Raw genomic sequence first — 144,179 nt, 5'->3', positions numbered from 1 at the left:
GTAGAATTGTGGTCTACCGGGCGAATTGGCCGCGCGGTTAGGGGCGCACAGCTGTGAGTTCGCATCCGGGAGATAGTGGGTTCGAATCCCTTAATTATGGTCACGGCCGCTTCCTTCCTATTCCTAGGCCTTTCCTCTCCAATCGTCGCCATAAGACCTATCTGTGTCGGTGCGACGTAAAGCAAAATAGCAAAAAACGAACTGTGGTCTTCTGAGCCCAACTAGGCGGAATTGATCCTGACTCAGTCCGATGGTATTTGAAGGTGCTCAAATACGTCAGCTTCGTGTCGGTAGATTTACGGACACATTAATCAACTCTTGCGGGACAACATTCTGGCACCTAAGTATCTCTGAAACTGTAAAAGTAGTTACTGGGACGTAAAATAAATAACATTATTATTACTACCAAGAATGAAACCGCGATCTTCTGAACTTAAAAGCTATCGCATCACTGTTATAAACTTCCTTTTCTTCTGAATTTGTTCTACTGGTCCTTTGACGTGAATGAAGCATGATAATTCTACCAGGCAGTTAGTAAGCATGTAGTCTAGGTTTGCGTATATGCTGCAATTAAGTTGAAAGCCTCTTACTATTGAATCTGGCTTTACTACTACTCGCATGTGTCAGGTTTCTCATTTTCACCTTTTTAATTCTACCTTTTTTTGCAAGTTGCTTTATGTCACATCGACACAGATAGGTCTTATGGCGACGATGGGATAGGAAAGACCTGGGAGTAGGAATGGAGCGCCCTTGGCCTTAATTGAGTTACAGTCCCAGCATTTGCCTGACGTGAACATGGGAAACCACGGAAAATCATCTTCAGGGCTGCCGACAGTGGGATTCGAACCCACTTTCTCCGTAATGCAAGCTCACAGCTGCGCGCCCTCAACCGCACGGCCAACACACTCGGTTTGATCCGAATCCTAACAGCCTTAGATTTTTTGATATGTTATGCCTTTTATGGTCCTTTAGTTTCCTTTGCGATATCGTTATTCGCAGGGTCACACCTCTTTCTTGAATGATTACAATTAAAATGAGTGTGTTATCACACTTCAGTGTGACAGCGGGTAACACCATGACTCAATGCAAATCAAGGCAGCTGCAGTTTGAAACTCGGTTATTGGGCGTGGGATTTTTGAAATGAAAATACAAATTCTAGCGGTTCGGATTGCACGCCAAACTGTATGCCCGTGGCTGCGATCACGATTTCATCTTTATGAAACACTGTCCACAAACGAGAGTATGTGCCTTATACGAATTATAATAATCATCATAATTATCATCATCATTTTTTGTTTCTGGATCCTATCATATTTCTGGCTTGTATACCACGAGTGGTATCACACTGTACTTCAAGCCTATCAGAGATGCAGGGAAGGGAGCGTGTGCGGGTGTGGGTGAAGATACGTAAGTGGGCCGCTACAGTGGATTGCCCCTGCACATACTGTAGTAGAGAGTTTTCTTTCACGACGCGTGCGTTCGGTTGCGTAATAATAACTCTCCATTATTCGCCTTACGTGAGCTTCGACACCTGCCTCTGTCGTACTCATCTCTACATGACATTTAGGAAGGAAGTTACGAAAGACCTCGAAAGCTAGGCGTAGGTAGAATAGATTTTCAGATTTAGTAATTCGGTAGAGTAAGGCATTAGTGAAGGGATAGATCTGGAATCCTTTTAAGCAAAATCGGTTCAAATGGCCTAACTAACTTTTCATCTGAAATTGATGTCATTTCAAGTTGTTTGACTGCGATGGTTGTAATTGCTAATACGTTTTAGGATCTAGGAACGGTAATAATAAACTGAGCAATGTTATCACCATTCCAGTAGTGATTGCATTTAATTGTATTATACCAAAGACCCAAGAGCACTACACAGGAGTACTGAAGCACTTAATCTCCACCCTTTCACTTACAGAGAATTTCGAAAAGAGCAATCCTGGCCACTTGCCATATAGTAAGGAAGTTTATTGGCATGAACCATCCATCATATACAGAGGACTAATGAAAATCGTCTACTCATAAAGTTGACTATTTATCTATAGTAAATATCTTATAAATATCGATTAAATTTAGTATGCAGAGTTATTAATAATAAAGTAATGACAAAGGTTTTTATAGAAGTATAAAATAGTTCATTAGAGGCTAAACTAGTGATGTAGATAAAGAGAACTAATATACCCCCTAGGAAGATTAAGAATAGGATGTAGGAAAATCAAAAGGAGGAGGATATTAATCCGACAGTTATGGAGATAACACATGTTTGTACAATAATAATAATAATAAGGGTTATAGCAAGAGGATGATTAGCTTGTATAAAGATTATACTATTAAGAAGATTGAAGACAAGAATTCTTAAATTTAAAATTCAGAGGGTAGTTTAAGTATAAAATATTAATTTTGGGGATTAGTGAAAAGAATTTTTCTTTCCTCTGAGTTTTAGAAGAAAATCTTAATATTGGTTTACAAGACCAGTGTTTTTACTAAACTACTAAAACAATGGTAATAAATATAAGTTGAGTTGTATGTAAGGAGCATGTGTGCGTATGTACTAAACAGTACGTCTTCCATGTGCATTGTACGGAAGAAGCACATAAACCCAATTGCAAAATTGTGAATTATATAATAATAATAATAATAATAATAATAATAATAATAATAATAATAATAACGACGACGTGTGGCCCCCGGAGATGCCTGGTGCGGGTCTTCCGAGTTGACACCCTATAGCCGACTTGCGTGTCTGTGCGGAAAGGGAATTACCTATGATGAAGTCTAGTGATGAAGACAGCACACACACTCAGACCTAAAGCCAGATGAATTAACCTATTCAAGTTAAAGGCCTCGTCCCGACCGGGAATCGAATCCGAGACACTTTGGACGAAAGACCGGCATAATAACCATTTAGTCATGGAACCGGAAATAATAATAATGATATGGTGAAGGCGGAGGGTATTTCATGAAGGCCCTTGGAGGAGTGGAAGTTAAAGGCTTTTACAACTCTTAAACTCGGCTCGATGTGGGATAGAGTGGTTTGCCTCTGTACCCGGCTACCTTTACACCAGGAATCAACCTGATACTCTTTTATGGAGTAGACTAAGTGAACCTCAGGACCATTCACCTCTCCACAAGTGAAATTCTCGTTTTCAAATATTTGAACGCCCTCACCCAGAATAGAATCCACGTCACTGTGAGTGAACTACCCGGTCACACCTTTACCACTTTGGCTATGTAGCCCTGGATAATAATGTTTCTTTGCTATGAAACGCCATAAAGGTGGATTTTTCTTTTAAGAAATTATTCAGCATTCTAGAAAAATCTGTAGACACTAATCTACCTCATTTAAACTCTGTAAAGGAGCGCAACCCTCTGCATCGGGATTCAGTCTTATATCGTTGAGCAAATTTACTGCTCAACGGGAGGAAAGCCGTAAATCCTGGTTTTTTTGTTTTTGTTTTTTTGTTTTTTGCAATTCGTTTTACGTCGCACCGACACGGGTAGGTCTTATGGCGACGATGGGAAAGGAAAGGGCTAGGGATGGGAAGGAAGCGGCTGTGGCCTTAATTAATATACAGCCCCGGCATTTGCCTGGTGTGGAAATGGGAAACCAGTGAAAACGATATTCAGGGCTGCCGCCAGTGGGGTTCGAACCTACGATCTCCCGAATGCAAGCTCACAGCTGTGCGCCCCTAACCGCGCATCCAACTCGCTCGGTCCCCTTGATCCTAACGGTTCCTCATTCGTACGAATAATTAATAATGTTATTGGCTTTACGTCCCACTAACTGATTTTACGGTTTTCGGCCGAGGCCGAGGTTCCGGAATTTAGTCCCACAGGAGATCTTTAACGTGCCAGTAAATCTACCGACACGAGGGTGACGTATTTGAGCGCCTTCAAATACCACCGGACTGAGCAAGGATCCAACCTGTCAAGTTGGAGTCAGAAGGCCAGCATCTCAACCGTCTGAGCCTGTTACTATAAGAGCACTGTTGTTAAAGTGAATGCGGGAGAAAATTCAAGGCTGGGGACCTGGAATCCGTAATTTGTAGATTTGCATCACTCATGGCTTTGCTTTCATGTTTTCCCAAAACGTGCCTTAGAACGCGGTTACAAACTCAATTACTTTTGAAACCCGCTAGATTTTTTTGAGTCGACTGATTCCTACCTTCAGGTTTACAAATACGATTCAAGTGGCCTGATACGGTGTGAATAAGGTTCGTTGATAAATGGAGTTGTCCTATTTGCTGTTGAGGTCAAGCTGCTAGACTAAGATCGATTCTAGGAGTACCGTACCGTGCGAGTAATATCGTTATTATATCCGTGTTTCGCGCATGCCCATACTAACCCGCGTTAATCCAATGTACTCTGTTTGAGATTACATGCCAGATAGACACATTCGAACATGTTGGGGTCAGTGTTACCAACACAAGCTACCGCGCAGAACTGTGTGATCACAGGTCGTGAAATGCAGTGTAAATACGTACGTGTGCTTGTGTGGAGTGAGTATTCGCAAAACCTAGTGAAGTTTTTAAGGCACTACATCAGATAGGATAGTTCAAATTATTCCAACCATTGTAGTTTGTTTCATAGTTATCGGTGAATGATATGTGATAAAATATCGCGGAATTGTGATTGCCTTGTTTTTAAAAATACTCCGAAAGATCACTTACACATGGAAACCATTTTCTAATATAGGCATACGGCTTTATTATCACTGTCTTCAAGAAAGTAGGAGTTCGTTATATCTAACAGTAATTTTGTGATGCGCAAGTATTCAAGACTTATGTGTTGCTTCATTGCCTTTGGTGCAAAATTTATGATTATTATTATTATTATTATTATTATTATTATTATTATTATTATTATTATTATGCTTTGTGTAGCGGCCTTTGGTTTGACGTTTTTGGGATCGGTTGAGATGTATTTCTCTATTTTTAACACCCCACACTACCAATAACCACAATAATAATAATAATAATAATAATAATAATAATAATAATAATAATAATAATAATAATAATAATAATAATAATACGTTCTTCCAAATACGATTGCTATCTGGAAGGGTGTCTGATCGTAAAACAGGGCCATGGTCACATCTACGATCCTACTAAGGGTATTGGAAGTCCGGCCCCGCGATGTAGGGGGCAACGCGTCCGCCTGTCACCCGGCGGCCCCGGGTTCGATTCCAGGCCGAGTCAGGGGTTTTTAATTGTAATGATATCCATGGCCTGGGGACTGGGTGTTTGTGACGTCCTTAATCTTCCTTTCCTCACACACAACATTCCACACTACCGCCATTCCAATTATACGCAAGTTCATACAGTATGGTGCCAGTAGGGGCAAAAGATCCACATGGGTCCACGCCCCGAACAAATAGCATTAAAAAGGGGTATTGGAAGGGTGGGGAAGGAAATAATAATAATAATAATAATAATAATAATAATAATAATAATAATAATAATAATAATAATAATAGGCTTTACGTCGAACCGACACAGATAGGTCATATGGCGGTGATGGGATAGGAAAGGGCTTGGAGTGGGAAGGAATCGTCCGTGCCCTTAATATTAAGGTACATCCCCAGTATTTGTCTAATATGAATGGGTACCACGGAAAATCAACTTCTGGGCTACCGACAGTGGAGTTCGAACCCACTATCTCCCGAATGCCAGCTGACAACTGCGCGCCCGTAACTGCACGGCCAAATTTATTATTACTATTATTATTATTATTATTATTATTATTTCCCACGTTCTCTTAATAGTATTCATTTAATATTAGGGAGAGGATTACATAGTATATTGTAAGAGCCCTAGGAGTTCAACACATAGTGGTTTATTCGATACTATCCTTCCTTACTCCAGATATTGAATACTCAGTACACTACCCTCAAGTATAACCCTTACCGGTACTAACACCACACGAAAATAATACGCTATTTACAATAAATCAGGAGGTAATAACTTCGATTTCCCTCGGGAATGAAAGCTTCGGCAGATTAAATATTAGTAGTAGTACTACTACTAAGTATAATACTTAGTTTGGCACTTACTTGACTTCGAGGTTAAAGATTATAGAAACTAGTTTTGTTCTATATTCGGAACCTCTAAACCAAACCAAACCCCATGGCACAAGAGCCCCGAAGGGCCATGGCCTACCAAGAGACCGCTGCGCACCCCGAAGCCTTGCAGATTACAAGGTGCCGTGTGGTCAGCACGACGAATCCTTCTGGCCTTTATTCTTGGCTTTCTAGAAAGGGGCCGCCATCTCACCGTCAGAAAGCTCCTCAGTTGCAATCACACAGGCCGAATGGACATTGGATCAGCACTCAGATCCAGATAAAATTCCCTGAGCTGGTCCTTATATTCTAGTTAATTCACCGTCTCTGGCAGTATGATGGTGTAACAAATCTACTCGTACATGAAATTCATTCCCGTCAAATTTCTAATTATTAGGTAGGCTATATAGTGGCAATGGAAAATGTTTCTCGTCATGCCGTGATATATTGGGAGCTACCATAGCTCTCTGAAAGTTATTGCGTGATGTTCATGGCATGAACTCTGACTTTTGGCGCTTTCGTGTTGTTGATATGAAAGTGTTGTTATCCCAGTTCCATGTCATAGTGCTGTCAGTGCATAGTAATCCTTTCACGCGATGCTTCATACAGAGCATTAGTCATAATTATGATATTAAGCAACGGTATTCTTCAGTTTTATGCAGAACTGACTTTAGAAAGTGTTAGTATTCACTTCCTTCCTTGAAACTGAAGTTCCTATGGCTATGTTCAGGATATCAAGAGTCACGTCAAGTTGTAGGATTGCTTTACTGCATTGCCTTCATTATCTTCTAGATACAGTGGGTGATAAAGCTACTGATTTTCTCGTTGTTTAATTTTATTCTTCTTCTTCTTCTACTACTACTACTTCCGAGCTCGATAGCTGCAGTCGCTTAAGTGCGGCCAGTATCCAATGTTCGGGAGATTGTAGGTTCGAACCCCACTATCGGCAGCCCTGAAGATGGTTTTCCGTGGTTTCCCATTTTCACACCAGGCAAATGCTGGGGCTGTACCTTAATTAAGGCCACGGTCGCTTCCTTCTCACTTCTAGCCCCTTCCTGTCCCATCGACCTATCTGTGTCGGTGTGACGTAAAGCCAATAGCAAAAACTACTACTACTACTACTACTACTACTACTACTACTACTACTACTACTACTACGCATATGCGAGTGACTCAGACGGTAGAGGGTCATTTTTCTGAACGCAAGTCAGAGGGTTCAATCTCGGCTCAGTCCGGTAGTTTTTGAAGGTGCTCAAATACCCCTGCCCCTTGCCGGTAGATTTACGAAATTTTAGCATCTCAACGTCTGCGAAAATCGTGTAAGAATTTTGGTGGAAATTAAAACCAATAAAAAAATTAATAATAATAATAATAATAATAATAATAATAATAATAATAATAATAATAATAATAATAACCAGCCTCTATCGGGTATTCAGTCCGAAGGCTGGTTTAATCCTCAGCAACGCTGCCATCAGTTATCATACATGACCTAGATGTCACTTATATTATAAGGTATTCTAGAGAAATGAGGAGTGATATAGTTTACCGTTGCTTTCCTCATTGTACCAGATGTTGCTTTTACATACAGTTTCATGCTGCCAATCCCTCGGAAATGTGCGCAGCAACCGACTCTTTGAGCGACATTTTCACACCATTCACAGTAGGGACCGGCCGGTTAAGTAATGCCATTACTAGCATTGCTCATAGCCTACCTCAGTCACTTTAATATCCACAGAGCCAAGGATGGGACTGAGACAGATAAGTGAAAGTAATATGTTTTATCTAGCTTATAGCAGAAGAGGTCGGCCCCGCGGTGTAGGGGTAGTGTGCCTACCTGTTACCCGGAGGCCGCGGGTTTGATTCCCGGCCAGGTCAGGGATTTTACCTGCATCTGAGGGCTGGTTCGAGGTCACTCTGCCTATGTGATTACAATTGAGAAGCTGTCTGACGGTGAGATGGCGGCCCCGGTCTAGAAAACCAAGAATAACGGCCGCGTGGATCCGTCGTGGTGACCACACGACACCTCGCAATCTGCAGGCCTTCGGACTGAGCAGCGGTCGCTTGGTAGGCCATGGCCCTACGGGGCTGTTGCGCCATGGGCTTTGGTTTGGTATGGCAGAAGACATATTGTACTTGTAAGCCAGTAGTCATTAAAAATAATAATGTGAATTTTATTTTTATATTTTTGCTGATTTCCACGTATATGACCCACCGGTAATACCTCCTGTTCGATAGAAAATATATCTGTTGCTCTAGTTTGACGTTAGTGTTCGTTGTGTGCAAATGTAGCTGCCAGTCATAATCATGTTATAACAAGCTTAAGTTGGTGACAGTGTGAAATACTGTCTATGGTAGAGCTATGGTAGCTCCCAATATATCACGGCATGACGAGAAACTTCTGCTTCTGTTGGCGTATTCCTTTCCTGAATGTGTTTTGAATGGAAGTTCTATGGCTCTGTTGGCCTGCCAGTCAATAGTGAAACCCACCAGTGATTTGGAGGCTTGATCATTAACTCAGAGGTTAGAGACCGATGTGCATTTCTAGTGACCATTATGTCTGCGAGCTGTACATTCTTGCAAGGAGTATGTAGTGAATGGGCCGTTGTTTTTGAAGCACGAGGAAGTGCAAGAGGATGCGGAATTGACATATTAATATTCATACGCAAGAAAAGGAAAGGCGTCTTCGTGTAGGACAGGGATGGCGAACCTATGCCACGCGTGTCACTAGGTGACACGCGGACACGATTTCGGTGGCACGCCACATGAACATAATATTTTATATATACGTCTCGTACTACAGACAGTGCATATCTTACAGTGTTTCACGTGTAAGAAATAAGTATCGAAAATCTAAATACAAGTTCCATTCGGACGTGCAATATGGCAACACGGCTACGCTGATAGGTCCGAAAGTCAAGTAAGATAGTGTCGTTTTCTGGTGGTTTTGTATACGGACATCGGAAATATATTTTCGGTGCCGAAAAAAACAGAAACTTAACAAAGGTGGTGACCGTATTTTTCAAGAACTCTGGCCAAGGGAATTCGGACTGTTAAAAAGATGTGTTGGCTGTGTTCGAAAACAGTTGTATCCCCCACATTTAATGTAAAGCGCAATTTCCAGACTGGTCATTCAAATGTTTGTTCCATTTCAAATGAAGAAAGAAGGGAGTTCGTTTCACAGAATATCCAACATTACACAAACAAACTAGTTCTTTAGTGTTATCTTTCCGGCCCAGGAAGAATATCAGTGCGGCTTTTTCTATCTGTCTCACTGCATAGTACAGCATGCATGGGAAACAGATTTCTGACGGTGAGTTGTTGAAAGAAATTTCTTATTGACGTCCGACACATCATTTGAAAACTTCCCTAACAAACAACTAATAATTAACAAGATTAAAGGAATCCCAGCCAGCTGAACTGCTGTCAAGGATAGAATAAGAAAAATGAGTGAGGAAGTTTCGGAGCAGTTGAAAGCTAATTTGGATAACTCCCACATATATGCAGTATGTTTTGATGAAACATGAATGTGACCTTACAAACAAGGATAGCTGTTTTTTTTAGATTTCGTTATGGAAATGTGATGAGGGCGAAATTAGTTTAATTGTTGAGCGTACAAACTACAACATTGGAAGATAATAAAGCTAATGGAGGAAGTATTTACAAGATATATTGCACCCGTTGTGCAAATATTTATAATAAATAAATAAATGACTCAATAAATGAATTAATAACGTATTATGAAACATAATCAGGAAATTGAAAGGAAGTTGCGATTGGGGGGGGGGTGTAGGTTGTAGACATCCCGTAATGGAAATGGAAAACAACAAGTGGTACAGTCAACAGATGAGAATAATAAACCAGAGTTAAAATGGCACACTAGTTGGAAAAGGTTCGCCATCCCTGGTGTAGGATATGAAGGTAAAACGTGGTTAGTTCTATGGCCTACTGCCTTTATTCCCAGGAATTAATCTGATATTCACGTGTGTTGTACGTATACTGAGTAAACCCTGGAGTTTTGTGTCTTGTTTCTAAATGGTTTTTATTTCATCCAGACTCTCAAGAATGCATAATAATTAAGAAATAATGAATTTAAAAATAGGTTGGGCATTGTTTATTGACTTCACGTCTTTCATTATCTGATGGAAATATGCATACAAGGTGAGTAGGTACAAACGCCCACAAATGTCCAGATTCGTTTCGGGAATCGGTGTTGTGAATTTGTATTCTTAAGTAGTTCTTAGGAGCTCGTAAAACAGTATCCTCCCATTTTCTTGGGATTTTAATGTCCGAAATGCGGATACCATTTTCGGTTTTTAAAGTCGAACTATACAGGTTTCACGTAAGACTCCAGCAGTGTATTTTAGTTGTCTTTAATGTTTGATCATTTCTTTGGGAGAAAATCTGGTAATTCAAACTATACTCTTTCAAGTGTGTCGCTCATATTGGATGCTACTACTACTACTACTACTACTACTACCACCAATTGTTTTTATTCCTCCCCTGTAAGGGGAGGCGGGCCTCGTAGACGGTGACGCCGACTCTTAGGCTAGGAGATTTGTATCGGAGAAGAAGATGTGTGGTGAAGATTAGAGGGTTGGCGTACGTGGAATATAATAGAAACTGTCACTGCATTCGCCTTAGTGCAGGAGAACGGAAAACCATTCTTAGAACAGCAGACAGTGGGGACCATTACCTCTCCGTCTCCCGAATACAGAGGCGTAGAGCCACAGTAGAGCTGCAGCCACCCCTCCTCTGCTCGGGTGGCCGGTCGGAGTGAAGAACTGTTGGACTTAGGACCAGCCGAGTTCCACTCAGTATCCGCCGACCCGGGATGCTACTCAGCAGCCGGCGGTTGTGGCGGGTATCTATGACTTTTTGATAAGCATGTGCTAAGTTTCCACCCGGTTGAGGACGGCCGTGGTTAGATGGGTCGCCACCTTGGACGTAAATACAGTTCGATACATTCGACGATTAGGACACTTTCATTGAAACGGCGAATGACTGGAAACAGAACAGGGAAACATTTGAAGCATTCGCTAACTCCTCTTAGAGAAACACAGTAGGTGCATAGTGGAACAGTAATATTGAAGGGGGCATCGCGTTTGAGAAACAGCCAACATACACGGTACATTTGAAAGACTGTAACTGGAATACTGGTTTGTTCACCAAATAATAATTGTATGAAAGCATATTGTTTTATAAACCTCTTAATACTATTACTATACTTAATACTATTTGGCCGTGCGGTTAAGGGCGCGCAGCAGTGAGCTTGTATTCGGGAGCCAGTTGCATGAAAAAACCTATTTAAGAATATGAAAATAGAATATACCGTGCTGAGTGGTTCAGTTGGTAGAAATAATGCCTATCTGAGCCCAATTTGAATGGTTCGATCCCAACTCAGTCTGAAGGTATTCAAACACGTCAGCCTCGTGTCGTTAGACCTAACGGCATGTAAATGAACTCAGGGTGGGCCCAAAATGCTTCCCCTTCGGCGTCTCCGAAAATCTTGAGAGGTACGGTATTTGGTGGGACATAAAACTATTATTATTATTATTATTATTATTATTATTATTATTATTATTATTATTATTTTACTATTTGCTTTACGTCGCACCGACACAGACAGCCCTTATGGCGCCGGCAGGATAGGAAAGAGCAAGGAGTGGAAAGGAAGCGGCCGTAGCCTTCATTAAGTTACAGCCCAAGCATTTACCTGGTGTGAACATGGGAAACCACGGAAAACCATCTTCAGGGCTGATGATAGTGGGGCTCGAACCCAGTATCTCACGAATGAAAGCTCACAGCTGTGCGACCCTAACCGCAGGTCAACTCTCTGTATTCTTCTTCTTCTTATTATTATTATTATTATTTTTATTGAAAACAGAATGTTGATATCTCTAACATATTTGTAGATATATTATGTGAATTGTTGACTGACGTTTTATATCCTCTCGAGAAAATTCCCAAAATCTTCGTAACTGAATTAAAAGACTAAAGAACTGTAACGTGTTAAACAATCTTTATATTCACTGCTCATTTTGCCAAATGTACGCGTGTAAGCAGTTAATTTTGGTTATAACAAGCTTAAGTTGGTGACAGTGTGAAATACGCCGGGAACGTGCGTCATGTGGTTGAAGAGACGAGGGCGCGTCATGTTCACAGTATGTTGCGCACATTATCAGCACAATTAATTGTTACATCGTGTGCGTGCGTCGTATTTTATAGCTGCAGCAGAAACACCAGCAATGTTGAAAGCTTTAAGACTGCTTCACGCAGCATGTCGGGCTGCAGTGAGATCGTTTGGAGTTACGCTACCAGCTGTACTAGGCAAGGTGGGTAAATCATGATCGCTCCGCAGTTGGTCTCGCTATGGTGCCCGATCCTTTGATCCCTGCCTGTAAAAACATGCTCTGGCGTTTATTTATTTCTTCGATTATATTCACTAGCGTATATAGCCAAGTGCGTTTTCTTCAACTTTACTACTGCACAGGAAAATGATATCGTTTGGAGTTTCAACGGCAAAGACAGATCGTAATTTTTACGGCGAAGTTGTGTTAAGTTTATGAATGAAGTGGTGGTTGTGATTTTTGTTTTGACAGGAAGTGCAAGTACACAGGCATCCTTTATATAACACTATTCAGAGAATAATAATAAATAATAATAACGTTATTTGTTTTACGTTCTACTAACTACTTTTACGATTTTTGGAGACGCTGAGGTGTCACAATTTTGTCCCGCAGGAGTTCTTTTACGTGGCAGTAAATCTACCGACACGAGGCTGGCGTATTTGAACACCTTCAAATACCACCGGACTGATCCAGAATCGAACCTGCCAAGTTGGGGTCAGAAGGCCAGCGCCTCAACCGTCTGAGCCACTCAGCCCGGCACTAATCAGAGAGAAAGAGTGGAAGGGATCCGACACTTCGAAAAATGAAGGCATCGGCCGAAGAAAGACAAGTTCTCGTGATCAAATACCGTCGGGGTCGGAAAAGAACAAAAGTTGAACAAGGGAGGTCGGATAGGATAGATAAAAGTGAGGAGCCTGGCAAAAGTAAGTGGAAATAATAATAATAATAATAATAATAATAATAATAATAATAATAATAATAATAATAATAATAATAATGTGATTTAATTTTACGTCCCACTAACTACTTTTACGGTTTGCGGAGACGCTGAGGTGCCGGAATTTAGCCCCGCTGGAGTTATTTTACGTACCAGTAAATCTACCGACACCAGGCTGACGTACTTGAACAGCTGCAAATATCACCGGACTGAGTTAGTACTGAACCTACCAATTTGGGATCAGAAGACCAGCGCCTCAACTGTCTGAGCCACTCAGCCCGGCGTAAGTAGAAGCAATGCCAGTACTCAGCTAAGGGCCCCGTGTTCGCCAGCGTAGCTCTCCAGTTAGGAGACCCTGCGGCTCCTTTTATTTGCCTCTTACGACAGGCAGCTTTTACCCTGGACGTTATTCTGTTATTCTACGTCCCCTACCCACAGGGGATTAAATTAAGTGTTGGAGAACTTAAGTCAGTGAGGTATGTCGGACAAACTCGCGAGTTGTAACTGCTGTTTAACATTTTTAAAAGAAAAAAATGTTTTGAATTCTTGTTCAGAGAACAACGGTTTGGAATGTGAAATTTTTATCTGCGCCTGCCTCTGCCTCTCTCTCTCTCTCTCTCTCTCTCTCTCTCTCTCTCTCTCTCTCTCTCTCTCTCTCTCCCTCTCTCTCTCTCTCGTTGAATATCGGCCTCCGTATTAGTCGTATTTTTGGAGGCCGGAAGGGAAGTCCATTCGGCCCTCCGTGTCGTAGATGCCGGCTTGTAAAATATCTCTGGTGACACATTCGGTATTTACTCGACAAAATTAAATTAAATTTTAACAGTGAAGTTCCAGTTTCTCTGCCGTATTGTGGAGTTTAATGGAACGTCGATATTATGGGACAGGAAGCCCAAATGGTGTCAGGTCATAATACCTACACGTGGTAGTTGAGGTCATGAAAATCTTCTCCTTTTTCTTCTTGCTATTGTCAATCACATACATTGACAAATGTGTGCTATGTTTAAAGCAAGTTGAGGATGCTTGCGATTAGATGCGCAGAGGTGCCAATTATTACGGAAAAGCGACATTATCACGAAAGTCATTTTGTACGGGAAAAAAAAGAAATAAAGAAGTAAATATGTTCAATCCATTCCAGCTTGTCTGATAAATCCTCCTAGTTTCATTGCTTGTGAGTTGGCAACGGTACTTATTCGTTCATAAGCGTTGAGAAATTCATTGTGCGAATGAAGGAGTTTCTCTGCTCTTTTCCAGAACAAATCCTTAAGGAATGTATTTACAGAATTGAAGGCCACATTAAGCACATGTGCACTGGAATCGTTTATGGTTCAGAAGACGAAAATGTCATCACAGGGGGAAGGGTGTTTCAAGAATAACTACACTGCAAAGCATCTGCTGGATGCGAAACAAGTTACAAAGAATATTTTATCATTGAATTAAAAGGTACTGTGCAAATGTTATTTCGTAATATGATACACTTAAGAATAGATTGTGTCGGAAAGGAAAAAGGGGGTATCATAATCGAAAATGGAGGACATGCTCTGGACTTAAACTCGAAAATTTTCTGAGGGGCGGAAGGTGATTACTGATAACCCACTTCAAAAGTTGGTACCTCTGGATGCGTCACATCACTGGACATACATACAGCTCCATACATTCCATAGTTAGGACACTTTCATTGAAGCGGTGAATAACTGAAAACAGAAGAGGGAGTTGTAAAACTAAGCAGTGTTAGTTTATGCAGAAATATTTGAAGCATTTAACAAGTTAAGAAACAGAGTATTCACACTGTAAGATTGAAGGAGGCTACGCGTTTGAGAAACATCCGACATACACGTTACATTTCAAAAGAGTAGCTCTTTCACACATCTCATATTTAAACATTCAGTGGGTAGTGCAATACATCAACCCCTGGAGAAGGGTCAGGGGCTACTGCATTTCTGGGTTTCAGCCTTGAAGATGGCTTTCCGCGGTTTCCCATTTTCACACCAGGCAAATACTAGGGCTGTACCTTAATTAAGATCATGGCCGCTTCCTTCCCACTCCTAGTCCTTTCCTATTCCAACGTCGTCGTAAGACCTGTCTCTCTCGGTATAACGTAAAACAAATTGTAAAAAAGAAGAAGAAGAAAAGTAAACACTGCCAGAAATTCTGACATAGAACAGGTTATCAGTCAGTTTTTAGGCACCTAAGTACATGAAACAACTAACAACTAAATATTCATTACAAGTGAGTTGGCTGCACGGTATGTGCCTAGTTGCTGCAATCTTCCGCTTGAGCGGTGGTGAGTTCGAATCATTTTCGCAGATTTCCACTTTCATATCAGGCAAATGCTGGGGCTGTACGTCATTTGAGGTCATGGCCATTTCCTTTATAGTACAATATTGTGCCCAACCTTACCGAAAACCAACATGAGTTCCTTCAATATATAACTATTAAAGGAATATCCAATAGTTTAATTATTATACTTTGTTTTTAATGGTTGAAAATTGGTAGTCCTAATCAGACCTTTGGAAGCTAAATCGAGAGCACATTAATTTCATCTTCAACCATATAGAGTAGGCAAGGTTGTAAGAACTGAGGTAATCGAATGTCTATTTGCAGTGCTAAATACATTTAAAACCTAGGTTATGAATTATTCAGGTTACCAAACCAAACCCCACGGCATATAACGCCGCTGCTCAGCCCGAAGGCCTGCAGATCACGAGGGGTCGTGTGGTCAGCACGACGCATCCTCTCGGCCGTTATTCTGGGTTTTCGAGACCGGGGACGCCATCTCACCGTCAGATAGCTCCTGAATTCTAATCACGTAGGCTCAGTGGACCTCGAACCAGCCTTCAGGTCGAGAGAAAAATCCCTTATCTGGCCGGTAATCGAAACTGGGGCCTTCGGGCGAGAGGCAGGCATGCTACCCCTACACCACGGGGCCGGCTATTATTTAGGATAGAAATTAACATTCTGGGTACAGCCATTACTGAAATGCGACGACGTTGGAAAATAATCCATTAGTCAATTTTCTGTTATACAATTTTTGATAGTTTTGAATGTTTCTATTGATTATTTTCAAGTTTCAATAGGTATTTTAAATAGAAAATGTTATTGGTTTTAATGACTTTACATGTTTTTCGGAGATGCCGGGGTGCCGTAAGTTTGCCCCATAAGAATTCATTTACATGCCAGTAAACCTACTGACTCGAGGATGACGAATTTAAGCACCTTCAAATATCACCGGACTGAACAAGAATCGAACCCACCAGGTTGGACTCCGAAAATCAGCACTGTACTGTTTGAGCTACTCAGCCCGGCGAGTTTTATTTACGATAGCAACTCTGTCATTACCGAAATATGCAAAATTTGTGTCTGAAAACAGTTATTCAACACTCAAGGGTTTATTGAAATTCAGTCCTCCTTCGGCAGTTACTGGAGGAAGAGTTGTGGTTGCTGAACCGGTAAGACGTTAATTTCGCTGTTTGAAAGATCAGTTCCCTGTTGTGAGAGGAACTCTAGTGGTCTCATAGTTGATTCATTGAACTGTTTCTTTCTTTCTTAATCTGTTTACCCTCCAGGGTTGGCTTTTCCCTCGGACCCAGAGAGGGATCCCACCTCTACCGCCTCAAGGGCAGTGTCGTGGAGCTTCAGACTCTGGGTCGTGGGATACAACTGGGGATGTTGACCAGGCGGCCTCACCTGCTATGCTGAACAGGGGCCTTGCGGGGGGATGGGAAGACTGGAAGGGATAGACAAGGAAGAGGGAAGGAAGCGGCCGTGGCCTTAAGTTAGGTACCATCCCGGCATTTGCATGGAGGAGAAGTGGGAAACCACGGAAAACCACTTCCAGAATGGCTGAGGTTGGAATTGAACCCACCTCTACTCAGTTGACCTCCCGAGGCTGAATGGACCCCGTTCCAGCCCTCGTACCACTTTTCAAATTTCGTGGCAGAGACGGGAATCGAACCCGGGCCTCCGGGGGTGGCAGCTAATCACACTAACCACTACACCACAGAGACGGATTCAGTGAACTGTCACAAATGATTACCGGAGGGAGTATTTTATTTTCTGGATTTCCTGCACGAGCAGATAGCTATTAAAACACAGTACTTAGGCATTCTTCCCACGTTTGTTAATTGATGAAGTGAATAACAGTACCCATTACAACCCTATTTAGCAAAACCCAGACGGGTTACTTATAATGTATTATAATGTCCTGAATGCAGAAATAAATCAAAAAATTGATGAACGTAGGTTTTCGTTTATCATGATATTAAAATAAAGAAATAAATATGCTAACTGGATTAAAGCCACTTATATAAATTTAACAAAGCGGAGTTTTCCGCCAAAATGCATTTGCCTTCTTCAGGGCATGTGAAGGTCTGCCTCCGACGGTGAGCAGAGAAATCGCTCGGCTTTGTTAAATATGTATAGCAAAGCAAGCAAAGTCACCTCCGTACAGGCCATGGAGGCCCTTGGAGGAGTGGAAAGTAAAGGCTTCCACCATTGTTAACCTCGGCACGTGATGGGGTAGAATGGTTAGCTCTACGCCCGGCTGCCTTTGCCCCCTGGAATTAACTTGGTACTCATTTTTGGAGAAGGCTGATTTAACCTCAGGGCCATATGCACATCCGGAAATGCAAATCTCACTTCTTAAATTTTACGACTTCCTGACGGGGATTCGGACCCACGTTCTTCCGGGCGAACCGAGCACACCACTACTGCCTCGGCCAGGCAGCCCCCTGTTAAATATACATAAGTGGCTTTAATCCAGTTAGCACAATTATTTCTTTATTTTAAATCGTAAAATTTGTACTCATACTTAATGTTCGCAGTCTTGATAGAAATATCGATTTAGAATCCGGTTCAAGAGTTGTTACCTCAGACGAAGTAAATTTATCGGGAATTTTAACCATCATTGGTTAATTTCCCTGGAATGGGGGCTGGGTGTATGTGTTGTCTTAATAATCATTTCATCCTCATCACGACGCGTAGGTCGCCTATGGACGTAAAATCAAAAGACCTGCACCTGGGAGCCGAACACGTCTTCGAACACTCCCGACACTAAAAGTGATACGTCATTTCATTTCAGCTGGAGGAAAGATGGCCTTCAGTAGTTAAAGGGATTTGGAATTACGTGTTTGTTGAAAGCAAGTCCTTAATCTACTAATGTCCAACTGCGTTGTGGAAGAGACACGGCTGTGTTGGACTGACCCAACTGATGTTAATCGAATGCGATTTGTAAAGTTTTCTCTCTGAGCTGTTGGAAACAAGAGCTTTGTTTCCCCTTGTGTAGTAAATGGCTAGAATTTCTTGTTACATTACGCGCTTGAAAGCAAAGTTTAGTTTGAAATTAATTTCATCTTGCTTGTCTTTCGCTCCTGCAATATCTGCTTTCATCTTCCTTGTTTGTTTAAGCAGCCTACAGATGCAACACTTTAGAAGAAGTCTGCAAGATACAAATCGATGGCAGATATAGTGTAGCACTTAGCAATTTAACATTTCAAAACATAACTCAAGTTTTTCTTTTCATATCATGCATTTTTTTCTGCCCTGTGTAAACCCAAACTTACAGTCACTATAAGGACAGAGTCTATGGGTTATACTGTGTTTTCTAGCTGAAAAGTATTACACAGTAGAGATCAACATACCTTACTTACGCACGTTATACCCGAGTGTTATAATAACTGGCTTCTCACCACCGTTCGATTGCCGGCCGATGCATGTCGGATTTCTGAAATGAAAAATCACGTTTCCGTGGTTCGGATTCTATGTAAAATAGGAAGTCCCGTGGCTATGATCACGATATCGACAGTCACGTAAAGTTACATGTCGTAAATGTGAGCTAAGTCCACATGCCTGTAACAGATCTTACGCAAGCCCCACGAACGTGTAGAAGAAGCGTCGGAAAAGGAAAGATAAACGTAACGAATACAAATGTTTTATTTCCATGTCTCTTACGACTACTTTCACGACTTTCGGAGATATTGAGTACCCGGACTTCAGTCTCGCAGGAGGCGTTTTACGTACTTTCCAGTATCACCTCACTGAGCCGGTATCGAAGCCGGCACCGTGAGCTAAGAAAGCCAACACTTCTATTCTCGGAGCCACTCATGCCCGCTAGAAATAAAGAAAGATTATCATCATCAACTGAAGAATGTCCGACTCGTTGGCTGAACGGTCAGCGTACTGGCCTTCGGTTCACAGAGTCCCGGGTTCGATTCCCGGGTGGATCGGGGATTTTAACCTTAATTGGTTAATTCCATTGGCAAGGGGGCTGGGTGTATGTGTTGTCTTCATTATCATTTCATCTTCATCACGACGCGCAGGTCGCCTAAAGGAGTCAGTTAGAAAGACTTGCACCTGGCGACCCAAACCCGTCCTGGGATATCCCGGCACTAAAAGCCATACGCCATTTAATTTTCATCTGAAGAATCTTGAATTTCACTTGTGAGGGCTGCTGGGCCACAGCCCACTGAATCTTCTTCTTCTTCTTCTTCTTAATATGATGTTACAATCTGCTTTGCGTCGCGCCGACACAAATATATCTAATGGCGACGATGGCATAGAAAAGGGCTAGATTAGGAAGGAAGCGACTTTGGCCTTAATTAAGGTGCAGTCTCAGCATTTGCCTGGTATGAAAATGGGAAACCACGGAAAACCATCTTCAGAGCTGCCGACAGCGGGATTCGAACCCACAATCTCCAGAATGCAAGCGGATAGTTATTATTATTATTATTATTATTATTATTATTATTATTATTATTATTATTATTATTATTATTATTATTATTATTATTATTATTATTATTATTATTATTATACATCATCCTTATACTCTGAAATACCTAAGTCGGAAGATGTAGCCTACCAAACCGAACCCCCATGACGCAACAGCCCCGGAATTTCCATCGCCTAGCAAGTGACCGCTGCTCAGCACGAAGACCTGCAGATTACGAGGTGTCGTGTGGTCAGCTCAAAAAATCCTCTCGGTCGTTATTCTTGGCCTTCTAGACTGGGCGTCAGGAGAATAACATTAAAATCGAATTCCGCTAAAAATACATGCATAATTGACACTGTAGTCGTAACTTTGAGAGTAGTAATTATCGTAGTTACTTTTTGTAACTGGCGTACCGGGGAGTCTACACTCTGTATATTAACATATCCATTTGCGTGTCGTTTGTCAGATACTTTGTGATACAGTCGTGTCTTTATGAGCTATATGCTATAGGACACACACATCACGGTTTCATGAGGGCAGCCCGTTGGCGAAGCGACTGTATAGGAAGAAATTATGCTCAGTTTTGGGATCAACAGCCATGTAGGGCAGTGATTGACGCTCATTCTATATTCAGAGGCTCACATCACGGAAGTTTTTTTCTACTAATGCGTTCAGTAATTGCCATTTGTTTGCTGATCGAACTGGCGTATGAATGGCGCCCGTAATCGATTGTTTCATTCTGACAGCGGAAATGCAATTAGATATTCAAGGTTGCTCCCAATAGGCTCAGCCATGCACGCCGGACCCCTGTCTTCTTTCGTTCAGTTGAATTCAGTGGAACACGTTCAGCTGTTGTTAGCTGTTAGGATTCTAGATCGATTGATAAGTGATTTATTTAGGGGAGTTGTATGATCAGGATATTTGACGGAGGTAGGTATACTATCGGTCCCAGCTGTATTCTAGTGAAAGTGACTTATAGAAACTTCGGCGTTCATGAGTGAAATTTTAATTCTTATTTTGAAGCTTTCTGAGTTGCAGCTTACAGTACCATGTTCCTTGCACGATTTTTATGGTTAATATTTTCAAAATATCCCTTTTTGTGACAGTAAAAATTGATTTTAAGGGCATCGAATGAGTGGCTAGAGAAATTACTTGTACTAACAATTTCCTAGTGCCGGGCTAAGTGGTTCAGACGGTTGAGGCGCTGGCGTTCTGACCACAGCTTGGCAGGTTCGATCCTGACTCAGTCCGGTGGTATTTGAAGGTGCTCAGATACGTCAGCCTCGTGTCTGTAGATTCACTGGCACGTACGAGAATTCATACGGGACTAAATTCCGGCACTTCGGCGTCTACGAAAAAGTAGTTAGTGGGACGTGAAGCCAATAACATTACTTATTATTAATTTCCTAGTCTCGTATGCCAGATTTCAAATGATAGTGTTCTCTATATCTGAAATTTAAAATATCGTTTTGATTTAGTTGTAAATAGATACTGTATGTTGTTTCATATGTACCCACGAGAAGCAGTCTTTCGCTGCTTAATGTGGTATGTGTAATCAAATGACTACACGTAGTGAGACAAAAGTCTCTTCTTCGCAAAGGAGCTGGCCCAGTGACGATCAAATGGAATTTTTAATAATAATAATAATAATAATAATAATAATAATAATAATAATAATAATAATAATAATAATAATTGGTCTTAATGGCAGACTGTGCCGAAAGCCTGCAGTCTAATGTCTTGGAACTTGAAAATAGGTGCAATGAGTATGGTATGAAAATTAGTCTCTCGAAGACTAAATTGATGTCAGTAGGTAAGACAGTCAACAGAATTGAATATCAGATTGGTGATACAAAGATAGAACAGGTCGATAATTTCAAGTATTTAGGTTCTGTGTTCTCCCAGGATGGTAATATAGTAAGTGAGATTGAATCAAGGTGTAGTAAAGCTAATGCAGTGAGCTCGCAGTTGCGATCAGCAGTATTCTGTAAGAAGGAAGTCAGCTCCCAGACGAAACTATCTTTACATCGGTCTGTTTTCAGACCAACTTTGCTTTACGGGAGCGAAAGCTGGGTGGACTCAGGATATATTATTCATAAGTTAAAAGTAACAGACATGAAAGTAGCAAGAATGATTGTTGGTACAAACAGGTGGGAACAATGGCAGGAAGGTAGTCGGAATGAGGAGTTAAAGGCTAATTTAGGAATGAACTCGATGGATGAAGCTGTACGCATAAACCGACTTCGGTGGTGGGGCCATGTGAGGCGAATGGAGGAGGATAGGTTACCTAGGATAATAATGGACTCTGTTATAGAGGGTAAGAGAAGTAGAGGGAGACCAAGACGACGATGGCTAGACTCGGTTTCTAACGATTTAAAGATAAGAGGTATAGAACTAAATGAGGCCACAACACTAGTTGCAAATCGAGGATTGTGGCGACGTTTAGTAAATTCTCAGAGGCTTGCAGACTGAACGCTGAAAGGCATAACAGTCTATAATGATAATGTATGTGTGTATGTATGTATATATGTATGTATGCATGTATAATAATAATAATAATAATAATAATAATAATAATAATAATAATAATAATAATAATGCATTAGACTAGCCCGTGATTTGATCAGAATTCTTCGGTGACCTAATTTACTTCAGAGAACCAGTAGCGGAAATATTGTTTCATATAATCTCTCCCTAGGATTAAACATTGCTACAAGAGTTTTCATTGTGTGGTAACATTGTGTTTTAAAATGATTTCTGTACTTTTGTAGATCTCTTTGTCTGTTTTAACCATATTAACGCAGTTAAAATAGACAAACGGTTTTACACCGATGAATCATTACATTTTAACCACCTATCTAATATAGTGTAGGACTACCTTCATACCGCAGAACAACCGCGGCGGTATCATAGGAGGTGTGCTGGGGCATCTCACACCACAAGTAAAATAGTATATCTTCCAATTGGTGTAAACAGTGGGGTTACTTAGCACGAACATGCTTTTCGAGATCGGACGATAAGTGTTTAGTTGGGTTCATATCCGGGCTATTTGAGAGCCACGGCATTAAACCAAATTCACTCTTATATTCATCACACCAGTCATTCACAATCCTGGCTGTGTGGCATAGTGCATTTCCCTGTTCGAAGTGGCCGTCATCAACTGCGAACACTGTTGGCTTGAACGGATGAACTTGGTTCCCTATTATGTCCAGATATCGTATGGCTATTAATTGTTGGTGTATAGGAATAATGGCCCCCTCCCAGTGCGTCCATGAAAACATCGTCCAGACCATCACATCTTCACCTGGTTGCCGAGTTGTACTTCCTCTAAGGCCACCACCATCACCACCACCTCACCTGCCTGTCCCCGCCCAACAATACAACCAGTTGCTATAGTCTCCGACGGTAATTGGCGTATACGCGCTCAGCCGTCGATCGGTGCAGTGGTGTCGTCGTTGATTGGTTGAATCTTCGACTCCGCGGTTCCATGCACAGCCGACCGCGTGCTCTGAAATATTGCCCTGGTCACCACTCTTATACTTCTGCGGAATTTCTCGAACTTTTGTCCTAGGGTCGCTCCGAAAACTGCGCGACAGCCTCCGCTGGCCAATGGCATCAATGAGCCGTTGTCGGAATACAACTGGACGACTTATTGTTTCCTATCATTGCACCTCTTTCGATACGTGCTCACAACAGTGGTACAAGAGCAATAAACCAAGAGTGATGGTACCAAGGTGCTGTACGCTCACTATTTGACCTCTGAAAAATTCCCTTTCTAACGCCGGAGACACAATTATGAACGAGCTTGTAGACTTGTTCTATGTATACCATGCTACCAACGTGTCATGTGCGATTCTCCGCGCTCCAGGTGCGATACATTTTCCTGGATTGTGGTAGCCATAATGCAGTGGTTCATTTGTGTGTATGTGAGTATCCTATTTCGCTTAAAGTTTTTCGTTTTAAAATATCAAAGCGTATTATTTTAGTTTTTTTAAGAAACATCAGTTAAAATGTTTGTGTGAAATGGATGGTTAGACACGGTATTCAATTGTTTTGGTCGGGAGGCATTGAAGAAGTGTATTGAAGATTATGGATGCGCTTAGAGTGTAAACAGATACTTACAGACTGAATACTGAAATTATATTATTTATTTAACGTTCTTCCTAACTGCTAGTGGCCCTAACAGACGCCGCGATGTTGTAAATTTCTTTCACAAGATTTCTCTAATGTAGAGGAAGATCACACAGAATTATCTCATATAAAACATTTTTAATGGCCACCGACAACGGCTAGGATCAAACTCGTATCGTAGGAGCAGGAGGTCCAACGCTAACTGACTGCCCCACTGACATGGATGAAATATATTGCAGTGAATGTATGTACAATCTTCGCTTGATCGAAATCCGTATATCACGGTGAAGTTTGTATTGCGTTATCCTTTTATTTATTTATTTATTTATTTATGTATTTATTTATTTATTTATGTATGTATTTATTTATTTATTTATTGATTTATTTATTTATTTATTTAAAATGAACAACCAGGTACCATTTGCCGATTGACCGAAATGAGTTTATTCGAATCGCAAGTGTATGTGAGTTTTTGTCTATGAGCATGATATCAACAAACAGGTAAAACCACTAGCTTATTTTTGTTTTTTCTCGGCCACTTTCTACCGCCTCTTCCTCTACTTTCCATATTTATTTCGGTGAATATTTATGGAATTATGCATTATTATGTCAATTTCACAATGTTTTCTTCGCTTCGTTCCTGGATGTCACGCAATACAGGGCTGCCAGTTGCGGATTAGTGAAAGAACAGGGTACTGTGGTGCTGTTTAGTGATTAAAACAATCGATAGTGAGCGTAGATAGTTTATATCGGGATATCAAAGTATTCTTTCGATATCCCGATATATCTTGCGGGGGTGTGAACCATGGTATTGTGTACGCTGTAGGTCGCTGACGTGATGCTTATCCGGTGGAAGAAGGACAAGAGTGCCTCATCAGCGGGTGGCAGCAGCAGTAGCAGTTCCAAGTCGTCCACTAAGAAGAAGAGGAAATTTGGCAGGGAAGGTAAACAAAACCTCATTATTTTGTATTTTCTTGTCGTAAGTGTTACTTATTAGTAGAGTCCGGATTATTAGGTACTGATAGGTTAGAATGCAAACTTACTTAAGCCAGTAACAAGTATACCCTACACTGTATCACGGTTATGCTATGAGATTTGCATAGATATTAGGGGTACAGCCTATAGAACTCCTTGAATTTATGCTACTCTTCAAACATTATGGTACAACGGGATGCTTGATACTTACTACAAACCATATTACTTCGCATTCTAACCAATTACCACCTACAAATCCGAGGTATACTTATCAGTCTTTTGATAAATAGGTGCAGCATATCTGAAAGAGTATCCTTTTTTTGTTGGTGTTGCTGCGTTCTTGTTTCGTTTAGTGTCTTAGGGATATTGTGGTCAACAAAACTACGTGCTTAACTTTTATGAAAACTGTACGTATATAAACAGTTTGTCTATGCAGATGTATATACTTCTGAGTAAATTTGCCATTAATTGGAAGTAACACTGCGGATTGGCTGCATGGTACGAGTATTCTGAGTTAGTATGACGCTAAACCATTTTAGAAAGCAAATGTGACTAGCTCTGGGAAAAAAGTATCCAAGGTCTATGTTGTAACTACTGTATATTTTCGTGATCCATTTAGAGGTTTCGTGTAGAGACCGATCTAGTTCGCAACACGGTTGTGTCAACTTGAATTCGGTGGATAGTGGGTTCAAACTCCACTGTCGGCAACCTTACGTATGGTTTTCCATAGTTTCCCATTTTCAAACCAGATAAATTCTGGAGCTGTACCTTAATTAAGGCCACGTCCGCTTCCTTCCCAGTCCTAGGCTTGTTTTATCCAATCGTCGCCAGATGACCTTTGTGTGTGGATGGAATGTCAAACAAGGAACAAAAATACTGGCGAGATTATGTAAAACCGATTTTAGGATGACTGAGAGGAAGATTCGAACCCACTTCTCTGCGTATTTTTTTTTCATGAGACTAAATGCAATATAGCAATAATTTTATTCTGCAGTTCATCGTTTTAATTTCCTGCTACATTTACATTATTCTATTTATGGGATCGGTGCAGCCATGGTGTTTTATTTTGGATTTGATCTGGAAAATTGGGAGTTTATATCCTTTTTGACGTAATGCGATTTCTTCACACGAAAATTCCAACCCGCGATCCACCGGAAGTAGAACGTCGTCAACCAGTTTAAAAGCTAGGAGCTAAGTCACCAAGATAACACACTCTTTTTATTTAAAACGAAAATAAAGAATTCATTTCGGTGGTTTTAAAGTATACTTTGTGTGTAGATGCATGTATTCTAAGTGGATTGAGGTTTTAAGTGTCATAACTGTTAAGTTACTACCCACACAGAATAGGCATCTGTTTCAATGTATCACTGTATTTTGGTGGAGTTGTCAGTGTTGCGTGAATGGTAGCTTTTCCCGGAGATATGGATGCCGTAGCTCTTACCAGCGCCTGTTTGGTTGGTGTCTCTAACAGAACTGACTACTGTTTAAGGAATAAACATCAAAGTGATTGATAACGGTGATCTTATTGCTTCATAAGTAAATATTTGGAATAGTTCTGTATCAAATACCGCTAAGTGGTTTCTCCATCTTAAGGATAACGTCGGACTCTCAACAGCTTAAGTCAGGAGTGAGAGATGAATTGTAAAACATTTCCCAGCTCCATGAGCTGGAAAATCTAACCACAGCTTACACAAAATGTGCTCAAGTACTGCCATGCAAATTGATTGGTCAGTTTGTGCGGGAAGTGTGTCCAGTACATTTTCTCTCAAGGTCGGTCACAGTTTGTCTTCCAGGAATTTAGTATAGGCTACTGTTAGATCCTTCTGTGGATCAGTAGTACATTGTCGGCTCCCGGATCAGCAGGTGCTGGGTTCAAACCCGCCAGGTTTAGGGGAATTTTTGAAAGGCAGAATAAAGTCCATTCGGCATTCCATCTTTTACGACGCCGACATGAAAAAGATCACTGGTGGTACATTTATGGTCTGCCCGGCAGAATTAATTAAAGCTTATCCATACGTCGCCCAGCATAGATACGGTTTTCTGTGCCATCTGGTAGAATACAACGGAACGTTAAAATTGACGCGGGGGCAGCCTAAATAGCTTCAAATTAAATTACTTGCACATAGTACCTGAGACCATACATTAATATCGTTATTATTATTATTATTATTATTAGTATTATTATTTATGTTTATGTAGTACTGATCCATTATTATTCATAACAACGCTCGAGTGCATTATAGCCAAAGCGGTGATTCAGTTACGCAATCGATGAAGCTTAAAATTGCTCTGTCGGCACTATCCTTAACCTTGGCACAGAGGGATATACTGCTGTCGCTAGGAAGTTCAGGAGTTAAATTGGTACTTATTTCTGAAATAGGATGGGTGGACACTTTAATCCATTTGTTGCTCCAGATGAGGAAGTCTCTTTCCTAAATTTTTCGACTTTGCGATGGGGAATCGAACCTACGTCCTTCTGGTGAACCGAACACCTCTTTGACCCCTAGGCTAACCTCTCAGACATTTAAAACTGTAAAATCGCTAGTCTTGTATTGTAATCCTGGTTTCTAAACTAGTGTCCGTTTCAAATTTATTATTAACATTTTAAGTCATGAACGGCAGAGAAAAGAAATACCAAAAGAATTTCTCTTATGGACTATGAAGGCTTCTGGAGAATTGGTAGGTAAAGGCTTCCAGTATCTATGACTTCGGCGCTGCGTGGAGTGGTTAGCTGTATGCTTGTCTGAGTTTTATGAGTTAACCTGGCAGTCATTCGGGTTGAAAACTGAAGGAACCATAGAGCCATGCAACTCTCCAGTAGGGATCGTTTCGGTTTTCCTAATGGGAACTCGAACTTATATCCATCTCCTGAATGAACCACGCCTTTTCCGTCTCGGCTAGGTGGACGCCCAAGAGCATACAGTAGAGGTGATATGGCTGTGTAGAGCAGCAATAAATGTTAGGTGGCAGACAGACCAAACAACGAGATACTAACTCGTGGGGGAGTGGGGATTGATGATAGTGGTGAGATCCAATGAGGTTAGGGAGCGCCACAATTTGGAGTCTGTACATTCACATCCTTTCTCTGAAAATGTTCATTCAGAGTGGGGATTTTACTCGATACCTTACACACTTATTCGAGAAACACTGGTATGGTTCTCCAATTCAAGTCCCTATATCCGTAACTGAAACACTGTCCGGCTCCATGGCTAAATGGTTAGCGTGCTGGCGTTTGGTCACAAGGGTCCCGGCAGGGTCGGGAATTTTTACCTTAATTGGTTAATTTCTCTTGCACGGGGGCTGGGTGTGCGTGTTGTCTTCATCATCATTTCATCCTCATCGCGACGCACAGGTCGCCTACGGGCGTCAAATCAAAAGACCTGCACTTGGCGAGCCGAACATTTCCTCGGACACTCCCGGCACTAAAAGCCACACGCCATTTCATTTCAGTGAAACACTTGCTGATAGAGGTCTCGTTTACTGGCCAATTGCTGGTCTGTTTTACCATATGCTCAGAAGGATAATCTTATCAATTTAAGTTTACTAAAGTAGTATCGGTAACGTCTTTTTTCTTAGGGCGCCTCCTCCCTACGAAGGTTGGCAATCCAGTTGATTATGATAACTCGGAAAACAGCTTCTCGAAAGATTTCAATGGAAATTCGTCCATACCAGTGGCGCAGGTCTTTACTATAAGCCAGGGATTTCTCCGTCTCCCCACAGATCGTTTACCTTCAATTTCCCCTCAATGATGAGTTGGAGAAGTTCATATCGTTCACCTCTCATGATGTGCCCAAAGTACCTAACTTCAGACCAAATAAATCCTCATAGGGAACACTACCCGAAGTGTACATCGGCGTCACTGAAAATAGTTTCAAAGTGATGAACAACTATACACATTTCTTCGGTAATAATCAGTGCTCATTGGAGAAAATGTAAAACTTTTGCTGTAAAAGTAATAAATACAAGGTAGATTAACAAGAGTTCGTATGGAGAAACATTATTTAGAATTTAGAAGTAACGTCTAAAGTTAGGATTCCACGTGAAGCTACTAACTTCCTCCCTTCCTTTTTACTTTATCTGGAGTATGTTCCCTAAATTTACGCACTAAAGCAGCATTTAAACCTTTACAGAAATCATACAAAGGAAGTACGTGTTTATCGAAGATATTTCACTCCCCTCCTTATCTGTATTGAATTGTAATGTACAGTATCGTATGTTCAGATATGTCATTTTAGTATTGTTTATTGAATATCGGATATGTTAACGTACTGGGAAAAAAGTTTTATCCTACGTATCCTAGTTGAGAACAAAATAACTAAGGGTGGCGTGCACCAACCAAGAGTAAGTTCTACTTCCGTAGTAAAGTACTCTTGAAGTCAGCATTCGGCGACTTCCATACGAGAGTAAATTACTTCCGAAGTATTTTAGTCCTCTCAGATACTCCTGGACTAAATTACTACAAGAGTAAAATGTTGAAGAGCACCATCTTGTAGTATATTACTAAAGAAGTAAATAACGTACGAATATAGGTTAGAATTTACTCTCACGTCGTGCATGGAGTAAGCTAAGTTTAGACTTGTTGACTAATGATAATATCGTGCCGTATATGAGAGGAAAGACGTTTCAAACGTGTTTATAGATTACTTAGATTATATTGACGATATCGACGCAGTAAACGATGGGAAATGTAATAGTGTGTAGGCCTACAGTGCGTGAAAGGCGATAGCCGTGTAATGTGAACACGGCGAGTTTCAGGAACGTTTTTGGTCTTAGGAAGGAATCCTTTACTTTCCTTCTAAATCTACTTGCTTGGAGATCACTTAGAGCTGAATTCTTGTCTTAATTTTGTTGTATCTCTAAAATTACAGTTACTGTGTGCCCTACGAGTGTTTCGTACCGGAACATTTCAGTACGGTACAGTTGCCGGTGATCTAATTAACGTTTACCGCTCAAGTGCTAGCCGTATCTTTCATCGCGTAGTTAAAGCAGTAGTTGAGGCTAAGAGGGAGGTACGCTAGCAAATGATGATGATCGTTCGGAAAATAAAAGGATATTGTTCACGTTGGCAGGTTTCCACACGTCGTGGGTGCAATTGACTGTGACTGCGCGCATATTCCCATTTATTGCCCTCTCGGTGACAACGGTGAACTTTTCAGAAATCGGAAGAGGTTTTTTTTTTAAATTTGTTTAATTTCGCACCGGCACAGATAGGTCTTATGGCAACGATAGGGCAGGAAAGGCCTAGGGATTGGGAAGCGACCGTGGCCTTAAGGTAGGGCCTACAGACCCAGCATTTGCCTGGTGTGAAAATGGGAAAATTTCGCTGTGGATGTAGGCCATCTGTATGAAGAAACCGCCATCAGTTTTAATTTTTCCCGCGTGTCCATGACTTTCTGCTTTGCTTTTAAGTCCTTCTACAGAATCTTAACTTTCTTTTCACTGCGTTTTCCGTCACTCGAAGCATTGAATTCTTTCGTCACGACTTTCCATGAATTTCCTTTCTTATCCAGCATCTTTATGTTGTGTTTCTTACACCTTATATCCTTTGCATAGATCGTCATTATCTCTATTAACAAGCATTTATCTTTTTCGCTTACGTTTTTCCCCCGTTTCCTAACGCACATAACCTTATCTATTTGGATTTCTTTAAAGAAGATACATGAACACAGCACTACTCCGCGAGTAACGAACGCTACTTCTGTAGTAGTAACTAAAAGAGTAAATTGTACTTCAACTCTCCGACGTTACTTCCGGAGTAAATAACTCCCGTAGTAATTTACTTCTGTAGTATGGGCTTCTTTAGTAAACGCTACTTCCGTAGTAATTTACTCCAAGATGGTGCACGCCACCCTAAATGTAGCATTTCCCTGGAATAATTTAAGGAAAGTTTGAATGAGGTCTTTTGTCCAAGATCTTTAAGCAGTGGCTCAGACTAACTGTAATGAGATGTGCCTCATTTATGTAGAATTGATTACGTCATCAACTGCATACAGTGTACATAAGGATATTGTTTGTCAGGACATAGAAAATTTGGATCATATTTTATTTGACTGTACCATTTTTGACAGAATTAGATGCGAATTAAGTAGTAATTCAGTGAGTGTGATATAGACCTTCACTATCACGCACTTTTAATACTTTATTTCAGAGAAGTTGCTGTTATAATTTCCTCGTCAAATTTCTCCATTTTATTTATAAGTCTTCCCAGTTTTAAATTTTAATTGTAATTTTGATGTATTAAGTTAGTTGTATAACCTATAGCCCTAACATATCATGTGTAAAATATGGCTTGTAATTGAATAATAATAATAATAATAATAATAATAATAATAATAATAATAATAATAATAATAATAATAATAATGTGTTAGTTTTCAGTATTTGCAGGCGATGCTAAATGCTTTAACGAGTTTTGTAGAGTAGCGCATGGTATCGTATAAGTTCCTTGCACATACACTTTTTTCGGAATCAATTGAACTTATATATAAGTTATATATATAATGTTTGTCATAGACATTCACAGGATTTGTATCTACATTTATGGTACATAATATTTCGATAATACTTAAAATCACTTGTGTGAAAATATTACATTCATAAGACATACAGCCATTATTATCAGGAGAGAGCACTTTATCGATATATTGAAGACATACATGACAATTAGTATCTCTGTTCTTCTGCCCACCGCTTTCCTATCACATTTTTCGATTAAGGGAAATCATCTATATATATATAAAAGCAAGTCGGGCTAAGCGATGTAGCCTATATATAAATATTTAAAAATGAAAAAAGACGTGAATTAATGAGGCACTTCCAGAAATCTCAGAAATTTGAAACTTGGTACGGGAGAAACTGATGACCCCAGGATCCCTAGAAAAATCGGAAATTCTCAAAATTCCCTGAAGGGGGCACGCCAGGGGGGGGGGCTCAAATTTTGGGCTCAGCATAAGAACACAGTCGTATAGTATATCCAAAACGATAACCTATAGGTTTCGTGGGCTTAAAAATTTTCGGGAATTTCCTCATTTTTATCCCCCATCCCCCCAAATCAAGATGGCGGCACAACCTGCCAGACGAGGTAGACAATTGAAATTTGGTGAAATTATAGCTTTTGGTCCCTAACCGACGGGAAAATTCCAAGATGTTCAAATTTTTCACTTTTTACCCCCAAAGATATCGAAATATGGAGGCAATTTTAATGACTGTGCAGACATTCCTTTTGAGCTATTTTGTGGCTAAACGGTAAGTCGTATCACAAAACGGATGGCACAACGTCTCTTCAATTCGGAGTGATCTACAACTTTGGTCCTGTGTCATTTTGTCGTATCTCTCTCCCTTATACGTTAAATTTGGCCGTATATCTGGATTGTTCGTAAATTTGGTGTTTTTTACACGTATATTTCATTGTTTGACACACTTATAAGAATGATAGGATCATCACGTTGGGTGCGCACATTAGCACGATTAAGAGACATATGTGGACCAAATGTCATGATTCTAGCTTATACATAAGTAGGCAAAAAGTAATGTAAAATGTTAAAAATGCACCCAAATTTCACCCTATTCAAAATTTGAACTCAATTTACCCCCTTAATATGGGAGATACGAGGATATGGTTTAGAAACAAACATGTAGAGCGATAAATGAGGCGTCTGATGGCGCAAACCGTTTCTTAATATCATAAACCGTTTAGGAGATATGAATCTCGAAGTGGAAGCCTGCACTTTTCAACGTGCTCATGCTTATCCGTCATCTATATATATAAAAGCAAGTCGGGCTGGAGCGATGTATATATAAATATTTAAAAATGAAAAAAGACGTGAATTAATGAGGCACTTCCAGAAATCTCGGAAATGAGAAACTTGGTACGGGTAAGCTGATGACCCCAAGATATGGCCAGAAAGTTCGTCTTATCGTACAATCTGTTTTTCGATTTGATGTACCGTTTAGCAGCAGTTATTCTGTAAATGATGGTTAACATCCTTATACTTCCGTATGACGACTATATTCTTTCATTGACGTCGATTTGTAGCAATCGAGAAAGGGTTTGTCTGCCATTGGTATTAAATACATTGCAAATCGATAGTGACTGTCAGAATGAGGACTTCTGCTATTGTTTTCAGTCCTCCCCACATCGACTTTGACAGGCAATAAGAATGGGGTCTTCCTCCATCTCTTGTGCACTATTTTAATGCATAATTCCCTTCTCGATTCGACTAGCAGAACTCTAGGGAGCGTGTCTTCCATTTTAAATAAATTGACCCGTCTAAAATGTGACTGACGATAGGCATAGTGGCCTGCTAATTATAATGGAATCTCACCCACTCGGTGTGACTGGCAGGAAGCTGACTGGCATTAGAAAATGCGTCTGGCCTTATAAAGATAAGGACGCAACTCACTTTTGACTGGCAGTAAGGAAGGTCCTTGCAAATAAAATAAAAGTTCCTCAACTGTAATCTATCTGAAAGTAGGAATTGGAGTCTGCCATTGTAATGAAACCTCCCCAAATCGATTTTGGCCGCGCACTAGGCAATGGGGTCTGCCGTTAAATGAAAATTACTTTCTTCGTTGTGAATTGCAGTAAACAAGTGGACTTGCCGTTATCATCGCAATTCCGCAAATCACACTTTCATTGGAAACAACGTCTGTGGTTTTCACAATACTGATTCTCGGATAAAGCCAAGACAAACCCAATTTAAAAATCTTATTCACTTAATGTGCACTAATTTACTTCGTTATCCGTATACAATGTAGAGTACCGTAGCGAAGCACGGGTACATTTGCTAGTGATTGATATTTGGAACTTTTACAATGTATCAAAACCAAATTTAAAACACAAGCATGCATTAATAAGATATATCAGCACACACAATTTGGAGTTAATTAGTTAATTTGTCGCGAAATTATTAACAAATAATATTTAATTGTTTATATGTTGCATGGAAAATGTTCCTTGCGGCACAGGTTTAATTATTTTTGGGCTCTAATTTGACACACTTGTCAAAATACTCATATACTAAATAATAATATTTGGTTTTGCAGTCAGATGTAAACTATTGGTGAAAAAGTTTTTCATTATTTCATTATTCATACAACAGGCAAATATCTAGTTTGGTGCTATTTTAGGAGCAAAGCTATGAAGGCAATATTCATCTGGTAATAAAATGCAGAACTACTTTTAAATGCTCTGCATATTGAAACATTATCTGAACATTTCAGGTGAATCTGATAAGAACTTTATCACCAGGAGCATTTTGTGTAGGCTACATGGCAAAGAGCTGAAAATATTTTAAGCTAGAAAAGTGAAATTGAAATTTCTAAGAAACATACTTGCTTTATAAATGCTCCGAACTGTGAGTTATTCCCTCAGACTTCTTTCTCCTCTTATGCTCAGTTTAGGTCTACTATACCTCTAATATCTAAAGTTGGATTCTGACAGTTCTTAGAGGGGAGTCCGTTTACTGCCTACCGGGGCGGAATAAAGGGAGTGGGGGTATGGTTGCCATGAAAACGAGGGTGGGGCGACTGCGGTTGCCATGGAGATAAATCTTCTGGCCAGCTCGTCTTGCTTGGAATTGCCAAAAGCGGAAGATTCGGGGCATTTGTTTACAATTCGCTTTACGTCGCATCAAAGCGGGTAGGTCTTATGGTGACGATGGGATAGGAAAGGGCTAGGTGTGGGAAGGAAGTGGCCGTGGCCTTAATCCAGCATTTGCCTGGTGTGAAAATGGGAAACCACGGAAAACCATCTTAAGGGCTGTCTTCGAACCCAATATCTCCCGAATGCAAGATCACAGCTGCGCGACCCTAACCGCACGGCCATTTGCTCGGTTAAAGTTAAAATTGAAAATTATAATTTTTTTTTTTTTTGGTCAAACATCTCAAAACTTCAGCCCTTAATCTGTCCTTCCCGCTTGTTGTATTTGTTAATATATTGTGCACTTGATATGGTCTGGTTCCATGGCTAAATGGTTAGTGTGCTGGTCCAGAGGGTACCTGGTTCGATTCCCGGCCGGGTCGGGAATTTTTATCGCCTATGATTAATTCTTCTGGCGTGGGGACTGTGTGTTTGTGTTTGTCCCAACACTTTCCTCTTCATATTCACGCAACACACTACACTACCAACCACCACAGAAACACGCAATAGAGATTACATCCCTCCATATAGGATTGGCATCAGGAAGAGCATCCGGCCGTAAAACAAGGCCAAATCCACATGTGTAGATGTGAGAAAAGGTGTAGAAAATGAAGACGATTGTGTGCTTGATATGCTGTATTTGAGATTGACGCCAAATAGAGTTTGTTCGTTATTCACATTCCGATGTGAATCGAGTTTATGGTTAGGTACGGACTATAAATCTGTTACTTTTGCTATCAGATACAGCAGAGAAAATAATACCTTGACCCAGATTACCTGACACAACTTTATTGCTAGATGTAGCGCTCTCCGTGTTTACTACCACATTCCTGCTCAGTATTTGCATAGCACGCACGAACAAAACTCGAAGGTAACGGAAGAAAATAGCACGGAGGCGTATAGAATGGTTGATTATTTTATGGTGCTTACTCGGTAAGCTGAAGGCGAGTTTTCAAGTACATGGAGTGAATGATTTGATTTAGCCTCCATCTTATCTGAGCATCCAAGACATTTGACAGGGTAGATTATGGGAGGCGACTGGCAAAAATGAGTGCAATTGGACTAGACAAAAGAGTGACTGACTTGGTGGCTATATTTCTAGATAAATAGAACCCAGAGAATTAAAGTAGTTGAAGCATTATCTGATCATGTAATCATTAAGAGGGGAAATCCTCAAGGCAGTATTATTAGACTTTTATTTTTCCTTATATGTATAAATCAATGATGAGTATTTCGACTCGTTGGCTGAATGGTCAGTGCACTGGCCTTCGGTTTAGAAGGTCCCACATTCGATTCCCGGCCAGTTCGGGAAATTTAAACTTCATTGGCTGGGTGTTTGTGCTGTCCTCAACATCCTTGCAACTCACACACCATACATAACACTATCCACCACCACAATAACACGCAGTTATCTACACATGGCAGATGCCGCCCACCCTCATCGGAGGATCTGCCTTGCAAGGAATGCCCTCAGCTAGAAATAGCCACACGAAATTAGAAAAGAAAGATGATGAGTAATGAACTGTAATCAGAGATAAGGCTATTTTGCGGATTATGCTATACTATATAGAGTAATAAATAAGTTACAAGATTGTGAGCAACTGCAAAAAGACCTCGACAGTGTTGTGAGATGGACATCAGGCAACGGTATGGTGATAAACGGGATTAAAAGTGCTCTCAGGTTTTATCACTGTGTTGATGGGGTGAAATATCCTTATGGGGAACACTGTAAGTACCTAGGTGTTGATGTAAGGACAGATCTTCATTGGGGCGATCACTTAAATGGTATTGCAAATAAAGGATGTATATCTCTGCATGTTTATGAGGGTGTTTAGGGGTTGCGGTAAGGATGTAAAGAAGAGGACATTTCAGTCTCTGGTCAGACCCCCACTAGAGTATGGTTCCGATGTATGGGACCCTCACCAGGATTACTTGATTAGAGAACTGAAAGAAAATTCAAAGAAAAGCATCTCGATTTGTTCTGGGTGATTTCCGACAAAAGAGTAGCCTTACGAAAATGTTGCAAAGTTTGAAATGGAAAGACTTGGGAGAAAGGAGACGAGCTGCTTGACTAAGTGGTATGTTCCGAGCTTTCGGTGGAGAGATTGCATGGAATGACATTAGTAGATGAATAAGTTTGATTGGTGTTTTTTAAAATAGGAAGTATCACAGTATGAAGATAGAGTTGGAATTAAAGAGGACAACCTGGGGCAAATATTCGTTTATAGGAAGAGGAGTTAAGGATTGGAATAATTTACCAAGGGAAATGTTCAATAAATTTCCAAATTCTTTGCAATTGTTTAAGAAAAGATTGGGTAAAAATGAGATAGGGAATCTGCCATCTGTGCGACTGCTTTAAATGCAGATAAGTGGTGATTGATGATGATGATGATGATGATGATGATGATGAGTATCTACACTACAGTGCTATTAAAACTCTCAAGTGGCCTATGACCTTAAATGTTAGGCCCCTTTAAACAACAAGCATCATTATCATCATCATCATCATCATCATCATCATCATCATCATCATCATCATCATCATCAAAACTCTCAAGGAAACGTTTCCAGTCGACCTCCTTGCAACCCCGCGATTCATCGACAACTCTTCTGACATATTCACGGTGCAGATACTTACCAATGAGGGGCTTGGCTAGCTTCTTGTTGGCTGTAACATTTATAAATTTTGTTAAAACGAAGAGTTCCCGAGGGTTGCACGACAGCTACTGAAATCATAACACGGAGAATTTAACTGCTGGATGTATTTTTCTTCCGCCCATACAGTAATTATTTCAGAATACTATCAGATTTTGCTGTGTGTGACGAAAGTTTTTAAATGTAGTTTACGTAACGAAATGAAATAGATTACACAGTTAATTTACCATTAGTTAAAGTCTTCACGGTATGAAAATCTGTTTAAATAACTTATGCAGTTAGTAAGTCAGGCTACTCCATTAACCAGCTTGACTGGTTCGATAATCCTGTTTCTTTTGCTAGCACTGTGGAAGGAATTCGTTGCTGTATGACGACTTTACTTGTATTTTTCATTCGCTGTTTATGATACAAACAAAGGTTTTGTTATAATCTTTTCCTCAATTCACCATTCTCTCATTTTGCTAAATACAATGTCTATGTTTGAATTTTATGTTACCTGGCAAGGAACCTTGTTCATCAGTGTCTTTGTAATCATTTAAATCGTATTTCTGATGCTAGAAAATAGAAATCTGGAGAATTAAGTTGTAATATAATCTAAAATCATATAGTGTTAATATAAAAAAATACGTTTTGTTATTCCACACACACTGAGTACGAAAAAAGTCACAAAACCATGAATTTATTATACTTTTACGTATTTAACTTATTGAGGTCAAGTTTTCTCTCCACCTGTTTTTACGAACCCGTCCATTATACGAAGCTGGAACTTTGCGAGGAGCATATGAATAAATTATATTTCTTGCTCACCGAGGCTCATCTCGATATCTAGGGTAAGTTTCATTAACTTACATATAATTTCCCATCTCAGTTTCAGAGCAAGAATAGCATTTAACCACTTATGAGATTACCAGGGGATAGACGGTATGAAGGTCGTTAGGGAATAGTTAATTACTCATTGTTAATTCATCCTAACGTTTGAAAGTTTACACTGAGTGGTGATGTTGGTTGTCGTGATTATTGTTCTAAGAATAAGTATAACTAGACAACCATCCTCTGTATAACACTAATCACAGAGAGAAAAAGGAAGAGGTCCCACACTTCGAAAATTGAAGGTGTCGGCCAAAAGAAGACAAGGGCCATTAAGGGCGTGAAAACGACTCCCTAGGCCTTGAATGTGGGATGCCGTCGGGGTCGGAAAAGAACAAGAGTTGGCCAAGGGAGGTCGGATAGGATAGATGAAGGTGAGGAGCCTGGCACAAGTAAATGGAAGCAATGACAAGACTCAGCTGAGGGTCCCGTTGTCTCCAACCCACGGTCCCAAGTGAAGAGCTCTTGGAGCCCTTCTTACCATAGTCAGGGGATCCCGTGTGCGTTATTTTACCGCCCCCACCCACAGGGGGAGTTTACACTGAGTAATACGTGCAGTATATGGCAGTAGTGTACAATAGCACTGTCTAGCCCAGTGAGGAAAGCAATGGCAAACTACCTCACTCCTCGTCTTGCCTAGTACGCCTCATTTAGGTACTACCATTGGTTTTTGTGGTTTTCCTATAACTGCATAGCCTTTGGTGGTGCTATTTGAGGATCCAACCAGCCTCTGGGCTGATGACTTGACACACACATGGCAGTAGTGTACACACATATATTTCTACCTGGCAGTACAAACAAATGTATTAGTAAAGTTCAAAACGTGTACATTGACTGTTTTCTAAATTAATCGTCAGAATATTTAAATCCCTTCAGACCAGGCAGTTTCACCTTTCTTCGAGATTCACTTACAAGATGGATCTGACACGTTCGGTGAATGATACCATAACACAAATAAAACAGTAGTGACAAACAAAATATCTTTAGTCAACTCAAAGTACTTTCCATCGGCCACTATACAATTTAGGCAACGTGTGCTGGAAACTGGCAGCGGAGGTGTGCATTGATGCCGCACATCTCTGGATGTCCAGTATGTTAATACAGTTGGTATCATTCAGGATTCCCTTGAGGTGGGAAAACAAAGTGAAGTCTGCAGGTGCCATGTCAGGAAAGTACGGTGGATGTTCAACACGTGACGCATCATACAGAGTTTCCTGTACATCCCGAAAGTGTTTGAGCCAGTCGTTGACACATTTTATGCTTTTAGTTTCTATCCAGTAAACTTACACCAACGTCGGATGCGTCTCCGTCGCCGTTTTACCAATTTGTAAGAGAAAAAATGAAATTATGCCATGTATTTTTGAAAACATCCGGTATTTCTTCAATACATGCATTACTTATGAACGTGTATAGTTCGATTGTGTCAGGAAAGTGGCAAGAATAAATTAGGAATGAATGGTATATTTTAAACAGTTTAAGCAGTTGGCAAGTTTCCTGATACGGGGACGGAGATGAGGTGACATGGAATGATGTGGCATATTTTTACGGCCGGATGGCCTTCCTTACGCCAACCTCAGTTGAGGAGCTAATGGAGATGAAATGAAAGAATGGTGAATGAAATTGGGTAAGGGGGCGGAAGGAACCAGCTGTGGCTTATACATAGAAACTACCCCGGCTTTTGCTTGGAAGTGAAAATGGGAAACCACAGAAAACAATTCTCAAGCCAGCCGATGGTGGGGTTCAAACCCATTCGTCTGCCGAATGCAGAGCTTGGCTCCAAAGCCATTATCACAGTATAACCACCGTATTCATTCATAATCGATTTTGGTCAACTATGGACCCCGTAAATAACTCTTCATGATTTCGCTTTTCTTGGGCCGATGACCTTCGATGTTAGGCCCCTTTAAACAAGAAGCAAGCATCTTTTTTCTTTGGTGCCAATATTCCTTCATTCTCTTGGTTACAGCTTCTTTCTTTTCTGCCGTCCAATGTTGTTTCTTCTTGTTCGCTGTTTCTGGCCCCTCATATGTGTGTGTCTTGTTTCTGAAAGTGGTTCTGTTGTGGATGTCTTGATCCATGATGTTCATTTCTCGCAGATCCCTCTTGGTGTTAACAAACCATTTGTTATAAGTGTTGCCTTTCCTATTGGGTTTGTGGAAGTGGTTAAACATTTTCTTAGTGAGTCCGTTGCCGGACATTCTTGAAATGTGTCCAAAGCATTTAACCCTTCGTATGTTTAACCACCGTATATTAACTGACCAAAAAGCAATTCTGATCAAGTTGCCTTCGGTCGCTTTTATACTCCTTAGTGTACATCAAAGTGACGTTCGTTTATTATGAACAGTACGATATCTGGAACATTACATGCCACGTAAGAGAGCATTCCTCGTTTGAATTAGGCTAACCGTTTTGAGTTACAGTAGAGTCTCGATTATCCGACCTAAATGGGACCTGGAGTACGTCGGATCACCGAAAATGTCGGATAATACAGAATAACTTTGAAAATGAACTGAAACAAACAGGAAGGCTATACTCCAGTACTAAAACAATGACATGTTTTCCGGTACTGTATTTATTGAATTATCATTGTACTGTACATGCTGTATTGAACGAAAACATTCCAGATGTCTTACGAAAAGAAACTTTTCTCCACAGATATTAAACTGCCTAATGTCGTACCGTTTCTTCCACCGATCAAGCCACCCAACACTGGCAGGAAAATTAGGGTCCCCTTCATTAAACTCCTTCTGGAAATACACAGCCTTTTCCTGCAGAATGGGGCCAGATATTGGCAGGTCCTTCTCCCGGTGTTGAAATAACCAAAGAAACAGTGCTTCACTTACTTTTTCGTACTCACATTTTTAATTTCTTCTCTGCTCTGGTAGAGCACCCCTTTTAAATTTCTTCCCTCTTTTTTGTTTCCAGTCTCCCACTGTAACACATCGAACATCCATAATCTGAAGGCACATTTCCCCTTTGTCCAGTCTCTTTAATGCACTCAACTTGTCTTCCATAGAAACAATCACTTTCTTCTATTTACTCGCTATACTCACAGAGGAGATGAAAACTAGAACATCCGCACCCAACCAATACTACAATGAACAATGACTGAAGACTCACTGCACCTGTCCTTGAGAAAAAAACTGTCCTACCGCCAGCGGTCAGGCCAGTGCTTGACCCATGGTCGCACCCTCCACAGCGGGTGTGCCTGAATTTAGTCTCCACCAAAAGTTCAAATTAAGTCTACCAGTGTCGGATAACACGGAATGTCGGATAAGCGAAGGTCGGATGAGCGAGACTCTACTGTATTTGGATGTTCGTGATACATTTCCTCGTTACTGACTGTGGTGTATTCCAATGAGTTGGTGGACAATACGTATGCATGAAGACTAAGTGCCAGGTTATTAACTTGCCTGAATGAGGCACTGCATGCGCTACTGTGCCTTGTTATGTACCGACTGTCGTTACCATAATGTTGGTCCTGAGATGCAATTCAAAAGAGGATCGTATTGAAGAGATTGCTTCATATTTACATTTCATTTTCGCGTCCCCTTTCAGCGAGAGCTTGTTATGCGGACTCGAGTGCTCGGTGAGGAAAAGAACCAGAGAAGAGAATCTCAGCCAGAACGTAAACATTTTATCTGGAGACGAGATATAATATGCGATCCAAGGAGGAAACGGTGGCAAGAAATTGACATTCCTTGTATTGATGGTGGTTCAGATTGTTGTGTACTGGGGAAAGATAAGAATTTTATTAGGCTCTTGAACGACTTACTGTACTGAGAAGTTCCAATAATAATAATAATAATAATAATAATAATAATAATAATAATAATAATAATAATAATAATAATCCAAGCGAGTGGCAACGCGGTTTGGTCACGTACCTGTAAGCTTGCACTCGGAATATAGTGGGTTCGAACCCCACCGTCGGCAGCCCTGAAAATGGCTTTCCATGGTTAATTTCACAACAAGCTGTATCTCAATTAATGCCACTGTCACTTCCTTCCCAATCCTGGCCTCGTCCTATCCCATCGTTGCCATAAGACCTGTCTCTGTCGGTGCGACATATAATAAATAGAAAGAACAGCCTTGTGGTGTGGGATTCATTCCATCTTACAAGTGGGGTTAGATTTCCGACCAGACGTAGGGTTTTAATTCCGGACTGAGGTCTTGAATGGCGTTCACGTAGCCTATCTGATTGCTCTGAAATGCAGCGAATCTGGCCACGAAGCCCAATTAATACAGCTGGCGATGTCGTGGTGTTGACCACGCGGCACTCGGTATCTGCAGGCAATCTGACTGAGCAGCGGTCATCGTCTTGATAGGTCATTTTTTTGTTTTTTGTTGTTGCTAGTGGTTTAACGTTGCACCAACGTATTCGGTGACGGGAGGAGGGGAAAGGGCTAGAGAAGGTACGGGCCTTAATTAATTTACAGCCCCTGCATTTGAATGGTGTGAAAATGGGAAGCCACGGAAAACCATTTTCTGGGCTGCCGACAGTGAGGTTTGAACCCACTATTTCCTGAATACTGGATACAGGCCGTACTTAAGGGACTGCAACTATCGAGTTCGGTAAGAAAAATCATCTTCAGGGCTGCCGAGTGGGGTTCGAACCCACTATCTCCCGAATACTGGATACTGGCCGCACTTAAGGGACCACGGCTATCGAACTCGGTAAAAAAGTAATTTTCAGGGATGCCGACGGTGGGATTCGAACCCACCATCTCCCGAATGTAAACTCACAGCTACGCGACTCTAACCGCATGGCCAGCTCTCTGGGTCCAAATTTGTTAATGGGCAATAATGCACTCACCTGCTTACTTTCGCTTTTTGTAGCCACTCTCTTTGCTTGAATACGAAATAGAAAAGTCAGGACACTATCCTTATCTTACCACTAAAGAGACTGTGCTTTCTATCCCAGCCATTGCCTACCTGGCTGCCTGGTCATAAGCCCAGAGGGTTTTTGGATCCTCAAATAGCGCCACCAAAGGTTATACGGTTACGGGAAACCTCCAAAACCAATGTTGGTGTCAAAATGAGGCGTACTGGATAAGATGAAGATTGAGGTAATTTACAGTTGCTTTCCTCACTGGGACAGTAACAGAGTAACATCTTTCATAACACCCTAGACGTACAAGTCGTGCTCCGAAAGTCATATTAATACTCAGCACCTGCTATACCTCAGCAGCCTCTATACTGACGCAGCCATGGATAAGACTGGGACTTTGTTTAGAGATAGATGCAAAAATACTGCATACATTGCATGTAGCATTTTGAAATGAAAACTCATGTCCTCGCCGTTTGAATTCCATATAAGACTGAAGACATCAACCGTCACGAAAATTTACAACTTCCTTTATAAAACTCGCATACACTCTTGAAGTTATGTGTAGAAATAATACCAATATCGTTAACTGTGCTCTAAATTGTTTGCAGATTTATTTTTTCCTTCAGAAATGTTTTAAATTCTAATGGTAATGCATAATAATCAGAAATATATCTTCAAAAATATTTTGAGTTGAAAGTCAAACTATAATGATATTTAACATGTAAACAAGAACAACAGGGCAGAGTAACTTGATTTCGTACTTAGTCTGTAGTCCACCTCGTGGTTAGCATGATTAGCTGCCATCCCCGGAGGCCCGGGTTCGATTCCCGACTCTGCCTTGAAATTTGAAAAGTGGTACGAGGGCTGGAACGGGGTGCACTCAGCCTCGGGAGGTCAGCTGAGTAGAGGTGGGTTCGATTCCCACCTCAGCCATCCTCGAAGTGGTTTTCCGTGGTTTCCCACTTCTCATCCAGGCAAATGCCGGGATGGCACCTAACTTAGGCCACGGCCGCTTCCTTCCCTCTTCCTTGCCTGTCCCTTCCAATCTTCCCATCCCTCCACAAGGCCCCTGTTCAGCATAGCAGGTGAGGCCGTCTGGGTGAGGTACTGGTCATTCATCCCAGTTGTATCCCCCGACCCAGAATCTGAAGCTCGATGACACTGCCCTTGAGACGGTAGAGGTGGGATCCCTCGCTGAGTCCGAGGTAAAAACCTACCCTAGAGGGTAAACGGATGATGAAGAAGACTTAGTTTGTAGCCACAGTGAAATGTGAAGAATCCCCGAGGTAGAAACTACCTATATGCAAAGCTGTGCAATTAGCCGCAGAGACTATTACCACAGCTGTCGTTTGGATGAATGATCTGAGATAAACTAAGTTTTAGTGCTGATTTTGCCTTCACTGTTTAAAATTCACATTTAAATCCAACTAATTAGCATAACATATCTTGAGACAGAAGCTTGTTCCTTACTGATATAACACTAGCAGCCCCCAGTGAGTTCAACTACAAGGTAGAAGTAAACAACTTTACAAACTTGTAAAGCAGGAAGTCTGTGAGGACGTATGGTAAGAGGGTCAATTTTCCTTGGTACGTATGCAAATCTGCGCATATAAGAGTTAATTTTGATGTGATATTGGACTTTTTTACAAAACCGTAGAATACGCAGCTTCGTAAGATGGAATGTACATTATTTAATCAGACTTGGTCAGGATGAGAATGGGTATATAATTATTACGATGATAAGCAAAGAATGGTATAAGCGTACTAATCTCAGTAATTTATTAATTGTAGTTAGAAATGTATACAGAAAAAAGTTGCAAGATCTTGTAATGCATATGGAGCAGACTGCGGCTAGGTATATACAGTACGTTTGAGGCACTATCAGTACAAGAGTCTGTCAGTAGTGGTAATCAGTATAGAGAGCATTAGTATTATTATCGCTGTATTGTCGTCGTTGTTATTACTCCTTAATGTAATTAATTGTTAAATTCCAATGGATGTAATGTTTCTTCCTCAGCTGCTGATGTTCCGTAGTTGTAGGATGAGAACTTTCATTCATTCAATAATGAGGGATCTCTCCGCAGTTAATGGTTGTCCGTGACTGGAAGTGAAGAATTCCTTTTTTTTATGCATGCGTGAATTATGTTCATTCATTCATTTATTCATTCATTCAGAATGGAATATTCTCTCCGTAGCTGCTGGGGTTCACTAGCTATAGGCCGAGAGCATTCGGTTCAATTCATTCATTCATTAATTCATTCATCTACTTATTCAGTTATGAATGCTCTCTCCTCAGTTGGTGGTTATCCCTGACTGGAAGAGAAATGTTTTATTCATTCATGCATGAATACAATTCATTCATTCATTCATTCATTTATGCAGCCATTCATTCTTCAGTTGCCGGCACCGTGGTGTAGGAGCAGCGTGCCTGCCTCTTACCCGGAGCCCTCGGGTTCAATTCCCGACTAGGTCAGGGATTTTTACCTGCATCTGAGGGCTTGTTTGAGGACCGCTCAGCCTGCATGATTATAATTGAGGAACTATCTGACGGTGAGATAGCGGCCCCGGTCTAGAAAGCCAAGAATAACGGCCGAGGGGACTCGTGCTGACCACACGACACCTCATAATCTGCAGGCCTTAGGGCTGAGCAACGGTAACTTTGTAGGCCAAGGCCCTTCAGGACTGTAGTGCCATGGCGTTAGTTAGTTTATACATTGTTCAATCCATGCATAAAGTCTATTGAATATGGAGGAGAACTCTGAACAGACTACTGAAACAAATAATCAGACGTGACTGTACTACGGTGCATTGATACATTGGAATGGGGAATTATAGAGAGGGAAGAAACTGATTTAATGTGTGAACAAGAAGACCAAGGCAGAGTAATTTTGTTTCGTACTTAGTTTGTAGCCACAGGGAAATGTGGAGAATCCCTGGGGGTAGAAACTGGGAGTTAGCGCGAGTCTAACTTCTCGGAAAGTTTAGTGACAAACCAAATGAATAGGGCGAGTTAGGAACAGTACGCGCACAAGTGTTCCCAAGACTGTGAGACCTTCGGGACTCCGATCATTGGCAGGTATTCATTTGTAAGGGGATATGTGGACGTGACACTGTTCACGGTCTAGTTGGCCACCAGCAAGTGCGGTAAAACTTTCTTTCATCAAAGTTACTATTGTTGAATGTTTGGCGATTATTGGTTACACATTTTGAGAAATCTTTGTGACTTTGAAATAATTGACGTGTTTTATAGGGGAATTTAATGAAATGTGTTGTATTTTTTTCTGTAAAATGATTATATATATAATAATTTCGTATGGCTATTTCTAGCAGACCTTCCGATGAGGGTGGGCGGCATCTGCCATGTGTAGGTAACTGCATGTTATTATGGTGAAGGATAGTGTTATGTGTGGTGTGTGAGTTGCAGGGATGTTGGGGACAGCACAAACACCCAGCCCCCGGGCCATTGGAATTAACCAATGAAGGTGTTAATGTCCCGGTCGGGAATCGAACCGGGAACCCTCTGATCCTAAGACCAGTACGCTGGGCATTCAACCACCGAGTTGGACATGATTACATATAAAAATAGATTTAGGACATAAAAGGAAACTAAACATATGGGCCAACTATTTCCTTGTAAAACAATAACTTACAAAGATATTCGTCCAGTCACAAGGAGAATGAATATTCTTAACCGTAGATAAGATAGAAACTGGATGTATAAAAAAAAGCAACTCAATGTTGAAAACATCCTGGGGATATGAGCTCCGAATTTTAGGTAAATAAAATATAATAAGGTATGAGGATATACTTATTGCTAAAAATTACAATCCTCTTCTTAACCATCGTCATCCGGTCGATTAGATTAGAAGTTTGCCATTTTCTACCACTACGAGCGCTTATCTAAGTCAGTGCATTGTTTCAATTAAGCACCACTACGAGCGCTGATGTGAGTCAATGCACAGTTTCACTTAAGCACCACTACGAGCGCTGATGTGAGTCAATGCAGAGTTTCACCTAAGCACCACTACGAGCGCTGATGTGAGTCAATGCAGAGTTTCACTTAATCCCTTATAACTACATTTGGTGTGGACATTTTTCAAAAAAAATGAAAAGCGTCTGAACGTATTGAACCAAGGAACATATTACAGAAAAAATTACGTAAATAAATTAATTTACCTAGGGTTTAAATCAAAAAGAAAACGAGTAAAGAAACAAGCAATTTTAGGTGGTTTTTCCGGAACTGCATTTAGGCCGGGAGTGATTTTCGAAATTTGCTTCTTTCATTTTGATAGAGCTAGGGTTTAAATCAAAAAGAAAATGAGTAAAGAAACAAGCAATTTTAGGTGGTTTTTCCGGAACTGCATTTAGGCCGGGAGTGATTTTCGAAATTTGCTTCTTTCATTTTGATAGAGCTATTTAAGAATTTAGCCCTTCAGCGTTTGGCACAGTTGAGGAAATTGCTTAATTCTGCTAAGAAATGCTTTCAACATTAAAACGCGAGTGGCTTGAATATTTACGGATACGAATATGTGAAAACAATGACAAGAGGATGTCGGTAAAGAGATAAACTTTGAGAACATTGTGCGAAGCTGTCTTTTATGAACTAGTTTAGATGATGGAGTCTTGTTGGATGGAGAAATGTAGGTTAACTTGGCGAATAAGCTTGTAGTTTTACTTGTCTTCTGATATCGTGATTGTATTATGTGGAATATGAACCACAGGCACATGTCGCTTCATTTCAAACATGCCTCGTGAATTGGTCGGGATTCGACTATAGCCTTCTCAGTAAAAATTCAGTGATAATGTCATTCGGCTTTCATGTTTCCTAGGGTAAAAGAAGTAGAAGATATATGGAACAATTCTTGGTTTTGATTCCTGAATTCAAGTACATTGAATTTGAGCAAGGAAGGAATAAATCCCACGCCAACCGAGTAGTACACTCCTACAGTTATATACCGCATAGACTTCTGTGTCCGCCCTTTGTAATAATGTTACGTATTTATTTTAGGTCCCACTGGCTCCTCTTTACGGAACTGACGAAGTGCCGGAATTTCGTCCTGTTGGTAAAACCTGTCGACAGAAGGCTGACGTATTTGAGCTCCTTAAAATACTACCGAACTGAGCCATGGTCGAAACCGCCAACTTGGGGTCAGAGAGAACTCATTCTTCCGTATGAGCTATTCAATCCGCCGCGGCAACCCCTCTCCTACTCCTGAAAATGCTGTGACAGTGCCATTATTCAAGTTTTGTGACTCCTGAAAGGATGGAAGCTTTTCGTCAATAGCGTACACCCATTTGGGACGTGACGTCAGCAGCTTGATGTGAATACATAGAAAACGGAGCAAGTGGCTGCATGGTTTGGGTCCCGTAACTATCAGTTTGGATTCGAACCTCATTGTCGGCAGTCCTGAAGATGACTTTCCCCGGTTTCCCATTTTCATACCGGGAAAATTATAGTCCTGTATCTTAATTAAGGCCACGGTCGCTTCCTTACCATTCCTAGTCCTTTCCTATCCCTTCGTCATCATAAGACCTCTCTGTGTCGGCGCGACGTAAAGCGCATTGTAATATAAATACTGTAATATGCATACAAATCAAACCAAATGCCATGATGCTGCAGCCCTGATAGTCCTTGGGCTATCAAGCGACCACTGCAGATTACGAGGAGGTGCGTGGTCATCACGAAGAATCCTCTCGTCCGGTATTTTTGGCTTCCTTGACCGGGGCCGCTAACTCTCCATCCGATAGAGCCTGAGTTGTTCTCATCCAGGCTGACTGAACCTCAAACTTACCCCAGATCCAGGTAAAACTCCATGACCTGCCTGGGAATCGAACCCTGGGCCTACAGGTGAGAGGTTGTCTGGATGACTACCTGTAGAGCGTGGCGTCAGTTTGTTCGGGTAGGTGTAGAGGCTTCCTAAATGCTGACTTTTTGATGTAAGATTTGTTTAAAAATACGTGTATTCATAAATATTGAGCTCTGAATGAGAAAGTTTACCAAAAAATTGTTGTGGTGCAACAGCCCATTATGTCCTTGGCTGCCAAGTCGACTGGTGCCCAACCAGATAGTTTGTGGATACTGGAATGCCACGTGGTGAGCGTAACAACATCCTGAGCTGCCTTGACCGGGTCCGCTGTCTCTCGTATGTGACAGTTTCTCAATTACTATTCTCACGTAAGCTGTCCGGCTAAATGGTTAGGCTTTGACCCATGGTGTCCGGGTCCAATTGCTGGCCGGGTCGGGGATTTTAACCTGTATTGGTTAATTCCGATGGCTCGGGGACTGGGTGTGTGTGCCGTCTTCAGCGTTAGAATTAATCGTGGGAAGGGCCCAATCCCTCACAGATGCACAGGTCTCCTGCAAGTCCGTCAGTTCGAAAGACCTGCACCAGGCCACTACGGAAGCCACACGTCATTATTATCGTAAGCTGAATGAACCCAGTTCCAGCTCTCAGTACAGACGTAAAATCCTTAGACTGGTCGGGAATAGAACCTCGGCTCCTAACGGGTTAGAGGCAGGTACATTACCCCTACTCCACTGGACTGGCTGAAGGTCTACGAAACAAAGGCAGTATTGCGTAGAATACACTATATGTCGCAGGATAATTTTAACTTCAGCCCTTTTTACAATCAGCCACCTTTCTGTACAAAATATGCCGATTACTTTTTATAACAAGCCTGATGCATTGCAGCTTAATTGTAGAACGTACACAAATTTGAACACAATCTCCTGACATTTTATAATCGTCCTGGTACGCCTAGCTAAATTGTAAAACATTTTTTCTCTTCTTGTCCGCACTTGGGGCTAGAATGTGTTTCAAAATGTAATCTAGGCATGTGATGATTGTTCTATGATTGAAGTGACCTTTAATTAATAATAATCATGTAAGTTATATTCTGGATTGGTTTCTATAGAAACCTGTCATTTGCTACTCATTTTGTTGTTTTGATTTTCATTACCCTTTACTGAATAATTTACCTTTTTATTCTTCAGAATCCGTAAGGGGGATTCAAGAAGTAAAAGAAATGAATGATGTTACAATCATCCTGCGACATATATAATTATAGTATAGTAATGGCAGATGTAATGTCTGGTACGGATGTAATGTACAATAGCAATTATACTTCGCAGCAAGAGATGGAAGTTTACCAAGAAAAATGTGCTGAATTACTACGAGAGCAATAGCTATCTTCCTCGGAAGTCCGTCCTTCTATGAAGTCTTAAGAATGTAAGCTATATGGGTTTAATATCGTCAGAATGCCGCTGCTTCTCTTCCTAGTAAAGAATACCTGAGATTACTTCGTCATATGAAAACTACATTTATGTCCCTTATTTTCTTATTGTGCGTTCTTTGCAGAGGGCTGCATTTTTCATCCGCCCAGTGACACTGAATAGTTCGAGTAATAATAATAATAATAATAATAATAATAATAATAATAATAATAATAATAATAATTGGGGACAAAACATGACGAACTGGCCTCACTCTACTACTTTCTAGCGGCATCTCGGTCTCTATTAGCGGCTTATAGGATTTACTACGTCTACTGTATAGTCGGAGTTGCCAAATCATCTACTGTACTCGATGAGAAGAAAGGATAAGGACAGAACAGAGTTTCCAAAAGAGTGGTCTGGCAACCTCTCCACACCAAACAAGGATCACTTATAACTCGTTAACTCAGCAGGGTGCAGGGTATGATTGACTGCTGGCTTCCAGCTCGCTTCCAGTAACTGAGGCCGTCATCTTTTGTCCCCAAGTATATTATTATTATTATTATTATTATTATTATTATTATTATTATTATTATTATTATTATTATTATTATTATTATTATTTTATTATATGGAAATAGCTCCAACGCCGGTGACACAACCTGCTTATTGCGCTCATAACTCGACATAACAATACCATTAACACTAAGGAGGATTGCAGGTAAGCCGGTGCTATTCGTGGAATACATGGACAGGTGACCAAATTACTTGCAAATAAGTCAGAATCTGTGCTAGCAGTCTAATTAAAGAGTAATACAGACAGCGCACACTCTAATCATGGCTAATTTCTTCTTATACACGAGAATGTCACGTAAAACTATAATTTCGTTCTTATTCCGTGGAAACACACGTATTTTGCTTTTTTACTCAACTTCCCATTTTATCGCAGATTTTAAAAGAACTCGATGACAGTTGTCTCTTAAAACTAAAATCGCATTTATCACGATTGTGAAAATCTCCTCTCTCTTCTTCTTCTACTTCTGCTTCTGCTTCTCAATTGTCACACGAAGTTCGTGCGCAGCGTGGTGGTGATGAACAGAAATGATCTGAATGGTAGTGGATTCACTTAGTTTCTTGCTTGTCCCAGAGATGTCGTGCGCGGTGCTGTTCCGTGACGCTGAAATGGGATCGTTTTAGAACATGCCGGGGAGAGAGACAGAGCTGAGCGAGCTGTCGTTACATGAACCAGCTCTTTATTTAATTTGTTTATAAACACACTCCAGATGTTATACTATTAAATAATACATTATGATTGATTACGTCCTATCAGTGGCTATTAGAGGAGGTAGGAATTGGAAAGCAGATTTTTATCGTTCATGTGCTGGTGTGAAAAGTATGCCTTAATAGTCTACTACTTACTGATATATACAAGTTGGTAAATGTAATGGCTTATGGCTTTTAGTGCTGGGAGTGTCCGAGGACAAGTTCGGCTCGCCAGGTGCAGGTCTTTTGATTTGGCTCCCGTAGGCGACCTGCGCGACGTGATGAGAATGAAATGGTGACGAAGACGACACATACATCCAGTCCCCGTGCCAGCGAAATTAACCAATGATGGTTAAAATATCCGACCCTGCTGGGAATAGAACCCGCGATCCCTGTGACCAAAGGTCAACACGCCAACCATTTAGCCATGGAGCCGGACACACACGTTGGTAAATATTGTTTTATTTATTTCCTGAGCCATCCTGTGAAATTTTGTTCTGTTGATTACTGTGGAATCTCACAATGTTTGCTTCTCTGTTTCCTTACTTTCTTTTTCTCTCTCATTGCTCCCCTCTCCAAGAGCTTGGATAATAATAATTTACTATACAATTCAAGGCAGTTGTGGAATAGCAAACTGTATACAGGTCAGCATAAAGTCAAGTAGGACTACGTATTTTAGTCCTTACGTGAGCTATGCAAAGCAAAGCCACCTACGTACAGTCCATGAAGGCCCTTGGAGGAGTGGAAGGTAAAGGCTTCCACCATTGTTAACCTCGGCACGTGATGGGGTAGTGTGGTTAGCTCTGCGCCCGGCCGCCTTTGCCCCCTGGTACTCATTTTTGGTGAAGGCTGAGTGAACCTCATGGCCATATGCACCTCCGGAAGTGGAAATCCCGTTTCTTAAATTTTACGACTTCCTGACGGGGATTCGAACCCACGTCCTTCCGGGCGAACCGAGCACGCCTTTACCGCCTCGCCCAGGCAGGGAGAACGGTATTATCAGGTACTTGTGCTTATCGTATGCGAATAATTTTTGTTGTGTGGTTGTGGGATGTTTAAGAAAATAGTAATATCTTCGTGATATATTGTTTTGTAAATTTATATTTGAACACGATGCCATTTTCTAATGAAAGGATGAACTCTATATGATCTTTCAAATGTTGCGTGCTTGCGTCTAAAAATTGTACTACTCGTTACGCGTGATAACCGAGTACAAAGGTTCTCCCATCTCACCAAAGCAGCCGTGATTCTAATCCCAGCCGATGTGCGTGGGATTTTTGAAATGAAAAGTGACGGTCTGTACTGAGGATTTTACGTAAAACTGGAGGTCATGCAACTGTGATCTCAATATCAACTGTTAAGCAAGATTGCTTTCTTGCTTGCTTGCTTGCTCCCTTTGTACTGGTAGTTTTAACTACTACTGCTACTACTACTACTACTGCACCACTTAACTGCATACTACTAAAAGAACTTACGCTTGTTTTATGTCTAATATTTATGTCCTGTTTTTGTTGTGGGGATTTTAAGGAAAACTTACTTTTAAGAATCCCTATACGTAATATTACTTTGGGTTCCAAATTCGGCTCAAACCAGCATCGCAATGCCCTGCGTATCCAAGAAAAAAAGGAACTCTCTCATAAACCTCTTATTGTACCTTTCTACCTTTCTTGTTTGATGCATTCTGTAATAACACCTGTTGACGAGATGTTTAGCACCCGAAGGTTCATGCGTGTAGATTCTACGGCCTTACGTTTTATAGAAAATATCCAAGCCCGCACGGTGTCCGTTTTATCGAAATTATCCAAACCCGTAATCTCTGTGGGCTCGAGAATAATATTCGCTTTAAAATTCCCGCCCGCAATTTTGACGTACTTGGTTACACGTACGAGTTCGCGGGAGCATGGAGTAAGAAGTTCTGCCGCTAGAAGGCACTTAATACCAGTTTTCGTTATAATATACACTGAGTCGGTAGAAAGTAGCATTTTTTGGAACATCACCAAAGTCGCTAGGATTATAGGGCAAATACAAACTACCTGTATGAGCTTGGAGTGAGAATATTTGATAATTGACTGCGAAGGAGTTAGACGGGTTGCCGTCCTCTCAAGCGGACGGTTTCGCTCCGATCCGCAATGATTATTCAGTTTCCATTTCCGTGGTATTTGTTTGGGTTCATTGTGGAGGGACTGCTTATACATGATTATTGGGGTTGCTCACTGAAAATTACTGGGGTTCGAGATCGGTCCTTTCCAATTTGAGTTCCCAAATCAGAATGTTCAAAGAAATTGAGTTCCTCCTTATGGTGCCGTCTCCTCACTGAAGGTTGACGACCATCACGGAGTAATTTTTCCTATTTTGTGTTTTCTGTAGGGAGCCTCCGTGGCTCAGGCGGCAGCGCACCAGCCTCTTACCGCTGGGTTCCGTGGTCCAAATTCCGGTCACTCTATGTGAAATTTGTGCTGGACATAGCGGAGGCGGGACAGATTTTTCTCCTTGTACTCCGATTTTTCCTGTCATCTTTCCAGCAACACACTCCAATATCATTTCATTTCGTCTGTCAGTCATTAGTCATTGCCCCCAGAGGTGTGCGACAGCCGGCACAATTCCTATCCTCGCCGCTAGATGGAAGGCTTCATTCATTCATTCATTCATTCATTCATTCATTCATTCATTCATTCATTCATTCATTCATTCATTCATTCATTCATTCATTCATTCCATTCCTGACCCGACCGAATGACTGAAAACAGGCTGAAGATTTTCATTTTCATTGAGTTTCCTATGCTATGGCTACCGTATCATGGATATTGAACCACTGGCGGAGGTTTCGCACCCTGGGTAAGGGTAATAGTAATAATAATATTTGTTTTACGTCCCACTAACTACTTTTACGGTCTTCGGAGACGTCGAGGTGCCAGAATTTAGTCCCGCAGGAGTTCTTTTACGTGCCAGTAAATCTACCGACACGAGGCTGTCGTATTTGAGCACCTTCAAATACGACCGGACTGAGCCAGGATCGAACCTGCCAAGTTGGGGTTAGAAGGCCAGCGCTTTAACCGTCTGAGCCACTCAGCCCAGCTCTGAGTAAGGGACAATCCTCTCTGTTCACGGCAAATCGACAGAGGAAAATTTTACACCGATCTCATAAATTGAACATAAGACACCAAATTGTTGGTGTTCAAAACCCTGTTATAGATTAATCGTTCTATTCGCAGATTAACTGGTTCCGTAAAGGTTGAGGTCGGTGGCATCTGAGGGTGTTTAAATGTGACAAACTTTGAGTATTGGGTTCGAACAAATTAAGGAAATGTAGAGTAACAAAGTTTCCACAAAGGACATGATAGCCAGTTATCCGTTGTCACTGGCTTTTCACCAAGGCGGTCATGGTTCGAATCCTGGTCAGTGCATGTGAGAGTTTTGAAATGAAAAGTCACCCCCCTGAGTTTCAGATATCGTGTAAAATTGAAAATCTCCTCGCTATAATCATGGTGTTGGCTGTCACGTAAAACGTTAAGCTCGCTATAAGTTCCGGCACAGCGGCTTCTCTTAAAAATGTATTGCAAGTTAAGAGAAGTCGAACAAAAAGTGGGATACGTCGCGCATTCCTATCTACGAAATGTCACTGTAAAATTTGTCTCAGTTGGAACATAATAATTGCTCTCACACAGATGAAGTCTAAAATCTGCGGTAAATTAAGAAATATTTTATTTTTGGTGAATATTATGTATACCTACTTTACTACTTCACAAGTACTTTTGGTGCTACGCTCACAGTAACACACGTATGTCTTTTGTTTGTCTTACACTTTCAACAATTTCGTGTGTGATGTCTGTGTTCACTGAAGTTCTTTGCTTTCGTTTTATTGCTTCAGGTGTCAATGACATCATTTCCTGAATTGTATCGCGATATGCAAGATTTAATAGGCGACAAATGCTATGGCATGTGGGCTAGTGATTTATTGGTCCATGGATCATGCTATTTTCGTTCGAACAAAAAAAATATATATTGGTCCAGGATTCATGCTATTTTTCTCGTCGTGAATGCTTTTGACCTCCATTTTGCTGTTATGACTGGCCGCTCTAGTCATATGGACAAAGATAATGAGAGTCCACAGACATAGCACTCCCATTTCTCGGTGCTAGCCCTGGACCTCAAGAAATTAACAAAACACGGCACCAGCAGCGAAATACGACATAAAGGAGTCCTGTATACAGGCCTTAAGTATGTATTCATATTTCTCTAATAACGACGGTATTTCTTAATTTACCGCAGATTTTTCACTTCATTTAAGTAAAAGCAATTATTATCTTCCATTTGCGACAGATTTTACGGGGGCATTTCGTAGATAGGAATGCGCGATGTAACCAAAAAGTGTTATTTATTACATTTGAAATTTGTTTATACGTAACCTAGTTAAGCGTAGGTTTTTACAAGACCCAGCGTTACAGCATTGTGTTGTCATCTTTTTTAAATACGAGATCTGGAAAGAAAATAGTGGCAACAGTATGCAGTGTGCCCCATGGGGTATGGTTAATATTCAGGGATATGACAGGAATGATAATTTGAAGCAAATGCTTACCAGAGTTTTCAGCACATTGCGTGAAACAGGTATTGTTCCAAGTTCTCTTTTTTCTTTCTTTTCTGAACGTGTTCTGAACGTGTAGTTCCACAACCTGCGCAGGAACAGCAACACATTGTTGAAATGGTGCTGCGTCTTCCTACTACCAGCACTTTCTGCATGTATCATTGTTCTACGAATACATGTATGTCGAACATTACATGCGGAAAACTTGTTTACATGTCAAAACGTCAAAGGGACATGGGTAAGTCGCATACATACGCGCCACTGTCCCAAAAATGAATGTACATTAAATGGGTTCTATTTTGGAAACCATTCGGAATAGGGAATTATGTCCACATGAAGTTTTTGTTTCAACAGATCGTTCCTGTCATATCCCTGAAATATTTACCATCCATCGTGGGACACCCTGTATACTAAGCCATTTGTTGTAGAACCACCGTACCTCTTCGGGCCTGCAATGTAATCCCCCTGCAACATGTTGAACCGGCTGCCAGATGTGTGGAAGGCGGAGGATACCACTAGCAGTGCTGCCTTTGTTTATGTCTGCGACGGTGCACCCTACTGTATCGCGTCTCGTGTATGAAATCTCTTCCCTTAGTTTCGGGAACAGATTGAGATCATATGAACTCATTTCCGGTCAAAGGGTGGGTGATCTAAGACCTCCCACTTCCAGCGTGCCAACAATTCCCACCCAGAAGCGTCACTGTGACAGCGGGCATTGTCGTGCACGACAATGGGGGGGATGCGTTTGTAAATGACCAGGGTTGGGATCACCAGGTAGGTACGTGTTTGTTTCCTCAGTAGCTGCAATCAAAATTTTGTTATGTTTACGATTAGGACATTTTGAGTAATTAAACACAATTACATATGTGTCTATATTTGCGGGTAAAGTACATATTTTCACATGTTTGCACATATTCGCATATATTTAAATAGTATAATATTTTATTTTATAGTTTTGAAGTTATTCTTGTCGGAAAATCATTTTAAATTTATTTCATAAGTGTCAATAGTTCAAAGGTAGATTCTGATAACCCGCTGTGGGTTGGGGATACACGTGAAGAATACGCCCACGGTATCCCCTGCCTGGCGTACGAGGCGACTAAAAAGGGTAATCAAGGGATGTTGGACCATGAGACTTCTTGTGATTGGTACCATTACGTGAAGAATACCATTGGTTGACCTTATTTGCGATTAGTATCGTCATGTGAGGTTCTGGGCGTTACCAGTGATTAGTACAATCGTGTACATCCCACCGCGGCGCACAGCCTAGTGTCTATAGTGGGAGTAGGTGCCGAGCGCTGCGCTCGAATGTTTTGGTTCCGTGTTCAGAATGGGTCTGCGTTACCAATGAGTAGTACCATTATGTGAGGGAACACCACGGGTCTGTGTTACCTGTGAGTGGTGCCATTTTGTGTGACATACCATGTATCTACGTCACCTGTGATTAGTACCAGTATAAGAGGAACACCATGGTTCTACTTTACCAGTGATTAGTACCATTATGAGGTGCCGGTAATCTGGATTTTGGACCCCTCTGGACAACACGCATTTCTCAGAAATCAAGGCATTGTGAATTCGAACCACTATTCGAATCATCACTGGTCATCAGTATCATTTGTTTTACATTCTAGTCAGTGGATACCTTTTGAAGTTTTAATTATAATTTCATTTCGTTACATTTCGGACCATTAGGAGTCGATGACCTAGCTGTTAAGGCCCTATAAACAACAATCATCATCATCATCATCATCATAATCATTAGATTCTGGAATATCCATGAAATACGCAAATTGTGCTCTATGCACAGTCATTTCTTGCTGAGTCCAGTATTCAGTAATCGGGTGATAGTGGGTTCGAGCCCCACTGTCGGCGGCCCTAAAGATGGTTTTACGTGGTTTCCCATTTTCACACCAGACAAATGCCGGGGCTGTACCTTAATTAAGGCCACGGCCGCTTCCTTCCAATTCCTAGGCCTTTCCTCTCCCATCGTCGCCGTAAGACATATCTGTGTCGGTGCTACGTAAAGCAAAATAGCAACAAAACAAAAACAAAAACTCTTGCTGACTTTGGCCTTGCCACTCAACCCGTCGTGAATATAGGGTGGATCAAGTTGTAGTAACAGTGTAAAAACAGTCCTCATTATCTTAGTGCCCGTATAAAAAACGTTAAACTCTTGTTCTGTTCCTTTTATGTTTCATGGGGCGAGAGTCGCGTAGCTATGAGTTTACATTCGGGAGATGGTGGGTTCGAATCAGACCGCCGGCAGCCCTGAAGAGGGTTTTCCGTGGTTTCCAATTTTCACACCAGGCAAATACTGGGACTGTACCTTAAGTAAGGCTATGGACGCTTTCGTCCCACTCTTAACCCTTTTCTGTCCCAGCGCCGCCATGAGACCTGTCTGCGTCGGTGCGACGTAATACAAAATAATAGAAAAGACTTGTTATTCCATTCTTGCTCCAAGAATGCAGTACGAGTGTTATCGAGCAGCGAAACGGAACGAGCTCGGAGAGAAGACATCAGTCTGACTACTGGAGACCTACAGTAAGTACTGTACGCGCACTTTTTAGTGATAGATTTTTGTACTCGCTGAGGAGTAAGAAGGGAGAACTGCCGGTTCCGGTAAATACTGCCAACTGAATGGAAATGAAATCTGAATTGAATCGATAATATGATCGATCGATATGAATTTTCTAAACCTTTATTATCTTAACGCCAACAACTGTGTCACACACACAATATTTAATACAATATAATATTTCCCGATGTGAAACGTGTTCCTAGCATGAATTTTATAGTTTGGCTTTGCTGTGTAAACAACAACAGTACTAGTACTTAAAGTGTACGCCAGATGTCGCACAGCGATGATAAGCGATTCTTAGTTTGTGTTTCATAGGTTACCAAACCAAAGTCGACCGATTCAGCACTAGGGTGTAAATCTATCACTAAAAAGTGCGCAGATAGTATATGGTACTTGGACAGAACCCATCAGTTTTTTTCCGGAGTAACGAGAAGTCGCATTTGGTGTACGGTTAAACGATACTGGTTTAAAACAAACAGCTGAAATGATCTTACGTCATACATAGATTGAAGCATGAATATTGACTCTCTTTGCAAACATATTCAGAAATATCAAAATATGCAAGACGGAATCTCGAGTTCTGTTGAGCAAATAAACTTATCGCTCTCCGTCACTTCGCGTACAGAGAAAGTTCTGTGATTGCTGAACAAGATGGTATGTAACTTCCACTTCCAATTCTTCTTATGCACCTGTATCCCACAAATCAAGTAAGAAGCAGCTCTAACCTAAGATTAACTTCTGAGCCGAGTCTTTTGGTTATACTTTTTAACATGCATATTTTTTGAGCTGAGCTCTATTTAGAATTAGCGTGGACAGTTTTCCTACAACATGGTAAAGATGGCAACAATTGTACGTCATCTAAGTATTCTAAGACAGGAAAAAAAAGCATATTCCTGCTTCTGTGCTTCTCCGTGTTGCGGAGGAACTTAGTTAATTGTATTCCTGTCTTTGTTAGCTGTTCAGTTCACATGTTCGTGTCCTATGTACTCAGAGTACGCTTGATTTAAGAACATTTACATAAATATATTATATAAGTTATATGTGTTATTGAAAACCAAAAATCAAACCCCACGGCACTTAACGCCCTTGAAAGCGCTTTGGCCTGCCCAGCGACCACTGCACAGCCCGAAGGGCTGCAGATTACGAGGGGCCGTGTGGTCAAGCCGACGCACCTTCTCGGCCGTTATTCTGGGCTTTCGAGACAGGGGCCGCCATCTCACCGCCAGATAGCCCCTCAATTCTAATCGTGTAGGCTGAGTGGACCTCGAACCAGGCCTCGGATCGAGAGAAAAATCCCTGACCTGGCCGGAAATCGAACCCGGGGCCTCCGGGCTAGAGGCAGGAATGCTACCCCTACACCATGGGGCGGCTGTACATGTTATTACTCCACAGGATATCTTTTAAAACCTAGTGAGTTGGTCGTGTGGTTAGGAGCGCGCATATATGAGCTTGCATTCGGGAGATAGTGGGTTCGAGCCCTTCTGTCGGCAGCCCTAAAGATGGTTTTCAGTGTTTTCCCATTTTTACACCAGACAAATGCTGGAGCTGCACCTTAATTAAAGCCATGGCCACTTCTTTCCCACTCCTAGCTCATTCATTTCCCTTCGGTGTGACGTAAAGCAAATTGTTAATATATATATGTGTGTGTGAGAGAGAGAGAGAGAGAGAGAGAGAGAGAGAGGTGTAACTCACTTCTAGAACTTGTAATTGCAATTATTTGAAAATAAATTCAACGAATGCTCTGCCTGCTATTAAAACCCGTTGGTGAAATTATTGTACACGGGAACAACTTCATTTTGTAATAATAATAATAATAATAATAATAATAATAATAATAATAATAATAATAATAATAATAATAATAATAATAATAATAATAATAATACACTGGTCCGCCTCTGTGGTGTAGTGGTTAGCGTGATTAGCTGCCACCCCCGGAGGCCCGGGTTCGATTCCCGGCTCTGCCACGAAATTTGAAAAGTGGTATGAGGGCTGGAACGGGGTCCACTCAGCCTCGGGAGGTCAACTGAGTAGAGGTGGGTTCGATTCCCACCTCAGCCATCCTGGAAGTGGTTTTCCGTGGTTTCCCACTTCTCCTCTAGGAGAATGCCGGGATGGTACCTAACATAAGGCCACGGCCGCTTCCTTCCCTCTTCCTTGCCTATCCCTTCCAATCTTCCCATCCCTCCACAAGGCCCCTGTTCAGCATAACAGGTGAGGCCGCCTGGGCGAGGTACTGGTCATTCTCCCCAGTTGTATCCTCGGCCAAGAGTCTGAAGCTCCGGGACACTGCCCTTGAGGCGGTAGAGGTGGGATCCCTCGCTGTGTCCGAGGGAAAAGCCGACCCTGGAGGGTAAACAGATGATGATGATGATGATGATGATGATGATGATGATGATGATGATGATGATGATGATGATGATGATGATGATGATACACTGGCGGGAAGAAATATCCAGACACCAAGAAGGGGTTGTGCTAGGTTAACGAACGTTGGAAGGCATGTTTATACATTTGAAAGATGACGTTGATTCAAGTATCCCGCAAATCGCATTAGCGTGGCGCTAGTAGCGGCGCCATGACGTTTCACATCAGGTTTGCTTTAAATACGGGATGTACTGTGCGAGAGCGTTTTACCTGTGAGATTGTACGGAGTGACTGTGAGAGGGTCAAGAATGCCTTTACGACGACCAAGAGGCCAGTATCAACAGCTCACTGCGGTTGAACGAGGCCGTATAATACGGCTACGTGAATGTGGATTTTCTTCCGCGCTATCGCAGAACGACTTGACAGGAATGTCTCCACTGTGCATGCGTGCTGGCAGCAGTGGTCACGCGAAGGTACGCTCGCAAGAAGACCGGTCGCCGGACTTCCCCGTTGCATCACCGAGAAAGAAGACCGCCGTATTCGGCGTATGGCTGTGGCGCAGTAGACTGCGTCTGCGGCATCAATTCGAGCGGCAGTTGGCACAACAGTGACGCAACGAGCTGTTCGAAATCGTTCTCTTGAAGGACAGCTCCGAGCCAGACGCCCTGCGGCGTGCATTCCACTTACCCCAAACCACCACCGCCTGCGACTTGAGTGGTGTGAAGCGAGAGCTCACTGGAGGATGGAGTGGAGGTCCGTTGTGTTTTCCGATGAAAGCCGGTTCTGCCTTGGTGCCAGCGATGGCCATGTGTTGGTTAGGAGGAGGACAGGCGAGCGATTGCATTCCACCTGTCTGCGGCGTCGACACACTGGACCTACACCGGGTGTTTTTGTCTGGGAGCAATTTCCTATGACAGCAAGAGCACTCTCGTGGTTATCCCACGCACCCTGACTGCAGATGTGTACGTCCGTCTGGTGGTTCGACCTGTTTTGCTGCTAGTCATAAGCAGCGTTCCCGGGAGTGTTTTCCAACGGGATAATTCACGCCTCTATGACGCTCTTGTAACCCAACGTGCTCTACAGAGTGTCGACATGTTGTCTTGGCCTGCTCGATTCCCCGATGTGTCCCCAATCGAGTACGTGTGGGAAAACTCCAGCGTCATCCACAACCAGCATTAACCGTCCTGTACTGACCGACCAAGTGCAACAGGCTGGAACCCCATCCCGCAAGCTGACATCCGGCACCTGTACGACTCAATGCCTGCATTTAACAGCCATGCTATTGCACCGGTTATTAATGGACCAGCATGACACATTTGCGATGACTTTTCTCGTTTGGATATTAACCTATAGTCTTGTATCTTTATTCAGTTAATCAATTAAACGTAATCTCGATAAATATATTGCCAAAATGCCCATATTCTACACTCCTTGTTTCATGGAGTTTGAATCTTTTTTCCGTCAGTGTAATAATCATCATCATCATCATCATCTGTTTACCCTCCAGGTTCGGTTTTTCCCTCGGACTTAGCGAGGGATCCCACCTCTACCGCCTCAAGGGCAGTGTCCTGGAGCTTCAGACTCTTGGTTGGGGGATACAACTGGGGAGTATGACCAGTACCTCGCCCAGGCGGCCTCACCTGCTATGCTGAACAGGGGCCTTGTGGAGGGATGGGAAGATTGGAAGGGATAGACAAGGAAGAGGGAAGGAAGCGGCCGTGGCCTTAAGTTAGGTACCATCCCGGCATTTGCCTGGAGGAGAAGTGGGAAACCACGGAAAACCACTTCCAGGATGGCTGAGGTGGGAATCGAACCCACCTCTACTCAGTTGACCTCCCGAGGCTGAGTGGACCCCGTTCCAGCCCTCGTACCACTTTTCAAATTTTCGTGGCAGAGCCGGGAATCAAACCCGGGCCTCCGGGGGTGGCAGCTAATCACGCTAACCACTACACCACAGAGGCGGAGCAGTGTAATAATAATAATAATAATAAATAATAATAATAATAATAATAATAATAATAATAATAATAATAATAAATCATAATATATTATTATTATTTTGACCATCCGTTTTACTGTACCTCATGGCTGAGAGACTGGAACTTTGCGTAATGCATGACAAGTTATTAGCACCCTCTGTGCTGCCTCTGTGGGTCCGTGGTAGAGTGTCGGCCTCCGGATCCCAAGATAGCGGGTTCAAACCCGGCAGAGGTAGTCGGATTTTTGAAGGGCGGAAAAGAGTCCATTCGACACTCCATGTCGTACGATGTCGGCATGTAAAAGATCTCTGGTGATACATTTGGTATTTACCCGACAAAATTAATTAAATCTCAGCCATAGACGCCCAAGAGAGATCCGGTTTACTCTAGGTCCGCTAGATGGCAGACAGAGTAAACCGGAACGTCGAAATTGACGGGCAGACAGCCAGATGGCGTCAAATCGAAATGTCTGCAAACGGTAGCTGAGGCCATACGATTATTATTATTATTATTATTATTATTAGCACCCTCTGTCATTATTCTTTGCTTCACGAAATGAGGCGCTACGTCTTTCCAACCAACGTTACAATTTATATCCAGTGATGTGATCTAACCCATTCCAGCACCAGTAACAAGAACCATCGTAATATCAGTCGAGAGTTTCAACTAACCGACAAGCTCATAATTCCGCTTCATTAAAATAATTTGAGATATTTCTTATGCCTAGATTTTAAGCACAGTAATAGCCCCTAACCCACTCTCCTTTCACTCAGATATATGGGCATGTGATGCTTCTGGCGTTTCGGTTTATATTTATTTTTTCCCCGTCTATTATGACTGCTGAAATTAGTTTGAAGCTCTTTATTTTACATTGTTTAAACATTCATGTATTCATATAAATACTGCACTGCAGAGTCATAAAATATTCATCAATAAACAAAGCGACCACACAATTTTATCACGGTGAAGCGACATAATAGAGTAGATAGTAGACTCTTAAAACCACGCATAGTTTCCATTATTTTAATGGCCCAATGACTAACAATCTGACTTTGTTCCCTGATCTCACAATGATGTTTTATTACAAGTTCTGTGGTCGATCCCCAGCCGAATCTTGAGATTTTTAGTACATCTTGTTCATTCTTGTGGCCTGAGAGATGGTATTTTTCGCCTCTAATATTCCTGTAACACACACTGCACTGTTTCTTTCCTTCAGTCTGGGACTGGTGACTTCGACGGTAGAGGCTAAGTAGTTAAAACGGAGAGTTTACATAGCTGTCTCTCGAGTTGGGGGAATGTTGGCACCTTACGGACAAGGAATGTGAACACAGCCGGCCAGCTAGGCTTCAAAAGCGTGGGAATTACAACAACTGAGACAAGACTGGTGGATTCGGTCTCAGCTCAGTCCGGAGGTTTTGAATGTGTCCAATACAGCAGCACGTAACATAAATCCTGTAAGCCGAAATATAGTTCTCTCAATTTCCCTGCGACTCAAACATTAAGCAGTACCACCCTCCGACAGTAACCAGATTTATGACTGTCTGCAATTACCTCTGTTGTGACCAATAGCAGATGGGTCTTGACCCAGTAGCATGCTTGCTTTGTCTGTGACAGTCCACGTGGACTACTTCAAAAGCGTGCCGGTCCTGAAGCCGGCTCGCTTGTCAGGTCTCCAGTGTTACACAGGCGCACGCAATTCTGTCCAGCCTCGGTGCTCGCTCTCAGAGGCTATTGAGTTAAAATGGAGAGTTTACATAGCTGTGTCTCGAGGTGGGGAAATCCTGGCACTCCGCGGACAAGTAATGTAAACACAGCTGGCAAGTTAGGCTTCAAAAGCATGCCGGTTGTTAACGAGGAAATTTGAAGAATTATACCAATACCTCGGCGTCCCCGAAAGCCGTAAAGGTAGTTCGTGTGATGTAAGACCAATAATACTAAGATCACTGAACAAAAAATTAGTCACCCCTAGAGAAATCATTACAAGCGTAATTTAATACCGTGTAACTGCGTCTCTGCACTTGATAACCGCCTGGATTCGCTTAGGAAGCGAGTCCACAAGTTTGTGCTGGTACGTCGTATCCCGGTTAAGTCATTCACTCAGGATTTGATGGCGCAATTCCACCGAATTGTGGAGATGCTGATGTTCACGTTTTACCCGCTGTTCCAACATATCCCACCGATTTTCAATGGGGTTCAAGTCAGATGATTTTGCAGGCCAATCGAGATGTAATAGAGTGCGTGATTGTTCGTAAACCGAGTCACATATGCCTCTAGCCCGGTGAACTTCGCTGCTGTCATCTTGAAAAATCGGGGTGTCAATAGCATGCTCGTCATTCATATGTTGACTGTAGGGCAACACCTGATCATCCAGAATGTTTAAATAACTATGCTGGTTCATGTTAGTGGTCACCTCATTAAGCGGGACCAATCCATGATACGAAAAGCACCCCCAAAACATCACAGACCCACATCCAGCATGAAATGCTTCACTTGGCCTTCGGTGCACTCGATGATGTGCGCCATTGGAATACAGGAAAAATCATGATTCGTCAGACCACTTTACGTTCGCCACTCAGCTACTGTCCACGTTCTATGATTTCTAGCCCATTGAAGACACTCAGCTTTATGTGCCTGTGTGAGCAATGGCCTCTTGACAGGTGATCGGCTCCAAATGTTCATTGTATGCAGTTCCAGTCGCAATGTTCTCTCGCTGACAGGTTGGGATGGACCTTCATTCACTGACTTCAGTAATTCCTGTTGGATATGGAAGCGACTTTTATTCTCAAAGCGTGAAATGCGACTCCGGTCCCTCTCAGTCAGGATCTCTTTCCGATCACAATTCGGACGTCGTATTTCGTGGCCACATGTAGTACACCACTGCTTGTAGACACGTTGGAGTGTCCGCTACGAAACACCAACAAATCCAGCAACTTCACGCACCGTATGACCATGGACACGGCCAAGTACGATTGCCCCTTTTTTCCACACTGTCACATCTTATATCCACCCATGTCGGCGTACAGACGTACACATTAATGGTGTCCCGACATAAACAATCAACACTGTCCCACTCCAGTACTGAAAAGAAGAGGAGAGAGTGAAGGGGTAGTGTCGAAGGCACAATGACTCACCTTCTCGCTTAACGCATTGCTGCATGGACTGCATGCAGACAGCCCGCTACAAGACTTCGTTGTGATCGAAATGGGCACAGTGGCGGATGTATTGAAGTACAGCATTAGGTTACCTACTCGTCCGGCCCCGCGGTGTACGGGGCAACGCGTCCGGCCGCCCCGGGTTCGATTCCCGGCCGGGTCAGTGGGGTTTTAATTGTAAATGATTATATCCCTGGCCTGGGGACTGCGTGTTTGTGTTGTCCTTAACGTTTCTCATATTCAACACTTCCGCAATTCCACTTACATGCAGGTTCATATATTGTGCAGGCAGTAACCTACTCTGTTAATTGCAGTATTAAGAAGTAAAGGAGGTTTTTAACCGAAAAGTATTTTATATTAGTTAGGAATATTTTGTAGCTGCGTTATATCGGGTCTACCAATCCTTCTTCACCTCGTTCTTGCCATATTTCTATCCATCTCCAAACTGTCTTAAGACTGCATGGTATCGCTTGTGCTATTGCTTGGGACCATGTGAGCCTCCCAGATGCCAATAATACGGCCTCGATTCACCTGTGATAGGATAGGAGCCATCTTATTACAATGTTACAGTATAACGCCGGAATACACACACCGTGTATTCAGCACTACTTGTTCACTCCCTTCCCCTCCTTTTCAGTACTGGAGTGGCCTTCAACACTATCCATTTACTCTCTCCCCTCCTTTTCAGTACTGGAGTGGCCTTCAACACTATCCCTTTACTCTCCCCCCTCCTTTTCAGTACTGAAGTGGCCTTCAACACTATCCCTTTACTCTCTCCCCTCCTTTTCAGTACTGGAGTGGCCTTCAACACTATCCCTTTACTCTCTCCCCTCCTTTTCAGTACTGGAGTGGCCTTCAACACTATCCCTTTACTCTCTCCCCTCCTTTTCAGTACTGGAGTGGCCTTCAACACTATCCCTTTACTCTCTCCCCTCCTTTTCAGTACTGAAGTGGCCTTCAACACTATCCCCTTACTCTCTCCCCTCCTTTTCAGTACTGGAGTGGGGCAGTGTTGATTGTTTATGTCGGGACACCATTAATGTGCGTGCGTGTACACTGTCCGCTTGAGACATCAATGTCTCACTGATCGCTTGTGATCACGTAGACATAGTGCACGTATATGGGACTCGTTCGCTGCGCCCTCTGCACAGGCTTAACGATGCATCTGTGCGTGCGCAATAAGGTGACTACTTTTATGTCCGGTGATCTTATATTACCTTCCTAGAGCAGACGCCACCATCCTCAGAATGTCGGCCTTACAAGGCTGTCAAAGTGACGCGAAATAGCAGTTATTGTCCAAATGTACATGTACGGATGTATGTATTTATCTCCCTGAATGTGATGCATAGAGTCAGATGCTTATGAAAAGTCATATTTTGTTCCTTGCCTTTATTTGCATTCCTGTCTGGTTTGCAATACAAATCCGATGGTTCTCAATACGAATGAGAGGTTTCAATTTGTCATGTAAATGCATATTTCGTTCTTATCTTGAGCATTTTTGATAAAAGCGCCGTATTCTAGACATATGTGGGTGGTTTGACAACAGTTCTAACTGTACATTTGCAGTAGTAAGTAGGGGAATAGAGGAAACGCCTCTCCTGAGTCGTTTGTTTTTACATAAACATGTGTCATTTAAAATTATCTTATTTGTCCGACCCGAAAAAGTATTTCCTTCATTCACGACACGATGATGAACGTGTCCAAGTTCTTGTCCAATGCCACCGCTCTGAAAGGCTTTTCATTCCTTTAGAAATGTAGTGTTCTTGTTCAATTTAAAATTAAAAACTACTATGAAAGAAAGCATCTAATTTCATTGACTTTCGTTTCAGTTCCGTTTCACTGAGGTATTTAAAATGTGAGGCTCGTTTGATTTTACCGATTTTTGTTTTCATGTATTCTGCTGCTAGTTTATTGCAGATTATGTCCGGCTTCATGGCTAAATGGTTAGCGTGCTGGCCTTAAATCACAGGGGTCCCGAGTTCGATTCCCGGCAGGGTCGGGAACTTTAACCATCATTGGTTAATTCCGCTGGCATGGGGGCTGGGTGTATGCGTCGTCTTCTCATCATGACGCGTAGGTCGCTTACGGTGTCAAATCAAGAAACCTGCACCTACCGAGCCGAAGTCCTCGAACATATCCCGGCATTAAAAGCCATACGCCGTTTCATTTCTTTGCAGATTATTATTATTATTATTATTATTATTATTATTATTATTATTATTATTATTATTATTATTATTATTATTATTATTCATTCATTCAACTTCGCTAATCGGCCAACTAGGGACCACGATAAGCCTCACTTTACATTCTGGCATTTGTTCATTTTTCGCTTGATCCACATCGTCTTTATTATTATTATTATTATTATTATTATTATTATTATTATTATTATTATTAAATAAACCATTTGTTATATACGTTCATTTATTTATCCACGTATTTATTTATTTATTTATTTATTTATTTATTTATTTATTTATTTATTTATTTATTTATCGGTTTCTAAAGCGTTCTGAAGTCCAGAATTTGTGGCTAACTTCATAACATGGTTAGAACTACGTCTCTACATGTAGTATATTCTGTCACGAAGAGCAGCGCATCAAGTTAGGTATGGGTGCATACGGAAACAATAAATGTAGCTCTGAAGATATGATTCGTCCATGCGGAAAACATTAAGTCTGCACAACGTTTGCGGTGGCGTGTTCTGTTTCAACGAATGTGAATACCGGGATCAAAAGATAGAGTGCACAGCCATTGTATCTAAGAGAATTTTCTGGAAAATTAGCTTCGTGTGAATGTACTGTGCTGCATGACTTAACATTTTGTGTGTTTATAGAACACTCATGCATGCACACATTCAGTATGAAATGCCATGTTAACGGTTCTGCATTCCCTAGTTTCTTGAATCTTTACCTGCTGTAATCGCATTTATGCCTTGGACGCCACGTACCTTGCTATGTGGAAGTCGCATTATTGCGAGTCCATATTCCACTTGCTACGGACGTCGTATTTCCGTAGTACTTAGCTTCTAGCAGCCTTCTGACATCTCTTGATAGTATTGGGAACTAACTGAACTTGAAATGTTGGAACATTATTGTGTCTAAGGAAAGTGTTTTCAAAATATCATACGAGTATCGTATGCGTCTGTGGCTCAAGCGGAAATGTGCTGGCCTCTCACCACTGGGTTCTGTGGTTCAGATCCCGGTCACTCCATGTGAGATTTGTGCTGGACAAAGCGGAGATAGGACAGATTTTTCTCCTGATACTCCGGTTTTCCCTGTCATCTTTCATTCCAGCAACACCCTTCAATATCATTTCATTTCATCTGTCAGTCATTAATCATTGATCCAGGCTTCGGCAGCCGGCACAATTCTACCATGCCGCTAGATGGAGGCTTCATTCATTCCATTCCTGACCCGGTCTAATGACTGGAAACAGGCTGCGGATTTTATTTTTTCATAGTAGAAGTATCATATCACCTAGGAATACAGAACTGTTTGCCAGTGCAAGGAATGACTTATATAAGTTCTTTAGAATGTATTTTGCAATGTAACTTTGTAAAATTGTTTCCAAAAATGTTTTCTTCAAAATGTCTATTTTTTTAAAGAATATTATACCACGAGATCAACAGAATGATTTTCCAGTACAAGAAATTACTTGAGTAAGTTCTCTCTCCCGGGTGAGTTGGGCGTGTGGTTAGGGGCGCACAGCTGTGACCTTGCATCCGGCAGATATTGGGTTCGAGCCCTACTGTCAGGAGCCCTGAAGGTGGTTTTTCGTGGTTTCCCATTTTCACACCGGGCAAATACTGGGGATGTACCTTAATTAAGGCCACGGCCGATTCCTTCCCTTTCCTAGCTTTTTCCTATCCCCTCGTCGCCATAAAACCTAGGCTATCTGTATCGGTGCGACGTAGAGCAAGTTGTGAAAACAAAGAGTTCTCTGTAATGTATTATGCAATGTAGTATTGTAAAATTACTGTTTCCATAAACTTTTTTTCAACTTTTTCAAAATAGCATACCAGGAATTACTTTTTAAAGTTCTCTCTCACATATACAGTGTGAAGAATAATTGTTTATCAATTCTTTATCAAATTTAATTACGCAGCCAAGGGACACTGTGTACCGGAGAATTCCTCAGCGAAAGAGTTTAGGTTTGTTGAACTTATCTTCTGAGGTTGGTCTAAACTTCCTGATCGGAATAAATCAGGTGAAAATTTCTACGAGCGAGACAGAACGGAGGTAACGAAAAGTATAAGGAGAATTACAGAATTTATTTCGAGAGAATCTGGAGCTCAAGTCGATTTTAATTGGACTATTTATCGTATAATTATGTTGAATAAATAATGTTAATAAAAGTTTACGAATGTAAAGCAAATCCATATACTTCAGTATTCATAAGCCATAATGAGAGCAATACTTTCAACTAGGAAATATACTGTTTTATTTTTGCATTTTTACTCTTTGGGAAGCATTTTTCCAGTTTGTCGTCAGTCGGTTTCGTCAGCTGCATATTACCTTTAAATACATTTTGGAGCTCTCTTTATATTTCTATAGATAATATTAGCCACAAATTACCCTAAGCGTTGCTTGGCACCTTCCTAACGTAACAAAAATATAAGGGACAGTCAAAAAAAAACTGAACGCCCGCCACAATGTGACAGTGGAATGATTTTACTCAAAAGTAATTACCAAAAGCGTTAATACATTTATCGCACTGGGAGACAAGACGATCAATTCCAGTTTTGTCGCTGACGGATCCACAACCGCATCCACTCTTTCACTTCCTCGACCGAATGAAACTGACGTCCACGAATGTTTTTCTACAGGTCACCAAAAATGTGAAAATTGCAAGGTGAATGATCCGGGATGTACGGAGGATGTTGAAGTGTTTCCCAACCAAATCTCTGATCCGTAGCCTTTGCCAGTTTGGAAGTATGGGGGCGAGCATTATCATACAACAGGATCATTCCGTCCGACAGCATTCCAGGGTGTTTTGACTTAATGGCGCGTGGCAGTTTCTGCAAAGCGTTTTCATAGTTCTGCGCTACCAGAAAACAAACCATACTTCTCTGTGTTCTTTGCTTCCTTCGATTTCTACAGCTAGACTAATACACTAGACCAGTCCGCTCACCAATAAAGACATAACCCAAAACTGCGTGCAACTGTTGAGTTGTCATTATGCAGTTCTCCTACCACAACGATGGCAGTATCGATACGAAACAACAGTGTTGCTACCTTTCGCGTAGAATGTGTGTTATGGCGAGTGTTCAGTTTTCATTTGACTGCCACTTTATATACATGTTGGTGCCGCGTAGCTTGAACTTACAGTTGGGCTATTGCAGGTTCGAATTCCACTATCAGCAGTCCCTGAGGATGAGATTATGTGGTTTCCAATTTTTAGATATTAATTAATTACGGCCATGGGTGCTACCTTCACTTTTCCTTGCTGCGCGGCCAAAAACCTTCGAGTTGTTAGTGGGACGGTAAACCACTACCAGAACAACATGTGTGTATCGGACAAATGTAAAGGAGTAATTCTGCAAAGATTTATTACTAAAGACCATAGCGTAGGTATTAGGCCTATACGAAGTGTGACTTTTTTCTTTTGTTCAAACCTCCACTATTTTTTTTTACATACTTCCTAACCACCTTATTTTTAGTAACTGTTGCGTAATAGTAGTAGTAGTATTATTTAATACCTCCTATAGATGTTCAGTGACAATGAGGTAGAAAGGGGCTAGGACTTGTAGGGAAGCGGTCGTGGCATTTACCTGGTGTGAAAATAGGAAACAAACAGAAAACCATTTTTCAGAGTTGCCGACGGTGGGACGCAAACCCACCGCCTCCTGAATTCAAATATATATCTACATGACCTTTAACACATAGTTTACTCAGTCGGTATTATTATTACTATTATTATTATTATTATTATTATTATTATTATTATTATTATTATTATTATTATTATTATTATTATTATTATTATTATTATTATTATTATTATTGTATAAAGTAGCACTCTTGTACGTCCGTCTCAAATTTATTTCATACAGTAAGATCAATTTTAGAGAGGAAAAGACTTAATCCATATCCCATTACGCAGTTAATTAGAATTTAAAATTAGCTTTCAAATAGTCCTCTCTTTTTCAGCATATGTAAAAATATTGTTCACCGCGATTCATGGCTGCGCTTTTCATTCAGTCTTCATTATAAGCAACGCCAGATTTTGATGGACTCTAGCACAAGCTAGTAAGACCACGCCCCATATAAAGTACCATAATACAATCAGTAGTTAATGTCTGAATCTGACGAGTTTCAAACTTAACCGACTAGCTCTCTCCCGGGTCACATTAAATTGACGCGGAGAATACACTACACGACAGGTTAGTGGGTCACCATTCCGGCTTTTCGCAGACACGTAATCTATAACCAGGTTGTAAAAACATTTCCGTCAAAGGAGGTGTTTGGTGGTAGGTTTTCATAACACGCAATTACTGTAGGTAATATCCTGAGCTGGTAAGGCTAGCTAATCGAACGTTCATTCATTCAACTACAATATGCGTTTGGCACCCTTCACTAGCATTAGATTTTAAGAAAATGGGAGCTTGAATTTGGCCATGAAAAGGTGTTCATTGTCATGCCAATAAATCTGACACAACTTCTTACATTTCAGTAAACTCTAAATCTAAGTCAACGACATTGGCATTCGATCTGTCACGACGTAGATAGACTACTGGCTCATCCGTACTCTTTATAATTTATTTAAATTAAGTTAAGTTAAGTTTAGTTGACATTGATCGCCGACACTTGCGGTGAAATTAAGACTAGTCTAAAAGTCTGGATTGGGCTTCACTCAACCTCGAGGCTTAAAAATCCCACCGTTGGTCATCCTATTGTTAATTTATTTAAATTAAGTTAAGTTAAGTTTAGTTGACATTGATCGCCGACACTTGCGGTGAAATTAAGACTAGTCTAAAAGTCTGGATTGGGCTTCACTCAACCTCGAGGCTTAAAAATCCCACCGTTGGTCATCCTATTGTTAAACGTAGTTGTTAAACTGGCTGGCCGCATATACTCGATCTTACGTTAGCTCCAATTACTTACAAATACACACAGTAGTTCAGGGAGGAGAGTGGTGGTGGTGATTATTGTTTTAAGAGGAAGTACAACTAGGCAACCATCCTCTATATAACACTAATCAGAGGGAAAAAGAGAAGGGATCTGACACTTCGAAAAATGAAGATATCGGTCAAAGAAAGACAAGGGCCACGAAGGGCGTGAAAATGAAAGACCCCCTAGCCCTCGCAAACCTAATAGCGTCGGGGTCGGAAAGGAACAAGAGTTGACCAAGGGAGGTCGGATAGGATAGATGAAAGTGAGGAGCCTGGCACAAGTAAGTGGAAGCAATGCCAGGACTCAGCTAGGGGCACCGTGGTCGCCAACCCACGCTCCAAAGTTCAGAGACCCTGGGGCCCCTTTTAGTCGCCTCTTACGACAGGCAGGGAATACCGTGGGTGTTATTCTACCGCCCCCACCCACAGGGGGATTCAGGGAGGAGAGGGGGATGATAACCTCAGTGGCGTAGATGCTGGCTTTCCACCCAGGAGGCTGAATAAGTCATGGACAGAGGAAAGAAGAAAGACTGCCAGAGAAAGAACGCAAAGATTTTTGGGCTGCAAAAATGGCTTCTGGTCATGTTTGATAGTTGCTTAACGTGATCTCAAATGGTCGTTAACGAATATAATTTATTATTATTAATATTATTTATCGGAGCGTAATTAGCGTAGTTGCTTAGCTAGTAGCTATTTAAACAGACGAATAACGTTCGAATTGCGGTGGATTCAGGAGTGGAAGCTTTTGCCTAAAAAAAATCACATGGCATCCGGAATGGCACCCGACCTGAAAATCATATTGAAGCAAGTGCGATAACAGAAGTGCGATAACAAGTATAAATTGAAAATATTCTCTCATCCATGGGTAACTAATGCTGATATCGAGCTCGAATTATTATTATTATTATTATTATTATTATTATTATTATTATTATTATTATTATTACGTCATGCGATATCATCGCTTTGTTTTTGAGGGTATGTCATGAAACGGGCACTGTATAATTATAACATTTATATCAGTTCAAGTTAATGTAAATTAATATTATAATTTATTCATACCTGTATATATAAATTGTAATCCATAATTGTGAAACACACTGCAACTTCCAGAATAGTAATAGGTGAAGAAAACTATTGAGAATATTCCATCCATTGTAAACTGTGTATTACGCACTCTAGAATTTTCATGAAGATATATTGTGTAATGTAACTTTCTAGAAGCCTGGCCAAGCACATATATAAGGGGACGATTTTGACGGTAAAAGTTAGTTGTTGTTTCGTAGAGTTATGGTGTAGCAAGTATATATCCCACCGGACAAGTTGGCCGTGCGGTTAGGAGCGCATAGCTGTGAGCTTGCATACGGGAGACAGTAGGTTCGAATCCCACTGTCGGCACCCCTGAAGATGGTTTTCCGTGGTTTCCCATTTTCACACCAGGAAAATGCTGGGGCTGTACCTTAATTAAGGCCACGGGCGTTCCTTCCCATTCCTAGGCCTTTCCTATCCCATCGTCGCCATAAGACCTATCTGTGTCGGTGCGACGTAAAGCAAATAGCAGTCTCCATATTGAAATACGCAGTCAACTGTTTTCAGCTGTGTTTTAAAGTTGCAACCTCCATATTGAAGTGTTGTCAGTTGTTTTTAATAATGGTGGCTTTGTTGATATTCTCGAAGTGAAGTGTTTTGATACTGTGATTAAGGTTATATGTGTGTTAATTTGTGAATATATGTGAATAAAATTAATTGCACCAACTGACAGCATCTCGTGTGCGTCTGTGCTAGTTACTTTACGTCGCACCGACACAGATATGTCTTATGGCGACGATGGGAGAGGAAAGGTCTAGGAATGGGAAAGAAGCGGCCGTGGCCTTAATTAAGGTACAGCTCCAGGATTTTCCTGGTGTGAAAATAGGAAACCACGGAAAACCATTTTCAGGGCTGCCGACGGTGGGGTTCGAACCCACTATCTCCCGATTACTGGACACTGGCCGCACTTAAGCGACTGCAGCTATCGAGCTCGGTGTGCGTCTGTGTGGATACATTAATATGAGCTAAAGTGGCTCCAGAATTATTATGATAAACTCTAATTTTATTTGTCTCTTATATGTATAGATTGTATCTGTACACTTCACCACGTATGGTTCAGTTGGACCTGCGACATTGGCAATCAATAGAAATGAAATTCTGTAATTGCATTTTATGCTCATATGATCGTAAAGTCCTGGTAGAATACACTGAGAGCTTTTTACATCAAACATATAAAATCAACATACTCATATGCTATATGTGGAGCTTTTTTTTAAAATCTAAGTCATCCAGCTACAACGGTACATAACGTTGATTTGCATGCTTTAATTTTTCATTTCAGTCTTCGCCACCGCGATGATATTGAACTGCACCAAAACAAAATTTCGTTGACAATGACGTAAATTTCTGATTTAGTTTATAGTGAACGGAAAAACTGAACACGTAAAATTCAGATTAGGAAAATCACCGTTGGTGGTTCAAAAAAAAAATATGTAGAGTACATTCTATAGTTTTCGAGCTATACTTCGGCCGGTGGCCGTTACAAAACCTGATATTTTAAAAATCAAAATCATTTCTAGACAAAACATGCGATGGCAATGTTCGATATGTCATTCTGAATAGGAAGGAGCGCCACGTTATCTATCAGCAAGAATCTGATGTCGGTGAGACGTCATCGGGTGATGCGATGGTGCTGCCATCTTGAGGTACTAAAATCACTGCACGGCACGATTGACGATTAGTTTAGTTCTGGATTCTGGCCTGGTAGTACGTCGTGTGATGTGATGTTTAGTTCGTCTCAGAAAGTTTTACACATATACGGCAGTAATATGATCAAATGGTGAACATTTATGAAAATTATGGTGGGAAGAAGTGAGAACAAAAATTCTTCCGTCATTAAATGTTCTGACAAATGGACAATAAATGGTTGCAAAATTATCGGAAGCTCAGTTTAAGTGATCGAGTGAACATCTACTGATCAATTTGGGAAAGATGATTCGGCCTTGAATTTGTTTAGAAGTGAGAAAAAAAGAAAGAAATTAAACCCATACTTACTGTACTGTATTTCGCCAATGCCTATAACACGGTACGTATTTTATGTCAAAACATGTGGCCGTAACATTGTCACAGCCATGATCGATTTTTTGTTATGTTTTTGAATGAGGAGGCAGTAAACCTAGAAAAGTTGAAAATAAGGTGACGATATAAGGATATTTATGGAGAAGATAATGATAATTTCGTAACGTCGATCTGACATTTGACAGATAATAATAATAATAATAATAATAATAATAATAAATAAAAGACGAATTAAATTCTTCGGTCATCTCACTAGATTACCAGAAAGTCGGTTGACAAAAAGGATAATAGATTATGTAACATTATTTACGAAATCAAAGCCTGGTTTAACGAATTTCACAAGGACCTCAAAAATGCAAGCGTAAGTTCAACAGACATTCTAGCAAGATACATCTTTAGACACAAGGTAAACGATTGCGAAGCAACATCAGAGCACCCAGAACAAAACCAGTACAGACCAAAGTGGTCGGATGAACGTAAACAAGTCTTCTCGGAAAGAATGAAAGACTATTGGAGCAACAAGAAGAATCCTCAGAAGAATTGACTGAGTTATTTACTTAACGTCTTCCAATATTGGGTGAATTCATTACTACTGCTACTACTACTACTACTACTACTAACTTTTTGATTGGGTGTTATTATTATTATTATTATTATTATTATTATTATTATTATTATTATTATTATTATTATTATTATTATTCTAAACATCGGCGGAGTGACACTGCCGTTAACTTTGAAGACGTGAAAAACGTCTAAAATAATATATTATATTTTCTCCATCTCTTTATTTATTTATTTGTTTATTTTTATTTAGTTTTACTTACGTTATTTTAACGAATATTTACTAAATACAGAGTAAAGGTATGAGACGTATGAGATAAGGCTTAACGATTACATGAATCATTCTAGCCAATGATAAATCTATACTATGACTGGATGCCCTTCGTGATGCCAACCTTTTGTGGTGGGGTGTACTCAGCATTGCATGTTGTAGTTGAGTGTTGAATAAATACTAAGAGTAAGTAACATGTCGGGGCGAACACAGACACCTGGTCCCGAGTCTCAGGAATTAACCAGACGCGATTAGAATCCCCGTCCCGGCTGGGAATCGAACCCGAAACCAAATCTCAACTCTAACCATTCAGTCAGAGAGCTAGTCCATTATGCTCACTATGCGTGACCTCAAAATCTGCAGGCCATTCTATCGGGCAATAGTCATCTTGGCAAGCCTAATTATATGAATAATTTTTACAAGCACGATTCCATCTAGGCTTATCTTCAGTATCGATGCGGATAGAATAGTGAATGTATCCTTGACGTGGGATGGAGGTTGTGTTTACATTAGCGGTTATTTCAGTCTCCGCTGGGAGATTAATCTCAGTATTAATTTGATAACTTGGATTGGTGCCTGGCCGATATCACGTGTGGTGTATTGCCTGTTAATCGGTGGAATTGGATAGCTACAGAATAAATGGGGTCAAATGAGGCGCCAGCATATCAATTGGCGATCAACTGTGAAAATAAGTCCCATCGACCTTGCGGCTAAACTACTATAACTGGCATTGTAGTAAAGTCGGATTATCTTTGTTCTGCAGTAACTTGCAAAGCGAATCAAGAACTATCGTCATACGTATTTCGGATCACATTCTCGTAATTCTTATTATTTTTTTTTTTTGCTAGTGGTTTTATGTCGCACCGACACAGATAGGTCTTAGGGCGACTATGGGATAGGAAAGGCCTAGTAGTTGGAAGGAAGCGGCCGTGTCCTCAATTAAGGCACAGCCCCAGCATTTTCCTGGTGTGAAAATGGGAAACAACGGAAAACCATCTTCAGGGCTGCCAACAGTGGTATTCGAACTCACTATTTCCCGGATGCAAGCTCACAGCCGCGCGCCTCTAACCGCACGGCCAACTGGCCTGGTTCGTAATTCTTGTTCCTCTTAATAATGTTATTGGTTTTACATCCAACTGATTACTTTACGGTTTTCGGAGACGCCGAGATGCTTGTATTTTGTCCCTCAGGAGTTCTTTTACGTGTCGGTAAATCTACCGACATGAGGTTGACGCATTTGAGCACCTTCAAATACCACCTGACTGAATCGGGATCGATCCTGCCAAATTGGGGTCAGAAGGCCAGCGCCTGAACCGTCTGAGGCACTCAGGCCGGCTTGGAGTTCGATATATCAACGTAAATATACGAAACTTCCGTCGTCTCTCGGGTTTCAGCCAGGAATGAACTGTGCAGCTACGGATTATGTGAGCGTCATAACTCAAGTTAAAAGCAAGTCCAAGACCAGTGCTCGTTGAAGTTTTGTAGTTCGTTCGTGGGTCACATCAACGAGGACAATGCCACAATAGTCAGGTATTGCATGAATTCTGTCATTTTCAGTTAACATCAGGAAATGGATTTCTATGTAAAGATATATCAGTTTAGAAAAACTAAAATTAATAATTATCCTGTAATTTTTATTTCACTTTCAGGACACCCTAAAGCTGATTCACGGACCGAGGTTAAAATCTCTGCCTTAAATTAAACCATTTTATTTGTTACGGCACTCTGTGCAAAAAGTAGTTTGAATTAATTCCAAGTGCTAGGAGCATATATCTGAGTATCGCCTTAAGTGGTATCCCGCCAAGGCGGGGGCCAATCGAATTCCAGCCAGTATGTGAGCGATTCTTTGAACCGAAACGTCATATCCCTGCGGTTCGCCTGAAACCTGCATACACATATGAGTACAAGCTAGCTTGCAGAATCACAAATATTGGAAAGGAAATATTTTAGCCTAGTTACGTTTCCATGGAAACTGTTGTTATTATCTGAATTATTATTAATAACGTGTTTATTGTTCTACAGTGGAAATTCTGAACTAATTTTAGTTGCATAGTGGTGGTGGTGATTATTGTTTTAAGAGGAAGTACAACTAGCAACCATCCTCTATATAACACTAATCAGAGGGAAAATATGGAAGGGGTCCGACACTTCGAAAAATGAAGATATCGGCCAAAGAAAGATAAGGGCCACGAAGGGCGTGAAAATGAAAGACTCCCTAGCGCTCGCAAACCTAATAGCATCGGGGTCGGAAAAGAACAAGAGTTGACCAAGAGAGGTCGGATAGGATATATGAAAGTGAGGAGCCTGACACAAGTAAGTGGAAGCAATGCCAGACTCAGCTGAGGGCCCCGTGGTCGCCAACCCACGCTCCAAAGTTCAGAGCCCCTGGGGCCCCTTTTAGTCGCCTCTTACGACAGGCAGGGGATACCGTGGGTGTTATTCTACCGCCCCCACCCACAGGGGGATTTTAGTTGCATATCCTTGCGTCAAGCCAAATAAAAGGCAACAGCTTGATACAGCGCGTATGGGAAATATATTGTGGGAATTATTCTTAAGGAGGAGGATACTTCACAGAGAAAGACGAAAATATGCTGAATAGATTTACACTCAGTTTGAATGAAATTCCGTCATATTCTGTAGTATACATATATAGTATTTATAGCGACATTGATTTGACTAGAAGTAAAACGGGAGGTTTCATCTGTAAAATGAAATTACTCCTAAAATAAATTTCTGGGTACACTCAACATCCGAAGTAAATAGTAGACTTGCTATTGTCGTGTGGTGTTGTTCTCTGTACGGTCCGCACAATGGCTACATAACGAGGGCGATCCCCAACAAGAGCATGCCTTTAATGTCGTGCGAACTACCATACCAACAATGAGTGCCGTGGGTCGTGTGTTAACGCTTTTTCCACTCGTCGTGTCGGACGTTAGTATTCTAAGAAGAAAAGTCATCCCAGCGTGTGGTTACCTTCCTATTATCCACCTCCTTTGGTAGCAGGATTGCTGTATCCCCCGAATATTATGTTACCAAGATGGACAACAAGATGACTGAGGTTGGTCATCATCAGAAGATTTTGGAGTCGGCAGATGATCACCATAAGATTTTGGAGCCACTAGCTCATTGTCAGACGATTTTGTAGTCACCGGCTGATCAAATGAAGATTGTGAAGTCATCAGCTTATCGGAGGGTTTGTAGTCCCGTATATTCGATTTTCATGCTTGTCGTAAATGGAATTGTAGAACTCTTTGCTCTTGGAGGCTTTTCCGTATACCGTTCCATCCAAACTCTGCTGCCTTTCAAGTTCCTCGCACTATTCAGAATTCGGCTTGCCATTAATAAGGAAACGAACTTAATTCTGACAGGTCTTCTTCCCATATTCTTTCCCATCCTATACAAATCATCTATCTCCCTTTCAGTACAATCAATGCCTAATTTCTCTCTCGTTAGCTTAAAGATTGAGTTCATCAATCCATCGTAGATTCCCCTTCCGTTTCCTCCAGTCCGTTGTTCTTCTCCTCCGTTCTTCTGCTATCTCGCCGTTGAAGTACCTGAACTTATTCTTCTTGCGCCTTTATCCTCTGATTTAGTATAGCTCTTTCTTCCTTGTCTCCTCTTATCTTTGCCTTTATTTCTGTTAGATCTTTGGTTATACTGTCCTTCATACCGTTGATTTGTTTATACTGGGCCTCGAACATTTCTTTGGTCTGGTCAGCCTGATAAGCATCGCGGACAACTTCCTTGATTTTCTCCATGTCCTCCCATGTCAATGGGCCTGGGTTGATCTCGACGCCTCCGATGACTAATAGAGTAGCCACTATAGCTGCCGCCATCCACTGCTTTCCCTACACTTCGGGACCGTTACCACGCACGTCTGCTCACTAGCTCAGCTCACCAAAGACTGATTTGTAGTCACCAGCTCATCATAAGTGGATTTTGGAATCACCACCTGATCACTGGAAGGGAGTCGCCAGGTGCTGCTTCAGAGAGAAGAATACACCTGGAAGAGCACACTTCTTTCTGCTTTAGTTAGGTTAAGTGTTGAATTCTCTTGTACGGTAAAATATATAGGATATCTCAGATGGCAGGGTTAAAAAAGAAACGTACAGGTGGATAGTAGTAATAATCACAATAATTTCGCAGTGAAAACGAGTGGGTAACGAACGGTGGGGAATAAGTTCAAGATCAGTGTAGTAACATTAAATGGCAATAGGGCTGTCGAAACTAAAATATATTTGTCAAAACCCATTCATGCACATTTATCGCGAAAACAGGAAGGGAAATATTGTGTTTGTTTCTACTGCGTTTAAAGAAGTTATACAGATAGCCTCTCTGCACAGTAATAAATAATCTTAGGAAGAGTCTCCGAAAACAAGGCATTGTAAATTGGATCCACTGATTGTGTTGCACTCATGGTCATTTTTTCATCATCATTCCTTTTAAATATTTGTCAGTGGATACATTTTGAAGTTTTGATAATCGTTTCATTTCATTGCACCTCGTACCACTAGGGGCCGATGACCTTGCTGTTAGGCCACTTTAAACAACAAACATCCTCATCCTCTTAGGAAGGGAGAGAAAAAAGTACTGAATAGTGTTTTGGTTAAATCAGGTGAACCCAAAATAGATCTCATGCAATCACTGGACAGGTGGAAGGAATATTTTTAAAACCTTCTCAACATAAAAGGACATCTTTTTGGTGACGTCGCGAACAAGCGAGCTCGTGGGGAGGAGGGCAAAGACATCGGTGAAGTTACGCTTGGCGAAGTGAAAAGGATGATAAACTCCATTGTCATAAAGCATCAGAAATACTGTTGATGAAATTAGACTTGAAATGGTGAAATATTGTGGGAAGGCAGGAATGAAATAGCTTCATAGAGTAATAAAATTAGCATGGAATGTTAGGTATCTTCTGATTGGACGAAAGCAGTAATTGCATCTATCTATGAGAAAAGTAACAGGAAGGATTGCAACAACTGAAATGAAATGGCGTGTGGCTGCTTTTAGTGCTGGAGTGCCCAAGTACAAGTTCGGCTGGCCAGATGCAGGTCTTTTGATTTGACGCCCGTAGGTGACCCGCGCATCGTGATGAGGATGAAATGGTGATGACGACACATACACCCCTCCCCAGTACCAGCAGCGGAATTAACCAATTATGGTTTAAATTCCCGACCATGCCGGGAATCGAACCCGAGACCCCTGTGGCCGAAGGCCAGCACGCTAACCATTTATCCATGGAGCCGGACATTGCAACAACTGTCGAGGTATCTCACTGATCAGTATATCGTGCAAGGTGTTCACTGGGATTTTGGAAGGGAGGGTGCGATTATTTGTTGAGACTAAGTGTTGTTCGACATTTTTCTATTTGCTTGACGTCGCACCGACACAGATAGGTCTTATGGCGACGATGGGATAGGAAAGGCCTAGGAGAGGGAAGGAAGCAGCCGTGGTCTTAATTAGGGAACATCCCCAGCATTTGCCTTGTGTGAAAATGGGAAACCATGGAAAACCATCTTCAGGGCTGCCGACATTGGGGTTCGAACCCACTATCTCCCGGATGCAAGCTCACAGCTGCGTGCCCCTAACTGCATGGCTAACTCGCCCGGTATGTACGAAAACCAGCGTGGTTTCAGACCACACAGGGGCTGTAAGGATCAGAGTTTCAGTATGCGCCAGGTAATTGTAAAATGCTACAAGAAGAATAGGCAGTTATGTTTATGTTTCGTAGATCTAGAGAAAGCACATGACAGAATACCGAGGGAAAAAATGTTCACCATACTAGGGGACTATGGGCAGCACTCCGAGGTTCTACCCGATACAAACAGTGCAAAGGGCGAATGGAGTAGAATGATTTAGCAGTGATGGGAGCCATTAGACCGAGTTTTAATTGTGAGTTATTTCCAGTTTCATATTATCTTTTAATTTTGTGCACCGGGCGAGTTGGCCGTGCGGTTAGGAGCGCGCGGCTGTGAGCTCGCATCCGGGAGATAGTGGGTTCGAACCCCAATGTCGGCAGCCCTGAAGATGGTTTTCCATAGTTTCCCATTTTCACACAAGGCAACTGCTGGGGATGTTCCCTAATTAAGACCACGGCTGCAAAAAAAAAAAAAAAAGAAATTAAAGCAAACAACTTGAAAATCCGCCAAGTAGAAATCGTTGACGGATTGTAGACAGTAAGCATACTTGTCGTATAAGGGCGAATAGTATTATGCGCATGTTAATTTCGTAAAGTAAAATACTAATAATAGTTGAAATAACGAAACAAAAAAGGAGAGATAGATTGGCCCTTCCACGTTAAAATGAGATATTTATCACAGTCCTCGTTCTTGCTATCTAGAAATAGTTTCAGTTTTTACAATTATGTTTTTGAGACATTCACAAGCCCAAGTTCGCTTCCGAAATTATAGATATGTTCTACGTCAGGAATACGATCAACGAAATATGGCTGTAAATATACGCGTTCGAGTTTTCAGAATGGGTTGTGAACGAAGAATTATAACATTCTTCAAAACCACCATGATATACGATGTGCTCTGACGCCGGAATCCAGAGCTATAGTAACTGTTAGCCACGTGGCACATGAAGCTTGAAATATAGCATACTCCAGGAGTATGTAAATATGTCATGAGTAAATATGTCATGCAAACATATATTCCTGCAGTACGGTACAGTAAGGTTCATTTTCCTTTACACATGCGCGTAGATAAACGAATTCAACGAAACTTGTTCTGATGGTCTACGTATCAATATGTGGCTGGAAGGCGTGACCAATCTTGAGTGGAATAATGGATGGAAAGAGCATTGTCACTTTCGCGGTTTCAGCACTGCAGCGATATGTTGAATTTACAGTAGTATATTTTTCCAACATTCAAATTTTTACTAAATATTACGAACAAGCTGTTAAAGACAGGACCTTCATTTCTTTACCATTATGAAAGTAATTTTGTATAGAATACAATAATAACTGTCTTACCAATTTATGTATTTATTTATTAACTTGTTCTCAAAAATATTTATTAAATTTGAACGACTTTCCTGCACAAAATAAGTATTTTGAACGACATTACGGTTTCCACTTCAAAGCATGAGATGCGTTGATAAACGTTTTGGCGATTTTTCTATAATTGTATCAAAGTGAATTTATTTGCAACCCTACACTAATACTAATCTCTGCGCACTTCTTGTGCTTCTTGTGCGAGTTCAACCTCACCTTTGTAATTCTTTATTAAGGTTTTATTCGTATGGCATTCACGACCACATAAACTTCACAGTGCAGATTTATTCAAGTGCTGCAACTAAAAGCATTGATGTTTTCAGATATTTTTCCGTTGTGGAATAAAGTATAACATAATCGTGAACAACACGTATTATTTACATCTCTCAAAATCCTATATCATATGTATGAAAACAAAATGGCATTCGATTTGCTATCCGTTACGATAACCGAAATATGGGTCTCGGAAATCAGAACAAATAATATTATATGATGAATTTATCAACTATTTATGTGAATGCTACTAAAATCAAAATTATTTACGCTTTATATTGAAATGTTTCCTAGTCTTTTGTTAAATATTTGAACATTTAATAAACGAATTCTCGTTTACTAATTTCATTGATACAGTAAATTTCATTATGATTTGTGGAAAGAAACACTATCCCATATATATATATATATATATAAGGAATTAATTGGGTAGAACTAACTGTTTGCTTCGTTAATCCTTACCTGGTGCGGGTTCACTTTTGTATCATAAATGGTACGACAGGGTCCCAGGTTATAATGTTGAATTTAAATACAAAAAACTTACATTTTATTAACATACAACTTATTTAGCTCAACACACTGTTTACACCAGAAATAAACAACTTTCAAGTATTCTTAAACTTATTAAACCAATTAATGACTGCCTTTTTTATTTGCATACATTTTCAAAGGACTAATGTCGCCTTGCCAATGTTGATCAATAATCCAGTATTATGATTCAATATTTTTCAATACAATGACACAAAATGACAAAACCTTTTTTTTTGCTAGGTGTTTTACGTCGCACCGATGCAGATAGGTCTTATGGCGACGATGGGATAGGAAAGGCCTAGGAGTTGGAAGGAAGCGGCCGTGGCCTTAATTAAGGTACAGCCCCAGCATTTGCCTGGTGTGAAAATGGGAAACCACGGAAACCCATTTTCAGGGCTGCCGATAGTGGGATTCGAACCTATTATCTCCCGGATGCAAGCTCCCAGCCGCGCGCCTCTACGCGCACGGCCAACTCGCCCGGTCAAAAATGACAAAAACAATGTCTACATTGATTCATAATAATGTCTTATGGTATAAAACACATAAAAAGGAAAATTCTGACAAACCACCAACTTGTAGTTATAGTTGTCTCTTGATTTCTTACGTCACTCACCACTTGCACATACTTTACACACCTTTTGTGCACATTCATTTCATATTGGTTTGCTGCGCATCCTGCAAACAATAGCCGTTTTTCTGTCCTTGCTGTATGGGCAGATGGAACACCTTTTTCGTTTGGATTTAGGTGTTTCGGGTGCTTGAGCATAGCGTTCCTCTGGCACCTCCACTTGCAGAACTCTTCTAAGTCCTATCTTAATTTCCCTTGAAAAATTTCTGGTGTAGAAACGTTTCTTCATCTGAAGAACAGTCAGTTCACTAGAAAGACCCTTCAAGAAATCATTCTATAAGCGAAAATGTGCTAAGAAAGGAAGAAAAATGTCTAACGTGAACTTGAAAATACCTGAAAAATATTGCATTAATGGTACCCCAGGGTCCAGAGGACCCTGTGTTACTAACTTACCTGGGTGTGCAGAAGAAATTGACCACGTCCACATTTCACAGCTGCTTCTCATCAACTAAAATGAATGTACATTGAACAACAATGAACTACCGTTACGGACGGAAGAGTAACGTAAATTCAAAATTTGCCCGGGGTCCTCAGGACCCAGCCGTACCAGTTAAGGGTTAATAATATGCAGGTTTTCTGTAGACACTGAAAGCAAAATATAAGTTGACAAGTTTGAATACCAAAATCTGCACGCACAAAAATCAGCTTCAAATTTTAGGTAATGTTTCGTGGCAGGCTTCTGATTTCTTCTTCTGCAGCTTTTACCACACTGTGGGGTTGCGAGTGCGAGCTGTGTCGCACATATGAATTTGGGCCTGTTTAACGGCCGGATGCCCTTCCTAACGCCAAACCTGCGTGGAGGAATGTAATCACTATTGCGTGTTTCTCTGGTGGTTGGTAGTGTGGTGTGTTGTCTAAATATGAAGAGGGGAGTGTCGGGACAAACACACACACATAAGCAGTCCCCGGGACAGAAGAATTAATCACACGCTATTAAAACTCCCGACCTGTCCTGGAATCGAAGCCGGGACGCTTTGAATCAAAAGCCTCAACGGTGATCATTCAGCCAAGGCGTCGGACCGTGGCAGGCTGGTGTATTGACTGTAAGTTATATTAAAGAGTAAGATACATATTGCATTACGAATATCACTGGACGGGAAATAATATCGGTAATAATGTTTTAACGTCCCTGTAACTACATTTGACGGTTTTCAGAGACTCCACAGCGCAGGATATTTGTCCCGCAGGAGTTCTTTTACGTGCCAGTAAATCTGCCGACACGAACCTGCCGAGTTGTGTCAGAAGGCCAGCGTCTGGGCCACCCAGCCCAGCTGCACCGGAAGAGCTATTCCAACGTTGAGGATGATTCTTCAGTACAAAAGTAGACGCTGTTTTTGTGTGTCAGGAAGTGTACATTCTCTAAGTGCTCTTGAGAGTTAGAATATGGTGGGGCCACGTAAATTATTAGGCCCCGAGTGCTGATTTACAATGTAATTGATTCACTCTTGATGGACCGCGACACGAGACTCTCCGTTGCTGTTGGAGGCGTGCCGTCTTCGTCTTTCTCATTTAATCTACCTCCAGCCTCATTCCCCAGGGCGCCTGACAGTGTAAATATTGAATACAGGAAGCGGCACCATGATATGCTTCCATTGCTGTGATCAGATTTTAAAGTATGAACATCTCCATGTAGACTTTAAAAGTTTCTTACGCTCCCAGAGCTCTGCAAGTATAGTTTAAAAACTGAGCTGTTTAAGTTCATATTAAACTCCATCCCAGAATTGTGGTGTAAAAGAGGAAGAGAGAGAGAGAGAGAGAGAGAGAGAGAGAGAGAGAGAAAGAGAGAAAGAAGAGGTTTCAGTGGCTAATTAAAGTTTGATCTCAGAGGATTTTCTTGTGAAATGTAGGTTTCATCACCATTTCTAGTCTATGTAGGTGTGTGTGGATGGCGCCGAGGCAACTTATATAATAGACTTAATGTTTCAACTTGGAAAAAATTATTCGTATGTACAAATAAAAAAAATCTGCTTGGACTCATACTTTGAAAATTCCTCAGCCTGTTTCCAGACATTCTACTGGGTCAGGAATGGAATGAATGAAGCCCCCGTCTAACGGCACCTGTCGCACTCCTCTGGGGCAATGATTAATGACTGACGGATGATATGAAATGATATTGGAGAGTGTTGCTGGAATGAAATATGGCAGAGAAAACTGGAGAAATACCTGTCCCACCTCCGCTTTGTCAGGCACAAATCTCACACGGAGTGATCGGGATTTGAACCACGGAACCCTGCGATGAGAGGCCAGCGCGCTGCCACCTGAGCCACGGAGGCTCTTGGACTCTTACTTTACAGAAATAAAATGCAACACATTCATAGGGGAATTATCGCACAAAGTTGGCTAGTTTGACAATTGTTATGAAATATAAAGGTGCTGGTGCAGAATGCTTAACGAGTCTTAAATAATGCCTGTTATAATGCTGTTCAGTGTATTTCTGGGAATACCTAATCCTTTAAAAATATTCCAGGTGTATTTTCTAGTACGTCCCCTGCTACTGTATAACAATCATTTAACAGTTCAATGTTCAAATCCAGTGTTGTAATATTCGCTTAAGTATGAGAGGCATGATTCATAAATCTCTCTTTTTTTTTATTTTTTATTTTTTTTATTTTTGGTGTGTCAATCTCAATCTTCTTCTTCTTCTTCTTTATCTATTTACCCTCCAGAGTCGGTTTATAGCCTCGGACTCAGCGAGGGATCCCACCTTTACCGCCTCAAGGTCATTGTCCTGGAGCTTCAGGCTCTGGGTCGGGGATACAACTGGGGAGGATGCCCAGTACCTCGCCCAGGCGGTCTCAGCTGCTATGCTGAACAGGGCCTTGCGGGTAGAATGTAAATATTGGAAGGGATAGATAAAGAAGAGGGAAGGAAACGGCCGTGGCCTTAAGTTAAGTACCATCCCGACATTTGCCTGGAAGAGAAGTAGGAAACCACGGAAAACCACTTCCAGGATGGCTGAGGTGGGAATCGAACCCACCTCTACTCAGTTGACCTCCCGAGGCTGAGTGGACCCCGTTCCAGCCCTCGTACCACTTTTAAAATTTCGTGGCAGAGCCGGGAATCGAAACCGGGCCTCCGGAGATGGCAGCTAATCACACTAACCACTACACCACAGAGGCGGACCAACCTTAATTGCCTGTTCAATATCTCTTTCAATACCTCTCTGTTCAAAGGCCAGATTAATTGCTGATATTATTGAAAGTACGAATAACTTATGGCGAAACGAATATCAAGTGTGGTTCATATAGTGCTGTAAGATACGTACCGGGCTGGATGGCTCAGACGCGAGAGCACTGGCTTTTTGAGAGTTTTTTTTTCCAGAAGAACACGAAATGCACGTGGAACCTGAGCGATGGGAAGCAGTGGTCACTGATGTCAGTTATGGTGTGTATTTATCTGTTGATACTGGAGTTGCAATATGTGGAGATCTGACAGCAGACGCGATTCTGCAAAATGCAACAAAATTCCAATTCATTCAATGATTAAGAGGGGAGCGATAGTGACGTCATAGAAGAGCCTGTACCGACCATGTCTGAAGCTTTCAAAATAGTAACAAATTTAAAATGATTTGTTGAGGCATCGTCAAATATTTATGAATTTATGATGAAACGTTTCAAGCTTTCATTGACATTGAAGATTTTGTATATCATGTAAAAGTAAGCAAATCACTTACTTCTTGAAGTGAGCAATGGAATTCGCGCATTGTTACATATGCTCAATTGTTGCAAATGCTGCTGTTTTACTAGCCTTTATACTGTATATTTTCGTGTGAAAACTTTCACCTACAGTACAGGACAACATGGCAGCTGTTAAGGTACCGTAGATTGGACAATACTGTAATAATTATTCATTACAATTAATTTATTCAATTTTATGTATTTATACAGTACTGTCATACTTGGTTGATTCGAATTTTGGATCATTCGTTTTTTTCTGATTCCCCTTGGAGTTCAAATTGAAAAGAGTCCACTGTATTACTTCTTTTACAAAACTGGAAGGACACAATCACTTGGATTCACAAAATCTGGTCGCCGCGCCTTGGTCAGAGCCACGGGCAAATGCTAGTTATCAGATAAATAGCAATTTAAGTAAAGGAATCGTTGGTATGTTCTCGTTGTCTGGAAGTCCGGGTCCGTGGCTAAATGGTTACCGTGCTGGCCTATGGTCCCGAGGGTGCAGGGTTCGATTCCCGGCCAGGTCGGAGATTTTAACCTTAAATGGTTAATTCCCTTGGCTTGGGGACTGGGTATATTCGTGCTGTCCCCAACATCCCTGAAACACACACACCACACATACCACTATCTTCCACCACAATAACACGCAGTTACCTACACATGGTAGATGCGAAATTTAAAAAAATGCCTGGAAATTATTACTCTAAAATTTCACTAATTACTCTAATTGCTCTAATTACATCCTTGTTAAATCCTTATTGAAGACCATTACGACTTCTTATTATATTGATGATGGAACTCAAGTGATCGATTAATCGATATTGTTTTCCCGGTGTAGACGTTTCGTTAGGAGTTGCAGGCTACTAGATATTGTAATTACTATGCAGTGCAGATGTTGAACGCGAACTTAATGAATTCCAGTAGTAAAAGCGTGTTCCCTTAGAATATTGGATGCAAGAGATTAACTTCTTGTGAAACCTTGTTGGAAAGCAGTAAACATCAAATACATTTAATATTGTTTTGTTGAGTTGCAGTCAACCGCAACGGAATTAATTATCGGAACTGAGTTTTGATGTGAAAAAAACATAATGCATGGCATGACGTAGTGGAGGAAGAGTAATCTCTGATTCATTTACTCCCAGAGACATTGAGACTAACATAACCATATACTTGTTATTTACGCGACGTGTAGTTCAGAACCTGAGTTAAGAGTTAACATCTGCTCAGAGGGCAGTCGCCGAGCTGAGTGGCTGGTGACATTTGTTTCCCCATTTTCTAATCGCCATAAATGTGTGACTTTAAATAAAATATTAAACACTTTATTTTCTTCTATAACATCTTCACAGCGATGCTTACCTTGACCCTTTAACAGATGGACTGATTTGAAATCTACAACAAGTAAAAGTAGTTAGTGGGACGTAAAGAAAATAACATTACGGTATTATTAGAATATCCAGTGTTACGATATGAGGTAAAGGAGTTCAGACAAGTAGCAGCAGGTGTCATGATTAGCTTAGATATTTATCAGAGGCCGGGGCATCGATGACATACCGTAGATGAAAATTTTAGGGGTAGTCCTCATTAACATGTCGAGAATAGGGTAGAATATAGAATAGAATAAAATAGGATAGAATAATCTCATCCCCTAGTTTCGGATCGCAAGGAAGAATTGGGAGACAGTAATCATTTATTGCAATCCAAATTATCTGAAATAAATGCATGATTTTCATGTTAAAAGTTAAGTTATCTATTACTGCCTTAAATATTACAGTATAATTACCTACGCCTAATCACTATTTACACCCATTCTCTAAATTGTAGTTTCTAATATTAAAAAAAAATGTTTGTCGTAGACGTAAACATTGTATGTAGTGCAGAACAACATGTATTTTACCCCTATCAGTTTGTATAAGTGCAAGTATTTTTTTGTATCACAAGTCTGAACAGTGTTATCGTTAGCTTACAATTGATATTATGATTTAACTGTATGACTGTATGAATGAAATGCCTGATTGAATTGTATTCATGTATGCATGAGTGGACGAACACTCCTTACTGAATGAGTGATTGAATGATTGAATGGATTGAATGCTCTGAACCTACATCTACGGAACTCCAGCACAGACGTGGGAACATTCCATGTGGGTGTATACATGACTGACTGACCGACCGACCGACCGACCGACCGACCGACTGACTGACTGACTGACTAGATCTCTCTTCCAGTCACGGATAAACAGCAACTGGGGAGAGATGAACACGAAGTGAACAAGTACAAATATGAAGGCTTTAAAAAAACAAGTTGCACCATCTCGTTATTACAGACCAGTAACCCTACTACAAGATAAATGGGTATGGCAAGTAATACCCATTTGAAACTTTCCACTAAAAAAGAAGGATTTCAAAATGAGACCTCTAGAAAACTACAAGTTCCGTAGGTCGTGAAGTCATCAGCGTCCAAGTTAATTCTAACGAATTGAGGAATATATTATTGTTCTAATACATAATCCTGCTAAGAATGAGCTGATACTGGAGATTACAAAGCAGCGCGTCAGATGGCTCACATTCGATGATTATGAAACGCAGTAAGAGCATAGTTCATACTCAACGATTGTGCGACAACAGCATAATGCTCCCCTAAAGATTACGAAACATAATAGCAAGTTATTCGCGCTCAATTATTCTGGCATAGTCAGAAAGACTGGATACATATCACGAAGAATTCTAGGAATCCAGAAAATTCAAGAGAGAGAACTTTGAGAACAGTCCGACAAGGGTAGTAATCAAACATTAAGCACATTGATGTACGCATCAAAGGCTCAGAGTTCATGTCTTAGTTTTGTTCAGTTCAGTAAGTTGCGAGCAGATTCGCCATGTGCGGGGACCGAACGAAGCAACATAGCTACTGTAGCACTGAACCTGGCTGAGCCCATCAACACGAAAACAATCATACGTACCCTGCATTAGCAAACAGCACGCTGTAATTCAGCACTGTTCATGAATAATATAGTTTATAGAGTTCACCGATTACACACAGATAGAATACGCACACGTTCAATAAACGGAAACAACGAAAGAGTCTCAGTATGCCTTCTCTTATTCACCAGCTTTCAGAGCGGATTCTCCTTCTTCTTTGACCTCACCTCACCTCACCTCACCTCACCTCACCTCACCTCACCTCAAATCACCACTTACCGGGCGAGTTGGCTGTGCGGTTAGGGGCGCGCAGCTGTGAGCTTGCATTCGGGAGATAGTGGGTTGGAACCCCACTGTCGGCAGCCCTGAAGATGGTTTTCGTGGTTTCCATTTTCACACCAGGCAAATGCTGGGGCTGTACCTTAATTAAGACCACGGCCGCTTCCTTCCCACTCCTAGCACTTTCCTATCCCATCGTTGCCATAAGATCTGTCTGTGTCGGCGCGACGTAAAGCAACTAGCAAAAATTATCACCACATATCTTCGCGCCAGAGAGAAGGCGTAACTCTCTAAATGACCCACCTTACCCCCTTCAGGTTAAGGAATAAACATCTAAAAAATTAAATATTACTCATAACCAAAGCTTTCAGCGAATAAACGGGACACCAAGTCTAGTACAGGGTGACCCAAAAAACCGTTAACATTTGACGAGGCAAGACTTCACGGAATATTGGAGGTGGGGAGGTAATAATTGACACACATGATTGGCTTGACATGGGGTTTTATTGACACCAAAATAAAGTATAGTACACAAAATGACCAACAGATGGCGCTGGACAGCAACCCGTCAGGTACAAGTGACCACACATTCTTAACATAACATGGTGTTTCATTGACACCAGCAACGAGTGCAAAAACAGGCCAACGGATGACGCTGGACAGTAACACTGCATGATGCCGCATGAGACCCATGTACGGTATAACAGGAGCTGTCGTGAAAGAGTGCGTCAGATGCGCCTGCAATCGCGGCATGTTGACGGTAACCAGAAAAGGCACTGTTAGTGATTCTTTATTTACTTCATTTTGGTGTCAATAAAACCCCATGTCATGCCAATCATGTGTGTCGATTATTACGTCTCTACCTCCAGTATTCCGTGAAGTATTGTCTTAACAAATGTAAACGGACTTTTGGGTCACTCTGTATTTGGCAACTTCAAAATGATTCACTTTTCGGAGGGAGATATGGTCACGGTCTCACCAAGAGCTGTTAGACAAGCGCTAGGGTTTATATTTTCAATTAAATTTTCAACTCATATCTCCCCTATTATAAAATTCTCTCCTGGTTAAAAATCGATAATCTACATCTTCACATTGCAACTCTCGTTTTTCGTCTGTTGAATGAATTTAAATCCCAGTATTTATCCTCAAAGTTTAATTTACTCTCCTCCTCTCATGAACACAACACACGATCGACTACTACACTCTCAATTCCTGTGCATCGCTCATCTTCATTTAACCGCTCCTTTCAAGTGTCTGGTGCAAGGCTATGGAATTCCCTTCCAGTCAGTGTTAGAAATTGCACTTCCTTAGCTTCTTTCAAGCGGTGTTGCTGAGATTACCTATTAAATGTATAACCAGCTTGTATGAATGGCAGTATGAATGGAAGAATGAATGAGGTTAGGATTTATATTTTGTTATATTATTTCATTATTCTGTTTTATGAAGTTTATTATAGATAATATGTGGTTAAGTGTAAGAGAGGGCCGTGAGCCTTAACTTCGCCACAAATGAAGGCATGAAATAAATAAATAAATAAATAAATAAATAAATAAATAAAAAAATAAATAAATAAATAAATAAATAACTAGAAGAACACGCTTCAAAAAGTCCCGAACGAGTTCCTGATAGAAAAAGGACCGAACTCGTGGCACAATATTTTTTGAAAGCAGCGTACGCGCACTTGCACTCTCTGAACACATGCAACTCGCAAAGAAGTAGTAGAAACGGAGCTGAGGCAAAGATGATAGAGCGAAAAGATGCTTCTTCACGTTACAACGCGCTCCCCCGCCCCCAACACACACAGACACTTCAGTAACACAAGCATTGCACAGAGTAAAAAGCAAACATAAAACAAATAATAGTGTTATTGTTTCTACGCCCCTCTAACTATGTTGACGGTTTTAGGAGATGCCGAGGTGCTGGAATTGTGTCCCGCAGGAATTCTTTCACATGCCAGTAAATCTACCGACACAAGGCTGATTCATTTGAGCACCTTCAAATACCACCGGATGGAGCCAGGATCGAACCTGCCAAGTTGGGGTCAGAAGGCCAGGGTCTCAACCATCTGAACCACTCAGCCCAGCAAACAAATAAACAATTAAAAAATCTAACACATACCCACCCTCAAACACAAGGTTCCGTGTGAGTGACCTCTAACATGCACGACGACCTCAGAACAGAGACACGAATCCCCTTGAAACTATTGCAGTTGCACAGTTAGCCAGGTACCGACTCTGAAATGGTCCATCACAGGAAAAAGTTAATTGGAAGTTATTTTCGAACTATACAAACCGAGAAAAAAGTATATTTTGTAACGGGTCCGATTGCAAGTGTCCTTCTACATTGAATCCCCCCTCGCCGGTTAAGAATAAGGGGAGGAACACATTATTATGAGAGCAGTTCTGCATAGCCGATTTCTCAAATTTTTCAGAGTCTCAGAAATATTTATGAATCACCTCTATGTAAACTGTAAGGCAAGACCACTGTAGGTTATTCCGTTGGTACAGCTTAGCTAATAGTAGTTCGATATGAGTAAAATATAGCCCGGAAGTCATGACTTGGTCAAGAAGAGAAAGAAGGGTTATAAATCCCTTGTTCTATCGCACCTCTCGACCGGAAGTGACGCAGAACAATCTAAACTCACGTACTTTATGTATGCTCTATTTGCGGAGAAATACAAACATCTAAATCCGGGGCGATAAAACGTTATTTTTGTATGGACGACAATATAGCTGACCTCACGTCTCCAGAATACAAGCATATGGGCTACATACAAAATCGTAGTAAAACAATACTCTCATTCTTCGACACACTGAAAGAAATTTAAGATTTGAATTAAACATGTAATCATCATAAAATTACATGTATTGATACAGGATTCGCATGGGTCCTTGTCTGAATGGTCAGTGTTGAGGCCTTCGGTTTATAGGATGCGGGGTTCGATTCTCGAGTGGGTCGGAGATTTTAATCGTGCCTGATAAAATCTTATGGCTCGGCGACGGGGTGTAGTGTTTGTCCCAATACTCTCCTCTTCATTTTCACACAACACACCGTAGTACCAACCACCACAGAAACACGCAGTAGTAATATACGGTTAGCGTTAGGAAGGGCATCTGGTTCTAAAGAGGGTCAAATTCATATGTGCGACACAGTTTCCACTCGCGTCCATACGAGTGTGGGAAGAGAAATAAGAAGAAGAAGAGGAAGAAGAAATAATAATAATAATAATAATAAGAAGAAGAAGAAGAAGAAGAAGAAGGTGCAGGATTCACATGGAGTCCTTAATCACTCCGAAAATTATCTCTTTAAGTGCATTCGCTGTTACGTCCAGCTCTGACATGATCTTGCTGCTGGTCTCGATTAATTCCATACCTCTTGTCTTTAAATTGTTAGAAACTGAGTATAACCATCTCCTTCTTGGTCTCTCTCTACTTCTCTTACCGTCTGTGACCACTATTCTCCTAGGTAATCTGTCCTCACCCATTCGCTCTTTTTTAATTGCTATTTTGCTTCACGTCGCATCGACACAGGTATGTCTTATGGCGACATTGGGATAGGAAAGGCCTAGGAATGGGAAGGAAGTGGCCATGGCCTTAATTAAGGTACAGCCCCAGCATTTGTCTGGTGTGAAAATAGGAAACCCTGAAGATGGTTTTCCGTGGTTTCCCATTTCACACCAGACAAATGTTGAGGCTGTACCTTAATTAAGACCACGACCGCTTCCTTCCCATTCCTAGGCCTTTCCTGTCCCATCGTCGCCATAAGACCTATCTGTATCGGTGCGACGTAAAGCAACTAGCAAAAAAATTGCACGGCCAATTCGCCCGGGACATTCGCTTCACATGATCCCACCACCGAAGCCAATATATGCCTATAGCTTCATCAATCGAGTTCATTTCTAACAGTCTTTATCTCCTCATTCCGGGTACACTCCTATCATTATTGCCCCTATTTGTACAAACGATCATTCTCTCTAATTTCAAGTCTGTTACATATAACTTATGTGAAATAAATTATTTCATAACCCCCTCCATGGAAGATGAAATCCTTACCACGGAATAAATTTTGCTCCTAATACTTAAAAATCATCAATTGATTCAACTAGCCTCCCCCCTTCCCCCAAGGAATGACCGGTGTGATAATCGGGTTGTATGGTGGGCGTAAAGAACAATCGGGCCTTACCATTCTGGAAAAAATCACAGTCTCCTAAACTACACTTCCTGTACAGAAATAAGATATTCGAACTAACAACTCAAGTCTAAAAAATACCTCATAATGTAAAACTCTTGGGAAATTTGTAGTAAGATGTGTTTTTTCATTGATATTTAATTAATTTTCACTAAATTTTATACTTTTTGCGTGTTTTGCTAATTTGGGCTAAAGTGCGTTGGCGCTCGGTTTCAGGCTCGTTCAGGGTGTTTTTCAGATTTTCGTAAAATTATTGATTTTTGGACGTTTTTAGCGTTTTTTTCGTAAACTTAGGTGTTTTTTTTAATTTTTCTCTTTTTTGCAATTTTTCGTGCAGGCTCGGCGAGCGCACAAAAATGATGATTTTGAGATGTTTGGAAATTTGTAGTAAAATGTGTTTTTTTCATTTATTTCGTTTATTTTTCTTTAATTTTCATTAAATGTTATCGTTTTTCGTGTTTTTGATAATTTGTGCTCAATTGCGCTGGTGCTCTCAATATCTATCTACTCACCACATTACCTCTCCGCTGGATGTCTCTTTTTTTACCAAGCTCAATGTTGTGATCAAAGTAAATGTAGTGAGTGACTCCGTTGAGGGCTTCGTTGTTCACTTCCATTTGAACGACATTCGAACTTAAGATCTTCGTTTTCTTTAGGTAAGGCCCGATTGTTCTTCACGCTCACCATATAACCCGATTATCACATTGGTCATTCCTTGGGGGGAACCAATTTGGCTAAGTCTCGTATGTATGTGACTGAAATGGATACAGTTCCATTTAAAGAAAGATAGCTGTCTCGGTACTTGAGAAAGGTATTGAGCGTTCTTTCATGTGCCCCTTATTGCTGTTAGTTGTCTAAGTGAAAACTAACAATCGTTATCTGCATTTAGTCACGATATTTGAGGGGAAACACACTTAGATGGTCCACCCTGTATAGTATGAAGGAATATTCATATAATAACTCTAGCTCTGTAATTCGAGACAAGGAACGAACAAAAGAGATGGTTTATGTTATTAGTAATTTGAAGGACTAGAAGGAAGCGGACATTGGATACTAATCCGCTTCTCTTCTTAGTTTTCGTAATAGCAACCGCCATATTTGAAACGATCAAACGAACGTTAAAGCCCGGCTGAGTGGCTCAGATGGTTGAGACGTTGGCCTTCTGACCTCAACGTAGCAGGTTCGATCCTGGCTCAGTCCGGTAGTATTTGAAGGTGCTCAAATACGTCAGCCTCTTGTCAGTAGATTTACTGACACGTAAAACAACTCCTGCGGGACTGAATTCCGGCACCTGGGCGTCTCCAAACACCGCAAAAACAGTTAGTGAGACGTAAAAACCAATAACCTTCTTCTTCTTTTTTATTATCATTATTATTTCGTTTCACCCTCTTTGAGGTACGTTGAATCAATAATTTCTGTGTATCTTGTTCTTTTCTTAGTGCCCAGTATTTCTTTTCGCATGGACTAAGGCCGATTTTCCTCAAATGAGAAATCTCCTTTCGTTGTGTCCCTGGAATTTAATCGAGGACTCCCCCTCCGTTGACGAGGCGTTAACCCTTTTCTACGACTTCCTTCGCGCTGTAATAAAAGACACTGTACCGTCCCGGATAGTTAGCACGCGGAAGTACCCATGCTGGTACGACTCTGAGGTAATAGATAAATTAAAAGAAAAGGAGAGGGCAAGAAGGAAGTTTAAAAAACGGGCCATAATAGTGATTATGTGCAATTTTCGACTATACGCGGAAATTTAAGCGTCTTCAGCTCAAAAAATACAGAAACTATATATCTTCGATGGAATCGAAATTAGCTGCGAACCCGAAGTGTTTCTGGAATTTTGTAAACAACAAACGGAGGTCATCTCGCCTGCCATCTACTATGCTTCAGGACGGGGAAGAATTACACTAGCCTGCAAAATAAAACATTTTTGTGCGGTAAAAACGAAACTAGGTGGGTTTTATGAATTTCTTAACGCAGAATTCGAGAAAAAAATTAGTTTTGGCGAATCACGTCTGGTTTGGTGGCAATGTTACAAAATATTATTTTGTCCTTACGTAAAATTGTTGATACTTAGTATTGATCAAATTTGATGTATTAATGTAAATTTCAGCTTGCAAAACGTAATCATATTTTTCATGCATTGAATACACATAAATGCTGCTTTGTAAGCTTTGTAAGTATGTATTATATTTTTAATGTGTATTTAAATTCGTGAAACTGAAGCATAAAGCGCCTATTTAGTTTCGACTGTACAGTTGCTTTTAAATTAATATAACCGTACCTTGAATAAAAATTACATGGTTAAACATACATAGTTTTGTTACTTACATTATGTGCAGGTTAGATTCACACCTCCGTCTTTTCCCGTTTTCCGTGGAATTTCCGGGTTTTTGAAGTTCTTGAATGATCTCGAGAAGAGTCGTCTCGCGCAATCGACCAACAGTAATCGGCCATCATATTCACATCCCAACGTCCCTGATAGCGTCGTTCTGCATCTTTGAGATCCTGGTGAAACCTTTCACCTTGTTCTTCACTGAGGGAAATAATCCAGATGCGAAGCTAAGAAATGAAGCTTACGGTTCATATTAGAACCGAGTTCCTAAAACTTTACCAACATTTTTCTTACAATTTCTTTGTATTGAGGGTCCTTAATGTTGCCAAGGAATTTAGTCACTACATCTTTGAATGCGTTCCATGCCTCTTTCTCAATTTCGGTCATCGTGTCTGGGAAAATTTTATCCTTCATCTGTTTACGAATCTGTAGTCCATCAAATACGCCTTCTTTGATTTTTGCATCTAATAATGAGGGAAATTTAGTGGATAAATATTGGAAGCATAGGCTACTTTTCTTTAATGCCTCGACATACAGTTTCATCAATCCAAATTTGATACGCAAGGGTGGAAGTAGAATTTTTTCACGGTCAATAAGACTTACATTCAAGACATTTTCGGATTCTGGTTGTAGTTGTTTCCTTTCTGTCCAATTCACTGTATCCCAATGTTTATCCCGTGCCCTGCTATCCCATTCGCATAGGAAACAGGGAAATTTTGTATAGCCTTTTTGTTGTCCCAGCAACAATCCAATGATCTTCAAATCACCGCAAATTTGCCACCCATCCTCATGATATTTAATTTTTCAAGCAGCAACTTTAAGGTCTCGTATGCTTCAGACATTTTTGTGGAGTGTGCAAGTGGACGGATGCCAGAACATTTGTATTATGAAGCAAAACAGCCTTTAAACTTATTTTGGATGAGTCAGTAAAAACACGCCAGTTACTAGGATCATATTCTTTTTCTCCCAAACGACGTAGAAGATTTGAAACATCCGTACAAAATACAAGTTCATCTTCTTGAGTATAATACTTTCGGACTGTTATCTTTGAAAGGAAACTGCTTTATCAGTCCATCATAAACATTGCATAAGAGCTGGGGCTATTAACACGTCTGATTATTCAAGTGCTCTAAGATGAAAGACAAACTTTCAACTGTCTTATCTTCAATCCTACATACCTCGCGGTCTATTGCGTATCTGGGGGCGTTTGTTATGAATTTACCAGGAAATCTCCAACTAGAAAATAAGAATTTAGACAGCAATAAACCTATAATAAAATGCAAACAATAACAAATCAAATCACATAATTGTGTTCTAAAAAAGTTGCGCGAGAACATCTCACAACATTACATCTTACGGATTCGTGTAGATACTAAATCACCGAATTGCGTCAAAACTAGACGTGATAGCGAAAAAATAGCATCATTTTCTGAATCAGGGCAGCGATTTCCATAAGAATTACATATTTTCTATTTTACCGCAAAATCATGTTGGCTAGTGTTACAGGACAAGAGGAGCATCTTGGACAGTTTTTCAGATACCTTTGAAAATTATCACTCACCTGCCGTACAGTGTAATCTATCCGCTTCGTCCGTGTGTGATATAGGTCTAACTTGAATAGTGACCTCTCCAGCAGAGGTATCTTCAATTTTTGCTTCTTTGGATACCTCCAAATCATGTGGTCCAGATGACGTACCCAAAGTAGTATTGAAGGAATGTGCATCTGAGCTAGGTAGGCTACTTAGCATCATAATAAATATGTCATTCTCGTCAGGGTATTTTCCGTGTGAGTGGAAGAAAGGTTACGTCATTCCAGTGTTCAAGAAAGGAGACAAAATGGTGTTTGATCACTGTAAGCCTGTTGTGTTGTTGTCCCTAATTTCAAAGGTGGCGGAGAAGATCGTGTATAAGAGATTGTACAGTTCAGTTTCACAGTATATTAATATAGCGCAGCACGGTTTAGTAAAGAAACGCTCTACTGTGTCCAATATGGCGGTGTATATCAATTTCATTTCTGAATCTGTCGATAGGAGGCAACAAGTGGATGTTGTTTATACGGACTTCTCCAAAGCCTTTGATTCAGTTCAACATGATGCTCTACTCACCAAATTGTCAGCATATGGGACAGGAGGAAGTGCTTTGGAGTGGATGAGAAGCTATCTCACTAATAGAGTTTGCGTAGTAAAAGCTGATGGTATTATGTCAAAGCCGTACCACCCTACTTCAGGTGTCCCCCAAGGCTCTTTACTGGGCCCTCTTTTCTTTGTCATATTCATAAATGATATAACATCAGTTATACAACACAGTAATTGCCTTCTCTATGCTGACGATCTAAAGATCTTTAAGGTAATCAATAGTGAGTTGGACTGTAAGTTGTTACAGTCTGACTTAAACCTACTAAGTAACTGGTGTAAAAAGTGGCTGCTTGGTTTGAATACATCAAAATGCAACGCAATTACATTTTCACGCAAGTTAGAACCAGTAAATTACCCTTACCATTTACGCAATAACCAAATAGCTCGTGTGAATGAAATAAATGATCTTGGTGTGACACTTTCAAACTGCTACGGACTTTCCTTCGAGAAACATTTAGACAAGATTTCTAGGAAAGGGTTTAAATTACTTGGCTTTCTGAAAAGAAATTGTGCCGAATTTGTTTCTCCTAGAACTCTAATAACTTTGTTTTGCACTCTAATCAGGCCATCGTTAGAATACTGTTGCGAGGTGTGGCTGCCTTCTCAGCAGTATTTAATACAAAACTTGGAAAGAGTCCAAATAAGGTTCATGAAATGGATCAGCTACAAGGGTTTGGGTATTTCTCTCTCTTCGTCCGATTACGAGTCCTTTTGTGAGACTATGAGCATGAAGGCATTGCACTCACGCCGCAGATGTGCCAATGCCCTCTTTCTTTATAAGTGTCTGATAAACAGAGTGGATTGCTCAACATTACTGGAGCTGATTCCATTACATGTTCCTCTTCGCAATACTAGGCAAAGGTATATTTTTCATCTGCCTAAAGTGAGAACTGTGGCTCGGGCTAACTCATGGCTTGTGAGGGCACTAATATCACTGAATGAGGTGGGTGAATCAGTGGACCTTTTTCACTCACCCCCGTCTAAAATCAGACATGCCCTAATGACCTCATGAATGTAAGGCCTTATATGTAAGATATGTAAATATGTAAATGTTACTAGATGTAGTTTAATAATGTCAATTATTTAAGGAGATTGAGTTTTATTTATTTATTAATTTATTTAAGGTTTTGTAAATATGCATATAAAAATGGTCTCTAGATTTAGTTTGAATTTGGTTATTATTTTAGGAACTTAGTGTTATTTACTTAAGGTGTATTTGTTGTATATTATGTTTTATTGAATCATCTTTAATTGGGAAAATAACCTGTTGATGATAAATAAATCTATTCTATTCTATTCTATTCTATGGTAAAAACCCCTGACCCTGCCGAGAATCGAACCCGGGACCCCTGTGACCAAAGGCCAGCACGCTAACCATTTAGCCATGGAACATACTAGGTGGGAAACTGTATTATGATGATAGCTTATGAATGTGAAATTAAGAGAAAGAAAGAAAGAAAGAAAGAAAGAAAGAAAGAAAGAAAGAAAGAAACAAACAAACAAACAAACAAACAAACAAACAAACAAACAAACAAACAAACAAACAAACAAACAAACAAACAAACAAACAAACAAACAAACAAAAAACAAAGAAAACAAGAAAGAAAAATGTGAATATATGTCTGCAAATAGATAAGAGACTTGTCATTAAAATCTCATTTACAATAAATTATGCTTCGACCAAGGGAGTTTAAATACCCGAGTTTTTATAATTTAAAACGTACGTGTTTCGGCTTAGGTCTCCAGCATGTTAACGTATATATATTAATTCCAGTAATGAGTTTCAGATAATGGATATTGAAATTACGTAGCTCTGCGTGTACTAAGTGGAACCTTCGTTCTGAATGTTCGAGCTCCCTATTTTGATGGGCCTTGGGCTAAGTTTACTGTGTGTATGACATCCGAATGGTATCCTTCATCGAGATGAAAAAGAATTTTGTGTAGTGTTGTTGTATACCATAATAATCTTCGAAGGAACGTTCTGGCATTCATATTATTTCATGGCAACTTCAGGAAGTTATTCCTTCCCTCATTTCTTGACAACTTATTTGGATTATACTGCCAAGCAGGAATTTTATTTCAAATTCAGTGGCACTCTTCCCATTCTGGGCTGTAGTCGCAGCTACACTGCTTAGGGAAGCTTGTAAATATTAGAAGTTGAAGGATAAGTATTATTTTAAATTATTGGAATACAGTCTGCAATTGGCTTTAGAAACGTACTACATGAGACTGAGTACTGCGGGTATCATTTATCGAAATTAAATATATATATATATGTAACTAGTGCGTAAGCCTGTGTTTGACAATCAAAATTGGTATGTAAAATGTGATTAGAAATTTGAAATTTACATGTTAAGAGGAATAAGCGTTACACTTCCCATGTTACATACGATATAGAATCGTAACAGATATTACGAAACTTCCTTATGAACCATATTGATTGTATTTGTAGCTGGGAGTTACACTTTGACTTTTATAGATCTGCGAACTCTTGAAAAAGCTATAGTACATTATAGTTATCCATGGGTAAACAGTATAGTGGAGAGATGGATCCTAAATCTATGCAAAGTTTGTCCCTGTGCCTTTGATAGAAATTTCTTCCGTTTAAGAGCGAATGGTATGTCAGAATTTCCAAGTCCATTGGAATAAAACATGTTCTTCGTGAACCTGAGACCATCAGAATTTCTGCATGAAGAATGTTTTTGTCTAGCTTTATCACAGTCAGACTCGTTCTATTGGACAAACCAGCAATAGCATTTAGATTGTGAATAATATTAGAACGCATCTACACTTTTGTCTATCTTGTGAGGTGGCATATCTGACGGGAGAGCAGAGTTAAGAAAACTAAATGTACTGGTTCATAAACATCGCATTTTGCGTTGTCATTTGTAATGTGCCCTTTCATAATGTTCAGAACCTGTTTATTGAGGATGTTAATTTGTCCTGCAGCTATCGGAAAAGAAATTGTATTATCATTTGGATGCGAAGAAAACATTTAAATATTGTACAATATTTTTTGGAATTTAGTTTTGTGAAATCAAAATGCACTTTTGGTTTAGTTCTCCATTGCTAAGCTTAAGAAGACATTTGCTATGCCTGGGCTCTACAGCATTGCATCCTTTTTGGTTCAAAAATCTTAATGTTAGATCATAGAGGAGTAGAGTAATTTAAAATTGACTGAACCGGTGTCGAGAGCATTAGACATTTAAAATCCTTCTACCCCTGATATTGAAAGTCGTTAGAAGTGATTCAGAACTTCTGCAGCTAATTGGACTGTTATTTTCAATTTCGCGCCATTTGTATGTAGATTTCTGAGATCTTTCGTATGCCCATACGTTCATTCTTGGTGCGACTCCTTTCAGCATCTCAATGCATTCAAATAATAATACGGAATTCTTGTATTTGGTTTCAGTGTCGTAATTTGATCAAAACTAGACAGCAACCAGTTTAAACTTATAGTTTAGCTCAAACAATATGGCGGTCACGCGTTTTCGTTGGCTTCAATTCTGGCTGAATGTTGGTGAGGTGCCCTATCGTATCTTATTTTATGTTCGTTGGCTGGCATAGACGGTTTTGCTAATATGGTGACGAGCAGAAATCTTAGCCTCAGCGAGCAAATGCATTGCAGTATGTGTCGCCATCTCTACGTTATTCTGTGCAAACACCTACAGCGAAGCTTCAGGCACGTAATGTTCATTAAAAAGTACCAAATTCCTAGTTGTGAGAGTCTCTTTGTATTTTTCTTGTAAATAGGAGACAATACCATATCTGGTGCAAATTTCGGAAGTTAAAACATTCTCGTTGTTTAAATATTACTGTGAATGACAAACAGAATTGGGATTTATCTATATATAGATATAGATAATTGGAAATCAATACCCTGATATTTGCTAATGATACTGTTATTTTATCTGAGACTGCAGAAGATCTGGAGAAACTGGTGGATGTTATGGGCATAGTCTTGGGTGAGGAGTACAAGATGAAAATAAAGAAGTCCAAAAGTAATGGAGTGAGTCGAGCGAAGTCAGGTGATGCTGGATATATTAGATTAGGAAATGAAGACTTAAAGGGAGTAGACGAATATTGTTACTTGGGTAGTAAAATAACTGACAACGGCAGAAGAAAAGGGGACATAAAATTCAGTCTAACACAAGCAAGAAAAGAAATATACTCTCTTCGAACATTGATATACGAATAAGAAAGATGTTTTTGAAGACTTTCGTCTGGAGAGTGGCATTGTATGGAAGTGAAACATGGACGATAACTAGCTCACGAAAGTAAGAGGATAGAAGCTTTTGAAATGTGCTGTTACAGAAGAATGATGAAGGTCAGATGGATAGATCGAATCACTAATGAAGATATACTGAATCGAATTGGTGAAAGTAGATCGATTTGGCTATATTTGACCAGAAATGAAATGAAATGAAATGGCGTATGGCTTTTAGTGTCAGGAGTGTCCGAGGACAAGTTCGGCTCGCCAAATGCAGGTCTTTTGATTTCACCCCCGTAGGCGACCTGCGCGTCGTGATGAGGATGAAATGATAATGAAGACGACACATACACCCAGCCCCCGTGTCAGCGAAATTAACCAATTAGGGTTAAAATTCCAGACCCTGCCGGGAATCGAACCCGGGACCCCTGTGACCAAAGGCCAGCACGCTAACTATTTATCCATGGAGCCGGACATTTGACCAGAAGAAGAGATTGAACGATAGGACGCATCTTAAGACACCCAGGACTTGTGCAGTTGGTTTTTGAGGGAAGTGTGGGCGGTAAAGACGCTAGAGGTAGACCAAGGTACGAATATGACAAGCAGATTAGAGAAAATGTAGGATGCAGAATTATGTAGAAATGAACAGCTTAGCGCAGGATAGGGTGGCGTGGAGGCTGCAACAAATCAGTCTATGGACTGATGACTCAGACAGCAACATAGATAATTGACCATTGCAGTGTTGCATACCACGATATTCCTGAAAGTTAAAGTTGTATCCTTGAAATCAAGTCATAGCAACTTCAGGGAGTTATTGTTTCCAACCTTTCTTATCCACTGATTTGTGTATAATTTTCTTGCAGGCACATTATTCCAAAACAAGCGGACATTTTCCCGTTCTGAGCTATAATAATGACAACTACACTGTTTAGAACGTCTTGTCCCTCGTAATCTGCAAGCCCTCGGTTTGTAGCGCTAAGGGGTTTCGTTTGGTTTGGTTTCTACGTATCAGTGGAAACCAAAGCCTTTCCTGTCACGTGGTTTTGGGAATACAGAGCCATGAAGACACGTATGATAGAATAAATTATTGCGATAGCTTACAGAACTAAATATTCAAACCTTGTTTCTGGAGCGAATTCGTAATAAATGATACTCAATATGAATAAGTAAAAAGCAATTCTTTCATGCAATCAAACCTGAAAATGTCAACATTTTCTATTTAACAAGACGTCTATTTCTAGTTAATTAGAACATTTTTTGCACTCTTACTACAAATTGAGTGACGAGTTCAAAACCAAGAAAAAAGAAAAGAATGTGCATAGAGCCGAACTTACTTTCCATATTTCATAGATACATCAGAACCTCAAATACTGATTCTTGTGAAATACCTTTTTAATTACATCCCGACAATAATAACTTTGAAACCATTAAATGACGGACAGTTTAAAATGCATTGTTAAAATATGTAAATATGTGCGAGTTTTACTCATAAATATGGATAAATAAGGAAAATAAAATATACCTTCAGTCACTCCAAATATCTTAATTCTTAAACATATAATAACATTTTGACTACAGCGAATGAGAAAGAAAATGTGTCTTTTTTGGGATATCCCAGCCCTAGTAATTAAACAGTTGTCACTACTGAAATATGCCCACATTCATACGTGTGTTACAGAGTAGAGTTTCTCTCAGGTTTTTTTTTTTGCCAGGCTGAGTAGCTCAGACCTTCTGAGCTCAAGTTGATGGGCTCTATACTGGCTCAGTCCAGTGATATTTGATGGTGCTTTAATACATCAGTCACCTGTCGGTAGATTTACTGGCACGTAAAGGAATTCTTCCTGCGGGATGAAATTCCGGTACAGCGGCGTCTCCGAAATCCATAAAAGTAGTTACTGGGACGTAAAACCAATAACATTATTATTATTATTATTATTATTATTATTATTATTATTATTATTATTATTATTATTACAGCGTTATGTCCATATGTGGAGCGCTATAGAACTCATTTAGCTGGTGTTGATTTTTTTTCCTCTCCTAGAATCTCTTCATCTGGGTACTGAACATTTTCCTCCCTTCTTCAGTCCAGGATTTATTGGTCCTCGTATTCATTTTCTTAGCAAGGTGATGGTTTTTGACTGCTTTTTTTTGAACTGGATTCAATCTTGAATAATTTCGTGTGTGATGCCAATTTCCTGAAGACCGGGTGAGTTGGCCGTGCGGTTAGAGCGCGTGGCTGTGAGCTTGCATCCGGGAGATAGTGGGTTCAAATCCCACTGTCGGCAGCCCTGAAGTTGGTTTCCCGTGGTTTCCCATTTTCACACCAAGCAAATGCTGGGGTTGTACCTTAAGTAAGGCCATGGCTGCTTCCTTCCGACTCCTAGCCCTTTCCTCTCCCATCGTCGCCATAAGACATATCTGTGTTGTGGCGACGTAAGGCCACTAGCAAAAAAAAAAAATAATCCTGAAGGTCTTTTTCTATTTCACTAAACTAGTTGCTCCTGACTTTCATTGAGAGCAAGGTTGAGAATCCTTTTCGTGAGCCTACCATTCTTCATTGTGAGAATGTGGCCATAGAACTTTAATCGCCTTTTCCTGATGGTGTCGGTGATCTTTTCAGAATGCTGATGAAGTTCCCGAGACTTCCTTTTCATCCAGATTCCCTCTGAGTAGATTGTACCAGAAATTATTATTATTATTATTATTATTATTATTATTATTATTATTATTATTATTATTATTATTATTATTATTATTATTATTATTATTATTATTATTTAGTTCTGTTTGGGCCCGCTATGGACCACGTGGTTCTTGTCTCTGGCAGCTTTCTTCTTAGACCAGTACTCCTTCATTCTTGCACTGTGAACGTCTTTCCGCTCTTGAGTCCATTTCACGCCTGCTCCCGGACGCACTGTTTTTTTCTGTTAGTGACTGGATGTTCTGATCAACGTTCTGTACCTATTCCTGTCATAGATTTCACTGGGAGCAGTGTCCAATTGTTGAAGGTCTTTTCTGACAAGTCCTGCCCAGTTGGTATTAGTCGCTTTACCTCTAGAGATGGTGTGGAAGATTCTGAAGGTGAGCCTGTGATTGTCCATTCTCATGACTTGACCATAGAAGTTCAAACTTCTCTTCCTCATAGATGTTTTAATGCTCTCTAATTGCTGGTACAGTTCATTGTTGTGCCTGATTCTGTACTTGCCCTTTTCTTTAATAGGGCCCATGATTTTCTCAGGATCTTCCCTTACTTCAGCTCCAGTTTTCTGAACTTCCCTTTTCTTACCATGTTTAGGCATTCTGATGCGTATTTTACTGACGGTCCCACTACAGTACTGTAATGTCTGATTTTAAGGTTAAGGGAGAGGGATTTGGATTTGTACATACTCTTACGCTTTCCAATTTGATGCATCTGCTGTTCATGGCCTGATCTTCATTCATGTTTCCAGAACTCTGTTATTATTCCCTCCTCGACCGCTGCTTTGTTAGATTTCAGTTCTGAAATGGATTCTTCTTCTTCTTCTTCTTCTTCTTATTGCTCAATTTTTTATCACACTCAGAATTGAAATAATACGGAAGGATAATGATGGACTCTGTAGAACATCTTTGAATCAACAGGAGTGTTAATAAAGTAATTTGGTCCACTCGTCTGCTGATGGTAGTTGTTACTCTAAATCCCTGTAAGCTGTCCCTTAGTCTGTCAGATCTGAACAACTACCTTAGCTTGTATAGAGAGTTATTAGCCGCAGGTATATGGATCAAATGCCACAATAAACCGAGACCCTTCAATCTCGTTATAATAAACTCGTTTTGTTTGTTCGTAATCGAGCTCATTATGTTAAACTGAGAACATGCTGTTGGGAAAGTACGAGGCATACCTTATTGTTAAGGCCAAATACAAACCATTGTGCTCTGCTTTGTAATTTTCTCGGTCTTTGCTGCCGTCCCGTCGGTTCACTAACTGTAATTGAAATAAAAGGCCAGGGGATGGATTATTCCCCATCCTATGCCCCTCTTTCTGCACAGGCTTTTGTTAATGTTTAGAGACCTGTCATGTGATCGATTTTTGTCGTTAATTTAATCGCCACAGCTGTCAAAACAGGAGTTTGGAGTGTTTGTACGCCTGCGTCAGGACTGTGTGACAATAACAAAAGTGGTCATTGATTTTCACTTGATGTGTATTTCGGGGTTACGAGCGGAGTTCAGCTCGGAACTCTTCATTGAGTGACTATCGGTTTACATCGTGGTCCATACAGTAAACAGATAATGGATTCTGCTTTCAGGATTGCTGTACGGTAGTCGTATTCGGAAAATTATTTCACTGCTTTTATACGTTTAGAAACATGTAATTATGAACTCTAACTTAATCGTATTGTATATATAAATAATAAATGAAGTTTTATCTAGAAATAATTATTATTTATTATTATTATTATTAAGGCTTATATGTGTAATACCTAAAAATCGTGCTAATATGACGTTATAAATGACAAAATATGACTAAAAATGACTAACCCAAATTTATTATTATTTTATTTATTGAATCTAACCAAAAGTGAGTTTATGGACTCGGAATAATGGTACATTTTTAAGAGTATTTTAGTAAATGTCTATTCTAGTCTATTTAGTCTATCTGTAATGATGTAATCCATTCAGATAATTACTGAATACTTAAGTATATTAGTTACACTATTTTTGAACTCGCTTTTCGAATTTATGATATCTGCGCCATTTAACGAAACATTTAGAAATTGTTCCCTTCTAGTCAGAAAAAGTTCATACTTATGTAAAAATGGAGTAGAGTTGTCTCATAGTATTCCTTCTAATTATATACTGCGAAGAGCATTGGCGAGCACCTTACATACTATGTTATGCCATCTAAATCATAATGTTTTCCCCTTTCTTGGTACATTTCCCCAGCACATGAGTGGGAGTTTCATACTGCAGTGTCTGTGCTGATGGAGTGAGAGAACGAACAGGTGACACCAAAACATTCACCTTAAAAATGTCCCTCTATTCAGAGCTAGAAATGTCTTTCCTCTTTTCAACTCATGTGTTAGCAGATGGAACTTGCGAAGATAAGCACACCATATCATATACTTTTTCTCTCGAAAATTAATAAGTAATTGTAGAACAGACTTATCTTCTCCTGACGGGTTAATTTAAAGTATCGATTGTTGCTAATATGAAACTGCTATAAATAGGCGTCCCAAGAGGCTCGTAGTAGTGATAAATCCTTGTTTGTGACTAGTAACTTATACAGTAAAGCAGTGGTATTCAAACATTTTGTTTGGCGTACCCCCAAAATCCATTTGTTTTCCCTTCACCCCCCCCCCCCCTCCGCCAAGTACAAGTATATTGCGATTATACCAAAAATAACAAATGACTATTGCTGGATTCCAAATAATGTAATGTAATCATGATCATCATCATCATCATCGTCATCTTCCGCATCTTATCCCACTTGCTCAGGGTCCCCACACGCACTAAGGTATGAAAGAATTATGGCCTGGGATATAAGGCCGCATGCCCTTCCTGACACTATGGGATTTTCAACTGAAAATCCTACCCCAGCAACACCAGGAATCAAACCGCGGTCGCCGGGCTGACAGGCAAGCGGCTAAGCTACTACACCAGCCCGTTCCGCAATAATAATGTATTGATTATAATCGTCGTTAAGCAAAGGAAACCTTTGGAGTATCACAAGACAGGTGTAGAATTTCCTTAATTGAACTTTACCAGCTTTGATCAGGATTTGTTTCGGAATCTTTTCAACTCTGGGCACTTGCACCGGATATATCATCGCTGGTTCGATAAACTGATGAAGTACTGGTACTTTTTGGTGTGATTGATGTAAATGGGTCGTTGTAAATAATTTCAAAACCATCTTCTACTTTGGAGAAAACTGCAGTTGAATTTATTGTTAATATCTGGTTTGATCTCTCGTTTAGGAGTGATGCCTACAATCTTCTATTGCTCTATTTCAGTTGCGCGTTTGCTGAGTTTGCCATTTAATATTGAAACTGCAGTTGATGTATGGCTTTTAGTGCCGGGATATCTCAGGACGGGTTCGGCTCGCCAGGTGCATGTCTTTCTATTTGACACCCGTAGGCGACCTGCGCGTCGTGATGAGGATGGAATGATGATGAAGACAACACATACACCCAGCCCCCGTGCCATTGGAATTAACCAATTAAGGTTAAAATCCCCGACTCGGCCGGGAATCGAACCCGGGACCGTCTGAACCGAAGGCCAGTACGCTGACCGTTCAGCCAACGAGTCGGACAATGAATGATATTCACTCCAATTTCTTGCAACGAGTTGATGGCGATTGTGATTTGAGCAGTGGCAGCTTCGACATCTTACCAAATAATCTGCGAAGCGAAGTAAAATATAGTTAATTTATCGGCATAACCACAAGGTTCTTCGGTAAGCTCATTTTAAGTGAGGTTAATTCTCAAAATGAATGAGAAAGGTGAGTTCATAGTCAGTTTTCCTGTAGTATAATTATTTCTGAGGATGTCGATTACTAATAGTTTTTTTTTTTTTGCTATGGGCTTTACGTCGCACCGACACAGAAAGGTCTTATGGCGACGATGGGATAGGAAAGGCCTAGGAGTTGGAAGGAAGCGGCCGTGGCCTTAATTAAGGTACAGCCCCAGCATTTGCCTGGTGTGAAAATGGGAAACCACGGAAAACCATTTTCAGGGCTGCCGATAGTGGGACTCGAACCTACTATCTCCCGGATGCAAGCTCACAGCCGCGCGCCTCTACGCGCACGGCCAACTCGCCCGGTTCTAATAGTTTAATCTCAAATGGTAGAGGTTATTGTTCTTTAGTAACAGACTGGTGTTCATAAACCACACTAAGAAATGCCCGTTTAATGTCCATAAAGACAAGACAGGCTGAGCTTTCCTTAAGAATGGCCTTGCGAAGAATCGACGATATAACTTCTTAATAAATAGACTAATAATAATGTTTTTTGTTTTACGTCCCACTAACTACTTTTTACGGTCTTCGGAGACGCCGAGGTGCTGGAATTTTGTCCCGCATGAGTTTTTTTACGTGCCAGTAAATCTACTGACACGAGGTTGACGTATTTGAACACCTTCATATACCACCGGACTGAGCCAGGAACGAACCTACCAAGTTGGGGTCAGAAGGCCAGCTCCTCAACCGTCTAAGCCACTCAGCACGGCGATATTACTTCTTAAAAGGGTGCCATGTGTCATAAAGAAGCCTTCTCTGATTGGCGTTCAAGTCAGTAATGGCACCTGATGATCGAATAAAGGGTTTTATTAATGTCTCGTAACAAAATTGATAGTGAAAGTGATAGCTCTCCAAGTCTTTAAGTCACTTTTATCACCCCCCTTATGAACTAGAACGGTTCTTGCTTCTCTCGGTACATCGGGTATATATCCTGTTCGTAAATTCCCTGTTAGAAATGTATTAAGCTTATCACCGTGTCGTATATAAAGGACTTAACTTTCTCGGGTTGCGACGTATAAGATAATGTTAAATGATACCTTTTTTTTTTCGCTACTTGCTTTACGTCGCACAGACACAGATAGGTCTTATGGCGACGATATGACAGGAAAGGCCTAGCAATGGGAAGGAAGCGGCAGTGGCCTTAATTAAGGTATGAAAATGGGACACCACGGAAAACCATATTCAGGGCTGCCGACTGTGGGGTTCGAACCCACTATCTCCCGGATGCGACCTCACAGCTGCGCGCTCATAACCTCACGGCCCTATTAATAAAGTAAACGACTTAGTGACAGGTGTTTTGTCTTTTCCCACTAACTATTGTAAATGCACAGCTAGATATATGACCAAGCCGCCCAGATATGACTGTATAACGCATTTACCAACAATTCTTAATATATGGCCTAATGTCAAAATACTACCGAAATATTATGCATTTATATTACAAGTAGAAGGCTCTAATTTGTGATGAGAAACAGCGGATTTGTAATTAACTATAACAGTATTGGATAAAAAATAAAAAGATAATTTAAAGCAGACATATCTCTAGCAGTTGCTTGTTTTCCTTCGGGTATATAAATCATCGGAAAGGGTATCTTAAAGCCTCACGTCTCTGAATATGGACGAGTGGAGAACTATATTCATCCATGTTTGATTATGCCTATTCTACTCAATCTCATTTCTATTTATTCTTGCCCACTTTCGTCATCGTCTAGATCTCTTGCATTTGTTACATTCCGGTTGTACAACTAATACGAGTTGAATATGAAATAATTTCGGACCGAACGAGTTGGCTCTGCGGTTAGAGTCGCATAGCTGTGAGCTGGCACTCGGGAGATTGTGGATTCGAATCCCATCATCGGCAGCCTTGAAGATGATTTTCCGTGGTTTCCAATTTCATACCAGACAAATGCTCTGTCTGTACTTTAATTAAGGCCACGACCGCTACCTTCTTAATCATAGCCCTTTCCCATCTTTCCGTCGCCGAAAACTTTCGATGTGTTAGTACGACGTTAAAATACTAGAAAAAAATAAAATCTATTCTTTTTAGGAGGTTGCCGTAAATGCTATTCCCTCTAGAAATCTGTCGGGATATTCTGTCAAATTATTGTTACGAGAAGAATAAAGATGTTTGAAATGTCACAATAAGACTATGTTTAATTCAGATGTACATCTGGTTGTGCCAGTATATATAAATTGTTGTTTTGGTCATTATTCTACTGACTGGCTTGATACAGATCTTCACGCTACCCTTTTAAGTCCTAAACTCTTAATTTCTAGATAATTACTGCCTCCTACGTGCGGGACCTAAAAATGCCCAAACGCAATTATCGATACTCCACCCGTACTATATTATTTACACATTTCTTACATATTCACTCTACATGACAGATGCAGTACTGTGATTTTTATGGGAGCTATTTCCACTCCTAAATGGCAGCCGATGCTTCGACCCACTCTACCAATTGTACCCCTTCGTTTATCAGTCTAGATGGCTGGTGCTCAAGTTGTAAACCTCCCGTGTTGTATATTTCTTATCATACTTAATTGAACGGTATGACATTTATTTGTTTTGTTTTCTGCCCTACTTGAAGGTTTGCTTGTAAGATGAAGTACGTTATCTATGCCCATCCGGCGTCTTGAGAATTAGTTTCCTACCTTAATATAGCACGTTTTTTTTGTTGTTAGTGCACGTATAAATACAGGAGAGAATAGGTATCGTATTTGTTTCGGGATAGTACCTTATTAACTGTTAAAACAGACCTCTGGGAAACGGAAATTTTAACAGTCCTGTGATAGTCAGTTGCTAGAAATGTTTATTAAGGCAGAATGTTTGTTGAAGATGATCTTACACACTTGTTTACTTGATTATTGCCATATTCTTTCAGCGAATCACTCCGCTACGGTTACACAGTCCTATCGTAGAGCGTGAATTTGGCACTCACAGTCAGCCGTGAGCTAGCCTCATACATTTAATTAGAGCTGATAGATAAACCCTCCTTCAGGTCTCTCTTGTTCATAGTGGTTGGGGAGAGAGACAGTGAAGTTTTCCCAGTTATGATTTTAATTGTTTCGACAACCTATTTCCAGCTTTCTCTGTCTGCATATGCTAAGCCGCTAACATAATTTGCGGCGACCTCAGTCTCACTCTGATAATTTACTGTCCGTGTCAATAATTACTGCGACTAGCAGCGGCAATAAATTGCAGCCCGTCCGGCTTCGATCTCCGGTCCCCGCTTACCACGTCATGTCACTGCAATGTGATTTTCAACTTAAATCAGCCTCGTGATGAAAGAGTATGAACACGTCACTTTGTGAATTGTTTGAGATGTATTCACTTTTCTCCGAGTCACGACTTCGGGACATTTTTATTTATTTAGTTTATAAAAAAGGTCTCCAGTAGGAAATCATGATTTGTTTCACCGGTTGAGAATATCAGTTAATAAAAACTGATAGTGCACAGGTTTCTCATGCTTCAGAAATCTAGCTTTTTGCGTTCATTTGGCAGCGGGCTCGTCATTTCCCCAAGACGCTGGCTAATACAGTTTAGTGCACGGAATCTTGCTGATTTAGGACAGTTAAATATGCTGGTAACGGGATGTTGCAACGCCTCTTCCCCACCCAAAGGACCAGCCCGTTATCTGGTTCTTGCAATTCCTTCTGTGTTGATGGGCAGCTTGCCGTTAACCTTCGTTTGCAGCGTCTAACGAGGTCAATTAACCACCCTAATTCACTTTTTCTTTACCCCTCTCCTTTCACTTCTAACCTAGAGCTCACCTTTGTTCATAGACTCTTGCCTCTGTACTGGAATTTACTTCAGGCTAGTAACAGACTGTCTCATCAATGAGCTGCTGTGGCCAACAAATCATCAGGGGATTGTGACAACATTAACCAAGGGAAAATACCATTGGAAAGTAGATACATTAGCACGATTCCATGCTCTGGATTGTACGCTGATGTGCCACCAATCGAAGCCCTTCTTTGTAGCACAATGAGCTAGGTATGATACGTATGTTATAGTATACTTACCATAGTCGTAATACTGAATAATGGGTTTTTACATTTCTTAGAGGGAGGTCCGTTTACTGCCTGCCTGGTGGGGAGAATGGAGTAGGGGTTATGCTTACCATGGAAACGTAGGCGGACCCACTGCGGTTGCCATGGGGATGAGACTGCCGACCGGCTGGTGTTGCTTGGAGTTGCCAAAGCTCTCACTTCTGAGTTACATACACCAGAACACAGCGGTCTGAACGAAAGAACAAGTATTTCGGAAGCGGGAGAAGGAGAAAGGAATACATGAATGTGGCAAAACCATGCAATGGCACGTGCAGTGCTTCTCCTTCCAGCCCTATCTGTCAAAATGCTTCTTTTAATATTACGGTTATAGAAATGTCAGTCACTGACTTGGAAAGGTGTAGCAACCCAACTGATGATACCGCTGCCACACTGGTATGAAGTGCTGGAATTTTGAAGAGTAAGACATGTGTTCACCATCATTTTAGATCATTTGCGTTTGTCGTAACATGCACCTGTGATCAGGAAGTGTTTAATTCTTTCAGACAGTCTGGCATATAAAACGTCGGATATAGCATTTTCATCTCGTAGATGCCTCTCTTGCTACAAATAATTAATCGACAGTTATACTTCCTTGAGCCTCCGTGGCTCAGACGGCAGCGCGTCGGCCTCTCACCGCTGGATACCGTGGTTCAAATCCCTGTCGTTCCATGTGAGATTTGTGCTGGACAATGCGGTGGCGGGACAGGTTTTTCTCCGGGTACTCCGGTTTTCCCTGGCATCTTTAATTCCAACAACACTCTCCATTCTCATTGCGGAAGCGGGGGAAGGAGAAAGGAATACAGTCATTAATAAATCACTTTGGGAGTGGCGACCCCATCGTACTAATAGCCTATATCTGCTTCATTCATTCCACCCCTGACCCGGTCGGTGACTGGAGGGCAGGTTGTAGGTTTTCATATACTTCCTTCTTAATCGTAACTATCTAGGAACAACGTTGCTGATTTCTTGGTAGCTCATTGTGTTGGGCATCGTTTAATGTTACTGTAGGGCCGAAGACTTTAATGTTAGGCCCCTTTAAATAATTTTCTTAGAAAATTTGGGCAGTTTTCACTGTGCAATATGGACTTGACTATCGAAATATGACCTAACGAAATTTGCAAGCTTTACATGGAAGTAAAGCATTAATTTTCTTACTTTTGTTTACCCCCAGTGTTAAACAAACCTTATAATTATCTGATCGCAATGAATTTTACAGAAGTGAAGGCAGAGTTATCAGTCAGTGTAGGCCATACAGCCATGATTGCAAGATCATTATCATTATTGCTGTGCTTGCTCTTCTTTATGGCCATCTGTCAGATCTCTTATCTCTTTTAATCTTCATATTCAGTTCTTCCTCTGGGCTTTCAAAAAGGGCATTCATGTTAAGCTCTTCCCCTTCCCCCCTCTCCCACACGAACTGACGAGTGTCGCGAAGTGAGGTTGTGATTCTAGATTAAGATTTATTGTTTTTGGTTTTTGGCTTGTGGTTCAACGTCGCACTAAGACATTTTTCTGCAGACGATGAGAAAAAAATGACTAAGACTTGGAAAGAATCAGCGGTGGTCTTAAGGTGGAGCCCCAGCAGTTGCCTTGTGTGAACATGGGGAACAGTGGAAAACCATGTAGAGAGCACCCGATAGTGGGGTTGGAACCCGCTATCTGCCTAATGCAAGCTCACACTCAGGCGACCCGTATCCCATAGCCAACTCGCTCGGTTCGCTAGGTCTCCTTGGGTGGGGAAATTTTAGTTAGACAAACTTGTACATTACCTGGAGTGAATGAGAAACCGCTGATGGTTATTTTTCGTCGACAGATATAATATCAATCCATTCACCACGACTGACGTTCCAATGAGCTGAACTAACGTAATAAGGATTATAGTTAGTGTTAACTAGTTAATGAATGCTGTTTATAAATCTCATATCTGAATTGCCCCATATCACACATGAGTATTTTAGTCGCCGTTTACATCATGTTCGTGAATCCTGTTTAGCGCCTGCACTATTATAGAATCAGTGTTCAATCAGGATTGAGAATGGTTCCCTTCAAATAGTGTAAGCAAAGCAAAGTCACCCCCATACAGGCCATGGAGGCCCTTGGAGGAGTGGAAGGTAAAGGCATCCACCATTGTTAACCTCAGCACGTGATGGGGTAGAGTGATTAGCTCTAAGCCCGGTCACCTTTGCCCCCAGGAATTAGCCTGGTACTCATTTTTGGTGTAGGCTGAGTAAACTTCAGGGCCATATGCACCCCCGGAAGTGGAAATCTCCTTTCTTAAATTTTACGACTTCCTGAAGGAAATTCAAACCCACTTCCTTCCGGGCGAACCGAGCAGGCCAGGCAGCCCCTCTTCAAATAGTGTACTGTACATATTAATAACATTTTGTACACTTAACTAGCGATAACCGTGTGATTCGCTACATGTAAAAATGATGATTAGTTAATATTCCTGCCGGCTTGGTCGAAATTTCACCTTAGTAACTATCAAAATCTGAACTCATTATAAGTTACTCAGTTCAGGGCACACGATTCCGCAGTATGTTCAAGATTTCGACGCTCTCCATGAAATACTCAGTATCATTCAGGAATCAGTCGGTAGATATATTTTCTAGCTCACATGATGTAGTGTAGCCATCTGGTTTGTGGTAGTACACTTTTAATCTAAAAACATGTTAGAAGCAGTAACTACACCATCTAGAGTTCTACTTTCCAAATTATTTTGAAGAACGTAAACATCCGTAGCTAAGGTGACAGCGCGTCGGCCTCTCACCGCTGGATTCTGTAGTTCAAATCCCTGTCACTCGTTGTAAAATTTGTGCCGGACAAAGTGAATGAGGGACAGGTTTTTCTCCGGGAACTCCAGTTTTCCTTGTAATCTTCGATATCGTTTCGTTTCATGTGCCAGTCATTAATCATTGTCCCACAGGACTGCGACAGGCTTCGGCAGCCGACACAATTCCTATTCTCGCCAATGGATGGGGCATCATTCAATCCATCCCTGACCCATTCGAACGACTGACAACAGGCTGTGGATTTTGATATTTAATAAAACATTTGAAATTCGACATTGTACGAAAAAAGTTTCACATTGGGTAAAGTTCGTTTGCGTATTTGTGCTGGTTTATTTGCGAGAATCAATTTTGAAACACCCAGCGTGTAACCCCTTTGGCAAGGTCTGGAAATTGTTCTATCATTCTAGATATTTTTCGGAGGGAAGTTGGGAGGGGGAGGGGGTGTTTGAAAGTCACATTTTAATTCATAGCTATTTTTCTTCTTTCTAAACCTACAGTACTTTTATACACCACTAGGTAGATCTCCATTTATTCCTCCTCAATCCTCTACCTTTGAAGTATTGCGTCGTTCAGGTTATTAATGTCCTGATTTTCTTTCTCGAAGTCTGGCGGTTTGTCGCTGTAAAGGTAGACTTGAGGAAAGATTTCCCCACCAGTGGCGTGACAGAGATTCGCTGCTGGGGCTGCAGCTGGTGCACCCATCCGATTCGGTGTTCAGTCCATGCATTTCGGAGAATGCGTTGGCGGACCTACATCTCGAAGTTCTCTATTTTCCTTTTATCTGTCTGTTTGTCTGTCCAGGTCTCCGTTACCTAGGTAACAGTGTGGAATACAAAGGAGCTCCATTTATTATCGTTCTTGTTATATATGTGGTTCATGGTGTGGGTTGCTGTAGACACGTCCTAGTTCGTGAACCTGGGCAATATCTGACTGGCCTGATAAGTAGTCCTGAAATTCGGAATACCATTTGCCGCGGAATGGGAATCGGGCTCTCGGACATATTCTGAGTCATGGCCGAACTAATACATCCGTGCTGCGAAGAACTAGTCACCCAGACTAGGCTTTTCGAGCGAATCATCCAGGCATACCTCCGGGAATTGTGAGCGTCTACACAAATTTTAGTGGAGATTTAGATAAATAGATGCATAGATGGATGGATAGTTAGATAGATGCATAGATAAATAAATAGATATATAGATAATCATCTTTATTGATGGCGAAGATAGGGCTTTCCGCTTTTCTTACACTTAACCACTGTTACAAAATTAAACAATACAACAACAACACAAACAAAAGCAACTGTTGTTAATAATAATAATAATAATAATAATAATAATAATAATAATAATAATAATAATAATAATAATGTGCAGAACAAATATTCAACTTGAAGGCAACTCTTAAATACAAAGCATTGAGGAACAAACCGGTCATCTACATTTTTGTTAACTTCAGGAAAGCGTACGACTCGGTTGATCGACAGTCTCTCTTCGTTATTCTTGAGGAACTGGGGTTTGATTCCAAGACCCTCAAGCTCATCAAGGCAACACTCACTGACACTATCTCCAAAGTTAAATTCATGGGGGAGATCTCTGAACCATTCCCCATTAAAACTGGCGTCCGACAAGGTGACGGCTTATCTTCGCTTCTTTTCAACCTCGTCCTAGACAAAGTCATCCGCGAGTGGGAGAAAGCATTGAAAGACATGGGATACTGGCGCCCCATACGACTAGGACGACCCAAAGACGGTATTGAGATATCATGCCTCGCTTTTGCAGATGACCTTGCCATACTGACAGATGATGTAGTCACAGCCGTTAAACAAATTGAAACTCTTAGTGAATGTGCTGGAAAGGTTGGCCTACAAATTTCCTTCGAAAAGACCAAGTTCTTCTGTTCAAAACTTGACATTCAAAATGTGAACACGACATATGGGCAAATCAACCGAATACCACACTTCAAGTACTTGGGAGAAATCCTTGAACCAACGGGAGGCGAGAAGGCTGCCCAGAAAATTCGCATACAAAATTTTCGGAAAGCCTACGGTAGGGTTCACAACATATACAATAAAAAGTGCTTGTCCCGCCATGCAAAGATCAGACACTATAATACAGTAATCAAGCCCGGAATCTTATGTACCAGTGAGATCCTTACACTAAATGGGAAAGGTCACCTAGAAAACCTTTTAAAAGAAGAAAGAAGAATCCTGAGGAAGATTCTCGGCCCCCGAAAAACAGAAGATGGATATAGACTGAGGTCACGCAAAGTGACAGAACAGCTTTCCAACATTGCAGCAGACATCCGCAAAAGACGTCTGAAATTTTATGGGCACGTTCGCAGACTGCCGGCAAGTAGACTGACATACAAGATTCTCACCTACATAGAACATCTGAAAAATATTCCATGGGGACTGGAAGTGAAGAAGGATCTGGAAAAAGCCCATATGGACTCAACTGACACCGCGGACAGAAACCTCTACAGGAAAAATATTAATGGATGGAAACTGCAACCACAGAATGAAGTGAAAAAGAAGACTGGAGCAAAGTGGACAGAAGAACGAAAAAGGATCCACGGAGAAAGGATGAGAGCTGTTTGGCAACTCAGAAAACAGAATCATTAGAGCTTTGCGTGATCCATTGGGTCCATACGCACATAATAATAATAATAATAATAATAATAATAATAATAATAATAATAATAATAATAATACGATGGGGATCACATATAAAGGGGATTTTTTTCATTTCAATTCACTTATTGAAAAATACAAGGCATATTTTTACACATAGTTTCCTGCTTTGGAAATGTATTTTTCGCAGCGTATGGGCAGCTTTTTGATGCCCTCATCATAAAAAGAAAAGGATCGTGTCACCAGCCAGTTGCGCACGAAGTCTTCCACACTCTTGTCATCTTCAAATAGTTGCCCTCCTAGAGCTTCTTTTAGCGGTCCGAACAAATGTAAATAGCAGGGCGATAAGTCCGCGCTGTAAGGAAGATGATCAAGTGTAGTCCATTGCATTTCCTGTAGCATGGAGACAGTTAGAGCTGCAGTATAGGGCCGCGCATTGTCGTGGAAGAAGCTGACTTGTCGAATCGGTTGGTCTCGTCTTATGCGGCGATATGCTACCCTCGCCTTGTTCAACAGTTCGCAGTAGTAAGCAGCATTGTTTGTGCATTGCTCATGCAAAAAATCAATCAGCAAAATGCCTCGCCGATCGAGAAGAACCGTTGCAAGAACCTTGCCAGCTGACAGTCGAGTCTTGGCTTTCAATGACTTTCACTCATGTTTCGTCGCAGGTGACGATCCGACTCAAAAATGCATCACCTTCTTCCGCAAACCTTGCTGTAAGCCCCTGACAGACCTCCAAACGTCTCAACTTCAGATTTTCGGTCGAAAGGTGAGGGGCCTATCTGGAACACACTTTACGAAACTGTATATCGTTTGTGATGATTTCTTGACAGCTCCCGTAACTGATTCCGACTTGTTCTGCAATTTCTGGTACTCTCGCCCGTCGATCGTCGTCAATAATGTCTTTAACCGCACGAATCCTTTCGTCTGTAATGTTGGTCCCAGGACGGCGATCGTGTTGCTGATTTTCCACACGTTCTCGTCCTGTCTTGAACTTGATATGCCAGGCAAACACACGCCCCCTTGACCATGTTTGATCATGAATTGTGCAGTCAATCTCTGGAAAAAATCCGCCGCTGTGACTCCTTCACGAGCCAGAAATTGTATAATTATGCGTTGCGCAGTGGAGGGGTGCATCTGTTGCTCCGACATCGTGAGCCTTACCGACGAAACGGCGGGGAATATCTAACAGCACGCTCTCCCCACTCCTAATGGTCCCGCCTAAGCACAGCAGAAGTGCAGGGCCAGTCCTACCAACTGTTAATGTTCAGTAATAAAAATCCGTCTGCCACGAAAATTTGAAAAGTGGTACGAGGGCTGGAACGGGGTCCACTCAGCCTCGGGAGGTCAATTGAGTAGAGGTGGGTTCGATTCCCACCTCAGCCATCCTCGAAGTGGTTTTCCGTGGTTTCCCACTTCTCCTCCAGGTGAATGCCGGGATGGTACCTAACTTAAGGCCACGGCCGCTTCCTTCCCTCTTCCTTGTCTATCCCTTCCAATCTTCCCATCCCTCCACTAGGCCCCTGTTCAGCATAGCAGGTGAGGCCGCCTGGGCGAGGTACTGGTCATACTCCCCAGTTGTATCCCCCGACCAAGAGTCTGAAGCTCCAGGACACTGCCCTTGAGGCGGTAGAGGTGGGATCCCTCGCTGTGTCCGAGGGAAAAAGCCGAATCTGGAGGGTAAACAGATGATGATGATGATGATGATGATGATGATGATGATGATGATGAATAAAAATCCCGTTTATATTTGATCGACCTTCGTTATAATAATCAGGAAACATGAACTCTTGTGTATAGTCTCTGCTTTCTTTTCGTCTACATTACTGGAGGAAACTCGATTAATCTTATAAGTCGTCAGTTAAAAGTAGCCTATCTCCCCAAATTTATAACTGCTCTCTTACGAAGCCGGGGTGTGTAGCTAGTTATAAGTAGAACACAATCTGACCATTTACAATAACGCTAAAACTAACCCCATTACTTAATTATAATCTAAATACAATAATATATTTTCATAACAATACACATGAAACCAATTCTAATAAATTATTATAATCTAAGTAAAATAATAATTGACCATTCACTCGCACATTCATTCCACAAGTCAGTTTGGTATCGGGCGAGTTGGCCTTGCGGTTAGGAGTGCACAGCTGTGAGCTCGCATCCGGGAGATAGTGGGTTCGAACCCCACTGTCGGCAGCCCTGAAGATGTTTTTCTGTGGTTTCCGATCTTCACACCAGACCAATGCTGGGACTGTACCTTAATTAAGTCCACGGCCGCTTCCTTCCCATTCCTAGGCCTTACCTGTCCCACCGTCGCCTTTAAACCTCTCTGTGTCGGTACGGCGTAAAACAAATAGCAAAACAATAGTCAGTTTGGTGAATCAAGCATGTAGCTTCCGCATTCTACCTTAAATTTATTAAGAGAAGTCATGTTCCTAATTTTTGTGAGACTTATCGTTCCATCAACTAAGAGCAGAGATTACGAAAGGGCGGTTGTAGATAGAAGTGCGGTGTAAAGGGATAGTAAGAGAGGAATTGGATCGTGTACTGGGGTGATGATTTTATGAGAGGTATTTAAAACTAGAAAAATAATGTGGTTTATTTGGATTGAGTGAAATAATCACATTACAATTGTAATTTCACCTAAGTCGTAATTTGGAAAACGTGCTCAAACCACAGAGGCTATCAAGAAATCCAAGGAAAGTGCGCTTGAGCGGGTCGGAAAGGACCAGGATGTGTAGGGAATGTCAGAAAGCCGAGCGTAAAGCTACTAATATACAGTGATTAACGAAAATTAATTATATAATTTGCACACACACACACTATAATTCACTCATCACCATATACAACGTTGGTTTATGCATCTGTGAGGTAAATTACTGCATTGGCTCAGTTTAAAATGGTCGTCTGTCGAAATCATTTGTCAGTTTCTGTGGTCAGAAAGTTCTGCCTGACGCAGTAATAAAAGTGGAAACAATTAACAGAAGAGAATTCTTTTTTTTCTTTTGAGTAAAAATCCTCCTGCTCTTGCAGCAAATAATTGAATATCGGAGTGAAAATGGTTTTGATATCTTTCTCTTTTATCTCTAGCCTTTATTTCTCTATTGAGACCGAGGGCACATAATTGAATTCTGCAATTGCCTTTGCTCGTGGCATCTCTAAATGGAATGTAATTAGAAATTAAAATGTGAAAAAGGATTTATGGAAGTTAGTTCTCTTTTGAGCTACAAAGTTGCATAAATGGAAGATATGTAATTAAGTTTCTTGGTTATTAAAGGTAATAATTGCACTTGGGGACTCGTGAGATGTCTGTATGGACATGAAGAATTTGAAAGTGAGGATTCTGGCAGTAATCTACCGATAAAGAACCTCGGAAATGTTGAAATGGGATGTCATTGTGCGCAAAGACATAAGACGTGCCAGGTCAGTGGATGACATAAGAGTCTTCATAGCAGAACGTCGTGGATTAAACCTCATTTTATTAAGGCCACGGCCGCTTCCTTCCCATTCCTAGACCTTTGCTATCCCGTCGTCGCCATAAGACCTATCTGTATCGGTGCCATGTGAAGCAAATAGCATAAAAAAACCTCATTTTAAATTTCAGAATTTATCGGGAAAACCAGCCCAAAGTTTAAAAAAACTGAAAATGCATGGTTTACCTTCTAGAAGATAGGGTAGATACATTTGTTGCCCTATCCAACCAACTACTGACCATTCACCCATGCTGATTGACTTCGAATATCTTACGATGATGATTATTATTAATTATTATTATTATTATTAGTATTATTATTATTATTATTATTATTATTACTATTATTATTATTATTATTGCAATATGAGATTAAATATTTGCCAAATTTTTCAACAAGGCGGCCGCGTTTCAAATTCCGACCTACGCTTGTGGTGTTTTGAAAAGTAGTTTGGATTCTGCGTAAATATTGATATCCCCATATTATGATTCCGATATCAATACTTATGAATAATGTATAGATTAATTTTAATAATAATAATGATGACAATAATAATAATAATAATAATACCGGGCGAGTTGGCCGTGCATTTAGGGTCGCGCAGCTGTAAGCTTGCATCAGGGAGATAGTGGGTTCGAACCCCACTGTCGGCAGCCCTGAAGATGGCTTTCCGTGGTTTCCTATCTTCACACCAGGCAAATGGTGGTGCTGTACATTAATTAAGGCTACGGCCGCTTCCTTCCCACTCATAGGCCTTTCCTATCACATCGTCGCCATAAGACCTATCTGTATCGGTGCGACGTAAAGCAGATAGCAATAATAATAATAAAGGTGTGAGTATCGGAAATTTGGGAAGCAAAATCAAGGTGAAATGTTTAGACTCTGCTGATGATCTAGCAATCATTGCTAAGACCAGGGATGAAATCAGATACGCCGTAGAGAGATTACAGAATATAGCATTAAAGGCAGGCCTCCAGATATCGTACTAATAATATATCCCTGTACATGTACATGGAAAATCTACATCAACATAGCAAAAAAAAAAAACTCCGCTAGAGATAGAAAACGCTATAATTTCGTTGGTGTTCTCTTTCAAATACCTTGGAGAAATCATACTACCATTGGAACTAGACAGTAGGGCCAACGTAGAAAGAACCACCAAACTCCATAAGGCGTTCAGACTAACGTGGAATTACTCCAACAAAACAGTCATATCATGAAATGTAAAATTACGACACTACAAAACAGTTGTTTTTCCGGAAGCTTTATACGCCTCAAAAACCATATCCCCCCATTTTTTACAATTTGTTTTACGTCACACCGACGCAGTTAGGTCTTACAGTGACGATCAGATGGGAAATACCTAGGAGTAGGAAGGAATCGGCCGTTGCCTTAATTAAGGTGCAGCCCCAGTATTTGCCTGGTGTGATAATGGGAAACCACGGAAAACCATCTTCAGGGCTGCCGACAGTGGGGCTCGAACCCACTATCTCCCGGATTCAAGCTCAAAGCTTTGCGCCCCTAACCGCACGCCCAACTCGCCCGGTACCATATCCCTTGGAGGTCACTCTAAAATTATACAAATTAAAAAGAAAGAAGGAAAAATTCTTCGGAAAATGTATGGTCCCACGAAAGAAAATTAAATCTTGATTAGGAGGAGGACAGCTGACCTCTATTCATTAAATGACACGTTCGCTGATGCCATACGCAAGAGACGCCTGAAATTGTATGGCCGTATCTATGGGATAGACAGCGACAAACTTACCAAAACATTATTTAAAGTAATCAACTCAAAGAAGGTCAAAATAAAATGGGTGAATATCACGGACGGCAACATAGAAGATCGTGGAGCCTTTAGTACAATAGTAGCCAAGCACAAATTCGCGGAGAAAGCTAAAAAGAAAACTGGTTGGAAGTGGTTCACAGAACGCAAGATGCAACCCAGTGCATTCGTGAAGAGATTTTGGGAGGATAAGAAGGCGCTCTTTGAATATGAATAACGAAGAAGAAGAAGAAGAAGAAGAAGAAGAAGAAGAAGAAGAAGAAGAAGAAGAAGAAGAAGAAGAAATGCTTCCTTCACAATTTTGATTTACGTCGCACCGACACAGGTCTTACGTTGACGATGGAATAGGAAAAGCCTAGGATTGGGGTTCGAAACCACTATCTCCCGTATACAACTGATAGCTACGCGCCCCGAACCGCATGGCCAACTCACCCGATTACGAAAAGAATTATTGTGACAACGGGAAAGCCCAAGGTACCAACAAGAAAGCAGTAGCCAAACTCACCATCAAGAACAACAAATGTGGCAAACATCGACAATAACAACAACAACAACAACAACAATAAAACTCCTAAAGCACAAGCATCATGGTCCACAGGTGACCCAAAGGAAGTGAAGAAAAGATCATCATCATCATCATCATCATAGGGAGAAAGTATGTCGTTTTGGTAATCGTGATAAATAGTGTTATCATTGTAAGTTTCGCCACCACCATTTGATTACTACTTCTTGTTAGTATAGGGAGGGGCAACGAAAAGTTGCCACACCATGCAGGGGATGTCGGAGGAGCAGATTGCCCGCAATCCATTGCTAGACTCACCGGTAAGCTGTTTCATTACGGTTGGCCTAAATTATTACTTAAGAGCAGATATTGCTTTTCATCAGAGCAGCTGTTGAAAATGATGTCCATTGTTCTCGATACAAACTTTGCATGGGCATAAAAATTTCAGAAACACTCGTATCTCCGCTTCTGAAATTTCACGTATCATTCGTCTGATTTCTGTCTCCAGAACTTCAAGAATACGTGGATTGTTCTTCTACCGTTTGTAGTTTAATGTTCTGCACAAATAAACATCATAGCTACTTAAATCAGGTGCACAAGGGGAGCAGAGTCCAAATTCTCATCCAGAAATATCCGCTGTCCAGGTTTCGCTACGCTGCCTGAGCGCACACTCTATCTGTGCATCTCAGAGCACTGTAAGGATTTCCTTTACCGGGCGAGTTGGCCGTGCGCGTAGAGGCGCGCGGCTGTGAGCTTGCATCCGGGAGATAGTAGGTTCGAATCCCACTATCGGCAGCCCTGAAAATGGTTTTCCGTGGTTTCCCATTTTCACACCAGGCAAATGCTGGGGCTGTACCTTAATTAAGGCCACGGCCGCTTCCTTCCAACTCCTAGACCTTTCCTATCCAATCGTCGCCATAAGACCTATCTGTGTCGGTGCGACGTAAAGCCCCTAACAAAAAAAAAAAAAAAAGGATTTCCTCAGTGCATCAGGGCGGCAGCCCCTTTCCGTACATAGGTTTGGTCACCTTCAATACACAGGTTACAGGCCTTCAAACTCACTTTGTACGTTTCATGGCTCGTTAAATAACTCATGCAGGACAAAATTCCGACACTCGGGCGTCTCCGAAAACCGTAAAAGCAGTTAGTGGGACGTAAAACTAATAACGTACGCTTCCTGTTACAAACAGTGATCGACCGAAAATCCCTCTCTTAAGTTCGTGAGTTAAGAGCGACCAAAAAGAAGCAGCTCATCATCTGTAGTCCTATAGTCACATTTTATCGATACATTCGCGATGAATGTTCGATGAATTAAGTTGGGATTGAATTTAGCTACAGAAAATTTCGAGCTCGAGTTTTATTTATTTTAATTATTTAGCGAACAACTACAGAATTAAGTACGCAATGATAAAAGTGCATGCAAATAAAACAATCAAATATATGGGTATCCATAACATATAAGGAGAGCAAAACGCTCAGTAGGTAAATAGACTGTATTATTTCTGCACTTAAACTCTTGGGTCTGGGTCACTCCTATTTGGAGACTAAAATGTGGCTGTTTGAAACTCAGTGCCCTCAGCCTCGAAAATATAAATGGGAAGATATTTGGGTTAACATTTACATTACCGGGCGAGTTGTCCATGCGGTTAGAGGCGCGCGGCTGTGAGCTTACATCCGGGAGATAGTGGGTTCTAATCCCACTGTCGGCAGCCCTGAAGATGGTTTTCGTGGTTTCCCATTTTCACACCAGACAAATGATGGGGCTGTGCCTTAATTAAAGCCACGACCCCTTCCTTCCAACTCCTAGGCCTTTCCTATATCATCGTCGCCATAAGACCTATCTGTGTCGGTGCGGCGTAAAACCACTAAAAAAAAGAAAGTCTACGTTAAACATTTTGAGTGTTCATTTTCTGATTTCCTGCTTCATGTGTCTTGGAATGTGGATAGTATTGACGCTGCCTGTCTTATTTCCTTCCCTAGCTCCAGTTATTTATTAATATACACACCCGTATTAACACGCAGGTCAACAGTCGCCGTCAGTAGGTACACTTGATTGTTGGTCCTTAAATGAAACTATGTGAGCAATACCGAAGGGACTTAACCCGTGAAACGAAAGGGCCCGCCGTATAACAAGTCTGCGTTTATCGATTACTCTGGAATAGGGAAGAGGATAGGTATGTTAAGGTAATCGCTGTGGACTCTAGTTGCAACTCTGGTGTGAAAATGGATAACCACGGGGAAAAAAACTCCTTCAGGAATGCTAGCGGTGCAGTTCGAACTCACCACTTCCCGAATGCAAGCTTAAAACTATGTAGCCCGTACCGTCTAACTAATTTGCTGTCTCAGCTAATGGTGGTAATACTTGAAAGAACGCATATCTGCCAACCCCGGGAAGTAATTATATCTGTTTAATAGGAACTACATAGTTCTAGTTGAAGTTGTAGGCCTATCTATATCTTCTACGATACCGGTATGAAACTGGCCTTCCCAAGTAGTGTTTTCTTCGTCTGGTTCCCCATGTGTTTCTGGGAGGTGCAGCGAGAATGTTCCGTCTCTACCCACATCGCGAATATTCCGGTATACATCATCCGATATGTGATAAGGAAAGTGTCACTTTTATTCGTAAGATCTATTAACAGTCTATTTAAATTTTACAATTACTTTTTAGTAACTGATCCGCCTGTGTGGTATAGTGGTCAGCGCGATTATCTGCCCCCCCTCCCTGGAGGCCCAGGTTCGATTCGCGGCTCTGCCACGAAATTTAAAAAGTGGTACGAGGACTGGAACGGGATTTACTCAGCCTCGTAAGATCAACTGAGTACAAGGAGGGGGGGGGGTTCGATTCCCTCCACAGCCATCCTCGAAGTGGTTTTCCGTGGTTTTCCACTTCTCCTCCAGGCATATGCCGAGATGGTACCTAACTTAAGGCCAGGCCGTTTCCTTCCCTCTTCCTTGTCTATCCCTTCCAATCTTCCCGTCGCCCACAAGGCCCCCGTTCACCATAGCAGGTGAGGTCACCTGGGCGAGGTACTGGTCCTCCTTGCCATTTTATCCAACGACTCAGAGTTTCACGCTCCAGGACACTGCCCTTGAGGCGGTAGAGGTCGCATCCCTCGCTGAGTCCGAGGGAAAAACCAACTCTGGAGGGTAAACGGATTAAGACAGAAGAAAGAAACAAGGAAAGAAAGACAGACAGAAAGAAATAAAGAAATAAAGAAAGAAAGAAAGACTTCATAGTAATTACGACTGCCGATCGTGTGTAATTTGCATTCATAAGATGCATTAACATGTTCATTTCATATTTCCAATTACGTAATACACAATAATTTCAACTGTCGAAGACAGGCCTACGTAGGGGCTACTAATTAATTACTATGTGGCGTTACATTGTGTGAATCAAATGGATAACGTATGCTTTCCTTATTTTCCTGCCTTTTAGTGACTTAGTCAGTTGTTACTCGCTGTGGGACAAGACTGTTAGACAATTAAGTATGACATAAGCTGTCAACGTTGTAAGATGGTGTGCCTATTATTTTAATTGATTTATGTGCATTGTTCACCCAAGTGTGATATATGTTGTAACATTAGTTTAAGATATTACCAAAATTTATTAAGATCAACCTATTCAATACAATTGAATTTCCAAAGTTAGGACTTACATCCTATTACACTAAAATTTGAAGGGACATGTTTCGCCGTTTATAAGGGCATCATCAGCCTTTTTACACTCATACTTCAAAGATAAAAATCAGAATCTTGATTGTCATGGTAAAAAATATAAAAATGAGAATATAAGATTGGAAATGAGTATTATACAATGTGAGAAATTGTTATGAGTTCTTAAATAATAATTTACAATTGAAACTTCATTTAAAATGTTTGCGGAGACCGCGAACCCACTTCGTAAATAACGAGATTAATGGATTAATGGATCCAACTTTATCATCTACATCTACACAGCGCCATACTACAGTTTAATATCACAAGTTTTCAACAAGAAAATTTCAGTGTCATCTTAAGTGGCTACTAAGGTCCATTAACCTTCTCTTCAACATGTAAATCAAGTTGCTTTCAGTCGAATTTCACTCGAACTTTGATACGGCAACTTGAGCCATAGACTTTCTTGTTATTATGTGGATAAGGCCTAGTTTGTCTATTTTATAAAATATTTTAAAATTACTAGTGTAATATCATACCAACTTCAACCTTTTCTTCGCAAACATTTTAAATGCAGTTTCAATTTTAAATTATTATTTAAGAATTCATAACAATTTCTCACATTGTATAATACTCATTTCCAATCTTATATTCTCAATTTTATATTTATTACCATAACAATCAGGATCCTGATTTTTATCTTTGAAGTATGAATGTAAAAAGGCTGATGATGCCCTTATAAAGGGTGGAACATGTCCCTTCAAATTTTAGTGTAATAGGATGTAAGTCCAAACTTTGGAAATTCAGTTGTATTGAATAGGTTGATCCTAATAAATTTTGGTAATATCTTAAACTGATGTACATTTCAATACGGACCAAACATGAAATTTGTAACATGTAATGTTGTAACATTCACAGACAATTCCTCTTCAGATTCTTCTATCAGCATTATTATTTTTTTTAAATATTGTCCTTAATGTGTTTGTAAATGTTTTATCAAAATATTGGGAATGTGTTTTACTTGAAGAAAAAGTAATTTTGGTGATCAGATGATTTATTTATGTTAAATTAACTGTTCTGTTTCCTTGTTTCCAGGTGAGTACCGAGCTACATGGTTGGCTATTAAAGAAGGCCCTCTGCTGTTCGTGAGTATGTTCCATTTAAATTGTTATTCAGCCTATCACTTCCAATTTTATTTACGTCGCACCGACAAAGATAGGTCTTATGGCGATGACGGTATTGAAAAGTGATAAAAGTGGCGTAGAAGTGACCGTGGCCTTAGTTAAGGTGCAGCCCCGACATTTACCTGGTGTTAGCGAATAGAGCAACCTAGTTGCGAATAACTCAGGACTTAAGGGGACAAGGGGGTTTTAGTATCATAGCGGTGAATTACCACGGGTTAGATTTAAACCCATTCCTATTATTACTCATGTTATAACGTTCCCTTCCATATATTAAACGAGTCGTAAACTTTGGCACTTCCAGGATTCGAATCCCGGTCAGCAGGATTGGAAGCTTTAATTATAACATATAACCCGTCGGCCTGTAGAAAGGAGTAAAACATGATCAGTTGGTGGGACAAAATTTATTAGCCATTTGTTCAAGTTTAGGTGGTTGCGAGATGAGTTACGGCATACAAAATAACTGTCATCTATTTAGCGTATGGCTTTTACTGCCAGGAGTGCCCGAGGACATGTTTGGCTCGCCTGGTACAGGCGTTTCTAGTTGCCGCACATGGGCGACTTACTCGTCTGGATCTGAGACGATGGTAATAATAATAATAATAATAATGATAATAATAATAATAATAATAATAATAATAATAATGAGATAGGGAGAGGTGAAACCTGGATATCGGCATATAGCCTACTCCTGTCGAATAACACTAAGGGGGTTGCTCAAAGCTTAACGTCGCCATCCGTCGGACGAATCACCATCAACAGCGTCATATTCCCTCACCCTATATGAACACCGAGGACAAGTTTGGAATTGAATCCAGGCTTTTGACACGCAATTTAGTTAATTAGCCAACATTCTGATGGTGAACAGTTTTCTCCACCAACGGGACTAGAACTGACTAAGCACGGTGTCAAACCATATAGACGTGACACCTTAACGATAATGAACACCTGGTGGACTTACAAAATAAATGTAAGACGGACTTTTTTCGAGATCTCTGGTTTTCCATTTCACTTTAATTCAACGGTCCAATAACATAGTGGTGGGCAGTATGACTATCTATCACCCAGAGATGCATAACACTCCCAATAATTCATACACAAATCAGGAATAAGCTACACTACCTACCCAACATGCACAGTATATAGGCGAATAAATTGCTCACATGTGTGAATTACTAATTTAAGATGTAATTATATACTTACAAAGAATCTATTAATCAAGCTGAGGACTACACATCGAAACTTTTTTTCTAATTTAGGATTTTTTATTTTTACAGTCTTGTTTTACGTCACCTCGTCTTATGGCGACGATGTGAGAGGGAATGGCTAGGAGTGGGAAGGAAGCGGCCATGGCCTTAATTCAGGAAATAGAGATTCTTTATCATAACCATCATCGTCGTCATCATCATCATCATCATCATCAGAGCTTGGTCAATCCCCTGGTTTAGTGGAGTAAAAGCCTCCTCAATCGTTTTTCAGATTCTTTCGAAAAGGGTAGTTCTCATCCACAGTGGTTCCATATTTTGTCTCTTCTCCCTCTCAGAGACGAAGGACGTCATCTTTTCAGCTCGTCCATCTCTCGGATACTACTCTGTTGCTGGCCTTAATTCATTTCTGAGGATCCAGTATTTTTAAAACACAAACCCAGCCCAGCTCCATTTCTTGGACTGTGCCTTTCTTTTGTGCGTCCAGTTTTATGACTCATGATACCAGTGTTACCGAGACGATCCCTCAGAGAAACACCCAATATCCCCCTTTCCATCCTTCATGGACACACTAGAAACCGATTGATATGTATATTTCATTGATGGCCAATTCTAAGCACCGTATTTGAGAACAGGAGGAACATCATACATCCTGTTAAGCGGATAAACATTTTTAGGAAAAAGCCAAGTGACCAGTATATTATTATGAATAAAACACAGTCTGTGTTTGCTCTAATTTATTTCAGTACGACCCAGTGAATGAACACACACGCATATAAACACACACACACATAATTCTATTCAACCATGAATGACCGCACTTATTGCTGTCTGTTTACAAGTTTCTGTTCTTTTCACACAGCAGGCGGCCCGGCTCGTTATAACTATCCTATTCACAGGCTTGCCTTACTTTCACTTCGCTAAGTCCAGTCACCCCACATAGCAACTGCTTGCAGACAGCTAGGATTGAACACAGGGCTACTGACCACACAACACACGATGTATGTTCCTTTGTTCGACTTCAGAGACAGTCCAGAAATTCACACAGTCAAACACAGTGAACGACTAAACAGCAACTGTTCAACAGTATTAACCAGCAAGACAATACTTCTCACAAAAGCGACATTTAACGCTCTTCTAATTACAGTCACGATAGCTGCTTCAATCGCTGACGCTTCCTCCGCCCTCGGTCCACGGAGGTACATGCACACAGTACACAGCCTTCTCTTCGGTACGCTACGATACTCCGACTACGATGGGACAACGGCGGTAACCATTAGCCGTCTTCAGTCCAGTTACTCACTTGAGACACTCCGACGCAACACCTCGTTCAGACTCCGGTGGGAAACTAGCGACTGCCTTCACCGCTAACACCCTCAGCCGGACCACCGAACCCCAACATACCGAGTCCAACTCCGACTCCAACACCGAGTCCAACACTGTTCGCGGCTAGCCTCCTTTTTATGGCTCGGGTGATGTGTACCGGAATATTCGCGATGTGGCTAGAGACGGAACATTCTCGCTGCACCTCGCAGAATCTACTACTACTACTACTACTACTACTACTACTACTACTACTACTACTACTACTACTACTACTACTACTACTACTAATCGTATGGCCTCAGCTACCGTGTTCGGACATTTCAATTTGACGCCATCTGGCTGTCTGCTCGTCAATGTTTACGTTCCGTTTTACTCTAGGCCTACTAGATGGCAGACAGAGTAAACCGGATCTCTCTTGGGCGTCTGTGGCGGAGATTTTAATGAATGTTGTCGGGTAAACACCAGATGTGTCACCAGAGATCTTTTAGAAGCTGATATCGTACGACATGGAGTGTCGAATGGACTTTTCTCCGCCCTTAAAAAATCGGACTACCTCTGCCGGGTTTGAACCCGCTATCTTGGGATCCGGAGGCCGACACTCTACCACTGATCCACAGAGGCAGAATCTCATGGGAAAACCAGACGAAGAGAACAATACACGGGAAGCCCAGCCATGCCCTTCAGGCCGTTTGGGAGCTGCCCGAAAGTACCGAACGGGGTCACAACAGGGCTGGAACAAAACAATATCTTCTATAGTAATATAATCAGAGCTCCATAATTTATCTAGAAAGAATCTGGAAGTCGAATTATATTTTTTACTATTTAACGAATAACTATGGAAACCTATTTCTATACTTCTTTCAAATACTAAAATAGAATCTTTCATACGCAGTATCTGAATCTCAGGTCCAAACATTGTCTTTACTATTGCGTACTTTGCTTCATAAATATGTTACTTAAAATGTGAGGAGTAGTGAGCAATATCTCTGATTTTAAAATTAATCAATGAGAGTGATGTGCTAACAGCGTAGTTGTAGTTGAGAGAGCAAGGGTGATCAGGGAAATGTATAAAATTAATAGTTTCTCATACGAATTCTGGCTTACAGAAGAGGAGACCATAGCAACCAATTTCCAAATAAGTAGAAAATCCATGTGCACTTTCCTGACACGAACTCCGCATAAGACAACACATCATCTACAATTGTTCCTTGTTAATGAGGCACTTTAAGACATCCTGGCTGGAGTAAAACAAATAAAAGCGAATGTTGCTTAATTCTTCTTGTTTAATTGTATTTTTCTCTTGCTACGTTTTTAATGTTAGATAATGGAGACTGCTAATTTATACTTCTACTGTAGGTACAGAGACTGCATATATTTAAATTTTAGTCGTGGGTAGAATTTGTGTAGCTACTAGTACCTATTTTTGAAATTAATGAGATAAAATTTCCAGTATTTTTTCTCTAAGGGCTCTTAATTTTCTTTAGATTTTGAGGCATTTCAGACTGCAGAGATTTGATTTTTTAAACCAGGAAACGGATTCTTTGACGTGCTTTAAAGCACACATTTTGCCAAACATATTTGCAGAAATCCGATCCTGATATCTCGAAAACAGATAGTGAATGCTAACCAACTTTGGTATACAGTTACTGATAGCATAATTGAGAGGTTTTTGTTTAACAATGTGTGTAATTTTACCAATTTAATGATTATGACTATAAGTTTCATTTTATCATTATTCTGTGCAGTAGCCTAAATGTTGTCATGTTTTGTACAACACAGATAATGTATATGGGCTCACTGGTTTCCTGTAAATATAATTTATTCATCATAAGTAGGCCTTCAGCGTGGAGACATTAGCTCGTTTTTTTTGCAAGCTGCTTTACGTCGCACCGACACAGATAAGTCTTATGGCGACAATGGGATAGGAAAAGGCTAAGAGTGGGAAGGAAGTGTCCGTGGCTTTAGATAAGGTAAAGCCCCAGCATTTTCCTGGTGTGAAAATGGGAAACCACGGAAAACCGTCCTCAGGGCTGCCGGCAGTGGGGTTCGAACCCACTATCTCCCGAATACACATTAGCTCGTATGCATGCTCCCGTCCACTATAAGAGTGAAATTCCATGTTAAGCCATCCCATGAAAATTTCCTGTTCTTTCTTCAATATTATTAGCACTTGCATCTTCACATTTTTCATTTATTAAACAGCTACGTTTCCTTGCGTCTAAAAGTTACTCTAACACTCAGATGATAATGAGATGAAAGAAAAAAGCTTTAATTATGTCTGTAACCAACAAATGTACATATAGGTGATATATTTTTACTTCGAACTTTTATCCATACCGTGAGCTAGGATATTCCATTTCTAAAATGTCATGTGCACTGCTTGGGATATGAACCACAGACACCTTGATGAGAAACGAAACGAAACCAAACCAATATACATGGCGCAACAGCCACGAAGGGCCATGGCCTACCAAGCGACCGCTGCTCAGCTCGTGGTGTCGTGTGGTCGGCACGATGAATCCTCTCGGCCGTTATTCTTGGTTTTCTAGACCGGGACCGCCATATTACCGTCAGGTAGCTCCTCAAATATGTCATAGGCTGAGTGGACCTCAGGTCCAGCTAAAAATCCCTGAACTGCCTGGGAATCGAACCCGAGGCCTCCATGTAAGAGACAGAAACGCTACCCTTACACCATGTATCCGGCATTGATGAGAAAGTAGTGGCGGTATAACTAAGGTGTTACGCTCGTCGGTAGATGGGAATCTGTACTTGTAATTATCGAGACAGGTCTGCATTAGTTTACTCATAACTGAAGTAACCATGAGAGCATACTTTTGAATTTTAAATAACTTTAATTTGACTTTCAATTAAGAATTCTCTTAGTCCGATAACTAGGCCTTTTATACTTTATTTGTAGGCAACATTACATTATCGTTTACTATTCATAATGTAGAATTTCAGGAACCCTGTCCATTTCTCCTACATTATGTTCTTATGGTATTCCTGATAGTTCCGAGATTCATCTTTAGTCTCCTCGTTCTAACCTGATCATTTATTTATGAGAAAGAAAATGAGAAAAGAATCAAATATCAGCTGAGGAATATTAATAGGGTGACTGCTGGAGCTTTGCAGTATAAATCTTCTGTGGAGTAGAAGGAGTTGAGCGTTTGATCTCCCTCCACCCTGGGAGACCTAAATATGCACCGCAAATGACTACGAGAACACTAAAGGTGTTCCGGAGTCTTTGTATTTGCATCTTTGTGGAGTCATTAGCGTCCTTGGGATTGCATTCACAAAATCAGACGAATATTTTTTTTACAATGTGCTTTACGTCGCACCGACACAGATAGGTCTTATGGCGACGATGAGATAGGAAAGGCCTAGAATTGGGAAAGAAGTGGCCGTGGCCTTAATTAAGGTACAGCCCCAGCATTTTCCTGGTGTAAAATGGGAAACCACGGAAAACTGTTATTTCAATTGGACTATTATAGTACTTGAAACAGTATCGGATAATCATTTTTACGAAGCGAATCGAAACGTTTCTCCTTGTGTTTGTTGATCAAGTACGGCATTAATAATAATAATAATAATAATAATAATAATAATAATAATAATAATAATAATCGAGCGAGTTGGTCGTGCGGTTAGGGGCTCGCAGGTGTGAGCTTTCATTCAGGGGATGGTGGGTTCGTATTCCACTGTCTGCGGTCCTAAAGATAGTTTTCCGTGGTTTCCCTATTTTCACACCATGCAAATGCTGGGGCTGTACCGTAAGTAAGGTCACGGCCGCTTCCTTTCCACTCATAGCTCCTTTCTATCCCATCGTCGGTGCGATGTAAAGCGACTAGTAAAAAAATTAATATATATTAATGCAAAACACACCCGTAGCCATCTGACTGAGTAGCTGTAGTCTTAGCAGGCCAAGACCCTTTCTACTCGGGCAGATGGCCTGCAGACATTGAATTTACACATGGTCAAAAGGACGACATCTAAGGTTATACTACATTGGACGCGGGATTCAACCCGATCAGTCGTGGACCTATTGACCAAGCCTTCGGAAGGAAAACAAATACTCAGTCCTGCATTAGAGCTCTTGCATTGTAGCCAACTCGACTAGTCTTTGATCCGGACTAGCCCGACTGGTTTCGTCTAGCTTGAACCGATCAAACGTCTTTGCTTTTTTCTGTGTCTGGCCGAACTTCGCAGAATAGGCACGCCAACACTGGGTTAATATCTAATTATTTTATTTTATTTCGTGGTGGAGAATTTCATAGCAACTTGATTGAACCGGTGAGAAATGAAAAAAACTTCCGCTTTGGGATGAACAGGACAAACATTATCACAACTGTGATATGAAGTCGTCCGCCTCTGTGGTGTAGTGGTTAGCGTGATTAGCTGCCACCCCCGGAGGCCCGGGTTCGATTCCCGGCTCTGCCACGAAATTTGAAAAGTGGTATGAGGGCTGGAACGGGGTCCACTCAGCCTCGGGAGGTCAACTAAGTAGAGGTGGGTTCGATTCCCACCTCAGCCATCCTCGAAGTGGTTTTCCGTGGTTTCCCATTTCTCCTCCAGGCGAATGCCGGGATGGTACCTAACATAAGGCCACGGCCGCTTCCTTCCCTCTTCCTTGCCTGTCCCTTCCAATCTTCCCATCCCTTCACAAGGCCCATGTTCAGCATAGCAGGTGAGGCCGCCTGGGCGAGGTACTGGTCATTCTCCCCAGTTGTATCCCCGACCAAGAGTCTGAAGCTCCAGGACACCGCCCTTGAGGCGGTAGAGGTGGGATCCGTCGCTGTGTCCGAGGGAATAGCCGACCCTGGAGGGTAAACAGATGATGATGATGATGATGATGATGATGATGATATGAAGTAAGTCCTTGAATGGTTGTGTGCAATCAATTTTATTTAAGTTTTTCCACAATAAATATCAAATTAAAATGTGCAAAATTGAGCATTAATGAATAATGTCAAAAGGTACGAATTCAGTATTTTTTATACAGATCTGAACCATGCAGACTGATAATGTAATTGTTGAGAGAAAAATTACTACTGGTTGGGTCTGGTCTGACGTTGAGTAACCGCAAACAATGACCCTTCAAAGTATGATCGTGTCAAATCCCATGCTGAATGTAAGTTCAGCCGAAGTCGTATTAACTGGCTTTCTTGAAAATATCTGCTGTCTCTCGTATCAACAGCTTCAAATTGGTCACTTCAGGCTGAGTAAATCTTGTTTCAGCCTAAAAACAACCGGAATTAAAAGCCGTGGACTGGCCTGGAATCGAATCTGGGACATTCAGGTTTGCGTGGTCAACAAAAATGTGTACCTGATGAATTCCTGGGGCCGGGCTTAGAGCTAACCAATCGATCCTACTTAGTGCCGAGTTACGAATAGTTGAAGCCTTTACCCTCCATGTCTCCGCGAACCACCGTGGTCTGTAACGGAATTAGCTCTGGGTAATAGTAACAGAAGTACAAGACAGGATCAATTCCGAGTGATCTCGTATAATTATTAGCATATTCCTTGCAGGTTGGCCAACGGCCATAGCCGTGTTAAAACACTGGATCCCGTGAGATCTCCGAAGTTAAGCAACATTGGGCGTGGTCAAGATCTGGATGGGTTGCCACGGCTGTTGGTGGGGGGTAAGGGAATGGAGGAGCGGAAAGGAAATGGCCACTTTACCGTACATAAACTCCGGATCACGCACACTTCTGCGGAGGTTCGGACCTGCCTTCGGGCAGAATACACCCTTACCTTACTTGCAGGACAGTTTTATGCCCGACTCGTTGGCTGAACGGTCAGCGTACTGGCCTTCGGTTCAGAGGGTTCCGGGTTCGATTCCCGGCCGGGTCGGGGATTTTAACCTTAATTGGTTATTTCCAATGGCACGGGGGTTGGGTGTATGTGTTGTCTTCATCATCATTTCATCCTTATCACGACGCGCAGGTCGCCTACGGGAGTCAAATAGAAAGACCTGCACCTGGCGAGCCGAAACCGTCCTGGGATATCCCGGTGCTAAAAGCCATACGACATTTCATTTTAGGACAGTTTTATGTTCTTTCCAGTCAAAGCATGGACTTTACTAGCTCCGTAAATATCAAAGGATTAATGGATTCCACAGTCTTTACGTTCGGGATTAGCGCCTTCTTCTTCCTTCTCAGCCACTTTTCACTTACGGGCATGGGGTCTTGGTTGCTTTCCGTGCTGCACAAGTTGGCTTGCCGAGTTTAGCGACAGAATACCTCTCCTGATGGCAACCCTGTATGGAGGGATGTATTCAACTCCATGTTTCTAAAATGTGCCGGGTTGAGTGGCTGAGACGGTTGAGGCAGGTTCGATCCTGGCTTAGTCCGGTGGTCAAATACCTCAGCCTCCTGTCGATAGATTTATTGGCACATAAAAGAAATCAAGCGGGACGAAAGTTCGGCACCTCGGCGTCTTCGAAAACCGTAAAAGTAGTTAGTGAGACGTAAAGCAAATAACATTATTATTATTATTATTATTATTATTATTATTATTATTATTATTATTATTATTATTATTATTATTATTATTATTATTATGTGTTTCTAAAATGTTTTACGGTATTATGTGTCGTATGTAAATGATGAGGGGTTTATTGAGATTAACACAAACACGCAGTGCCCAAGCCAGAAGGATTGTCTGGCAGGGAATTGAAACCAGGACCGTCTGAACCCAAGGCTGCTTCGTTGACCATTGAGCCAGGAAACCACGACCGCTTCCTTTCCACTCCTAGCCCTTTCCTGTCCCATCGTCGCCACAATACCTATCCGTGTGGGTGCCATGCGAAGCCAATTTTAGAAAGAACGACAAAAACCATCCTGAGAAACGGACGACTCTCTCGAGGATTTATCAGTACCCGACACGAAGAACGTTTTCTCTGTGTGGAACGTTATTCTTCACACCGTTCTCTGCAGTTGCGTTCCATCAGATGCGCAGTATCAAATAGCTTAATAGCTATTTGGCAGTATCAACTTCGCATGGCAATAATGCGCCCTCTTTCAATCTCACTACGTTTACAATACATCCTGTTTACTTGTTAATGTTGCATCGGTAACGCTTTTAACGGATATTGGTAAATGAGTACTGACAATTTGACATAATATCACGCCATATTTAACAACTATCACCAATTTTATGTCATATGTCGTTGGACTTTCTGATACATTTAAGTCCAATACACATAGACCAATGAGAACAAAATGGACAGGTTAACCTGTGCTTGTTTGAAAGTAAAACTGTTGCAGTTGGAAATGAGGGAACTGCTTATAAAGGACATACATACTGACGGAGTCTGCTTATGCCATCAGTAATCTTCAGGCTGGTTTTCATCTCACTAGCTAGAATCACTTGCGAGTTTATTGACCCGGTTAAAAAAGTAAACTTTGTATTTGTGAGCATACGAGAACTTTTGGGCTTGCAGTTTTCTTGTTTTACGTTATTCGTTTACTTGTCGGGAGAAATGAGGGGGAAATTGATGTCTTTCTGAGTACCTGTGTAGGGGGGAGAGGGCGTGCGTGCGCACTGCAGTGTTTTCTTACCAGACTAAGTTATGCAATTTTTCATCATCAGAGATGAGACATGAGTGTGCAAATTTAAACTTTTTTCTATTGAACTTAACTGTGGGGCATGCTGCAGAATACCTTCACTCGTAAAACGAGACTGAACTGCACTGTTGTAGAAATAAAATAGGGTGGACGGTAAACATAGACGTGGGGAAGGTACAGGTTCAATTCCACGCATGATCAGTGGTTTTTACCTGCATCTAGGAAGTGCTTCGAAGTACATTCATCTTAAGTGAGAACAACTGAGAAGCTATCTGGTAGTCAGATAGCGGCTGCAGTCTAGGAAGCTAAGAATTATGGCCGAGAATGATCATTACGCTGACCACAGCTCTCTCGTAATCTGCAGGCTTTCCGGCTGATGAGTAGTCGCTTGGTGAGCCAAGGGCCTAAAGGGCTGTAACAGAATGGGGTCTTGTTTGGTTTGGGGAGGTTACTGCACGCAAATACTGATTAAATGTCTGAGTCACAAGTTTGTATACTCTACGTACTGTACACCGTAACGTTGTAGTGTTCGAACCCTTGAATGTTGGTAAGTGAAGGATTTAAGTTTCAGTTCAGTAGTACGACTTGAGGGGATGTGTCACGAGATTAATCGCTGAAAAACTACACCCTTTATAAAGGGCATTCTGAGGATTACCTCTCTGTAAGTCAATGAGTTAATTTAATCTATGTCAAACTGACGTACTGTACAAAAGTTAGCACAAACTATCAGCAACATACTTCGAAAATGCATGCGCCGCCAGTTTTTACGAGAACTCAGAACTTGTCTAGGACAGGGTTTCTCACGACATGCTGCCTACCAAATGATAATAAAAAACTGAAAAAAACAGACATATGACCACTCCCGTCAATGATAAAAAGAAAAATCTTCTGGAAATAATGTTGGTTTGAATATATTTGTCTTTGGGGAAAAAATAACTTTAATTATAATAACGATTAGCGAAATTTTAGCTCTTGAATTGACTGGAAAGTTTGTGAAAAATCTTTAGAGAGCGACATACATATAGATTAATTAGCACTTAGCAGTAATTTACCTGGCGAGTTGGTCGTGCGGTTAGGAGCGCGCAGCTGTGAGCTCGCATCCGGGAGATAATGGGTTCGAACCCCTATTTCGGAAGCCCTGAAGATGGTTTTCCGTGGTTTCCCATTTCCACACCAGGCAAATGCTGGGGCTGTGCCTTAATTAAGGCCACGGCCGCTTTCTTCACATTCCTAGGCCTTTCCTATCCCATCGTCGCCATAAGACCTATCTGTGTCTGTGCAAGGTAAAACAAGTACAAAAAAGCAGTAATTTCGAGACATAAAAGGTGGAAGTTATTCTGAATTTTAGGTAGGCACTTTTTTGTCTAATATTTTTGTTATTTGTCTAATTTTTTACATTTTTTCTCCCTTTTGTTTTCTATTTAAGAACGACACATACAACCAGCCCCAGTCCCGTAAGTTAGGTACCATCCCGGCATTCGCCTCGAGGAAAAGTGAGAAACCATGGACAAACATTTCGGGGATGGCTGAGGTGGGAAATACTCGTACATTTTAAATAATAATAATCTTTCTTTCTATCTTAATCTGTTTACCCCCCCGCGCGGTTGGTTTTTCCCTCAGACTCGGCGAGGGATCCCACCTCTACCGCATCAAGGGCAGTGACCTGGAGTGTGAGACTTCGGGTTGTGGGATATCACTGGGAAGGAGGACCAGTTCAACCGCGACCTTTCGTTATGGAACAAAAATATCTTTGGAATTCTTTTACCGTCGGGCCAGTTCGGTACTACCCGATACTAACAGAGGATGAGGAGACTGTCGTTAAACAGCTCGAGATACTTAAACGAAGTGCAGAAAAGGTGATATCGTTCGAGAAAACTTAATTCTTAAGTTCAACGATCTTTGTTTATTTCTGTAAGCCAGTTGTGATTTTTTAGAGATACTGCGAGATTTAGTATCTTCTTTGTTAGCCTTTTGTTGTCAGGAGGTGACCATACAGTTTTAATCTTCTTTTTCTAATGGTGTCTGTAATTTTGTCCATTATTTGATAGATTGCCTGTGATTTCCTTTTGATCCAAATACCATTTTCGCACTTAAGTCCTAGAATTTTCCTGAGAGTTTTCCTCTCTTGTTCTTCGATATTTTTTATTTGGGATCTGCCACCAATTATCAGAATTTCTGATGCATAAAAGGCTTCTGGTTTGACAAATGTGTCGTAGTGTCGTAATTTTGCGTT

The sequence above is a fragment of the Anabrus simplex genome, chromosome 6 (assembly GCF_040414725.1).
Source record: "Anabrus simplex isolate iqAnaSimp1 chromosome 6, ASM4041472v1, whole genome shotgun sequence".
Classification (NCBI taxonomy): Eukaryota; Metazoa; Arthropoda; class Insecta; order Orthoptera; family Tettigoniidae; genus Anabrus; species Anabrus simplex.
This window is presented reverse-complemented; position numbering follows the sequence as displayed.